General features: G+C 36.1%; 10 protein-coding genes and 5 pseudogenes across 17 annotated transcripts; 9 read left to right on the top strand and 6 right to left on the bottom strand.

Moving 5' to 3' along the window:
• Positions 1–1,859: 1,859 nt before the first annotated feature.
• LOC143546648 (vacuolar protein sorting-associated protein 35B-like) lies at positions 1,860–19,382 on the top strand. Of its 2 annotated transcripts, XM_077038273.1 has the most exons (23): positions 1,860–1,973; positions 2,009–2,130; positions 2,223–2,319; positions 2,960–3,083; positions 10,045–10,230; positions 10,808–10,895; positions 11,070–11,126; positions 11,208–11,297; positions 11,680–11,802; positions 11,914–11,988; positions 12,059–12,118; positions 12,357–12,473; positions 13,279–13,518; positions 14,711–14,776; positions 14,938–15,027; positions 15,390–15,479; positions 15,733–15,822; positions 16,898–16,966; positions 17,447–17,527; positions 18,164–18,271; positions 18,363–18,466; positions 18,634–18,747; positions 18,986–19,382. In XM_077038273.1, the coding sequence occupies exons 1-23, from the start codon at positions 1,961–1,963 to the stop codon at positions 19,194–19,196; spliced, it is 2,415 nt and encodes an 804-aa protein (XP_076894388.1). In that variant the 5' UTR covers positions 1,860–1,960; the 3' UTR covers positions 19,197–19,382. The 2 variants fall into 2 exon arrangements, with proteins under 2 accessions (XP_076894388.1, XP_076894389.1); XM_077038274.1 differs by having other exon boundaries at positions 1,881–2,130.
• Positions 19,383–24,799: 5,417 nt separating this feature from the next.
• Positions 24,800–28,433, top strand: LOC143546646 (uncharacterized). Of its 2 annotated transcripts, none has more exons than XM_077038272.1 (2): positions 24,800–24,929; positions 26,322–28,433. In XM_077038272.1, the coding sequence occupies exon 2, from the start codon at positions 26,391–26,393 to the stop codon at positions 28,221–28,223; it is 1,833 nt and encodes a 610-aa protein (XP_076894387.1). In that variant the 5' UTR covers positions 24,800–24,929; positions 26,322–26,390; the 3' UTR covers positions 28,224–28,433. The 2 variants fall into 2 exon arrangements, with proteins under 2 accessions (XP_076894387.1, XP_076894386.1); XM_077038271.1 differs by having other exon boundaries at positions 24,850–24,929; positions 26,315–28,433.
• A 1,601-nt stretch (positions 28,434–30,034) lies between these two features.
• LOC143546647 (E3 ubiquitin-protein ligase CIP8-like) lies at positions 30,035–31,448 on the top strand (annotated as a pseudogene).
• Positions 31,449–33,998: 2,550 nt separating this feature from the next.
• On the top strand, positions 33,999–35,223 carry LOC143546624 (uncharacterized). Its single transcript, XM_077038257.1, has 2 exons — positions 33,999–34,922; positions 35,021–35,223. Exons 1-2 carry the CDS (start codon positions 34,351–34,353, stop codon positions 35,091–35,093), a joined length of 645 nt encoding a protein of 214 aa, XP_076894372.1. The 5' UTR covers positions 33,999–34,350; the 3' UTR covers positions 35,094–35,223.
• A 1,933-nt stretch (positions 35,224–37,156) lies between these two features.
• On the top strand, positions 37,157–39,765 carry LOC143546644 (probably inactive leucine-rich repeat receptor-like protein kinase At5g48380). The gene is made up of 3 exons (XM_077038270.1): positions 37,157–38,273; positions 38,603–38,611; positions 38,835–39,765. Exons 1-3 carry the CDS (start codon positions 37,389–37,391, stop codon positions 39,738–39,740), a joined length of 1,800 nt encoding a protein of 599 aa, XP_076894385.1. The 5' UTR covers positions 37,157–37,388; the 3' UTR covers positions 39,741–39,765.
• Positions 39,766–41,392: 1,627 nt separating this feature from the next.
• Positions 41,393–43,627, top strand: LOC143546643 (probably inactive leucine-rich repeat receptor-like protein kinase At5g48380; annotated as a pseudogene).
• A 3,611-nt stretch (positions 43,628–47,238) lies between these two features.
• On the top strand, positions 47,239–50,524 carry LOC143546642 (inactive LRR receptor-like serine/threonine-protein kinase BIR2). The gene is made up of 2 exons (XM_077038269.1): positions 47,239–48,600; positions 49,460–50,524. The coding sequence occupies exons 1-2, from the start codon at positions 47,725–47,727 to the stop codon at positions 50,372–50,374; spliced, it is 1,791 nt and encodes a 596-aa protein (XP_076894384.1). The 5' UTR covers positions 47,239–47,724; the 3' UTR covers positions 50,375–50,524.
• A 2,822-nt stretch (positions 50,525–53,346) lies between these two features.
• On the top strand, positions 53,347–59,358 carry LOC143546641 (cyclin-dependent kinase C-1-like). The gene is made up of 12 exons (XM_077038268.1): positions 53,347–53,549; positions 54,485–54,566; positions 54,694–54,784; positions 54,866–54,895; positions 55,040–55,149; positions 55,692–55,764; positions 55,856–55,976; positions 56,056–56,173; positions 57,357–57,496; positions 57,593–57,650; positions 58,495–58,565; positions 58,639–59,358. Exons 1-12 carry the CDS (start codon positions 53,440–53,442, stop codon positions 59,177–59,179), a joined length of 1,545 nt encoding a protein of 514 aa, XP_076894383.1. The 5' UTR covers positions 53,347–53,439; the 3' UTR covers positions 59,180–59,358.
• A 5,629-nt stretch (positions 59,359–64,987) lies between these two features.
• LOC143546623 (tubulin beta-1 chain-like) lies at positions 64,988–67,520 on the bottom strand (annotated as a pseudogene). Its single transcript, XR_013137619.1, has 3 exons — positions 66,940–67,520; positions 66,074–66,343; positions 64,988–65,980 (listed from the first exon to the last, which is right to left on the bottom strand). The product of XR_013137619.1 is annotated as a tubulin beta-1 chain-like (transcript).
• An 871-nt stretch (positions 67,521–68,391) lies between these two features.
• LOC143546622 (uncharacterized) lies at positions 68,392–71,627 on the bottom strand. 2 transcript variants are annotated; one of them, XM_077038254.1, is made up of 5 exons: positions 71,219–71,627; positions 70,505–70,616; positions 70,322–70,395; positions 68,879–69,289; positions 68,392–68,766 (listed from the first exon to the last, which is right to left on the bottom strand). In XM_077038254.1, the coding sequence occupies exons 1-5, from the start codon at positions 71,432–71,434 to the stop codon at positions 68,680–68,682; spliced, it is 900 nt and encodes a 299-aa protein (XP_076894369.1). In that variant the 5' UTR covers positions 71,435–71,627; the 3' UTR covers positions 68,392–68,679. The 2 variants fall into 2 exon arrangements, with proteins under 2 accessions (XP_076894369.1, XP_076894370.1); XM_077038255.1 differs by having other exon boundaries at positions 68,393–68,766; positions 68,879–69,286.
• Positions 71,628–76,939: 5,312 nt separating this feature from the next.
• Positions 76,940–90,425, bottom strand: LOC143546608 (AP-2 complex subunit sigma-like). The gene is made up of 6 exons (XM_077038243.1): positions 90,417–90,425; positions 80,785–80,883; positions 80,656–80,706; positions 78,586–78,759; positions 77,914–77,973; positions 76,940–77,062 (listed from the first exon to the last, which is right to left on the bottom strand). The coding sequence occupies exons 1-6, from the start codon at positions 90,423–90,425 to the stop codon at positions 77,021–77,023; spliced, it is 435 nt and encodes a 144-aa protein (XP_076894358.1). The 3' UTR covers positions 76,940–77,020.
• A 4,661-nt stretch (positions 90,426–95,086) lies between these two features.
• On the bottom strand, positions 95,087–97,490 carry LOC143546640 (hypothetical protein At1g04090-like). The gene is made up of 3 exons (XM_077038267.1): positions 97,359–97,490; positions 95,787–97,001; positions 95,087–95,429 (listed from the first exon to the last, which is right to left on the bottom strand). Exons 1-3 carry the CDS (start codon positions 97,465–97,467, stop codon positions 95,101–95,103), a joined length of 1,653 nt encoding a protein of 550 aa, XP_076894382.1. The 5' UTR covers positions 97,468–97,490; the 3' UTR covers positions 95,087–95,100.
• A 23,130-nt stretch (positions 97,491–120,620) lies between these two features.
• Positions 120,621–123,198, top strand: LOC143546639 (beta-amyrin 28-monooxygenase CYP716A378-like; annotated as a pseudogene). The gene is made up of 4 exons (XR_013137623.1): positions 120,621–121,187; positions 121,985–122,440; positions 122,517–122,704; positions 122,815–123,198. The product of XR_013137623.1 is annotated as a beta-amyrin 28-monooxygenase CYP716A378-like (transcript).
• Positions 123,199–125,071: 1,873 nt separating this feature from the next.
• Positions 125,072–130,799, bottom strand: LOC143546620 (uncharacterized). Of its 2 annotated transcripts, none has more exons than XM_077038252.1 (8): positions 130,727–130,799; positions 129,663–129,874; positions 129,357–129,548; positions 128,698–128,817; positions 128,358–128,583; positions 126,931–127,458; positions 125,774–125,843; positions 125,072–125,293 (listed from the first exon to the last, which is right to left on the bottom strand). In XM_077038252.1, exons 2-7 carry the CDS (start codon positions 129,866–129,868, stop codon positions 125,838–125,840), a joined length of 1,278 nt encoding a protein of 425 aa, XP_076894367.1. In that variant the 5' UTR covers positions 129,869–129,874; positions 130,727–130,799; the 3' UTR covers positions 125,072–125,293; positions 125,774–125,837. The 2 variants fall into 2 exon arrangements, with proteins under 2 accessions (XP_076894367.1, XP_076894368.1); XM_077038253.1 differs by having other exon boundaries at positions 129,663–129,870; positions 130,727–130,761.
• A 10,951-nt stretch (positions 130,800–141,750) lies between these two features.
• Positions 141,751–143,102, bottom strand: LOC143546619 (caffeic acid 3-O-methyltransferase-like; annotated as a pseudogene). Its single transcript, XR_013137618.1, has 4 exons — positions 142,717–143,102; positions 142,325–142,635; positions 142,190–142,254; positions 141,751–142,039 (listed from the first exon to the last, which is right to left on the bottom strand). The product of XR_013137618.1 is annotated as a caffeic acid 3-O-methyltransferase-like (transcript).
• Between the last annotated feature and the right edge of the window lie 1,077 nt (positions 143,103–144,179).

Genomic DNA, 144,179 nt, shown 5'->3' with positions numbered 1-144,179 from the left:
GAGATTCCCTGACGGAGACATTATTATCTTCTCCACAAATATACTGATTCTCACGCCGGAGGGTTACCCCAAAGAGGACCCCTCTGTCCCTTTCTGAGGGGTAAGTAACGGCGCTGTTCATTTTGTAGGTGGAAGAACACAGATCCAGAAGAACCATCGGTGAAATAGTATAATCAAACCCGAGGAAAGTAGATCTGCTACCAGTGAGTAGATCCACGTTTCTTCAATCATGTTATAAATCTATGTAAAAATGATTAAATGAACATGCATAGGAAGTACCTCTTGTATATTTTTATGACCGAATCATCCGATTTGAGTTGGGTTTGAAGTTTGAACTTCTGTAGATAAACCTATCTACCAATTTTAGTTCATAACTTAACCATGATATCAAAAAAATCGAAACCTGCAGACACTTGATCTTCATAATTAAATTTTAATTTTCTCCACAATGATGTCAGCGAAAGTGCCTTGTGATCATGCATCCCTGGAGAAGAATGCTTCTGGTAACTGAGGTCAATTGTTAAAACATCAGACTATGTCCTATGAATTACTTTAAAATCATAGACATTACCTTTAGCTTTAGTAGTTTATAAATTGAACCTGACGATGACTTCTCCGGTCAACGAAGTAGCCATAACCGTCGATTTGAATTCTATGTCTTCTCCGGTTACCGATGAAGATATTAACCACCGAGTTGCTCGCTATTTTACAACGTCGATTCATCTAATTCAGGATTTCAAGAACACCGATGAAAACACAAACGTACGCGGATCGTGGAAGGGAGTTTCACCTTTGGTCGACATGTTCGTATGAAAGTGGCGCAACACCGTCGTATTCATCTGTGATGTCGCTCTGATTAGTGATTACTGTATGTGGTGCACATTCAACAAAGAAGGTATAGACTACACGTGTTACCGTACCTATGTAACTATACCGTGTCAACAAATTTGAGCACAAAAGACTTGTACATACTGCAAAACATAAAGCAACTTTCATCTACAGTGCTTTTTGTGAGTAGGAAGCAACTTGCATTTTAAATATATATATAATTTCCACCAATTTTACCCTTTTCGTAAGCTACTGCCCAAACAAAAACAAACCTTTTTTTTATTTACTAATATTCTCGAAAGCAACTATATAGCTTTCTTGAATAAGTCTCTTCTAATTGTTACTTGTTTTCAAGACTAATTATCTGGTGGCTTCAACAATTGAGGTGTATGCTTTGACTTTGTTGATCTATGCCCACTTAATGTAATCTCCCGAACACAAAACAATTGCTAATTTATGTTTGACGACTTTAATAAGAATTAACCCACAATTCCCAATGAATCAATATGCTACTCTTTGCACGCACACTCAACCGAATTCTTTTCACGCAACAATTCTTCCAAACTCTTCAAACAGGACACCCACAAACTTCTACGAACAACGAGCCTAAGCTCTGATACCAATTGTTGGCCCAGATGGATCAAACAATCAAATCAAACGAACTTATCAAACAAACGAACATACGATATTGGGGTAACGACCCTCGACTCTTTTCATATAATCAAACGAACATACCAAACTAACTTCACGAACTTATCAAACGTACATGGAGAAGAGACTCCTTGACTCTCTCTCAACTCTCACAAATAAAACTAATAATCTAAACCTTATTTATAGACTTACTAAACTTCTTCTCAAAGCCAAAACATTTTCTAAACCTACTGCAATTCAAATAACTAATTTATAACTTAACAAAATAAACCCTTAACTTTATTAATATTCAAGATTAATCCTTCACAGACTTCGAGATTTAACCCCGGTTAATGAATATACAAGCATGCTCGGGATAAAACAAAGTAAAATTATTATTATTAGATTAGGTTAGCTAGGTGTCACGATTCAAGTTTCAACGGTAGTAAAGAAAGGCAAAAACCCAAATTATATAATTAGTTAGGGCAAATGATTTATCGTGATGAACTGTCACATAACCACAACTACTCGTAGTGCACACACAATCACAATCACAATCAGAGTGTTGGATCGAAGATGATGATATCAGACGCCATGGAAGACGAAGATAAATGGCTGGCAGAAGGCATCGCCGGAATTCAACACAACGCCTTCTACATGCATCGCGCTTTGGTAATTCATTCATTTCACTCTTATTTGATTTCGATATCTGATTGATTATAATAATAATAATCAAGTCGAATTATTATTATGTGTTTGATCAGGATGCTAATAATCTCAGAGAAGCCCTAAAATACTCTGCACAGTTGTTGTCTGAGCTTCGAACTTCGCGATTATCGCCTCATAAATACTACGAGCTCTGTAATCATCTATACTGAATTTTATCTAATTATTTTGAGCTAATAGTCTGTTTACCGATTAGTGATTTGTTAGGTTCATGCTGTAAGAATTGGGGATTTAGGTTAGTTTTTGCTCAATTGGACTAATCTCAGCTTGATATTTGATATGAATTGTACAGATAGTATAATTAGATATTTATAGGTGTGAATTATGGAAGAAAAGTCAATTTAAATACAAGAGAAATAAGTTTAGCCCAAATGTGTACATGATTTGTTGTCAACCAAAAGCTACTTATTTGTGTTAGTTGTAGATTAAGTCATTCCTAATTATGAATTAAAAGAGTTGACGATTACCTCAGCTTCAAGATCTGGTTTTGTTCTTTGTTATAACAACGAATATGATTGAAGTTTTGTGTGTAGTTTTTGTTAGAAATGAAGTATTTAAGGGGTTAGAAGGCATAATGAACGAGAGCGTGAACGTCAGTGTGACTGCTCATTCAGTAACAAAGTTCATAGCAGTTATTAATTTGATAAGTGTAGATGTACTTGTGTTCAAATTAAAAATTAGAAGTATACCACGCTCTTTCTTCTTTTGAAATCTGTTATATATGATGATTCATGGTGCAAAGAATTTGAGTTTTATGGTTGGTTGTAATATTCAGATATGAGAGCATTCGATGAGTTGAGAAAGTTGGAAATGTTCTTTAAGGAAGAAGAAAGGCATGGTTGTTCGGTGATGGACTTGTATGAACTTGTCCAACATGCTGGAAACATATTACCAAGATTGTAAGTGATGAGCAACTATGCTCTCTCTATACTAGTTTAAATCCATGCATTTTTCGTCGGTTGCACTTGCACTCATAGGATACATATATTATTTGCAATTTTATTAAAACAAAACATAGCATCAAATCTATGCTGACCCACAGTCAGAAATATTGACTGTGATTGTATAATTTTCAAAGCAAGAGTAGGGACTTTAGTGTAAAGTTAAAAAATAGTAATACAAATCTATGTTGCCCTATAGTCAGAAGTATCGACTGTGATGGAAGGATTTTCAAAGCAAGAATAGGGATTTTAGTGTGAAGTTAAAAAAATTAGTGCCTCTAGGCAGATATTAGTATTGAAGAATTTCATACTCTATCTATCCAGTCACTACGCTTGAAATTTAATTTGAGATCTACAGTATATGCATGTTGGATTTAAACTACTATTAATCTCCGTATAGTAACATCAAAGGCGGTTATACATCCGACTGGTGAATTCCATTACAATGTGAGGCAGTTCAATAGAATTCACAAGTTATTCGAAGTATTTATGAAATGTAAATTGCTTTGGCTTGTATGCTTGTTTTGAGTAATAATCTGAGGCCTTGTGTTGACTCAAAATTAGTGACTTGATTTATGTTGAACTTCGCCCTGCTTGCGGTGCGCGCATATAATGTATATATGTGTGAACCCTCGGGTGGGCAAAAGTAAAATTGCACTAATTTTAACGTTATTTTACTAATCTCGTGAAAATAACGTTAAAAGTGGCAGAAGGTTAATCAGGCATCATGTGGTGGCGTTGATAGCCGAAAGACAATGGTACATGCACCAATCAGCCGGTGTCCCGATGATTGAGTTGTAAGGCCCCGTTACCGGTAGCCCTACTTTCGTGTTGAATTTACTCATAAACACAGTTCTAAATATCAGAGTTAATTAAAACATTTACGCGGAATATAAAACTTTCATAAAACATTACATAATTCATAGCTAGTCTCAAACATTCTTTGTCTTTCAACATTAAAGCATTAAAATTAAAGCATCATAAGTCTTCAGATGCCAGACTCTTGTTCAATGCCACGTGTCTCCTCAAGCGAGCTGCCTCATCCTACTCACCTGCGTGCATACTAAAAGTCAGCTACGCTGAGTGAGTTCTAGTTAATCACATAATCATACCATACACATAAAATTATATCCTTTCATTCATACTTTTATACTTTCATACTTTCTTACTTTCATACTTTCTTACTTTCTTTTGTATTAACTTACTTTCATATCTTACGTTATAAAGAGCATTACGCCCTACATTCCTCGAGTATTATTAGGGCTCGGTACCCTCCTTCCTCGAGTATTATTAGGGCTCGGTACCCTCCTTCCTCGAGTATTATTAGGGCTCGGTACCCTCCTTCCTCGAGTATTATTAGGGCTCGGTACCCTCCTTCCTCGAGTATTATTAGGGCTCGGTACCCTCCTTCCTCGAGTATTATTAGGGCTCGGTACCCTCTTTCCTCGAGTATTAGTAGGGTTCGATTCCCTCTTCGTTACCATACAACCATACATCATACCTCGAGTATTATTAGGGCTCGGTACCCTTTTCGTAACCATACAACCATACAACCGTCATTTCCTTCTTTTATTAACTTTATCACATTCATACACATAAGCATACATATCATACTTACCTTATACAAGGCGCTACAACCTGACAGTACGTGCAATATCCGAAGATCGTTCACGCACCATCAAGCAATCATTCATACATATCATATCATTCACATAAGGCATACACTTATCTCTTAGGATAAGCGTATTAACAAACATATCGAGTATGCACACAGCCCCGAAAACATAACACATAAATGGGGCTAGAAACTCACCTGAATTCTGCTTCTTTTTCTGATAGCTGTAAATCCCTTCTCTATCTGAGCTCGGCTGACTGTACAAGTTACACGTATCAATACTCGTCTGATCTAATCTGGTGGCCTAGTATTAGCTTACTTTAACTTATCGCTTGATAATTTATTTTCAAATCAACTTGGCTTTAGGCGAAGTTAACCCTCGGGCGAACTTGGCTTCAGGCGAAGTTAAACCTCAGGCGAACTTAGCTTTAGGCGAAGTTAAACCTCAGGCGAACTTAAACCTCAGGCGAACTTGTCATCAGGCGAACTTAAACCTCAGGCGAACTTGTCATCAGGCGAACTTAGCTTGCAGGCGAAGTTCATCAGGCGAACTTAGCTTGCAGGCGAAGTTCATCGCTTGAAGGCGAAGTTGCCCAGATGAAGGCGAAGTTGCCCTGATGTCCGCTGTTTCGGTTTCTGATCAACATTTCGGGCGATTTTAACACCCTTGTTAAGGTTCAATACCACCCACTACACTTCCCGACCATTTTTGGTCGTTTATACACTAAAAGCTCGGATCTTTAAACTTCCAAGATCAAGAATCATACTTTTTGAGCTTGTTTGGATCTCGTTTATCTTGGTATCACCACTAATCTTTCTCTCTTACCCGGACCTCGCTCGATCCTTCCTTCTTTCTCGGCCCGGCCGGCGGCGGTTTTGGGTGCTTGGTGTGTGTGTATGTGTGTGTGGAGTGTGCTTGGATAAAGATAGAATGAAGATATTTTGGGGTGTTAGGGTATTTATATCCCTGAGATCCCATGGACCTAAGGCCCATTCTCATTTAACCCATCCTAATTAATCCAAGTCCACAACCCACATCCATTACCCAACACTAGCCCGACCCATACCAACTCCTATTCTATTATTAAGTAACATAATTAATATTACTTAGAAATTTCGGGATGTTACAAGTCTTCCCTCCTTAAAGAGGTTTCGTCCCCGAAACCTAACTTATTCCCTATAAAAGGAAAACTTCTTATATTTACACGCTTTATTGAATCGCCTTCGCTTTTTGAGTTATCCTTCTTACTTCTGACTTTGCAGTCATCGAATGGTGGTCATGTGTTTTAGCTATTTAAGGTAGCTTGTCCATGAGACCCTCGATGTACCACAACTCATCTCATACCTCCAAGGGCTTCGATTAGTACTTTTAACACTATTGTCTAAAACAACATTTCATCATAACATAATAATCATTCATAACCTACTCAATATGTTACACGTCACTGATAACCATAAGTTTTAAACCTTAACACACAACAAGTCCTTAAGCAAAAGTAACTTAATAAAACCATTGCATGAGCAATTATTCCTTCATCAGGTGTTCCTCTCTGCAGTTTTCCCAAGTCTTCATCCTTTCGCACCTCCCGCCCCTGATTCCTTGCAATCCCTAGCCATGTGGTCAGCTTTTCCGCATTTGAAGCACTTTGGACGATCAGGGCATTCTCGAGAATAATGCCCACTCTTTCCACACCGATAGCACCTGTCTATCCCAGTCTTACATTCTCCCTGGTGCACTCGCCCACATGTCTTACATGCATCCTTGTTCCCAACCTTGGCCTTCCTCTCATCAGTTGTTGTCACCATCACGCCAGACCGCTTAGTAGAGGTAGCCCATTTCTTTTCCTTCTTTTCCCCCACCGTTCTTGCTCCCCCACAATCCCTAGCTAAGTGACCCGACTTACCACACTTATAACATTTCTGGTCCTCGGTGCAATCATGAGTTATGTGTCCCTTCTTCCCACATCGGTAGCACTGATTTGGACCAGCCTTGCATTCTCCTAGGTGCATCTTCCCGCACACTTTGCATGTTTCCCTTCCCGCGACCTTTGGTATCTTCTTCCCCGCATACTCCACGACATCTACAGATCCTTTGGTTCCTTTCGCTCCTCCCTTATCATCATCACCCTTCTTCCCGTCTCCTCCTGCCTTCTCAGTGGCCCTTGCATGGTTTTCGGCAGACTTGTCAGTACGAAATTTCTTCTCTGCTGCAGCTACAGCGTAAGAAATGGCAAATTGAGTAACAGGATCCAGCTGATACCCTTCATTGCTGCTTGGTCCTTGCAAAGTTTCACTTTTATCCTTTTTCGTGGTAGTAACTATTTCTTCAGAAGGTTCTCGGACAACGCGTATTCCAAGAGGACGTCCAGTGTGACCTCCCTTACCAACAAACCTTTTTGCTTCAGCCATTAGTATTCTAAAAGGGAAAACACAAACATCCTCACTCAAGGAACTATATAGTACAAGGATAGCAAGGCTAACAGGTAAAAACAGTGGCCAGCTGTGACTAGCTGATCACGTTGCTTTCCGTGTCCTATACACTTCCCTTTATGATTCTATTTGTGCTGGTTCTACTTAAGCAGTTAGTCAAATCAAACAATCAATTATTCCTATCCCTGTCGTTCACATATCTTTCCTTTCTCCTTAACATATATCATTTAATCATACACTTTACCTTTACTGATCTTACTTGAGCGACACATGGCATTCTTGGACAGGCATCTTCTTTTCTTTCTTACTTAAATCCCATTCTCTGTTCGAGTCTAAGCATGTAGGATGCTTAAATCTCTCGAACTTTGCTCTAATACCAACTTGTAAGGCCCCGTTACCGGTAGCCCTACTTTCGTGTTGGATTTACTCATAAACACAGTTCTAAATATCAGAGTTAATTAAAACATTTACGCGGAATATAAAACTTTCATAAAACATTACATAATTCATAGCTAGTCTCAAACATTCTTTGTCTTTCAACATTAAAGCATTAAAATTAAAGCATCATAAGTCTTCAGATGCCAGACTCTTGTTCAATGCCACGTGTCTCCTCAAACGAGCTGCCTCATCCTACTCACCTGCGTGCATACTAAAAGTCAGCTACGCTGAGTGAGTTCTAGTTAATCACATAATCATACCATACACATAAAATTATATCCTTTCATTCATACTTTTATACTTTCATACTTTCTTACTTTCTTTTGTATTAACTTACTTTCATATCTTACGTTATAAAGAGCATTACGCCCTACATTCCTCGAGTATTATTAGGGCTCGGTACCCTCCTTCCTCGAGTATTATTAGGGCTCGGTACCCTCCTTCCTCGAGTATTATTAGGGCTCGGTACCCTCTTTCCTCGAGTATTAGTAGGGTTCGGTTCCCTAGTTCTCGAATATTAGTAGGGTTCGATTCCCTCTTCGTTACCATACAACCATACATCATACCTCGAGTATTATTAGGGCTCGGTACCCTTTTCGTAACCATACAACCATACAACCGTCATTTCCTTCTTTTATTAACTTTATCACATTCATACACATAAGCATACATATCATACTTACCTTATACAAGGCGCTACAACCTGACAGTACGTGCAATATCCGAAGATCGTTCACGTACCATCAAGCAATCATTCATACATATCATATCATTCACATAAGGCATACACTTATCTCTTAGGATAAGCGTATTAACAAACATATCGAGTATGCACACAGCCCCGAAAACATAACACATAAATGGGGCTAGAAACTCACCTGAATTCTGCTTCTTTTTCTGATAGCTGTAAATCCCTTCTCTATCTGAGCTCGGCTGACTGTACAAGTTACACGTATCAATACTCATCTGATCTAATCTGGTGGCCTAGTATTAGCTTACTTTAACTTATCGCTTGATAATTTATTTTCTAATCAACTTGGCTTTAGGCGAAGTTAACCCTCGGGCGAACTTGGCTTCAGGCGAAGTTAAACCTCAGGCGAACTTAGCTTTTGGCGAAGTTAAACCTCAGGCGAACTTAAACCTCAGGCGAACTTGTCATCAGGCGAACTTAAACCTCAGGCGAACTTGTCATCAGGCGAACTTAGCTTGCAGGCGAAGTTCATCAGGCGAACTTAGCTTGCAGGCGAAGTTCATCGCTTGAAGGCGAAGTTGCCCAGATGAAGGCGAAGTTGCCCTGATGTCCGCTGTTTCGGTTTCTGATCAACATTTCGGGCGATTTTAACACCCTTGTTAAGGTTCAATACCACCCACTACACTTCCCGACCATTTTTGGTCGTTTATACACTAAAAGCTCGGATCTTTAAACTTCCAAGATCAAGAATCATACCTTTTGAGCTTGTTTGGATCTCGTTTATCTTGGTATCACCACTAATCTTTCTCTCTTACCCGGACCTCGCTCGATCCTTCCTTCTTTCTCGGCCCGGCCGGCGGCGGTTTTGGGTGCTTGGTGTGTGTGTATGTGTGTGTGGAGTGTGCTTGGATAAAGATAGAATGAAGATATTTTGGGGTGTTAGGGTATTTATATCCCTGAGATCCCATGGACCTAAGGCCCATTCTCATTTAACCCATCCTAATTAATCCAAGTCCACAACCCACATCCATTACCCAACACTAGCCCGACCCATACCAACTCCTATTCTATTATTAAGTAACATAATTAATATTACTTGGAAATTTCGGGATGTTACATGAGTGCTATGTGCCTTATGTCCAAGGCTTGATGCAAAACTACTATCGAGCCGGGGGTCTCATCGGAAGCAGCCTCTCTATCCCTATGGGGTAGGGGTAAGGCTGTCTACATCTTACCCTCCTCAGACCCTACCATAGCTTGGCTATTGGTGGGATATACTGAGTACGATGATGATGATGATGATGATTTATGTTGAACTTAAGATTAAAAGATTACCATAACTTGATTTATGTTCCTTCAAAATTAGCGACTTGTTATGTCTGCTAATTACCCCCCAAGAGATGTATGTTAAATCACAAGCCACCTCCTTTTAAACCAAGCAAATGTTATAATCCTCATATGTAACATTTTGGGTTAACAGCTTCTTTATCTTCAGTTATCTCACGGGTACCTTTTTTTCTGAAAGTTCAACATGGTGTCACATAATTACATCACCCACGTTCCAAACTTTATACTTTCATAAACTTGTATGTTGTAACAAAATTGGAAAGCTGGTGTGCATCATTCACACATGTACTATAGCATCTTTTGCATGATCCAGTTTTACTAAGAAAGCACCTTCTGTCACATTTTGCAACAACTTATGTTTAATTGTGGAAAACGATACTTGTCTGCTTGATTTGTAGGTATCTACTATGTACAGTAGGGTCTGTTTACATAAAGTCAAAGGAGGCTCCTGCAAAGGATGTTCTTAAAGACCTTGTTGAAATGTGTCGGGGGGTCCAGCATCCCATACGTGGACTGTTTCTTAGGAGTTATCTTGCACAAATTAGTAGGGATAAGCTCCCAGATATTGGTTCTGAATATGAAGGGTAGGGAATCTTTCTTCTGCAATTGATTTTGCGTGTAATTTTTTTTCTGGATATTGGTTCAAAGCTCAGTTCATTTAGTGTTATCTGTGTGATCCAGTCATAAGTACAATTGCCAATTTTTTCTATTCGTAAGCTAGTTTTACCGATTTTACAAGTTCTGAATGTGCATAAAGTAATCTGCTGAATTACTTGGGGTTAGAAAACAAATGGGCTAAGCTCAAAATGGCTACTTTTTGTACACGCGGAGTCTCGCAGGCAAGCCGGGCCAAGTTTCTCTGACACATTTACTTATGCGCGAACACATACATATGAATAATTAGCACGGATATGGTTACAGTGTCCATACTCAATAGTATTTTCAATCATAATCTCATTTTTTTCTTAAAATGACATAGGAGGTTTATGTAGTAGAAATACACTGCTGACTTTCAAGTTTCGACACATCTTATACGCTACCTGAATAGACCCATTAAACTTCTAAATTGCCACCTGCACTACTCATTCAATTTTTGATTATCATTAGGACCTAGATGACGTAATTTTTTACCAACAATATAATTTTCTTTGTTTCTTACAGAGATGGTGATACTGTCATGGATGCTGTAGAGTTTGTGCTGCAAAATTTTTCGGAAATGAATAAACTTTGGGTTCGGATGGAGCATCAGGTTTGTTAATTACATCTTTTTTGTTTCAACTTTTTGTGATGTTGTGACATGCATGCCATAACATGCATGACACATGTTGTAATGAATCATGAGAGCATGATTTTTCATAATGCAGGACTAATAAGTTTCTACATTCATTTTGGTGGGCCTTCATTTGGGCTTTCTGGTCTGCAGGGACCCGCTAGGGTGCGAGACAAAATGGAAAAGGAGAGGAACGAGCTGCGTGATCTTGTAATATCAACAACATCATGGAACACATTCATTTGGTGAAAATGTCAAATTTCTTTTTTTAAATGTGTTTTGAAATTTCAGGTTGGTAAAAATCTTCATGTTCTTAGTCAGATCGAGGGTATTGACCTTGATTTGTACAAAGAAACAGTTCTTCCCAGAATCTTGGAGCAGGTCAGTCTATATGCTCTTTTTCTATCGCTTTACAATTATATCTATAGGTGGCAATTTCTATCTAGTCATAAATGGGTCATTTTGGGTTGTGTTTTATCTTAAACTGGTCAAATAAAAATTTAGCTAAAAAGGTAAACGGGTTAAACTGATTGAAATTTGCCCAAAGATTTGGTTTTTATATAAAGATTCTGATTATGAAGTAATAATATTGTTTTTGTAATTATAATGAACACTTTTCATGTTTAAAAATTTTAATGACACAATGTGTTTGCGGGTCATCCCGACCCAGTACGTTTAGAGCTATACTATATTTGATATGTTTTTACCAGAAAATGTATGGTGTTTAACTTCCTGTTTGATGCTTGTATACGTGTCTTGATAGGTGGTCAACTGTAAGGATGAGCTGGCACAATATTATCTAATGGACTGCCTGATTCAGGTGTTTCCAGATGAGTATCACTTACAGACTCTTGAAACCCTTTTAGGAGCTTGTCCTCAACTCCAGGTGTGCAATGCTAGTTGCCTAGTTATAAATTCTTCATTTTAGCGAGCTCTTTTTTTTATACTTGAATTTTTTATTTGTTATATATTCATGTAAAATCTGTTGAAATTTCAGCCTACAGTTGATATCAAGACAGTACTATCTCAACTTATGGAGAGACTATCAAGTTATGCTGCTTCTAGTCCAGAAGTGAGTTGTTTTTAAGAAATTTGTTCAATTATTATGTTTTTGCATTTTGTTGAAGTGATTACTTTTTCAGGTGCTACCAGAATTCCTCCAAGTAGAAGCATTTGCTAAATTAAGCAGTGCTATTGGCAAGGTAATTGTGAATATTATCACTTATTAGAATCTCTGTCCTTTTTTCCTAGCGATGGACAATATAATTGAGGTACAATTTGACCCATTTACTTATTAGTGGGCCAATCAGGGTTGTGTTTTGTCCCAAATTGGGTCACATGGATCATATTATAATTAATAGCTCAAAAAGAAATGGTTCAATTGAGTTGAAAGTTGTCTTAAGTCTATTTTTAATGCATAGTATTGTCTTTGTTTGGCAGGTTATTGAAACACAGGGTGACATGCCAATCGTTGGGGCCATTACTTTGTATGTTTCTCTTCTCACATTCACGCTTCGTGTTCATCCTGATCGGCTTGATTATGTGGATCAAGTGCTGGTATGTCAATTCTCAGTTATATACCAAATCTTATGCGATATGATATTTCTCTTTATTATCAATCACCAAAAAAAAAATCCTGCTTGGTTTAAGTGATTTTGAATTTGACATCTTGTATAGTTGTATGCAATAAATGCCTATTTCAAGTTCCCTTTTGTTTTTTCCACCTTAGCCTAAAGGGAGGTTAGCTGACACAATACATTTTAAACCATAAACAGTTATTTTGTGTTTGGACTATTTTTACTCGTACATGCTTACACTACTTCTAACTTGTTTTTTAGTCATTTGTTGTGTGAGGGCAAAATAGTCTCAACACATATAATGATTGTGTATGAATACCAAGTTGTGTTCATTTATACAAATTCTGGATTTATGTGTGCCAGAGTATTGTTAAAATGAGAAAACAAAATGCCTCTTTGTTTGTGAAGTTCAATAATACAATAACAATTTAAACGTGAAATACTGAAATACCAGTTATACCTTAATACGACATAAGTTGATTTTAATAAGTGAAAGATGCACTCAGACGAAGGAAAATGACGGTATAATTGATAGTTTCACATTTAGATTATTATCTGTACTATTTTAACTTTTTACAGTAAGGGCATTTTGGTAATTTATAATTTTTTGGCATACTTTGGGTTGGAATGTACAAAATGAAAACTGGTACATACTTGAGTGATCTATACAATCTTGTCAATTTGTGGTTGGTCTTAAATCTTCATGAAAATAGTTGGATACTTTATTCCATGTATAAAGGAGAAGGGTAAAAACTTTAAATGTGACAATTTCTTGCTTTGTATAGGGATCATGCGTGAAGATACTTTCTAACAAACCAAAGCTTGAAGATAGTAGAGCTACAAAACAAGTTGTTGCACTTTTAAGTGCACCTTTGGAAAAATATAGTGATATTGTCACTTCTTTGACATTATCTAATTATCCACGTGTCATGGATCACCTTGATGCCGGAACCAATAAGATAATGGCTATGGTTATTATCCAAAGTATAATGACAAATCAAGCTTGTGTATCTTCTGCTGACAAGGTATCAAACATCTTTTGCTGGCTTACTCATTATTAGTCTAGAGGTGGTGATATGAGTGAGTCGGGTAGCGAGTTAAAATAAATGTGGGTTAACATTTTGCTTGTCCTTTTGTTAAGATTTTCTTATAGATAGCTAGTGGACGAAACCCATGTGCTGCGGCGGGGTTTAGTTCGTTACGGTACTAGTCCTGTGCTAGCACTTGCTAGCAGCCGAACAAAAAAACAAAAAAAATGTCATAATATACCCAAAAGGAATCTGACATGTGTTTTACGATGATTGAAAGCCATAATAATGAAGGGGTGAAATTAAAAAAAAAGTTCATACCTACCACTAGGGGTGTTAATATTTGTAATGGTCGAGTTTGACCATTTGTACATTAGTATTAACACTTTGAAAAGAATTCGACATCAAAATGTTGATAAAAGTAAGCATGTCGCGGAAAAAAAATGTAAAGAAAACGAAACCTTGTAGCAACTTTATCCGCTTGTACGTTTATGCTTTAATGGACTTGTATGTTATCACGTCAACTTGGTTTTTGAAAAAAGTTTACGCCGCAACAGTATCTGTATTTGGTATTGTATAAAACATCATATTCTAAAATTACCAATGGGATGGTGGTTCATTGCCAAAGGCAAAGCCTTTAAACACATGGGTTTTGGAGGGGGAGGTCTTGGGTTCAGGTCCCACAGGCCACGGACGACAAGGATAAAAGAAATTCGCTGTTCAAAAAAATAAAATAAAATCATATTCTAAAATTATAAGAGAAAAAAAAGAAAAAAAAGCTGAGAGTTGGGCCAATTATAAAATACAACCGGAACAATATAGGGTTTAAATGGTAAGTGTACTTTTAAAGTTTTTTTTTTTGGGGGGGGGGCGTATTGTAATTTGAAATTTAAGATGCTTAAACCACTTGTGTTTAAGCTCAAACAACTTGTACAGGTGGTGGTATTGTTCATACTGACTACCAGTTTTAATATATATAGTAATTAATGCATTAATTAAGATCACAAAAACCTTACTTTTGCAATAGTAATCTACATCAACCTTACCCTCTTCCTTTTGGATAACTTCCTTAATCTGACTAATTTTGAGATAAATCACAACCTAAATCGACACGGTCAAAATTTTCACCTCTAAATTTTTTCATGATTTGTTTTTTTCCTTTTATAAAGTGGTTGGTGATTTGCTGCAGGTTGAGGTTCTTTTTGAGTTAATTAAAGGGCTTATCAAGGATTTGGAGGGAGATTCAGACGATGAGGTGCGCATTATAAGTTTCATCTTTTCAAATTGCCACAAATTTACCAATAGCATAATAATTGCTTCATTTCTTAAACTTTATTATTTTAGCAGTTTTTTCACTATTTTTTCCTCAACCTGTTTCATTTGTGTTATGTTTAAATGTTTTGTAAATGCTGTTAGTTTGACGAGGAGGATTTTAATGAAGAACAAAATTCTGTTGCTCGTGTTATACATGTGCTCTATAATGATGACCCGGAGGAGATGTTGAAGGTAACCAATTTCCAGTGGCTTCATTTTTAGATACCTTTTAATTTCTTATGTTAATTTTGACCCATTTACATCTGAATGGCTCAATTTGGGTTACATTGATTTTATCTTCAAATAGGCATAATCCAAAAGTCGGCTAAAAATGAAAGTGGCCAAATATTTATAAAAACTAAATTGCTTGTTAAATTTGGACCATGATCATAGTTATATATATTTTGTAATCATATATTTAGCACAAATATATATAAAAGATTTTAAAAAGTTGAACAAAAAGTGGTTGGGGTCAAACCCAACCCGACCTTACCAAAAAGTTGCCCTTTTGTACTTTATTATTTATTAATTATAATCTCTTTATTCTGGTTTAGATTATTTGTACTGTGCGGAAGCATATCATGACTGGAGGCCCAAAACGTCTTCCTTTTACAGTTCCTCCTCTTGTATTCTCTGCTTTGAAGGTATATATTATTCATGACTGGAGGCCCAAAACGTATTCATTTTACAGTTCCTTTTAAGTATATTATTTAAGAATTTTAATTATTAATGAAGTATTATAAATTTATAATCATCATAATCATATTTGGCAAACTAATGGTGTATAAAAGAAGTTGAATATTTAGACAAATAGTGTTACGAGGTCAATCTAACCCGACTAATTTTGACCCGTACAGAAAGTTAATTAGTGTCATGTTAACCGTTTATCATCTGTAGCTTATTCGCCGATTGCAAAATCAAGATGGAGATGTAACTGGTGAAGAGGATCCAGCAACGCCTAAGAAAATATTCCAGCTTTTAAATCAGGTAGTTTATCTAAAATAACAAAAAATAGTTGGTATACGCAATACCTAAGATATTTTCTTGAAGTTACAACAATGCAACATAGGTCTAAATACGTTTGTTTCATACTGAATAATATTTATATTGGCTCAAAATGGTTCACTTTGGCTGATACAATTGTCCAGTTATATTTCTTTTTAACAATTATACATTTTAATTTATAGTCTAATGACATGACTAGGGCTGTAAACGAACCGAACGAACACGAACAAGGCCTTGTTCGTGTTCGTTCGTTAAGAAAATAATGTATTCATGAACGGTTCACGAACACTTACCTAACGAGATTTTATGTTCGTGTTCGTTCATTAAGGAAATTAATGTGTTCACGAACGGTTCACGAACACAAACGAACACAAATAAAATCGGCAGAACCTAGAGATTAAGACCGATGTATTCATCAATGTGAATAATGAAAGCATGTAACCGAATTGAACGAACATGAACAAGGGCATGTTCGTGTCGTTCATTTAACTTTAAACGAACACGAACACTTAATTGAACAAATATTTATGTTCATGCTCGTTTATTTAAAAAATGAACATTTGTGTCCGTTTATGTTTGTTTTTTAAAATCTAAACGAATATAACTGAACAAAGATAAATATACATATATGAACACAAACAAACATAAACGAATATAAATGAAAACACTTAAATGAACACAAATTAACAAATATAAAACTTAGATGATCCATCCAAATAATATTTAATTATTTTTTATTAATACATAAACAAACATTAATAAACAGACAGAAAGGAACATAAATAAACGAACATAAACGAACGTTCATGAACATAAATGAACGAACGGAACTTGTGTTCATGTTCGTTTGTTTAATTAAACGGACATAAACTTTTTGTTCATGTTCGTTCGTTTATTAAATAAACGAACATAAACGAACTTCCCGCCGAACAATTCACGAACAGTTCACCGAACGTTCGGTTCGTTTACAGGCCTAGACATGACACAATTGTCAAATTACTACTTTGAAAGATTTACCCTTTGATTTATAACATTAGTTTTGTTTTTTACATTTCAGACGATTGAGGCACTTTCATATGTTCCAGCCCCTGAATTGGCATTGAGGCTGTACTTACAGTGTGCAGAGGTGAAGTCTCCTGTTCAAAGTTTTGTACTATTTTAAATTTTATATGTAGAAGTGGCAGTTTCAACTTTCAACCCATTTACTTAAGAATGGGTTGATTTGGGTTATGTTATATTTTTAACGGGCCAGACAGAAAAAGTTTTAAAAAAGTAGCTTACAAGGAAATGGGTCAAAAGTCATACAAAGTGTATTTTTAGTGTATTGAACCTCTTAAATCATTTGTTCAAAGAGTTACAATTGCCGCCAAAATATGTTATTTTTTTACAATCATATTTGACACCAATTATTTATACAAAAGTCAAAATTTTGGACACAAGTTACTGTCTTGACACGTTTTATAACCTGCCTAAACCCCAAAATTTAACCCATTATCTAACCCACACTTGTTAATTGAGATTATTTGACAATTATTTTTTAAATGTCTTTATTACCAACTCGTTGGTTTTTTATTGTTCTAAATCTTATTACCTATATTTTGTGCAGGCTGCCAATGACTGTGATCTGGAACCAGTTGCTTATGAATTTTTCACTCAAGCATTTGTTTTATACGAGGAAGAAATTGCGGTAATTACAAAAACTATATTTTTAACTTAGTTGCTGTGTTGTGATTACCGGATGTTGGTTGATAGTCATTTATTAACGGATGACTAATGTGTCTGTTGTGATTACAAAAATAATACTATTTTAGTAATAATCAGTGTTTTACTTTTCATAAAAAAAGAGGTTTATGAGCATTTATGCATTAAGAATACAATTTAGGCAACTTTTGGTTTGGTCAGTTTTCATTTAAGATTTTAAGCTATTTTTGATTTAATTTTACATGTTTGACCAGTTTCCTTCAAAGCTAGCTAAACTTGGTTTACTTTTTTACACATTTGACTCATTTCCTTTTAAGCTAAATTTGTTCTAATTTTATACGTTTGACCCTTTTCCTTTTTCAGCTAATTTTGATTTAACTTTACGTGTTTGACCGGCTTCCTTTTCAGCTAATTTTCATTTAATTTCACATATTTGAGACCCGTTTCCTTTTCATAGCTAAATTTTATTAAATGTAATTTGACCTGCGATAACACACAACCCAAATCCACGTATTCACAACTAAATGGGCCAAACTTGCTACGTCTGTAAACACCATCGGTTCAAAGTCAATCTGTTGACTACAGTGAAACTAATCAGTTGCATTGTGAGTTGTAATAACAGGATTCCAAAGCCCAGGTGACTGCAATTCACCTAATAATCGGAACCCTTCAAAGAACAAGTGTTTTTGGTGTGGAGAACAGAGATACCTTGACACATAAAGCCACTGGGGTAAAAACATAATTTCACCCTTTCAAATTACAATTATATTCATTCCATTTTCACACATTTCAGCTAATAACACATTTGTTCCAATATTCAGTATTCAGCTAAACTTCTGAAAAAGCCCGATCAATGCAGAGCGGTTTATGCGTGTTCACACTTGTTTTGGGTGGATGATCAAGATGGTATAAAGGATGGAGAAAGGTACCACATAATTGATAATTTAATAATTCAAATTTTGTGAAAATGTTGTTAGAATAATATGATATCTAAAAAACAAGCCGATATTTATTCTCTGTGAAGTTTTTCTTTAATTTTTTTAATTTTAGTAATTATCTTTTTGTAGTAATTAACAACTATATTGATTGCAGGGTCCTTCTTTGCCTTAAACGTGCATTAAGGATTGCAAATGCCGCACAACAAATGGCAAATGTTACTCGTGGTAGTAGTGGGCCAGTTACTCTCTTTGTTGAAATACTCAACAAGTAAGTAAATTAGTTTCTGTAATAGTATTTGATTTTGGTTTATATAGCGTGCATTTTGTTAACTCCGGGTAAAACTAGTAAAAGTTAAGTGAGCAAGCTAATTAAGAAACGGGCCAAAAGTTTTTAAAAGGTCATGAAAAGGGAATCCAAGTGTTTACACTTTTCTAATCGTTTTATCAAGTTTAATGATTCTTTGTTCTTTAGAAAAAACTCAAAACTTTGTTAATGTTCCATGCAGGTACCTGTATTACTTTGAAAACGGCAATCCACAGATCACAAGTGGTGCAATCCAGGGGCTGATAGAGCTTATCAAAACCGAGATGCAAAGTGACACTGCCACACCTGATCATATCTCGGATGCGTTCTTTGCTTGTACCTTAAGGTACATACAGTTCCAGAAACAGAAAGGTGGAGCAATGGGTGAGAAGTTTGATACCATCAAGGTGTGATCTTTTTCTTTCTTTTCTTTTAAACCTAAATTTGTTTACTTTTTTTCTTTTTTGTTAATATATAAATATGAGTAAGGTAATTTGGTGTGATTTTTTATTTTGTTTAAATGACAGTAATGTACTTTGTTTTGCCTTCATTTGGTTTGTATATTTTTGTTACTATTTCAAGATAAAGTTCTGTGATTTGATTTCACATTATAACTTATTTTAAATGTTATTATAAGTAAATGAAATAACTATGGAAACAATGTGAGCTCTTATTATGAGTTGGATTGTCAACGGTTTCCTGTGATGGTGTTGGTGGCAACGGCATTAACGGTATACTGACGCTGAGTGTTTGAATGAAGTGCGGTTATGATGTGGCAGGATGAGATTCATAAAAACCCGACACGATTATATTGGATAAACGCATCTTGTTGACTGATCACAAAATCATGACGCACGTTGTACTTAAATAGCTCAACACGTTTTTAATTATATTTTCTACTTATTGATCACCCTTTATCACTGGTCTATAGCATTCTTACATCTTATAACTTTTTAAGACTATTGTCTACAGTAATAAGGCCCCGTTATGCCAAAAGGGCAAAAGTTACCTGGTTTTAGCAAGTGTTTTAAATGCTAAAAAAAAAGTTTATCTACCTTTCTTAACCGTTATGCCGAAAGGGCAAAAGTAACTTAATTTTAGTGAATGTTTTCAATGACAAAAAAAGGTATATTGAAGAAACACGGATCTACTCCCTACTGATGGGTCCTAGATCCGATGAGTCCACAGAGTAGGATACGGTTAACTGTCAATACGATATGGACACAATTCAAAGTCCAATGACGCAGATCCTGCAAAACAGAACACCGTGAGCTCGTTACGGGAAGGATGAGGTGGGGGGTCTTCCCGTAACCACCCTCCGGCGTGAGAATAAGTACAGTCCTGATGAGAAGCTAAAGTACTTAAGTAAATTGAGAAAGTACAGTGATTGTGAATGAATACCTCATGATGATCGAGAGGGTATTTATAGCCGAAGGGTGTGGGAAGGTAATTGGGCCAGCTGTCCCTTAAGAATATGCCTGCATAACCGAATAACCGTCTGGACACGTGTCTCTATGTGATAGGTTCAACCTATACGTTGCATGTGCATGTATAACAACCTGGACACGTGTTTCTTTATCTTTGGTTATCGGGGGAATATTGGCCATGTGCACGGTTATAACGACCTTGCCAGGTGTCATTGGCTAATTGGCCCAAAGATCATGTATTACCCAAGAAAGTATCTTGGTGAATCTTCTAGAAGATGACAGCTGTCCCGGAGCATTACCTTGTGGCCATTTACGCGGAAGGTTATTCCTTCTTATGGATGACTTCTGAGGGTGCTATGATGCTTCCGCATGTGCTATGAGAGTGTTTCTTCCCCAACTGATTATGCGGATAGTTTATATGTCCCGTGGTTACCTTATGAGGGACTTCTAATTGACCCGCGGACCTTACTTAAAGGTATTTGGGTCTTTTTGGTACCCTACCTCTATATATATCCACCTTTCTTATTAGCTATTTTCTATAAGAAAAAACCTTGAACATTGCTGTTATATTCATTAGTTCTATGAACCACATAAAACATAATCCCTTGATTAGTGTAGCAAGCAAATCACATGCGTAAGTAGGTAGGATTACTATGTTAATTTTAATTTAAATTTTACATTTTTCTCATTTTAATGTTTTATACGTCCCGTAATTGTATAATTTATTCCACCAAAATTGCATAATTACACATCATACCATTTCTTAATTTATATGAAACAAATAGAGACCTACGAAGTTTATTAAATCATCTTGTATTCAGATATCTAATTTTTTAATTAGATTTATTCTTGAATAGTCGAGTTTACAGCAGGGATAAGATTTTTCCCGAAATATGCGTACACGTATTAGTACATGTACTGATTTAGTCTATTCGGTAAGGTATTGGTACCAAGAATTTAGGATTTTGGTATTCGGTACCAATATGTACGAGTACGGATACATGTATTTTGGTATTTGGTACCCGTTAGGAATATGTAGAGACTTTATTGCGACGTTTTGTATGTTTTGGTGTTATGTTACTTGATAATGAATAAATTTAATATTATGGTTACTTTGGTATTATGTTTTATTGGTTTTATTTTTTGCTTTTGTTTTGGTTGTGGTTTTACGGTTTTGGTATTATGGTTTATTGAATTCGGGTATTGTGCCTGTACATGTACCAATTTAGCAAATTTGGTACTTGTTCCATATTGATTAATTTTATTTGTTAATCTTATCGGGTTGGGTACCAAGATCATTGGAGATTTGAAAAAAAAAACGTAAAGCAAAGCGGGTATCGTACTGAAATACCCATCCGAAATACCCATGTCGTACCAATAAATTCAACATAGTATACAGTACTCAATTTTATTGTTTTATTGATGTCCACGCTCTTGCCTTCCACCGTAGACTTAGGGTATTAAATTTTTACCAATGGACGAATATTATTTTCTTAATTTATTATGAAACTTTAGTAACACACCATATCAACTTAATAAACGCTCCATACTCAATGTAAAGAAAATCATACTCAACTGTAAAATTATATTCTACAATCACACTCAACTGTAAAATTACATCACATGACTGGTTCAATAATCTTTGGTTATCCGTTATGTAACATCCCGAAATTTCCAAAATAATATTAATTGTATTACTTAATAATAGAGGGAAAGTTTACTCGGGTTATCGGGAAATAAATAAATAGAGTAGGAGTTGGTATGGGTCGGGCTAGTGTTGGGTAATGGATATGGGTTATGGACTTGGGTTATGAAAGAAGGAAGGAGAGTCCATGGGCTTAAGGCCATGATCCCTAAATATAAATACCATTAATCACCATTTAATCCTCATTCTCACATATTCCATACACCACCAAAACACACACAACACCATCTTATAACCCGAACCAAGATCCGAAGGCGAAAACCCGAGCTTGTTGGTGCTGGAACGTCGTGACGGACCAAAACAACATCAAGGCTTAACCGGGTTCGTAGTTCGACTCGTTCAAGGTACGTTTATAGTTAGAAATCGTTCGTATAGGTTCGGTTTGATTTGGGAAATCATAGATCTGTGTTAGTTTGTTATAAACGAACCTAAAACAACAAATATTACTGGAATTGATTAGCATTTGATAGGTTAATTGTTAACCTAAAAGAACCCGTAACCTATATGCCTAAATCGCACCCCTTAAACATCGATGTTAGGCCGATTTGATGGTTGGGGTTTGTAGGCGCTGGTCAGACGATTACGTGGATACCTAAATCGAGTTATTTGGTTAAGAAACGAAGATGATTAAGGACGAACAGTAGCTGCAGCCGACAACTTCGCCTGCAAGCTAAGTTCGCCTGATGACAACTTCGCCTAAAAGCTAAGTTCGCCTGATGACAACTTCGCCTAAAAGCTAAGTTCGCCTAAGAGTTAACTTCGCCTAAAGCTAAGTTCGCCTAAGGTTTAACTTCGCCTAAAGCTAAGTTCGCCTAAGGTTTAACTTCGCCTAAAGTCGAGTTCGATTAGAAAATAAATTATAAACGATAAGTAAAAGTAAGCTAATACTAGGCCGCCAGATTAGATCAGACGAGTATTGATACGTGTAACTTATACAGTCAGCCGAGCTCAGTTAAAGAAGGGATTTACAACTATCGGAGGAAGAGGCAGAGTTCAGGTGAGTTTCTAGCCCCATTTCCTTGTTATGTTTTCGGGGCTGTGTGCATACTCGATGTGAAGTGTGAATACACTTACCTTAAGTGGTAAGTGTATGCTATAGATGTTATACGATGTAGCTATTATATAATACTTGTTGGTGCGTGAACGATCTTCGGATATTGCACGCATCGCCAAGGGCAGTGATTGCCAAGTGGTTATTAGTGTGTATGTATGCTATGATGTGACTTGCTTATTATGTAAATGATATGAAGCATGTTGTAGATAAGTAGAGGTAGAGCGTGTTAGAAGTGGCAAGGGTGTAGTAAGAGTGATAGTGGCATGACGATAGTACGTGGTAGGGTAAGCCTATACGTGACTACGTCATTAAAGTGGCAAAGTGGCATAACGTTAAACGTTATTAAAGTGGCAAAGTGGCAAAGTGGCATAACGTTATACGTTATTAAAGTGGCAAAGTGGTAAGGTGGTAGGTGTAAATAAGAGGCTAAGTGGTAAGGTAAGCAGGTTAGATAGTGGACTACGTGTCTTCGGATACGTATATGATGCATGTAGTGGTTGTATGATAAGTTGCTTGATTAACTAGAACTCACTCAGCGTAGCTGACTTTTAGTATGCACGCAGGTGAGTAGGAGGAGGCATCTCGCTTGAGGAGACACGTGGCACTGAATAAGAGGCTGGCATCGGAAGACTCAAGATGTTTAAGTTTAATGTTTTGTTTATTTTGAAAGGCAAAATGATGTTTTAAGACAAGACGTGTTTTGATATGAAATGTTTTAAGAAAGTTTTTATATTCCGCGAAAGTTTTAATGAACTCTGATTTGTAAGAACTGTGTTTACGAGTAAATCCGACGCGAAAGTAGGGCTACCGGGTTCGGGGCCTTACACGTTAACCGATAACTATTGAGTTCGTGGGTAGACCTCGGGTTTAAGGTATACATGCAATTTTTTATTTTATTTTATATGGTTAAAGTTCACCTGTTGCGGTGCCTATTATCTAAAACTCGGATCTTAATTTCATCTGTATGATCAACTTGAAATATGAAATACCCAGCTAAACTTCTCATAATAAATTTCAAATTTCTAACTTTGTTGTGTTATCTGTTATTATTTTGAATGTTATATAATATATTAATGTAAATGAGTTGGGGTAAAATTTCTTTGTCATGTTCAGAATTTTTCATTCATTGTTTTGTCGTCCTTCAACCAGTTATTTATTTCAAAAACAAGTTATTTTTTAACGTCTCTAAATCACTAAATTTAAAATAACTTATTGACAACCTTTTAAGTACATTAGGGGTTTACTATTTTGTTTTCTTCGAAAAACGATTTCATTAGAACGACCTTAAACGGGCCAATATCATTGTAGTAGAGGAAACATAATTATAACATGGAAAAGTTACACCAATTTACCGGTGAAGCAAATTTCCTTTTAAATCTATCCCCAAAACTTTGTAATCTTCCATTATTTCCTTTAGATTAAGCTTTTTATTTGAGAACTAAAGTTCATTTCAAGCCTTCCAAACAAACCAACATATTACATATGATAATTATATTTTCAAGAATAATATTTGATCATAAGTCTTCCTTTTGAACCGATTTGTGAAGGTCAAATAAGTCTCTTACCGAGAAGGCAAAAATTCAACTAATTTTGCACCAAATATTAATAAGTTGCTGAATTACTGATTTACCTTAGCTACATATTAAAAAGTAAATAGACGTACCATAGTTTAAAATTCTAAATTTAAGTTTAGTTTAGTTATGAAAAAGGTATTTTTTCTAAGTTATTTTAAAAAATATCTTAATTAAATTCTAGAATATATAACTTATATATTAAACCCAAAACATAATAATAATAATATAATAAATAAACAAAGTGGTTGCAGTAGGACGAAAGCAACGTCTGCAACATCTCCATCAGGTCCCCAAAACACACACTACTTTTTAGGGTTTCATTAATCAATCTTCTTCAATTTCAATTAAACCTTGTACACAACAGAAACAACCATCGCCCTTAACAGGTAATCAATCAATTCATCATTATTGCTTACTATCGTACTTTTATTATCCTATTTTATTTTATTATTCAAATTAGGTTAATTAAGTGACTGATCCAATCCTTGTTGTTATCTGGGGTTTTGTATGCTGTTAATGAATTGCAGTGAATTAAGTGATTGATCTAGGATTTGTGGTTTAATTTAGGGTTTATTAATTTCAACTACTGTGTGTTTCTGTGTGGTATATAAATTGATATAGTTCTATTTTAGTATAGACAATGTTTTATTTGCTTCTAGTTTTACTATTGTTTTATTTGTTGCCTTTATCAAAAAAAGCTTTTACTATTTGTGTGCTGCTGCTTTTGTTATTCTGGCTATAAAAAATAAGATGTCATGTCTCCATCAAATAGGTTAAGATCATTATTATTGCATAATTTGCATGGTGAAGTTTTTAGCAAAATATGTGTAAAATTTGGTATGATCTTAAAAGGTTTTGTTTACTTGTTTTGTATTATTATGGTGGAATGTTTTTTTGTTATAGTAAAGATTTACAAATTTAAGGAAAAACAAATTAGTGGACCGTTTACTGCTCATGCGTGTTTATTTTTTTGAAAACACGTGAATCGTGTGAAATATTTTGGTACATAGCTGCTGCAACTGTTAATCTTTATGGCTAGCGCATTTATGTTTACATGTATTGGTTTATAGTTGTGTGACTGATTTTCTTGATATTTTCTTTTTCTTAGTAATAATTAATTAATTAGTAAAATATCAGGAATCTTAATTGTATATATTGTGTTGCGATAGCTTAGTAAAATTTCTTTTCTGCATATTGTGTTCTTAAATAGGCAGTTTGTGATAAGCAACGTCAAACTGCTTACACAAACTGTGGCGTATTTAGCTCACAAGTAATCATATTTGCAGTTTTTTGATGAGTTGTATTGAGGGGAATATTTGCCGTGCATGTTTCAGATTAGATTAGATTATACTTTTATGATATATTTTTAATATAATACTAGTAACTTGCGCGTTTACTTAAGTTTTTTTTACCTTGTTTTGCTTTTTCTCGTGTGCCATTAAATAAGAACAGTAAAGCTGCCATACTTTGAATTGCTCATAAGTTTTTCTCTTGGCTTACTTGGGGCGGATATTGGTTGTTTTTTGTTAGCTTGTTTCAATTCCATTATGTTTTCATTGTGACATGCTGTTTTATTCTAAAAGCTTAAAATAATTATTCGTAGTACGGTAAATATAATATTTTTTGTTGGTTGAAAAGATTTGGCTCGATTATTTTTTCACTTTCTTTCAATCGGAAAATAACTATCTGTTTATTTCAATTAAATTCTCTTTTCTAATGTTTGTTTGTTATTTTCTCCACAATTCTCAACTCCACTTTTGTATGTTTGCAGGATACAGGATAACGTTGTTTAGCATGCTGTTTATTTTTGGTTCAACTTGGAAATCCTAGCTGGAAGGTGAAGCAAAATGACACTTGATAACTTCTTTACCGTAAGCGAGTTAGAAAATGGCCTCACAACTCCTGACAGAGTCAGCGAGCTCATCACCGTGATGCAGAGTGAGAAAGACTTAGCAGTCAACAGTTTTGGTCAAACAACCCGACAGTGGTCAACTGTTGCTACAACCGTTGCAGCCACTGAAAACAAAAGTTGCCTCGATCTTTTCATCCAATTAAACGGCCTCATCTTCATTAACAAGTGGCTTAAAGATTCCCAGAATCTTAAAAACGATAAAGAAAATGGTTGTCTGGACGAGTTTATCATTTCTTTATTGCGAGCACTTGAGAAGCTGCAAATAGATGAGGAAAAGTATCAGTTTTTTATTTCTTCTGGAATAATGAAAATCGTGCAGGATTTTGTTGCTTATGACAATCACACAGTTCGTGAAAAAGCAAAAGAACTGTGTGATAATTGGATGCTAATCCAAGATAAGAATAAAATTCCACAAGAAGCAATAAATAATGATCCTGTGGAGTCTAGGCCACCGGATTATGGTGTGGACCCAGACACAAAGAACCAGGAGCCACTGGATCCTGTTGATAATATTAAATCAACCGATGATGAGGACGAAGGCCTGAGTTCAAAAGCAGATGCTAAAAATGAAAATGAGATTAGTGCTGATGTGGACAATCCTTTGGAGTCTTGTATAAAGTCTGATGTGTTAAGCTACAAACATGATGACGTGGCAGATGACGGTAAGAATTTAGAAAAGTCTTCAAAATCAGATGCTGACAATGGAAATGAGATTGGTGCTGACGTGGACGATTTGTGTGTTTCTAAATTATCAAGAAATAAAGAAAAACCAGATTTGGAAATAAACGATCATACCATCGACCCGTTGGATATTGCTAAACAAGGTGTAATTGAGGCAGAAAGAGAAACTGAATCCCGGGAACGAAGTTGTAGTACCTTTGAGAAAACCCCTGATTCTAAAAATGGTCAGGAAAGTCAAAGTGAAAATCAAAGTCAACATGTAGATGCAGAAACCCGCGTTTCTCAAATTTCCGAGGTGGCTCATGAGTCAGAAACCGATACCCGAAAATCGATCTCTGGGCTTGACCTGAACCAAGAAGTATGTTCTGAAGAAGTTGACAATCTCGATAACGGGACCCACAACCCAAATCAGCAGTTGGGGTTTCATGATTTTGATCTGAATGTGGCTGAAGATGGTCAGGAGGGTAAAACAGTAATTTCAGCAGGTCTTCCTTCTGGGGAGGAATCTTCTGTGGCAAACCCTAGAAAACCCGAAAGACTGCAGTGGGATCTTAACAATCTTGAAAGTATTGATGATGACCAAAACGGGTGGCAAAGTCCATTTCATGCATCCTCGTCATCATCAAAACAACCTATCATTTCAAGAAATATTGATTTAAATTTAAACGATCAATCAATCGGTGACGAACCGGCCATTTCAATTTTTGGTACTAGAGTTGAAGTTAATAAGAGAAATGATCATAAATCTCAAGTGGAACCGAAGTTTGACTTTAATTATGGTCAACATAACGGCATGTTGTTCTCCATGCCTCAAATTATGGGGTCACAATCACCATCACCTTTCTTCATGAACATGGCTGCAGCCGGTTCACCTGCTGGTGCAAGTGAGTTCGGACCACCACCGCCACCACCGCAGTATAACTTCGATTTGAACACTGGCTTAGTGATCAATAGTGGGTTGAGACAGTTCTTTCCTCAAAATGTTAATGAACAAGCTTCTTCAAGTTCGGTTCTTGGGAAGCGTGCACAGGACTCAGAATGGCAGTTTTTTCCGGTTAATAAACGGCAACAACCGTCGTGGAGGTAGGTGAGCTGGACTGTTTGTGGGTGAAGGAGGGAGAAGATTGTCATTTTTAATTTTATCAGATTATTATTGTGGAAGAAGAGAGAAGGAAATAGGTTTTACAGTTATTGATAGACATAAATTCTGTTCTGCAACTTATAACTTTGGTTACATATAGTTGTAGTTTCTTCTCCATTGTTTCTGGTATATACTTTGTTTAGAGTTTGACCCAAATCTTTTTTCGTAATTTTTTAAGTATATAGTTTGTCAAATGTCTGATTATTTAAATTATGTTATTTAAAAGTAATATAATTTTAAAGTTGATGAGTTAAACTTGAGATAAAATAGAAATGTATAAGACTCTAAATATTAGGTATGTCTTTAAAAGGCTATAATTTCAAATATTATATGTCCATCTGTGTATGAACACAAAATGGTCATTAACAAATGGATTTTCTTAACATAAATAGATACAAACAAAAGATTACATGTTCGTGTTTGTTGGTTTGTACATAGCACATTAGCACGTTAAGGAGTTGAATGAGCTTATAAGAACTTCACGTTCGCACAAATCATTGGCAACCCTTGATGTGTGTTGTAAGCAGTAATGCAAAATTTATAAATACATGTAATGTAAATGTATTATCATTTGCTATATCTTGTATCCATAAGTCATATCCCGTGATATTTTGTTGCGAATATCCTATATCCAAATATATGCTATGATGAATCCATATTTTCTGAAAAATCGAGGCACAATTAGTTATGGCCTATAAGCCTCATAGGCTTGAATTAGAATAATAGAATATTCAGAGAGGAGATGGAACATTCATCAACAAGCTAACCGTAACCGATTTCATTATCTATGGGTCGTTAATATAGTTGATTAATGAATAGCGCAGCTTGGTAGCGCGTTTGTTTTGGGTACAAAATGTCATGGGTTCAAATCATGTCACCCCTACCTATTACTACTCCTTTGAGCAGTAATGAGGTATTTTTTAAGATCAACTCATAATGGACATATCATATAGAATCTTTCATTCCTATGACAATATATAGTATGCATACACCTAAAAACTATCAAACATGTCCTAGACTATTGGTAATTTACAATTCAGGACTTAATTGAGAAAATCCTGCACAATTCTCACTTAGCTGTTCTCTCTAAATGACATGAATCATTTTGTAAAACCGTTTTTGTAAAGTTCAATACAAGAAAGTGTAATTTGTTCAAACACTTGGGATGATATGCAATGGTCAATAAAGAATTATGTATAGTACTATGGAGATCCATCGTTATACATTTCAAGAGATAGATTGGTATACTTGATAGAGTCAATTGTTTTTTAGAGAGAAGTCTCAAGGTTAAACCTGAGAAAAATAGTAGATTATTGGCATAGAGTGTTATATGAGTAATACTTACCATAAAAAAATTAATAATAACTTTTTTCTAAAATTCGCTTTAACCTCTATACCAGACCGGGCCGGTTTTTGACTTATATAACCCTAGTGTGGTAAACTATCTCCAACACCCTTTAATGTAACATATACTTGTCACTAAAGCTAGTTCACAAGTGAGAATAATGCATTAGCCGTGTATTTGGTAAAATTGTAGTAGTGAAACAAGTTTGTTAAATGTGGTTACCTTAAAACCGACCTTTTTTCTTTGAAACTAAGATAATTATAAAAACAAATAATGTATTTGTTTGTATATAATTATATATAATATAAATTAAAAATATTTGAATTGAACCGAATCGAACGAACCTTTGCTCATTGCTTGGCTTGTTTATAACCCGAACCGAGCGCATCAGCTCAGTTTTAATCTCTACTCCATCTAACGGTTCACACTTTACTACAATCTCCACCAACAAAAATAAAGTAACAAATACCATGTCTTTATTTCTTATTATCTCACCGCCCTTCCCACGGCGGCAATGGCCGATAACTCACCACCACCACCGCCGCCGGCCGTATCTAATAATCCAAATCCCACACAGTACTGGTGCCACCAGTGCAACAAGCGTGTACCTGTAGAAACCCTACCTGATCACCCTGACGTCATCTGCTTCGAGTGTAAGAACGGATTCGTGGAGTCGATCTCAGCTTCTTCTCACATCGATGATGAAGAAACTCCGGATATCGGTAACGAGTTTATTCATATTCTCAGGTTGTTAGCTATGGCGGCGCGTGAGGACGACGAGCCTCCTCCACCGCCTTCCGATCATCCCGCCGGTGACAACGATTTCCTCCGAATTGAGATCGATCGTTGGAACAACGGTAATTCGAATCAGTTAGATCAAGCTAGGGCTCAATTAGGTCAAGCTAGGGCTCAATTAGATCAAATCAGGCCTCAATTAGGTCAAATTAGGCCTCAATTAGATCAGGTTAGGGCTCAATTAGATGAAAATGATGATGATGATGAACAGGAAGAACAGATTGATAATCAGAACGAAGAAGAAGAAGAAGACGATGATGATGATGAGGATTTAATAATGACAAAGACGACGATTTGACACGAAGACGCCTGCGTGACGCACTCCGTATCCGGCTCCGAGACGTCGCGAACCTTGCGGCCAGACGTCGTAACCGGATGCTCGATTGGTGGAGATTCTGATGCAACTCGAGGATCAACCGATCGGATTTAGGTTACAGATTTACGGAGACGACGATGGTTATGTCGGAAATCCTGGAGATTATGTTGACGCGGCTGGATACGAAGTGTTATTGCAAAGGCTAGCGGAGAGTGATACGGGCGGGAGGAGAGGTGCTCCGCCTGCGGCGAAGTCGGCGGTTGAAGGTTTGGTCACAGTTGAGGTGAAATCAAGTGATGGTGAAGTATGTGCTATATGTAAAGATCTTGTGTTTGATAATGAGGGGAAAGTTGTGAAGAAGTTGGAGTGTGGGCATATGTATCATGGTGATTGTATAGTTACTTGGTTGGGTTCGAAGAATTCGTGTCCAGTTTGTAGATTTGAGTTGCCTACTGATGATCCTGAGTATGAAGAAGATAGGAAGAAGAGATTGGTGACGGTTAATGCTGCAGTAAGTGATCGTGGTTGTTCTTCGGGCTCTGGTGGCGCTGATTAATATGTGGTATGCACACGTTTCTCTTTGATGTTTCGGTTTAGAATTTGGGTGGTGATTTCATGTGATGTTTCTTTTGTAAATACATGTTTGCTCTGTTTGGTTATTGGTTTAATGTGTTTGTGTATATTTATTTAGTTATAATGAATTAGGTTATGATTTTGAGATTGTAAATATTTGAAAGATCATCTTAGAAATAATTAGGTTGAAGAATTTGAAATAATGACAGTTCCTAACACAAACATGAAAATAATTAGGAGTACCATACATATGCTATATCTCTATTACATCTTAGTGGGGCAAGTAGTGACTTAGATGTGTATGAATTCAAAAGATTGTTATCAATTAATTTTGAGATGATAGATAGGTGTACACTAAAATCGAAGCGCTGGGGCATTAGGATTATTTGGAAAGGTATATAGTTTGAGTGAATGCTTAAAAGACTTAATAATGCCCCCAGTTTGTCGCCCCTGTTCTAAGGGTAAAAGTTACGGGTCTTGTTGACGCACTAAATCAAAGACATTTGAACAAGTGAGGTTTATAGCATACACTTTTGTTGTCGGAAGTTAATGTATGCCTAAGTTTGCACTTGTATTGATATAATCTTTGCCTTATAACCAGCAAACGACTCACCACTGGAGATATGATAAAAATGTATTCTTGTACTTATAAGAGACATAGGAGTACAAGTTGACTCATAGAAAACCAGGCAATCTTGAAGTCTATTGATATTATGATTTTGGTGAAGTGAAAGGAATCAAAGGATGATAAAAAATTTACTTCGAGATACATTTTAATGCTACCAGGATGACTTTTCATGGGGGAATGATTAACAACACAGGTAACTACTAATTGACAGTGTTATATGGCCACATACCATTAAGATACTAGAAAGTAGTAAATTCTATTGAGAACAATTGGCATTGTGGTCTAATGGCATAGGGGTGGTGGTTAAGGCTTGCAATTATATAGTCTTAGATTATTGGGGGTAGTTCCAAGTGCTGTAAAAAAAAATAAGTAAATTCTATTAAGAGATTATCTCAACAGAGAGTCTTTATTCATGTGCAAGTGAGTGGCGGACCATGATGCTAATGCTGAGTATTTCAATTTTCAACACAAATGGGCCAGCAGTCCACTTACCAAGGGTCTATCGCTCAAGTTATTAAGTGACAATGTAGGTAATGTGGTTGTTAGGCGAGACTTTAGTTTTTATAAATATCATGTAAACATGTTTAAAACACTATGCATCTTAATACTTTATAGCTAGAACCGTAACAACATCAGGCCCAGAAACGCAAACAAATAATTACAAGCATCGAACAAGACAACTTACAATATTAGTGGGGTATTAGTTATAATTTTGAACCAAATTACCAAAAGAATGTTTCCTCTTTGATAAGCTCCACAGCTCGTATTTCATCAAGTGCTCTTCGGTTGTTGAATCACATCATTCACGCACTTCCAAATTCTCCAAGTAGTTACAAATAAAATTGCCTGATTTGTCTTCTTTTTCTCAATTGCAATTGTTCGATTGTAACCAAATCCAACATTTGTCTCACTGAATCAATTCCCAGATGAGGAATATTTAGCCATGCACAAACTTGACTCCAAACTAGCATTTATGTAAAAATACCTTTACACACATCAAAGGGGCACATCTCTGGTCTCTTGACCAATAACAATCCTTATTACACCATGACCGGTGAGAAATTATTTTGATCCAAATCGGGAGATCATAGCCTCTTCATTCTTGATCCAGAGTTATGCCCTATTTGTATAAATCAATTACTATATCGTTAATTGATTACTAAGAATCTATTTAATGTTTGTATGTTATCGTCTTAGAAGAAAAAATTGTAAGTAGTGGTGTCATGAAACACAAAGGTGTTGCAAAGGGACCATGCGTTGGACACAAAGGTTGATAGGCTACATAGAGATATAGAGGATGGCCAGAAGACGATGAAACGGCTCGAAAAGAGGATGGTAGATCTTTTGAGAAAACAATTAGTATCAATACACTCTTCCCAGATCCTTTCCTTCTACTTAGCAAGATTTGTCTATACATACATATATTTATTTTAGCATTATTCCAATTAAAATTTTAAAGGTTGGCGGGTCAGACAAATTACTTGCGTGTGGGTAACATTCATCAGTAATCTATTGTAAGTACATATTACTGCTATGGCCATATTTCTGCTAACTCATCACCTTCAACAACGGATTAATTACTAAAGGAGCGGAGCATCATTGATTCTCGTTTGTTGTGTAGTGACTGTTTTTCTTAACGGAATGTGTCAATGTGTCATTGTCCCTTCGTGTTCTTGTGTTTTTTATGTGTTTTGTCTTATGTCATATATAGCGTAATACCTAAATATCTATAAAAAGACGGTCTTCTTCTTTTATAATCTATTTTGCCGAATGGAAGAAAATATAGTCAAAAAACTTTTTTTTGTTTTTCAGCCCCTCTTAGACGGCACACCTCATTTTCAAAGACAAAGACTTTATATTGGAGTGTTCTTTGGGCTATGCTTATATTTATATTATAAGTTAATAATAATAATGCCTTTTTATATTTTACTTGTTTCTTACTGTTTTTCAATAAAGAATATATGATTAATAGTTGTTTCAAAAATATCTTATGAAAAGGAGTGTTTCAGGAGTAAATACAAGGTTTCTTGAGGGATTTTTTAAGCATGATTATTGTTCTTGCACAATTTTTTTTACGGTGGTAATGAAAAAAAAATTATTAACCAAATAAAGGCAGTGTTTACATCTACGCAGAAGACAAACAGGTAAAAAACTGCGCCGTTAGCTCTCTTTGGATATAGCAAAACTAAATCGTTTAAAAATATAGTATATATACAAATTTTTATATGTTACACTATTACATGCTACCAATAATTAGAAATAGTATTTAATTAAAATAAAAAAAACTTTCTTCTAATTTGAAAAGTTGACATATTCTCCTATATAAGTACCAATCTCCTAAACACAATACAAATATTGTAATTAACCATTCTTGCCTTTGATGAGAGGTGCATGGTAACAGCCAGTCAACCATAACATGTCATCTCAACTAAACTTCCATTCCATCAAAACACCATCAGATTTCACATTTTGTGACATCCAAAACACAAAGTATCATCAAGAGCACCATGAAATTCCAACACCACTTTGGTCCAAAAACCTTCCTTCAAACAGCACAGGTTCATCGTATCCCACACAAACCACGGTTGAAGAAAGGAAAGAGTTAACGGAAATGATTAAAGGCTTGCCAGAATCATGGCACGAGTTGTCACTAAAAGATATGGTTGCAGATCAGGATCCATATGATTTTGGGTTGTCGTTAGAATATACGGTCGATATGAAGCCTAAGTTGAAGGGAAAGAAGAAAGTAGTGAAAAAAGGACCGATTTCAAGGAGTGTGAGTCTTGACACTGGAGTTTTCCTTCTCAAGATGTTTGTCCCGAGTTCTTTTGGCTCGAAAAAACATACGGTTTCTCGAAGTACTTCAATGAATGGTCTGAAGAAACGCGATATTGATGTGAAGCAATTGAAGAGTAGGTTTTTTGATGAGAACAAAAGTAACATCAGTAGCAGATCATATGAGGATAATATGCGCGCCAACAACAACAGGTTACAATATTTTTCTTGGTATCTTTTATTTTTTTAAGGAAAGGAGGAATATATATGTTATTTTTAGACATATGATTGTTGGCTTGTTATGCATGCAGCTATGAAGAAGGGAGGTTGAAGTCTGGGTGCGGGTTTGAACCCACGAACCAAAAGTGGTGCGTCTTCTTCTGATTGAAAAGGGATAACAACAAACCATATGGTTCATGTTTTCTTAGAATTATTCTAGAGTTTTGGAAGGGTTATGTAGATATATCATCATTAGTTTTTGTTTAATTTCAGAACCAAATAAATATTTTTCATATGAAGTTCTGTTAAGAAAATTACCACATTGTAATTTGGTTAACAACTTTGATCTTTATAGCGGCTTGCCTATCAGAATTTATCGAAACTCTTTCGATAGGATTAGTAGTTATTCCCAAACTATTTAGAAAATGATTAAGCCGCCACATTACCTACTTATAACTTTTCAATAACTTGTTGAAAAGTTATAAGGAGGTAAAATGAGTTATCCCAAACACCCCATGCGTAGTGCCTTCTTTTAGCAATAAAACAAATCCAGACGAAGATTTTCTCTCATCTAAGTCTAGCTCTTGCCTAGCAGCATCGGTATAACTTTTTATTTTCATATCATTTCCATCATAGCACAATGAGTAGTTAATGGCACCTTTTAGGTACTTTAGTGTCTTCTTCATTAATTTCCAGCTTACCATGCCTACTGCAAAGCATATATCCGGTCTTGTGTACGACAGGTTTGCAGTTTTTCATATTACAAAATTAAGGCTTTTGAGAAAGATGCAGTAACTTCTTAGAACAATCACTTGAAATATTGACTCTTAAGATCAATTATGTGTCTTCACCCATATCTTTCATTCCAAAGTTAGATGATTACCTTCTTTTAACTTCAATGGCATATTGCCTTGTCATTTTTACCTATTTATATATCATCAACATATAATGATAAAATGGCAAGTATTCCCTTAAATCACTGATCCTCATTGATCGTACTGAAACCGTTTGGCATGCACTGTCTTGAAGACCGTTTGAGACCATAGATAGATTTCAGTAATCTAAACAGTTTATTTTCTTGACTTTCCTTTATAAAACCTGAGAAAAGTGGTCTTTGCACCCATTTGATGTAACTCAAGATCCATACTTGCCACTATAGCTTAGATTAGACGAATCGATGACAACCTTACCACGGGAGAGAAAGTCCCTTGATAGTCAACCCCCTCATGTTGGTTAATTACAATATTTGTAATGAATCTAGGGGTGAGCAATAACCGAACCGTTAACCGAAAACCGAAATAACCGACAGTTGGTTATCCGTTATTTTTTGTACCCTTGGTTAACCGAACTAAACAAAGCCATCCACATTTTCATATATTTCTAGCTTTTGTACCTCAATTTCATGTACTTGTTATTATATACCTCCATTTCATGTATTTGTATCTCCAATTTATGTAGATATAAGCGAAAAATTTAGCCTAAATTTGGTTTTTGTCATTAACTGAAATTAACCGAAATGAAGTGTAAACCAAAAAACTAACCAAATTAACTTAAACCAATTGGTTAATTAAATCGATTAACCGATGACTATGGTTTTGGCTGATAACCGGACCGCGGAACACCCCTTATGAATATATTGGTATTACATTTTCAAAATCCAAGATCGTTACAAGAACATGTAAGGATTAATAAAAACGATAATAATTCATGGTAAATATAGAAGATGTATTCAGTGTTATTTCGAACAGTTGTAAAAGATGGTGGGAGATGAGTTTTCTTTAAAGTTTATAAAAATAAAATAACAAAAAAGATTAATAATTGGTACGTTATTTTGTTGAGCCACTTTGACTTGTTCAACCATGACGGAAACATCTTTAGAGCATTCTCATCCCATCCTCTATAATTATGTGAGGGAAGTTTGTAAATTATAAATTGAGGTTATGAGTGATTGTGAGTGTAAATTATAGGGTAAAGAGAAATGTAGGTGATTTTTTTGTAAATTTGGGGAAACATTGTTTGCCGCTATTTATTTTTTAATATTTGTTAGATTGGTTGTGAGTAGAGCAAAGAGAAAACTGTAATGATAAATGCATAAAAAAATATTATTTAATTAAATATGAGATAAAAATGTAATGTTTTTATTTCCAACTTTGACTAATTCGTCGACCTTTTAGTGATATGTTGGACTGAATACTACCACCAATTACATATACACAATTGTTTTGTATTCTACCACGTCACTATTATAATCTTTGAATGTAGAGCAAGTATTTAGTCATAACCAATTAATTTTATCTATCACAATCATCTTCAATTTTCTAACACGTAATTGCCTGTGAATGCCCGATTTTTCTTTGTAGTGAGTCCCACAAGAGACTTGGAACCCAACACGTTTCATATACTTTAGTATAATAGTATTTTTTTTTTATTGAGTGATTATCTTGCAAGATTAAACTCACGATGGAAAGAAATAGTAGTCCAAGTTTGCTGATCTTGCATATGTTAACCATACTAGCCTGCTTTGTTACACGCAATTATGCCATTCAGTCGGACAACATTGAATGCCTGAGATCCATCAAGGCATCCCTCGAAGACTCTGAGAATATGTTGGCTTCGTGGATGTTTAACAACGATACTGAGGGTTTCATATGTCGGTTTACTGGAATCGAATGTTGGCACCCTGATGAGAGCAATGTTGTGAATATTCGCTTATCAGACATGGGCCTCAGAGGACCATTTCCAATGGGCATAAAAAAATGTACCAGCTTAACCGGATTAGATCTTTCTAGCAACCACCTCACAGGAGAGATTCCTGCTAATTTTTCAGATTTCATGCCATTTCTCACAGCTCTGGATCTCTCGAGCAACAGTCTCTCAGGTCAAATTCCACCTAGCTTTGCCAATTTAAGCTTCCTCAATGTTCTGAGGCTTGATAACAACCAACTTACTGGCCAAATCCCTCCAGAACTGGGAAACCTTGGTCGTATCAAGGAATTTAGTGTTGCTAACAATAGACTGTCAGGACAAGTACCCATGTTCCTCAATGCCTCCATCACAAAAGAAAGTTATGCAGGCAACCATGGGCTTTGTGGAGGTCCCTTGCATCGTTGCAAGATTAATGGGGACAACCATCATGATCTGTTTTACACGGGGTTTGCTGTAGGATTTCCTTTTTCCACTCTAATTACGTTGCTCCTGATCTACTTTTCGCCTAGATTGTCTACCAGAAACATTAGATATTCTCTTCTTCTCATGGTCAACAAAATAAAGGGAAGGAAGCGTCACTTGATTCCACGAAGCTCCCATATCCTATTGACCGAGCAAAATAACTCTGAAGAAAGCAAGGTTAGATCCCCTCTCTCTCAATTACACATATAGCTAAGGTTACACCTTTATGTCTAACTTTGATTTTGTAACAAGTTTGATGTTTAACAATAACTTGTGTTGGTTTTTTTTATACTGTTATTCCTTTGTAAGTCATCAAAATAATATTATACAAACATAAGAGAGTATTTATGCAATTTACTCAAAATTACAGAAACAGTTGAAATCCGCTTCTTTATCAAGTTTAGGCAACTAGTTAGCCTAATTGAGACACATGTTTGTCATCGTCAGAGATGTGTCAAGTTATTTTTGAAAGTAAGAAATGTTGTTCACTTGGTGTGCCCAGTGAGCTTACATGCGTGGGCAATTCCTATTGAATATGGCTGTTATGGCTGGGTATGTTTTCAATGCCAGAAAAAGATGTTTATTTTGGTCGTTTTCCCTTTATTTAATTAACTCATATACGCACACACGTATGTGTGTACACAACATACGTATTGACATGCTCACATAAATGCACACACACCAAAAGGTACACAATTAAATACTCACATGTAAAGATGTATCTTAAACAGATAATAGCAATGGAAAGTATGTCCGTCGATTGAGTTTGGAGGAACTCAAATTGCAACCAACGACTTTGACACTAAAAGGGTAATTGGCTATGGAAACATGGGACTCATGTATAAAGCCATGTTTCCAAACGGTTTGATGCTTGCGGTCAAGAGGCTCCATATGTTTGAGAGCTTTGAGGAAGAGTTCTTGTTAGAAATAAAAGTTTTAGGAAGATTACGCCATACAAATTTAGTACTGCTATTATGCTTTTGCTTTGAAATGGAGAAGAAATTCCTGGGTTACAAATACATGTCTAGTGGAACTCTCCATCAATGGCTACACTCTAAGCCACAAGTAGAAGGTAAGAAGATGGGATGGAGTTTAAGATTGAGGATTGCGGTAGGGATTGCACGAGGACTTGCATGGCTTCACCATAACAATGTCCTTCGAGTGGCCCATCTCAAAATCAATTCAAAATGTATCCTACTTGATGACAAGTTTGAGCCTAAGATATCAAATTTTGGAAATTCAAATATTATGGTGAATACAAATGTCATCATTTCAAGTGGTTTCACATTTGTGGATCCACATTCTAGTCATGGTTCTTACCGGGAGGATGTTTATAGCTTTGGGATTTTGCTGCTCGAGTTAGTTTCTGGGAGAGAATGGCCATATGAAGAGACCGAGTCGTCCGTGACAGTTACTGTATATGGTGAGGAATTTAATATGATTGATGAATGCTTGATGGGACAAAGATTCCAAGATGACATATATGAAACACTTAGAATAGCAAAAAATTGCATTCGGCCACACAAAGATGGGGCAACAAGTATGCTTGAGGTATATCAATCAATTCGTGCCATTGGAATATCAAGAAACGAAATTTCTGACAATTCGTCCATGGATTTAGAATGTAGCGAGGAAAAGATGTAGCTTCACACGTATGGTTCATGTTCTTACTGGAAAGAAAAGAACATAGATACAGTACTTGTTGTTAACTCTTGTATGTTACATCTCACCACACGGGTGCCCGCGTCATGCAGCGGAAAACACAGATCTTGGTAATTACGTAATAAGTTTATGGGTATTCATTGTTTGGTTTGAAACTGTAAAGCCGTTCAATCCGGTCATCGGTTTGATTTCACGATTAATTTTTTTTCTTAAATTTTGGTCAGGTTATGTATTGGTTTTCGACGACAAAAAACTGTTATTAACGGTTTGGTTCACGGTTTAATTTAAAACCATTAAAACCATACCGCAAGCACCCATACGTAAAATGTAATTTTTTAACTAAAATAAGTTATAACAATACTATACTCAAATTAAAGATAAAAATATGCTCGTTTTTATAGTGTCATTTTTTTAGAAAAATATTAAAGTATGAAAAAGGTTACTAACATTTAAAAATCATGGGACAAGTTGAGTTAAAAGTGGAAATTAAAGTAAGATATATATAAAAGATTAAGGGTCATAGTTGTAATTATATTTTAAATTTAAATATAGTTGAGGGTCAATATTATAACTGTATCAAATAAACGTGAGTTTTAATGTGAGAATGACTATTTTGCCCTCATTCAAAGTTGTATCATGTGCAATATTTCTGGTAAATACCTTAATATAAAGTGTCTTAATTTGCCCTTATTTAGTGAATTATATATTGTAAAGATATTTCAAGATTGGAGTGTAAGTTAGAGCGGTTAAAATTGACTACGAAATATATAGTACAAGACATGTAATGTACAAGACATTGAGGCATAGAGCAAGTTATCAAAGCTTTTCAAGGCTTTTTTTTCTTTTTACTTTTTAAATTTTCTTTGTAGGTTTTTTAATAAAAAAAATACTAAAAAGAATTTTTTAAATTAGTTTTAACTTTTTAATAAATATATAGTTTTTAATTTTACAATTAGTTTTTATCTAAATTATCTACGTTTCCATAACTTTTTCCAAAAGGACCAGCCATTAATGTGCTTAGTTTTATTAATATTTCGACATTAAATTTGTTTTGTGAGGCTAATACTAATTATTAATGTAAAAGTTACATATTGAGCGCATGCAATTACCACCAACAAAATTATCGTAATTTTCTAGTGTATAATTGAAAAGTCCAACTTCAAATTAATTACAGGTTTTAGATGTAATTTGTTTCAGCTTGATCAAGTTAAAATTTAAAAGGAGTTGTGTTTTACTGTTACAATGTTGTCAATATTGAATATTAACAACAACAAGTCAAAACTGGTGGGCTTGGGGTCACCATTTTCATTTAGGGGCTGTTTGGGATTCCTTATTTTTGCTGTTATAGCTATAACTTGTAGGTTATAAGTTATAAGGTGTTTGGGAAAATTGAGTTTTGTGAGTGTAAAAGGTATAACTTACAACATTGTAACTTATACCTTATGTCTTAAATAAGGTATAAGGATGTAAAATAAGGAATCCCAAACACCCCTTTAATTTCCAATCATTTATAAATATTATATTGCCTTTAAATACCCTATTTTTATAGGGAATGGGTCCCACGAGAGACTTGGGAGTTGAGATGGTAGGTTATAATTTGAAATAATTGTATTCACCCTGTCAACATTAGATTCATGATGAAAATGAATGGTATTAATAGTTTGCTGTTTCAGATGTTAATCATACTAGCTTGCTTGTCTATACGCAGTTATGCAGTTCAATCAGACATTGATTGTCTTAGATCCATCAAGGAATCCCTGGAAGACCCTGCTAATCTCTTATCTTCGTGGGATTTTAACAACAATACTGAGGGTTTCATATGTCAATTTACTGGAGTCGAATGTTGGTTTCTTAATGAGAGTAAGGTTCTGAATATTCGCTTATCACACATGGGACTAAGAGGTCCATTTCCAACAGGCTTAAAACATTGCACCAGTTTAACCGGCTTTGATCTTTCTAGCAACGAGCTCACAGGGCACATTCCTTCTAATGTTTCAGATGTTTTACCATACATCACAACTCTGGACCTCTCAAACAACAATCTCTCAGGTTCAATTCAAATCAACCTTGCCAATTTAAGCTTCATCAATGTTATGAGGCTTAACAAAAACCAACTTACAGGCCAAATCCCTCCAGGATTGTCTAGCCTTAAACGCCTTAAGATAATTAATGTTGCTAACAACAGATTGTCAGGACAAATACCCAAATTCCGCGATGGTTTGATCTCTCCATAAAGCTATGAAAACAACCCAGGGCTTTGTGGAGCTCCCTTGAGTCCTTGCGAGGACCATCATGATCTCTTTTTCTCAGGGTTTGCTGTGGGTCTTCCCATTTCTACTGTCATAAATACGCTATTTATATTATGTTGTTTGCCTAGACTGAGTATCAGCAACACGACATCTTATCTCTCCATGATCAAGAAAATTAAGGGAAGGAAGCATCACCTGGCTCCACAAATCGCCCAAGTATTATTGAAGGAGGAGAACGACACAGAAGACACCAAGGTAAGATCCCCCCTCTCTCTCTCACTATAAATATACGCATGTGATTGCGCATATGTATAAACACACTCACATACATGAGCACACACACTATCCAAGAAAGTACACAGGTAGATACTCATGTAACAATGTCTTTAACGCAGATAACAACCATGGAAAAGTATGACCGTCGATTGAGTTTGGAGGAGCTCAAATTGGCAACCAATGATTTTAACATTAAAAATGTAATTGGGTTTGGAAACATATGGCTCATGTGCAAGGGTGTATTTACAGACGGTCTGATGCTTGTAGTCAAGAGGCTCCATAAGTTTGAGAGCTTTGAGAAAGAATTTTTACAAGAAATAGATATTCTTGGAAGACTGCAGTCCATAAATTTAGTACCATTGCTAGGTTTTTGCTATGAAATGGAGAATAAGTTTATCCTGGATCCGGGAGCACAAGCCCAACCACTTAATGGCCCAAAGCCCAACAAAGACACTACAAACCCATTAAGCAAAACCTAATTCTCCAAGCTAAATATCAACGGTTACAAGGAGTGGACCAAAACTCCTGCAACCACTTTCCCATTTTCATGCATGCATATTAGTAGTTAAGGCCATGTTTTCCTTTCTTGTTGCAGAAAATAAAGTGCACGTAGGAATGTTAGTTATTGCATTTTTTAGTCTATAAATTGTACTTTCTTTTGAGAAATTAAAGTAGAGAAAATTGTCCCAAATTACTTATCTTCTTCCTTGTTATTCTTTGGAGTTTGGCCTACTCTACAGGCTTCTATCATATACAAATACATGTCCAATGGAACCCTCCATCAATGGCTACACTCTAGGCCACAAGTTGAAGGTACGAAGATGGGATGGAGTTTGAGGTTGAGGATCGCAGTAGAGATCGCACGAGAAATTGCACGGCTGCATCATAACAAAGTCCTTCACGTAGCCCATCTCAATCTCAACTCAAAATGTATCTTACTTGATGATAAGTTTGAGCCCAAGATATCAAATTTTGGCTATTCAAACATATTAATGAATACAAGTGGTTGCGCTTACAAGGAAGATGTTTATAGCTTTGGGATTTTGCTACTTGAGTTAATTTCTGGTAGAGAATGGCCATATGAAGAGACCAATTCGTTTGTGAGAGAGAATGTAGTTGGTGAGGAGTCTAATATGATTGATGAACACTTAAGAGGACAAGGATTCGATGACGACATATATGAAACACTTAGAATAGCAAAAAACTGCATTCAGCCACATAAAGTTAGGGCAACAAGTATGCTTGAAGTGTATCAATCAATTAGTGCGATTGGAATGTCAAGAAACGAAATTTATGACGATTCGCGTATGGATTTAGAAGGCATCGAGGAAGAGATGTAGTGTCACAAATACGGTTCCTGTCCTTATTTGATAGAAAAGGATACAAGTGCACTTGTTAAAACAAAATCATTGTCAGACTTGATAGTTGTAATAATTTAGAATTATATTAGCATTGAATTATTGTGAAATTAGGATTACCCATTCGAATTGTTCTTCATCCTATATATAGCTCAATTGCCCTAAATCAAACCCCTGTTCTTCATCAATACCTGCACAAGTATAAGAATCATAGGTTCATTTGATTGTTTCTAACTCTAATTAGGACTTATCCTTAGTTGATCAGATTGAAACCATTGTATAGGTTCGATCGAATTACATAGAGCCCCTCTTTTATAACCGAAAAAATCAAAGCAACATTTCTAACATTCATATTTACACTTATTTTGCTGATTTTTTATGCAATATGTTTTGATTTAAAATCTGGATTAATGGTGTCTTATTTGAATTTGTTCTAACTTTTTAAAATTCAAGATACGTATCTAGTGTCTGACTTATAACCTAGATCGAGCTACAAATCGCATACCATATGGCACGATTATAATGCATTTGTTTGTATTGCATTTTAAACCCAAGATCCTTATTCTTGTAAGGATCAATAAAACAATAATAATTTATGGTAGTAAATATAGAAGATGTGTCCAATATTAATTTCTGACAGTTGTGATTTGTGAAGGATGGTGGGAGATGATTAAAGAGTTTTCTTTAAAGTTTAAAAAGGTAAAAATAACAAACAAAAAAAAGTATATTATATAGAAAAGTTAAAGAAGATATTACATGCAGTGTTTTCAAACCTGGCCCGGGCGGTCCGACCGGTCCGACCGGGACCCAGTACCTATACCGGGTCGGGTTAGGGTATTTGGCCCGTTTTTTAAAACCCCCCGGTTTTGCGGGTGGCGGTCGGCCCGGACCCGGTAACCCGGCGAGTGAACCGGTAAATGCTTTTTTCTATTAAATTTTTAATGAAAAAAGAAATAAAATCGTCTTCATCGCTCTCTGCCTCCGATCCCATATCACTTCGCCGCTAACCGGCGATTTAAAGCATTTTCCGGCGAGATCCGAAGCATTTTCCGGTGAGATTTAGTTTTAACTTCCGGTCAGATTTGAAGCATTTTCCGGAGATTCAGACTAAGATCTTTAATTGTGATGAAGAGAGGTTTTATCGGTTGAAGCGACATGGAGTGTGTATAATTTGGGATCTGAGGTTGGAATTTGGTAGAAGATGCACGTTTCATGTTAATATATTTTGGTTATTTACTTTTTTTTAATGACAATTTACCTTTTTAACCCTACAAATTATAGTTATTTTAAAGTTACCCCTTAACTTGTTTTAGTGTATCTAGTTGTTTTATTTTCTTGCTTTTGAGTTTTATTTTTTATTACCATACAAGATATAGTTAAACACGTCTACTTTAAAAAAAATTACATATCAATGTTTTACGACTAAGACTGTGATGTGTCTTTTAAAATTTTCGATTATAATGTATGTTATTTGTTCATGGGTATTGATTATCTTTTATATAATATATATACATATACACACACGACGTCATCCGGGTCAAACACCTTTGTTTGCAACCATGATGGAAACATCTTTGTTTGCAATTTTGACCAATTCTTCAAATTGAGTGATATATTGGACTGAATTCTACCCACCAATTCCAAGTTTGCTAATGCTTGGGTTAGCAGAAATCATTTTTTTGGTATAAGTAGTCGGAATTGATAAATAGTTATCTAACAAACGGTATATATATAAAGGTATCCGCTTGAACAGCATATACACAAGCTTTTTATTCTACCCCGTCACTTTTAGATATTTTGAATGTAGAAAGAGTATTTTTAGTCATGTCTATTTGTTCTATCACAATCATCTTCAATTTTCTAACACGTTATTGCCTTTGAATACCCAATTTTTCTTTGGAGTGAGTCCCACAACTCCACAAGAGACTTGAGGTCAACCTAACACGTTTCATATACTTTAATATAATAATAACAACTTTTTCACATTGTTAATATCATGCAAGTTTAGATTCACGATGGAAAGAAATTATAGTACTCGTGGTTTGCTGATCATGCATATGTTAATTGAAGAAACACGAAACGTACCAGGCATAGTTCGGATCGTCTTCTACGGGATGATGTAATCAAATCTCGCTCTCCTCCGCTCAGATCTGTAATGGTTTTTGGGGGTGTGGAGGTGACTGCTAAGAAATCTCGAGGATCTCTTGTTTACAGACACAAAAATGGTTATGTTGGTGGCTCTTATTGAGAACAACGCTTAATAAGGAGGTGGAGACCTCCTTATATAGGGAGCCTCATGGCCACCATCATGGTACCCTAATGGGCCTAGCCCAGTTAGGGTTACCTCCACAAAACCCCCTCAGCCCAATAATATTGTATTAGTCCATATAATAAAATAAGCCAAACATAATAAATTAAGGTCTTAAGCCGGGTTTAGTACCATACCCCCACAAGCCCCCCAAGTCCAGTTTTGCTCCTAGGCGTGCAAGCGTTTAGGTGGAGCGCTGGACTTCATAAGGTGTGTTAGGATATGAGGCGGTTTTTTCCCCTTTCTTCGGCCTTGTCTTTATTGTCTTTGAGTTTTGAGAGGTTTTCTCCATGATGGTGACATGTTGTGATCCTTATGATAATAATGGTGCACTAGCATGAATAAGATATAGCACGCATCATAACAATAGTGGCGCGAGGCCTGATAAAAGATAGAGTGCGCATCTCGATAATAATGTAATGCAACTTGCGCGCGAGGCAGCTTACGAGCTATAAAAATAATGAAGCTTGCGCGCGAGGCGACTTACGAGCTATAAAATAATGAAGCATGCGCGAGTTGCGGCTTATGAGCTATAATATGATGATAATGACTGGCCCACAAGGGCCTCTTCTACGCAGGATGACTATCCCGGCTTGTCTTCAAAATAATAATGGAGGCACAAACGGCCAGATAATAATAATAATGTCATTGGTGCTTGTGCGACTCGTAGCCGAACCTGCAAAAACATATCAACTAAAAGTGGATGTATTACAAGGTTCCCATCCTCGGGCAAATTATGAGGTGTGCCCAACCTACGTTGGCGCGTGGCCGTTTGGGACATTATTAGGCTCCCGGCCTTTATGTCTGGCGCGTGGCCGTTTGGGACATTATTAGGCTCCCGGCCTTTATGTTTGGGGCGTGGCCGTTTGGGACATTATTAGGCTCCCGGCCTTTATGTTTGGCGCGTGGCCGTTTGGGACATTATTAGGCTCCCGGCCTTTATGTTTGGCGCGTGGCCATGTGGGATATTATTAGGCTCCCGACCTAAGATTCGGATGTCTTCCATCGCGATAATGTAGTGGTGGTATACCACGATAGTCCCCCAGTTCATTGCTGCTAAATAATGTTAGGAGCATTGAACTTGTAATAATAAACTTGTTAATAAAGTTTTAATCACATGGGCGGATGAGGGGCTGTTATGAAAAATTGGAAATAATTCCTTTCTCTTTTAAATCTTTTTGCCTCTGCACGTTCCTTGAGGCAACATCGCGCCGCCATAAAGAAAAGTAACTAGAAGATGTTGCATGACTAAGATTTTATCATTGGTAAGTTATTTGGTAAGTGAGCCACTTTGACTTGTTCAACCATGACGAAAACATCTTTGTTTGCAATTTTGACCAATTCTTCGACGTGAGTGATATTTTGGACGGAATTCTACTCATCAATTTCATATACTTAATTTGTTTTAGTCCTCCGAGTTTGCTAATGCTTGGGTTAGCAGAAATCGTGTTTGGTATAAGTGGTCGGAATTGAATACATAGTTCTCTAAGAAACAGTATAAAAAATTATCCGTTTGAACAACATATACAAAAGCTTTTTATTCTATGCGTCACTTTTAGATATTTTGAATGTAGAAAGAGTATTTTTAGTCATATCTATTTATTCTATCACAATCATCTTTAATTTTCTAACACGTTATTGCCTTTGAATACCCAATTTTTCTTTGGAGTGAGTCCCACAAGAGACTTGAGGTCAACCTAACACGTTTCATATACTTTAATATAATAATAACCTTTTCACCTAATTAATATCATGCAAGATTAGATTCAATAACCATGGAAATAAACAGTACTCGTGGTTTGCTGATCATGCATATGTTACTCATACTAGCTTGTTTTGCTGTACGCAATTATGCGGTTCAGTTAGATATTGATTGCCTTAGATCCATCAAGGATTCCCTGGAAGACCCCGAGAATCTCTTATCTGATTGGGATTTCAACAATACTGAAGATTTCATATGTCGATTTACTGGAATCGAATGTTGGTTTCCTTATGAGAGCAAGGTTATGAATATTGATTTATCAGCCATGGGACTCAGAGGACCATTTCCATTAGGCTTACAAAAGTGCACCAACTTAACCCGGTTAAATCTTTCTAGCAACCACCTCACAGGAGAAATTCCTTCTAATGTCGCAGATGTTTTACCATTCGTCGAAACTCTGGATCTCTCGAGCAACAATCTCTTAGGTCCAATTCCAATTAGCTTATGCAATATAAGCTACATCAGTGTTCTGAGGCTTGATAACAACCAACTTTATGGCGAAATCCCTTACGAATTGTCACTGCTTGATCGCTTGAACAACTTTAGTGTTGCTAACAATAGATTGTCAGGACAAGTACCCATATTCCGCGATCCCTCCATCTCTGTAGATTCCTATGCAGGCAACCTTGGGCTATGTGGAGGTCCCTTGCCTCGTTGCGAGATTAATGGGGACAACCATCATGATCTCTTTTACACGGGGTTTGCTGTTGGATTTCCGTTTTCTACTCTAATTACGTTGCTCCTGATCTACTGTTTCCCTAGACTGTCTATGAAAAACATGAGAGATTTTCTTCCTGTGGTCAAAAAAATTAACGGAAGGAAGCAAAACTTAATTCCAGAAAGCTTACACATCCTATTGACAGAGCCCAACAACACTACAGAAAGCAAGGTTAGATCCCTGGCCTCTCTTAATTACACAAATGGCTTAGGTTACACCTTTCTTTCTAGCTTTGATTTCATAACGAGTTTGATGTTGAACGATAACTTGGGTTAATTTTTTTTTTTGTAAAATAATAATAATAATTTAATAACCGGTAAGAGCATTCACAATAGCCTACTCATAACCACGGGAAAAAAATGTGCTATTTGACTTCTACGTTAGATCCACCATCCTCATCTCAAACCCCAAAACTTTTAGAGGAAACTACAATGCTCCCTAATTTTGAGAGTCACGTACTGTCCATCCTCCTAATCTACTTTTTATTGTTGTAAAGTGTTTGTGAGTGAAAAAGAAAAATAAAAAGTGAATAAATAATTATTTAATTGGAATGATGGTAAATATGGGAAATGAAATGTGGAACGTTTCTGAAAAAATGGGTGATAAATTTGGGAAATGATAAATTTAGGGGATGGGGACGAGTAGCCTACTGTGAATGCTCTAAGAGGATTGGGAACTCATCGGAAAATTGAAAATACAAGGAGAGGACACCAAAAAAACAAGATTAGGTGGTGTTATCACGGAGGACACACACCAGGCAACTACTCGCGACTTTGTGGTGGGGGTTTTGATTACAGGGTAAGGAGAGAAGAGGAGTTTGGACTCAATGATTTTAATATAAAAATACCCTCTTTAAGTTTCTACATTGTATTTTAGTAAGTAGAAATTTAAAGGAAATCCGTGTGTGTGTGTGGTGTGTGTGGTGACACACTTGTCTGCACATGATATATGTATAAAACTATAAACATACTAACATACACCAAAAAGTACAGAATTACAAAACTCACATGTAACGATGTGTTTGACACAGATAGCAACCATGGAAAAGTATGTCCGTAGATTGAGTTTGGAGGAACTCAAATTGGCAACCAATGATTTTGACATTAAAAATGTAATTGGCTTTGGACACATGGGACTTATGTACAAGGCTGTGTTTACAGACGGTCGGATGCTTGCAGTCAAGAGGCTCCATAATTTTGAGAGCTTTGAGGAAGAATTTTTACTAGAAATAGAAATTCTTAGAAGACTGCGGCTCATAAATTTAGTACCGCTGTTAGGTTTTTGCTTTGAAATGGAGAAGAAGTTCTTAGTATACAAATACATGTCAAATGGAACCCTCCATCAATGGCTACACTCTAGGCCACAAGTAGAAGGTGCGAAGATGGGATGGAGTTTAAGGTTGAGGATCGCAGTAGGAATCGCACGGGGACTTGCATGGCTGCATCATAACAAAGTCCTTCGTGTAGCCCATCTCAAAATCAGCTCAAAATGCATCTTACTTGATGATAATTTTGAGCCTAAGATATCAAATTTTGGCTATTCAAACGTATTGATGAATACAAGGGGAGCCCTTTCAAGTGGTCGCGCTTTTGTGCGTCCACATTCTAGTCCTGGTTCTTACAAGGAAGATGTTTATAGCTTTGGAATTCTGTTGCTCGAGTTAGTTTCTGGTAGAGAATGGCCATATGAAGAGACTAACTCATCCGTGAGAGATAATGTATTTGGTGAGGAGTTTAGTTTGATTGATGAATGCTTAATGGGACAAGGATTCAACGAGGACATATATGAAACACTTAGAATAGCAAAAAATTGCATTCGGTCGCACAAAGATGGGGCAACGAATATGCTTGAAGTGTATCAATCAATTCGTGACATTGGAATATCAAGAAACGAAATTTCTGACGATTTACCTTTGGATTTAGAAGGTAGCGAGGAAGATATGTAGCGCCACACATACGGTTCGGTTTCTTATTTAAATAAATGAATATAAATACACTTATTAACACACGAGTATTGCCAAATGCCAATATATTGTATGCTAGACATGATAACTGTATATCCAGTTTGTGGTAGAAAATGATTTGCAGAACCTCAAAGTTCAAGATTTGAGTGTGAGTTGGAGTGGTTTAAAATGACCACAAAATATGAACTTATATAAGAAGTGCTTAAAATCTATAAGCCGTTTACATGATTATAGGTCGCTTAATTAATTTAAATGCTTGTATGTACAAAGTCCTTTCTAAACTTCTTGCTTTGAGCCTCAAAACATTAGCCATAAACAATCGATTCATGTTGAAAGGAGATGCATACATGACGGCCCTCTCATTATTAATCAATTGATTTTTTAATGGATAAAAAGGTGAAGAAACGTTCTTTTATTTAAAGCTGACTTTGATATATATCTAAGTAGTTTTTTTTGCCTGGAGCCCGGGACACCTGGGATCTTGTTATGTACCCATCGCGAATTCGATCGGTTTCGGTTACGTTCATTACGGTACCGAAACTAAAAAACTCGTATAGGTTACGATACAAAAATAAAATGATTAAAATGACGTTTATACTGTCGGTAAAACACGGACGTTGCGGTGGTGACTTGACACGAATTCGATCGGTCTCGGTTACCACACGTTTCAAACGAAGTTTATCCGGTTGGTAAAACATGAGCTTTGCGGCGCGGTGGTAGCTCAACACGAATTCAATTCGGTCGGGCTCAATTACAACACATTTCAAATTTCTTGAGAACGGCCTAAAACTGGACCCAGAGAAACAAAAACAAATAAAAAAAGGGCATGCCACGAAACAGGATTAGAACATGCACACGGAGGGAAGTAAGGATTAAAGAAATACAACATCATCCATCAAGCCACATATAGATCTTCGGTATAGAAGTCAACTGAATCATTTAAATACTCAAACTAATTATGACTTTTTAAGATTTTGTGACACAAACACGCAATATTTATCTTATATATATATAATAAGACTTTCAACCCAATGAACCGGAAATACTTGGATTCGGTTACACAACAAATGGGTTATGATAGATAGTGTATAGGTTGAATTAGAGGTGACAATGTGAATGAGTTGGGTTGGATTTGAATGATGGGTCAGGATGGATTTTTAAAATAGAAGGTTATGATGGATATGAAGGTTGACATACAAAGGGTTTATCGGTTTACAAAACCCTCAAAAAAATATTCAAAAAAACTATTAAAAAAATAATAACTCAATATATATATAAAAAACGAAAAATGTAAAATATCTAAAATGTTTCCCCCGTCATCCTCGTTCATTACCGTTTTGTACCGGTTCAGATTCGAGTTTTTCGGAGTTTCTTTTTCGGTACGGTTTTGTTTTTTTTTTTCATTTCGGTCGGTTTCGATATTTGCTCGGTTTCAATGATTTCAGTTTCGATTTCTCGGTTTTTTCGGTTTCAGTGTCGTTTTTGTTTTAATCAGTTTTTTCGGTTTCATTTCGTTTTTTATTGTTTCGTTTCGATTCATTTTGTTTTATTTTGGTCGGTTACGTTTTAGTTTTCTTGTTTCGTTTTGGTAAGCTTTTTTATTGCATTTCGCTTTTCTTTGTTTCGTTTTGGTCAGTTTTTCGGTGTCATATCGTTTTTTAATCGTTTTGGTCTTTTTTCTATTTCGGTTGAGTTTCGTTTCGTTTCAGTTTTTTTGTTTCGTTTTGGTCGGTTCGGTGTTTTTGATTCGGTTTTTAAATTGCATTTAGTTTTTTTATGTTTCTTTTTGGTCAGTTTTTCAGTTTAATTCAGTTTTTTTGTTCCATTTGGTCGTTTTTCTATTTCAGTTTCGTTTCGGTTTTTTTTGTTTCGTTTTGGTCGGTTCAGTGTTTTTGTTTTGTTTTGGTCAGCTTTTCAGTTGCATTTTGTTTTTTTTCGTTTTGGTCGTTTTTCTATTTCGGTTAAGTTTCGTTTTGGTTGTTTTTCTATTTCAGTTCAGTTTCGTTTCGGTTTTTTTGTTTCGTTTTGGTCGGTTTGGTGTTTTCGTTTTGTTTTGGTCAGCTTTTAAGTTGCATTTCGCTTTTTTTTTCGTTTTGGTCAATTTTTCGGTTTCATATCGGTTTTTTTGTTTCGTTTTGGTCATTTTTCTATTTCGATTCAGTTTTGTTTCGGTTTGGTCGATTCGGTGTTTTTGTTTAGTTTTGGTTAGCTTTTCGTTTTTTTGTTTCGTTTTGGTCAGTTTTTCAGTTTCATTCTGGTATTTTTGTTTCGTTTTGGTCGTTTTTCTATTTCGGCTAAGTTTCATTTTAGTCGGTTAGGGGTTTTTGTTTCGTTTTGATCGTTTTTTGGGTTTCGGATGAGTTTTGTTTCGCACGTGATAGTTTGGGTATTTTGAATTAGATAAATTTTGGATAACTTGAATATTTTGTTTTGACCCATTTTAACCTATAAATGAAACTCACTTGTATATTTCCAACCCATCCTGACCCACTTGAAGAATTTTTATGACCCATCCTAACCCATTTTATTTTTGAAGTTTATCCATCTTGACCCAAAACAATACATTTGGGTTGGGTTTGCCACCCTTAGGTTGAATCAAATGTTCATTTACTTCGCGTAAGGCTTTTTTTTCTTTCCGACTGACCTGCATCTAAGGAATTAATTATATAGTACAAAAAAGCGGTATTATGAATAACCATATGCGAGCTGATTTAGCATCAACATCAATATACAAGACGATTAAGCATGAGTTTTCTCAAATTACGCTATACCCTTAAAACATGCCCCCCCTCGAATCTAATTAAACTTATCATTTAAACCATATACGGTAGTCATACGATAGACAAACTGAACAGATACTGACCGAACAACAATCGTAACTGTATTTGTTTTATTAAATAAATATAAAAGTAAGTAAAACTTAGTTTGACCTATTAATACATACACAAAACACAAGAACTCACAAATTCCTCACAAACAAACACTCGCAATTACTACACGCCGCTTCCGCAAACTCCGACCACCGGTTGCCGGAAAACAAGAGACACATGGCCGGCGCGGCGTACGGTCAGCTTAATCTCGAAGAATCACCGTCGTGGGGCTCTCGAAGCGTCGACTGTTTCGAGAAACTGGAACAAATTGGCGAAGGAACATACGGGTGGGTATTAATTTCTCTTGCCCTAATTTCAACATTATCATTATGTTTATAATAATACGATTGTTTGTTTAATCAATTCATTGATTTGTATATTTGGACACATGATTTTGGGCATATAGGGTTTCTGGTTACGGGTTGTGCCTATTATTACTGCTCAAATGATTTATTATTATTATTAGTTATACATATAGGTTAGAAACTTTTTACCAGTTTATTTCTGTTTACAGTTGTGAAGTGTATTAACTAGATCTGTAGTTTAAAGAATATTATTATGGTTTTGGTATGGCTAGGCTAGGTTTAACATCCAAATCAAACATGATATGTATGGATAGTTTAGAAATTATTAAATTGCACATTTATAAAATGTTTTTTTTTTTTTTGCAAATTGATGATGGTTAATTGTTAATGTTAATACATGTTTACGGCGCCTGAAACGGCGCCACAATTATAAGTTTTATCAGTTTGGGGTTATTATGGTAACATACTAGTATATGTTCCACACTTAATGCTACTAACATGTTTGGATTTGTTTCACGTGTTGTAGTTGTGCTAACAGAATTTATTACTTCCAGTAGCTCTATGACTCTTTTGGCTATACACGTGTTGTTTAGTGGAGCTTATGTTTTAGCTTGTATATATGCATGTTTTAAACGTGTTAAGAGCCTTTTATGGATCTTGATTCCATTTAGACGCGTTGTTCCGTACAATTGTATATCGTCGAGTTAAATGCTTTTGTCAGTGTATGTGCTTTCCATGTATGACGTACATGGTGATACGAATGCAGTATGTGTATTCCAATATCCAATTTCTTTTCGTGTATGCCGCTGTTTCTAGAACAAAATCTCTGCTTTTTTGTTTGTTGGATTAGATATAAATCTTTATTTTTTTTGTTTCTTTTGTGGGGTTTTCTTATTTTTTTTTATGTTTTCTCTCAGTCAAGTATACATGGCCAGAGAGATAAAAACCGGAGAAATTGTTGCTTTAAAGAAGATACGAATGGACAATGAAAAAGAAGGGGTACATTTCTTTCTTTGAGTCAAAATTTATGTGGCTAATGTTTCTTGAGTGTGCTCTTTTTTTATATGCACAAAAGGAAAAAATCTCGATGCAAATCACTCTTTTAATTGTTGTCTTCTTTATGTAGTTTCCTATAACTGCCATACGTGAAATTAAAATTTTAAAGAAGCTTCAGCATGAGAATGTTATTAAGTTAAAAGAGATTGTGACCTCGCCAGGTAATTATGTTACCATTTTTCATTGCGACAATTATTTACCTGTAAATGTCACGTTTTCCAACATTTCAATTCTTGTTACAGGTCCCGAGGTTGATGAGCATGGGAAATCAGGTGATTGTTTTTATATGACTATTTTTCCCCTCCTGCCTATTTTTATTTATATTATAGGGTTTTAACTTATACTTATAAAGGTGGCATTCTCAACCCATTCTAGGAAAGTAAATAATGAATTGTACATTTGTTTCGAGGGTACAGGTGGTCACAAATACAAGGGCAGTATTTACATGGTTTTTGAATACATGGATCATGACTTAACAGGCCTTGCTGATCGTCCTGGATTGAGATTTACAATACCGCAAATCAAGGTAATAAATTAAAAATTAATGAAATTAATGTATGTAGCAACACAATGATGTTGCAAGATGAGTGAGTCGGATAACGGGGCAAAATTGGTAATTTATTAATGGAGGTGATTTTACACAGTCCTTTTTATGTGACCTGGCACCATAATATATGAATTGGCCATTTTGTCCTTAAACCAAAGAGAGGGTGATAAAGGAGCTAAAATAGTTTAAGGGTAAATTGGTAAAGTATCAACATAATATTGTGGTGGTGGGCACATAAAAATGATTTGTATAAATGACCACTTTGTTGAAAAGGGCCGACTCGGGCTGGTTAACCATAAATAGTTTCAAATACTTTATAAACATTTAGTGTGTCAATATGATTAGATCAATAATAACCTATTTTCTTTTGAAAATAAAGGTGATCTAGGAGGTTTTATACATCAAAAATCCATTTTTAATGTTAACCATTTTGACTCACTAGAGATGAACCATAACCCGTATCAGCTTCACAAATAAACGGGCCATCAACATATCTAACTCATGACGGTGCGTATTTGCAGTGTTATATGAAACAACTACTGACCGGACTTCACTATTGTCATGTCAATCAAGTACTTCACAGGGACATAAAAGGTAATTGCCAATTTGTGATAATAAAATTCTTTAAATACCAGTTATATTGTTCTCTTGTTTATTGCTTGTATGTTTTAAACTTATTGTTCAGGTTCTAATCTTCTTATTGATAATGAGGGGAATTTAAAACTTGCTGATTTTGGATTAGCACGGTCATACTCCAGTGACCACAAGGGTAATCTCACAAATCGGGTTATTACTTTGTGGTATAGGTAAGTAATTCTTAATTGCATCAATACACCGTTTATCAACTATCTGAATCTTCTCAGTTTTGTAACTGTTTTTTAACAGGCCTCCAGAATTATTGCTTGGAGCTACAAAATACGGTCCATCTGTTGACATGTGGTCAGTTGGTTGTATCTTTGCGGAACTTTTGAATGGAAAACCAATCTTAACTGGTAAAAATGAGGTCAGTCATGTAACTAATTATCTTTTGTTCTCTTAACTACCGATATTCACTCAATCTATTCATTTAAATCAAATTATATAATAAAATGATCTCATATATAATATTTTTCTTGTGCGTTAATATTTTCATGTGAATGTCATAAACTTAATCAACTGTTACATATCTGTTGTTTTTAATCTTATTTAAATGTTGAAAGTTGAAACCAATAAATTTCACTCGTTATATTATGACTTCATTTCAGGAGTGATATTTTTTTTACTAGAAGTGTTAATTAAGTTTCATATTTTCACCTAGAAAAAATACACTCACTTCAAATGAAGTAAGAGAGTTAATTTAACCTGTTTTTTTTCCCTTTCTACATAACTATACTTTAGTCAGTATTCTGCATTATACCTTGACTAAATTTTGGGCTGGGAAAATGCTAAAAGGAATAATGTGACAGGTCATATGGGTATAAACCTTTTCTTGTATTCAATAAAGTTATTTCATGTCATGCTTGATGCTTATTTTAAAAGCCAATGAAGATGTCTTAAATAGTCTCTTGGCCCCCAAAATTTATATGCTTCTCTATGCAACATCGACATGTTGATAGTTTATTCTGTTATTTGATTGGATATCAATTTTAATACAATACGTGATGATGTTAAAACACAGCGAAGTCGAAACTTGTCCATGTCACTTGTCCATCCTTATTTTGAAAATCACAATCTCTTCGACTTTTTATTTGAAAGTTATCCAAATTTCAGAATAAAGGTGGTAGATCTTGAGATTTGGATATGAAATAAAATAAAATAGTTAAGTTTTGTATGGAGAAAGAAAGCGGGTGGGTACCCAACATGGACAAATTTGTTTATATGTTTACCGTAGAGCTAAATTTTTTACTATCTCATATGTATGTATGTAACGGTGGCTATTGTTTTGTACCCAGATTCTGCAATAAAGCAAAAGATAATGTTATAGAGGGGTATATCAGTACTTTCCCTTAATATAATATCGTCCATTCCCCTTTTTAGCATATACCCATATTTCCCCCATTTATGATAACATACAACTCATATTGATCCATTCACATGTAGACAGGTTGAAATTGTCACATCTAAATTGGTTTAATTATCATACTCGTGTTCTTACGTCATGATGATATGGATTGAAAACTTAAACATTTTGGTTACATTTGTTGCAGCCTGAGCAATTGAACAAAATATATGAGCTATGTGGGTCTCCTGATGAAGTTAACTGGCCTGGAGTATCTAGAACCCCTTGGTACAACAAGTTTAAACCAAGTAGGCAGATGAAGAGGCGCGTCAGGGAGGTTTTCAGACAGTTGAGCACATTCCATGCTTACTTTTTAGTTTAAGTATTAACTCTGAATTATAAATAAAAAGGTTTAAATTTATTTTGGTCATTTTCCCTTTGCAGCTTTGATCGAAATGCCCTTGAGTTGTTGGAGAAAATGTTGACTCTTGATCCCTCACAGGTATGTTTTTTACTTGTTATAACGTCCATCTTGATGTGAAAAATTCGACCCAAATATTTCTCGACAGGTTGAACCGGTTAAGTTTTATCATTAATATGTTAAAAAACAGCTAAAATGAAAATGGATGTGTCGAATGAGTCAAAATGGCCGATAGTCAGCCTAAGTGTTTTTTTTAATGCATGAAAACATCTTAAATCATTTTATTCAAAAAAATTAAATATTGAATTAGTATTAATTACGTAATCATATTTAACACACTTGATATTTACAAATAACAGCTTAGGATATAGTGTTTTGGGTCAATTCAACCTTGACTAGTGTTGGGTTCGTAGGCCTTGGGCCGATTGACCGAGATTGCGAAAAAAGAATAATCTAGTTGACGTGGTGGGCGTAGGTCAGTTTAGAACGAACCACGTTAAATCCATGTGTTGTTTATTGCTTTCGTTCGTGTTAGTGTGCCAAAGTTTACACGTTTTGGCTTGTTACCAAACGGACACATTGTATGTCACCTTTGTGACTTCGATCTTTGTCCCTGTGGTTTGGTCATTTCAACCACTTCAAACCAAAACTGAAACCTTTAACCCTTTACGTCACAGTGGTTTCATTTTTTTGTGTTTTAATTATAAAGATTGATAATATGGTCATTTCATGAAAACTAACAGAGAAAATCTAACAACTTTAGTGACATCGATCAGAGTGGTTAAAAAAACAAAACCAAATTGACTCAAAAGGGTTGAAGGTTTCAGTATTGGACTGAACTAGTTAAAATGGACAAATCACAGGGACCAAAACTGAACTCAACTCTAAATGAAATATAAGGGCTTTTAAATCTTGTTTTGTGTAGAGGATATCTGCTAAAGATGCATTGGATGCTGAATATTTCTGGGCAGACCCGTTGCCTTGTGACCCAAAAAGGTACCACTAAATGCCCATTTGATCGGGTTGACCAAAATTGACTTACACAATTTCTTTATATTGATTTCACCAGTTTGCCAAAGTATGAATCCTCGCATGAATTCCAAACCAAAAAGAAACGACAACAGCAGCGTCAAAACGAAGAACAAGCTAAAAGGCAAAAACTCCAACACCCACAACAGCACGCCCGCTTGCCACCCGTCCAACAATCGGGCCAAGCCCATTCTCAGCCCTGGGCCGGCGGTCATAACCATCCAGGACAAGCTCCCCTTGCCACAGGTGGGCCCGCCCATCACCAATACGGTAAGCCACGTGGCCCCCCTGGTGGGCCCAACCGCTACCCGCCAGGTGGCAACCCTAATGCAAATGTAGGTGGGTATTATTCTGACCGACCAACGGGTCAAGGTGGTGTGGGGTTTAGTAGTGGGCCGTATCCTCCACAGGCTCGGGCCCCGTCTGGTGGTGGGCCTAGAGGACCTTCTTCAGGTTATGGTGTGGGCCCGCCTAATTATGCGCAAAACGTTCCGTATGGTGGGAGTTCTGGAGGTGGGGGTAGAGGCCCGAATGCGGGGGGTAACCGAAACCAGTCGTACAACTGGCAGCAGCAGCAATAGTGTATCAGTGTATGGGAAAGAGTTTTGAAGAAGTGTTGACTTTGGTTTTGACTTTTGTATGCAAGTTTGTGATGGATACATGTACAGCTTTTTTTTTCAAGCTTAGTTTTTTAAGGTGTATTGCATAATTTGCATTGTAATTGATTTTTGAATAATTTTTGGCCCCTTTTGACTTTTCTTAGTTATTTATCTTTTAATTTTATAACTTGATAAAGGTTAAAAATAACTCCACTCAACACTACTCTTTTTTAAGTATAAGAACTGCAACTGTTTCTTAAACTTTTTGTGAAGAACTTTTGAACTTCCAAACTAAACCCTGCAATCTTGACCCAAAGTGAAGGAAGAAGTTCAAAAAGTAAAAATTTGAAGTTGCAATAGTTCGGTTTTATATATTCTGAACAAGTAGTAAATATTTTAGTTTTTAAATGATAGAAATCAAAATTATGTTTGCTCAATCTGGCTCGTGTCCCTGGTTTTAAAACAAACCGTTACGACCTGAAAATAGACGTGCACAAATCGGGTATTTTTTAAACCCGGAACCGGGTAGGAACCGGTTCCAGGTATAGTCGGGTATTTGACCGATTCCTCCGGGTTTTTTCGGGTTTCGGGTAGGTTAGGTCGGGCTTTGACCGGGTATTTCCGGTTCCGGGTACAGCTCCCGGGAGAAATCCTATACTTGGTCCTACCCACGGGTCGGGTACGGGTAGGAACCGGTTCCTGGTCGGGTTTGAACCCGACCTTTTTGTGCACCTCTACCTGAAGAAGGTCGACCGGTGATTCAACCTTTCCCTTCCTGCTCGTCTTGCCTAAAATAAATATAGTTGTTAACTTGTGATTATTGTATCTAGTTATTTGATACTTTTTTTTAAACCAACTAATTTCGATCTGTATTTATCTTAGACAAGTGACAACCCCGTTCTGAGCCGCCTGCCTGTTTTGCCATGTATTTTCTTAATGTGATAAAAACATGTTTTTTTATAGTAGTTGAAGCGAATGTTAAAGAGAAGTCATACTATAATGCTCCGGTTGAACCCTAAGGCTAAGTGTAGTGGTATAACGCTCAAGGCCTTCGGTTTTATTTTTTGAGTTTTCCCTTTTGGTTGTCACAATGAGGGTCAGTACCGCAACAAACCAAAGTGATGCTAACCAGATTACCTCGCACGTCCCATTGCAGCACTCAGGTTTAATACCACTAGTTTTTATGAAGAGGAGATCCACCTTTGTTTCTTATAAAGCTGGTTGTTGTGGAGATGCTTTAAACCAAAAGTTAAAGTGTCCACGTCAATACCACGTAGTCGGTAGGGTTTAACTAACACACCCATTTAACACTATGTTGTAGTTTAATGCCTCGTTACCTTGTTAAAACCCACCATTTCCTTTTTAAAGTATTTTAACCCCACCATTTCCATGTTAAAGGGGCGTTACCACATTACCATTTCCCCCTTTACCGCCCGGCAGCCCCGACACAACCACTATATAGTGTTAAAGCTCCGTTACCACACCACATCACGTTTGCAGCCCCTGTTGAAGCCCCACAACAACCGGTATTATTATTATTATTATTATTATTATTATTATTATTATTATTATTATTATTATTATTATTTTGTCTAGATTATTAGAATCTGACATTCCAACTTGCATCATTGCGGGATTGTTAGAACCAATTTTCGTTTGGTATGACGAAATAAGGTTCCGGACACATATATACTTCGTAACACGGTTCATGCATGTGTGTACGTGTAAATGTCGGTACCAATACTTAATTCATGTAGGTGATGGTATTGCTCACTATAGTTGTAAATGCCCGGATCAGGGCCTCAAAAAAAATCTCATTTCGTCTCACAACAGAATAAGTGAATTTTTATAAATAAAAAATAAAAAAACTAAGTTTTTTTTTTAACATAATTGTTAAAATCCTTTCATTATATAGAAACATAGATATTACATCAACATAGCAGGTATGCGGACAACAAGCTGTGCCGCCACCCCTTTCTGAATTGCAAACCCTAACCTGCTAAAGACATACCCCTGCCACTTTGGAGTCGACACATTGTTATGCACAACTCGTTGGACCCTGGTTAGGAAACGGATAGCTTCCGGTGCCAAGGAGCCAAAGGTATCAAAAGCCAGAGGGACAAAAACATGTTGGTTCTCTTCGCAGGCTTTAGCATGTTACTCCACCTTCGCTTCAGCCCTTTCCATTGCTTGCCCAACTACAAACCCATTATCCCTTAAACCAGCTAAGGGAGATACCCCTGTGAGGTCAACACAAGCGTGTTTTCCCCCGGCCCAACCAAAGACGAGCAAATCTTCCGGTCGTAGAGTGGATCTCCCTTCCGTGGGGTCTGTAAGGAAGTTTACGGGGGCTTCCTTTTTAGCTGATATCCCAGCTCGCCTTAAGATGTCCCAAAGAACGTCCCGCACCCAATCATGTCGGTATTTGAACCCATGCATCTCCTTGCAATGAACCGCATGCTCTCCGAATTTATCCAGGCAAGCCTTACGGCAGATCAGACATTTTTCGTCATCTGGGTACATTGGGACCATCAAACGGTACTTAAGAATGGCCCTATACTCGACCGCAGACATGCTTTGGCCCAAGCCATCAATCGGGATAACGGTCAGAAAATCTTGGGCATGAGGACCTTGTAAGCATTCAATAACCGCCTTCTGTCGGGGGGACAATCTAAAAACTTCTCCCAGGCTCTGAGCGATTTTGCCAAAAAGGGCATTCGCCAAAGTTTTTTGAGGCTTTGGTGGGGCAGTGTCCTTATTAGAGAAACCGCCAATGTCAAAGTCTGGGAGAGCGCCATTTAGGCGTTCCAGGGCCTGCACGTAGTCTGAGTCCAGGTCGACAACTCCGCTATTCCTTAAGATGTGATTTTATAGCTTCCAAGACTGAGCTCTCGACGCTACAAAAGCGTAAACCCCAACATCATGAGCCGAAAGAAGGCCTAAACCCCCCAAGCGCATCGGTAAAGATGCAAGTCGCCACTGAAGATCACCAAAGAACAGGCCTCCACATACAACTATGTCTTCGATGGCTTCTCGAAGCCCCTTATCAAAACTAGGTTAAATATTTAAGATTGTGAAATACAGAAAGAGGTCATCCGCAGCCAAGTTTCAGACGTACGGTTTCAGGTTAGAATTAATTAATTAATATATACATATATATACGTATGTTTTCATCTGCTTGTGACTGACTGACAGCTTATTTACTTTAGCTTTGTCAATCAATGGTTTTGGAATGAAATTTTTCTTACAAATATGGAATTTTAATTCTATTTCTTGTATACTTATGTGACTATGTTTTGACTCATTAACAATAACCAAATACGAAATTTAATACATGTTTATGATTAATATATTTCATGCATGTTCTTACAATAATGGAAGGGAGACATAAAACATCTAAGTTTGCACCACAAGATTTTATCAGCAACATGCCGGATATTGTCATAACTAATATTATGGACCAATTGCCTTTACAAGATGCAGTGCGGACTGGTGTCTTGTCGGGTAATTGGTGGCTTAAGTCGACTATGCTTAGCCAATTCATATTTGATGGCGAGCTCTTCGAATATTTAAGAAAAACAAAAGGCAAAGATAATGATTTGAAAGTTATAAGCAGTGTTCTTCTTCAACTTAAAGGTACCATTACAAAATGCGTCCTCTCGGTAGATTACCTATTGCATGTTGAAGATGAAGATATCAGCCACTGGATTTTGTTCTTGTCTAGAAAAGGAATTAAGGACCTCACTATCAAGATTTTGGCTGGATCACCACTTTTGATGCCTATCCATTTTTTCTCTTGTTGGAGTTGAAACATTTGAAACTTTATGATTGTTGTCTTCATCCACCACCTAGTTTTCGTGGTTTTCCAAACCAATAGAGCTTTGAGTGGCAATATGGAGAAGACAGTGAACTTGGTGAGTTTTTTTCTCGGTGTCAGTCACTTGAGATTTTGAAATTTGAAAGGTTTGGAGAATGAAGTATGCTTGATAAAGTATTTACTCGCGTCTTCCCCTTTCCTTAAAAAGATTGTTATCCGTCCCAACTTATGAAGCTGTTAAAGCTGCAGCCTCCACCGTAGCTGAAATTGATCTCTTCTAGTTTTAGTTGTGTTGAACTCCTTTTATATTTGATGCATATTTGTATGAACTTTTTGGCCCGTTGTATAATATGCTCTAAATAGAAGGAACGAAAGACATTTTTGTTAGTCTAGCATGAATAAAGGTTACCATGGGAATGAATACACTAATTCCCAACCGTTGTTGGGTATGACAATCTGCTGTTATAAAACTTACCAGTCTACAGGGCCGGCCCAGGCCTATGGCGGGTAGTCGACCGCCATAGGCCCGACCACCCAGTAGGCCCGAAAATTTTTAAAAACTTTTTTTTATATTTTATTAAAAAAAAAATTGTTTAGGCCTATTTATAAATTGTTTGTAGCCCAATCCCCATATATTTGTAGGCCATAAGGCTCATAACCCATTACAATATAGAAGATCTAGAAGTCTGGAGGCTTTAAAAAAATACAACGCCATCTTTCAAATTGGCAATTACCGTACGTACCACAAAAAGGCAGCCACAAACCACCACCGTGACCGCCGACGCTGACCACCGCCGCAGCTGGCTGCGCTAGCTCCAGCCCTGCTCCGCCAGTCAGTCCGTCCAACAGCAGGGGTTAGTTCTAACTTCTTGTTTAGTTGTTTATTATTTTATTTGTTTACTTGGTTTAGTTTTATACTTTTATTATAAAAGTTAGTGTCTTAGTGTCAATGTTAGTAACAATTTTATTATAAAAGTTGTTGAATTGTTGTTTTATCAGTTTATGTTTATTGAATTAACAGTTTTATTATATTAATGGTTAGTGTTACTTGTTTTTGTTTAATGACCACATATATATTGTTTTTTAGGAAAATGCCTCCTAAATACACATACCTATCCGGTATTCTCTCAAAGTCGTCCGATTATTAGGAAAAAACAATTTGACAAGTCTCGTGAGCAAGAAGTTTAGTTTTCACCCGAGGAAAACTTTAAAGTCAACTACTTTTTATGTATTGTTGACCAATCGATTTCTTCTCTTGAAATAAGATTTGAACAATATGAAAACTATTTGGTTTTTTGTTTCCTAAAAAGTTGAAGGCGCTTGATGAAACAAAACTTAAATCGTGTTGCTATACTTTTCAAGAAATGCAAGGCGAGCATCGCGTTTCGTTTAGGTATGTAAATTAGACTATTTTGCTACAATATTTATGTTTTGTGTATTGAAATTAATATTATCATCGTATGATTTGCTTTTTTATGTGAGTTATCGAGTTTATATTTTACTTAAGTCTTAAGGCCCAAATTTAGATTCGCCTTCGACCCAATTTTTTTATGTGTTTCTCGGAGCCGGGCCTGCCAGTCTAGAATGTACTGCTTGTGAAGTACATTCTCAAAACCGGACACTTGTTGGAGGGGATGGACTATTATTTCACATGTGAAACGATTGCAAACATTATCATATATAACTGGGTTATAAACAAGAACATATGCTAATCGACTTTATAAGATAAATCGCAAAGTGTTTGATTGAATGTTGATGTTTTACAACCTACTACTCTAGTCTATTTTTTCTAGTCCCACGGGGCACTCATATTCGCATGGAGGGCCCTGTGAAGCATTAGGCGCCAAGGGAAGTTAATAGCGGAGGCGTGAGTGTGGCAACGAGCATTAGCTAGTATGTGTGGACATGCGTGTGGAGCTAATTGAACCAACCAAAAAACTTCATGTGGAGTGGGGCGCCAACCCACTGCGTGTAGCCTAAGAAACAATTATTTTCTTGAAATGTTTTCTATTCTCTATTTGTGTCGGAATACTTGACTCATGTGCCGCGGGTTGGTTACGAGTTTCTGAAACTAAACATTTAGGATAATGTCTTAGTTAAGCATTAAATCAAATAATTCCACAGTTAAAACTTTTATTTGCTTTTTGGGGTGCTTTTTGTGAAAGACAAAGAATGTAATAAACATGAAGTGGCATGGTTGTGTGAAATCCAATATGCACTATACAATATAATGGATCCCTCAACTCATAATTCTTGATCATTACTACAAAATGGGTTGTGTGAAATTACCAATCACTCATCCTCTTCTTCCTCTTCTTCTTCATCATGACCACCATCGTCCGCGGTGGCATCCTGGTGTTGTTGGTACTCCGCCACCAAATCATTCATATTGCTTTCCGCCTCCGTAAACCCCATCTCATCCATCCCTTCTCCAGTGTACCAATGCAAAAACGCCTTTCGCTTAAACATGGCTATAAACTGTTCACTCACGCGCTTAAACATTTCTTGAATTGAAGTCGAGTTTCCAACGAATGTGGAAGACATTTTCATCCCGGTTGGTGGGATGTCACAAACGCTTGATTTAACGTTGTTTGGAATCCACTCAACAAAATACGAAGAGTTCTTGTTTTGGACATTAATCATTTGTTCATCAACCTCTTTGGTGCTCATCTTACCTCTGAACATGGCCGATGCTGTTAGGTATCGGCCATGTCTAGGGTCAGCAGCACACATCATGTTCTTAGCGTTCCACATTTGCTAAGTCAGCTCTGGGACGCTAAGAGAAACGTATTGCTGGGACCCACGAGAGGTCAACGGTGCAAATCCTACCATGAAGAAATGGAGACGCGGGAATGGGATTAGGTTAACTGCTAGCTTTCGTAGATCAGAGTTCAGTTGACCAGGAAATCTCAAGCAACACGTTACACCGCTCATGGTTATCGATATCAAATGGTTCAAATCGCCAACTGTATTAAAACCAATCATATAATTGATTAGTTTTCAAACTTTAACTTTCAATAAATCATGAGGAAATAATATTCATCTTAATGTATACTTACAACTTGGTGTGGTGAGCTTCAAAGTCCTAAAACAAATGTCATAAAGCGCCTCGTTGTCAAGGACCATACATTCATCAGCGTTTCCGACCAATTGGTGTACAGAGAGCGTTGCATTGTACGGTTCAACAACCGTATCAGAAACCTTAGGGGAAGGGAAAACAGAGAATGTTAGCATCATCCTATCGGGGAATTCCTCTCGTATCTTAGAAATTAAGAGTGTCCCCATTCCTGACCCCGTACCACCTCCAAGCGAGTGACATACTTGAAAACCTGCCACATGAACAACACCAACCCCAAATAGATCATATCAGAGAAAGAAATACATATACATATGTTGATATGCATAAAATTATGCATATGTATATAGCCATATACATATACTTGTATGCGTGCATACGATTTATATGAATGCATATATACAGCAAGCACACATGCATCTGTATGCATATACATGTAAATATACGAATACATATGCATACGAATAGACCATAATAAAGAAAGAAATACGCACACATATACATATGTATATACATAGATTGTGCGTATGCGTATACATAAACATATGCACAAATATATACACATGCATATACATGTAACTATACGTGCGTACATGTATACACATGTACAAACATACATACACATGCACATGCACATGCATATACATATAAATATATGTATAATGTATACATATACATAAATGTTTACTCGTATATATACATGATGGCATATCATCATGTTATTTTATCCATAAGCAAAAACATATAAATATATGTATACATATACATAAACGTGTGTGTGGTATACATGTACACATATATACACACATAAGATTAAGCAATTCGAGTAATAAAAAAAACATAGCATACCTTGCAAAGCATCACAATTCTCAGCCTCCTTACGAACAACATCAAGAACCGAATCAATCAACTCAGCACCTTCCGTATAATGTCCCTTGGCCCATTTATTACCCGCACCCAACTGCCCAAACACAAAATTATCCGGCCTGAATATCTGCCCGTACATACCCGATCTAATATGTCCATGGTCCCAGGTTCCAAATCCATAAGCACAGCTCGAGGAACATATCGACCACCTGAGGCTTCATTGTAGTAAACATTTATCCGTTCAAGTTGCAACCCAGCGGTTGAACCGTTGTATTGTCCAGTGGGATGGATGCCATGCTCGTCGCAGATGACTTCCCAAAACTTTGCACCGATCTGGTTGCCGCATTGGCCTCCTTGAATGTTTAGAATTTCTCTCATTTTTTGGGGATTTTAATGGGGATAAAAAGGTGGTGTGGAGGGTATTTGAAGGGTGATTTAGGGTCATATTGGCCAGAGGAATTTATGGGTCTATGCATTTTTAAGGTTCTTTTTGTTTGGTTGGTAGAAGACTAAAAAAAAGTTTGTTGTTAACTTGATCATAACATTTGTTTTATCATTGTAACATCCATTGATGATTAAAAGTTTAGATTCATCGCAAGCGGAGATTCAAGGACTTTAGTTCTAGAGTTGCTACTCGTCAACTAAATTTCTGGAAATGAATAGTAGTATTATTATATTTTTTATGAAAACTCATTAATAAAAGGAATTATAAAAATAGTGTTTTAAGTGAATACAAACAGAGGGTATGCTAATTTATAAAAATAGTTTGAACTGTAGGAAAAATACACTAATGGTTGAGGAAAGAGGCTACAAAGTACAAACTGGTAATTGAAAAGACAAAATAACTATGAATCCTAGAATTTTAGAAAGTACACATGTAATTTATATGCTATATATATATAGGTTGTATGAAATGCTTTATAATGAGATCATGAATCTCAAGGTGAGTACTAAAGGTCTTTAGCAGTTTTCAAAAAAATCCTGGAATTGGATGTAAGCGCCTTGGTCACTCTTTAATACAATATGTGCCTTCTCATCGCATAGGGCACACCTCTCCACATTCAAGCGCCTAGATGTGCGCCTTGTGCACTTTTGACTGAAAAGCCATCATCAACGTTTTACTTATTCAAATGCTATCTTTAGTTAGAACAATAAAGGCGTTATTTTTAAAGATAACGGTGGAATTTAGGAGTAGAATTAGAGAGTGTGTGAGTTGTCGTTAAAAAAAAGTTAATAACAAAAAAGCTGTTAATTCTTACTGTGTGCGACAGAATGGTCGTTAAATGACACATGACATGCCTCAAGAAGAGACTCGTTAGTCGTTACCAGGGAGATACAATTGTTACAACATCCGTTTAATATCGCTTTCCAACCTAAAAAAGAGTATACAAAATAATACCAGTGCCTAAAAAAGAGTATACAAAATAATACCAATGCGAAAAACATGTATATATAGAAAAAATGTATTGCAACTGTTACATTATCTTCAAAAAATAGGATAACAACATACAGAAAAACATACCAAACTAAATCTTTACATACATACAATACTAACCTCAAACCAAACAGGACAGACATTAACCAACAAGTAAGGTATTTTGACCGAACCAAGAGTTGGTATTTGAAAACAAACTCTGCAAAACATCAACAAAAATTAACTTCTAAAAGTTAAACAAATTGTTAAACTACAAATTAACATACTAATATAGCCCAAACGAGATTTCAGGTTTTTAACTTTGGAAGTTTAAATTTCGATGTAAAAAGTCTCGGTTGGCTTGCAATGGCTTTTCTTTTGGAACTTCTTACTTCCTGCAAAGAATGAAACTGCAGTTAGAGCATAATCATTTTCAATTTCATTCTATTCTAAGGATGTAAACGAGCTTGGCTCGTTTACACCCCTAATTAGATCATATTTAGTTACCTTCTCGACAATCGCCACGTCACTCGCTTGATTCTTTTTTGATGATGTCACCATACACCGACGTAACACAGGAGTAATAGAACTATTATCGTCACCTTTCAACGCCTCCAATTCTTTATTGAGTCGAGAAATTTCTTCACTTTTCTTTCTCGAATCATATTCTAAAACTGCTATTTGATCTTGCAAGCCAGAAATCCTTCTATTTTTCTCTATATTCAACGACTGTGATTGCTCCAAGTCAGCAATCAGTCTCTGTATTTTTTCGTTAGCAGATTCAACTTCAAATCGTGTCTTGTTAATGAGTTCTTGAAGCTTGTTGTCGGCTTTCTTGAACTGATTCCACGCAAAATCCCTCTCGGCTTGTAATGCTGACTCTTTAACGTCCTTGGCGTTGCTTCGGGTTATACGCTGCTAATACAAATGAAAATTAATAAGCATCTTAACAAATTTAAAGGTGGCGATTTCAGCCCGTTAACAAATGGGTTGATTCGGATTGTGTTCATACTAGTCAGTGAGTATAATAAAGTAAAGATTAGCTAAAAAGAAATGGGTCAAGGTTCACCCAAAGTAGGGCTGCAAACGAGCCGAGACAAGTTGAGCTGGGGCTCGGCTTGTAAGAGCATGAGCCAGCTAGTTTTCTTTAAATAAAATAATTTTATGTTTTTACACATACTGACTTACATAAAGAAAAAACTAATCTTATCAACACACACATAATGCATAAATAATAAACTACAAAATTTATAACTTATATACATATATTGTAATTTGAGTTATATTGAGTTATACTTTCGGGTTATAACTTATACAAATTAAAATCTGGGCTTTAAATTAAATGAGACAACGAACCAGCTAAAGCCTAAACAAGCCTAACGAGGGAGCGAGCCAACAAGCCGAACTTACCGTGGCTCGGGTCCTCGGGCTCTGCTTGTTTACAAACCAAGCCAACTTGATTAGTTTACAAACAAGCCGATTTCAAACGACCCGCGAGCTATTACAACATTCTTAGCCAAAAGTGTATTCTTAATGTATAAAACCTCTCAAAAAATAAAATTAGGGAAATAATATGATATTTCTAATCACGTTTGCTCACTAAATAATATGATATTTCTAATCACGTTTGCTCACTAATTATTTATATAATTATTTTTTTTCAAGAACAAGTGTGATCAACCTGACCCATTAGATATGAACAAAAAAATTAACAATTTTGACCTGATGCCAAACCTTTCTATCAGTGACATGGCATTAGAATGTATGAAAAATCTAAATCGTTTTGTTTAAAATTTTAGAATATCTTTGTAATCATATTTGCCAACATTAAATGGAACAATTCAATCTTCAGGAAAAAAGATGTTCACAGTCAACCTGGCCCAACCCAGTTGACATGTACCAAAAATTACCCCTTTGACCCACTATGATATGGCATTAAAATAAACTTACTTTAGGCTCAGCCAAAAACTGAGAGACCTCATCAAAGAGAAGCTTCAGATCAGCTCGCTCATCATCTGCTTCTTCTGCAATATATTCAAAGTTAAACTACAGATTACAGAAAGGGTGATCAACAAGAATACCATTCATTTTATGTAATTCATAGAAATATTAGTACAACTGAACTGAACCGACCAAATTTAAGATTGTTCATGATTGCTTCTTTTTGCTTCATAGAGATGATTAAATTCGCCTTTGCATCCTCAACAACACGAGCTATGTCTTTAATTTTGGAGTCTCTTCTTATCTAAAACAACAACAATTCATATCAATAAAACCCTAAAAACCAATACAAACAAAATTCATATTAATAAAACCTTAAAAAGTAAAAACCAAAATAAACAAAAATTTATATCAACAAAGCCCTAAAAACTAATATAACCAAAAAATCATATCAATAAAAGCCTAAAGAGTAAAAATCAAAATAAACACAAATTTATATCAATTAAACCCTATGCCGAAATCATATCAATAAAACACTAAAAAAATTCACATCAATAAAACCCTATAAAACCAAAATTCATATCAACAAACCTTAGAAAACCATAATTCATACCAATAAAACCCTAAAAAACCAAAATTCATGCCAATAAAATCCTAAAAACCAAATTCATATCAATAAGCCACTAAAAACCAAAATTCATATCAATAAGCCACTAAAAACCCAAAATTCATGGCAATAAAACCCTAAAAACCAAAATTCATATCAATAAACCACTAAAAAACCAAAACTCATATCAATAAACCACTAATAAACCAAAACTCATATCAACAAAACCCTAAAACCCAAAATTAACACAAACAAATAAGAAAAGACTGAATATAACAACAGAAATTAGTGATTCACACCTGAGATATATGATCTTGTAAAAACTTAACATCAAAACCCCATCTATCCTGCTGCAATCGGAATCTTTTCTCAAGGGATTTGCGTTCTTCAACGAGAGACTCAAGTTGCCTCTGTTGGTCTTCAATCATATCAACGAGTCCTTTAAAGATCTTCTTCCATGAATCTTCTCGATCTTTTGACGGATTGCCAGCCACAGACAGTTTACGTTTTCCCATTTTGTTAATGCACTCAAGGTGTTCGATCAAATGCCTCAGAGAAAGAAGCCGAAATTTTAATGTTTTGCTCGGATTCAGAGATGAATGGAGTGGTTTGTGTAAACAAGTTGTCGAATTTAGGGTTTGGGAATGCAGGTAACAGCAGGAAAATAGATAATTGAAGATGATTGCAGATGATAGTAGACAAAGAGAACAATTAGGGTTTTTTTTTGTGATGAAGATGGAAAAATGAATGATCCAACGGTCGAATGGGTTCGTATTGATACACTCTTTTAAACGTTGTCACCGAGGGAATAATCTTTCGCTATTAGAAGATACACTAAAATATGGTAACAACCAACTAAAGTAGAACAGTGTTACGAGAGATAAGTGGTACAATCGGAACAAAAATGAACTTGTTATAAGTGGAAGAAAGATTCCGGTTAGTCAAAGAACGTGCAGTAAAAAGAATCGATATGTTTTTGATCAACAATATATGAATAGAAAGAAAGAGATTACATTTACATAGAAAAAGAAGGCGGGTCGGGTTCAGTTAAAGATCCACGTGTTTTTAACAATGAACCCAAGTAAGTTTTAAGAGCTAAAATGATTCATATATCTGTAAATGTTTTATATATAAAAAAATGATATAATTCATACAACAGAAGTTAAATAACGAAAAATGTTCAATTTATAAAAAACGTTTAATAAACAAACCTAACTTTTTTTTAAATAAAATATATTTTGTAAAAACAATTAGGTAACGTTTGATATACAGGAATAGAGTGCAGAATAGAATGACCCAGTACCTAGTTTATTTTACTTTTAATACTAAAACACCTCAATTTCATTTCATCCATACCCCCATGTTTTTTTTTTCATTTCATTCTCTTTTTCACCCTACATCACCACCACCATTAACACCCACCACCACCACCACCGTCACCAACTACCACCGCCATTGCTATCCATTGTCGTCATTACCGCCACCAACCATCACCATCAATATCAGCCGCCCACCAACGCCTGCCGCCAGCGCCACCATCAACCATCGCCTCCGCCCCTCACCACCATCACCCGCCATCCACTGTCACCGTTGACCACCACTGCCACCTCCACCGTTACCGCCACCACTCACCCCCAACACCAACACCACCACCGCTACCACCATCCACCATCACTGCCCACCAATGTCACAACTGCCACCTACCTCCCACCATCGCCACCACTCACTATCAATTTAAATTTATTTTTATTTTTATTTTCCTACCTACCAATTAACGTAAAGTAATCATTCATTTCATTCCAATGTGGTAACCAAACATCTCATTGGAATGGTTATAACTCATTCCATTTTTTTGTTCATTCCATTACCACGTTCATTCCATTCCGTCATCCATTCTATTACCTCATACCAAACAGAACCTTATAAAAATCAAAATGAATTGAAAATATGTATATTTAATGTATAATTAATAGGAGAGAGATGCGGGAAAAAAGTAGAAATACATCCGAAAATGACATGTGACAATATAAAATATTTATCTATTATATAGTATAGATAGAGTGATAGACTAGTGAATGCAACTTCGGTTTTTTAAACACCTCTAATGGTTGGTGCCTTTTTATTGCTTTCAAATCGTTTTAACACCTCTGCATCTTGTGCATTCGATGGATTTACCAAGTTTGTTATGCCGCAAACGCATATTAAAGATCGGTTTTTTTGAGTTTCTTCGTTTCAACTTTTGATTTATTTCTAAAACAATTTCTATCTAAGAATGTAAAAGGGTCGATTCAGCCCAATTTAACAGAAGCTTTTAACAAAAGTTAAGGAGTTAAAACTAGACGTGCACAAAAAAACCGGTTCCGGAACCTAACTGGTGGAACCGAACCGGAACCGGTTCCAGTTCCAACCCGGTTGGAACAATACCCGGTTTGGGTATTTTTGTACTCGAAAATCGTACCCGGTTCTCATATTTATATGTCAGTACCGGTTCCAAACCGGTTCCTACCCGGTTCTTAATTGGAACCGGTTTGGTTCGTACCCGGAATAACCGGTTCCGACGGGTTTTTTTGAAGGGTCAAACAAAAGTCAAACTAGCCGTTGGAACCGGTTCCAACCGTAATATAGCCGTTGGAACCGGTTTTTAAGACAATAGATCCGTTGGAACCGGTTCCAACGGTAATATAGCCGTTGGAACCGGTTTTTTGGGCCAAACCTATATATAAGTTGTTTCCATTACTTGTTTCACCACCAAACTCAAAAACAAACTACAATACTACTCCTTTAGCAAACCCGTTCCTTTACCCGACCATCCAACTAAATATTATTATGGCACCCATCAAAAAACCTAACAACAAGGCTAAGAAGAGTGTTTTTGTTGCCCCCGTTCCTGTTACGGAGGACCCAAGGGTTGTTACGGTAGTCAACCATAACCGCAACCAAGACGTATGGAAGAATTGGGATTTGATTGTGGATGACGAAGGTTATCAAAAGGCTCGTTGCAAACTATGTGGTTCAATATTAAAGCACGATTCCAACTCTACTTTGAGAAAGCACATCGAGAAGCCATATTGCAAGGCGTTGAAAGGGATTGGCGCAACCGATCAAATTGACTTGGGTAAAGATGGTACACTATTTCGTTACAACACGACTCAAGTTCAAGATAGAATGGCAAAGTTCGTTATTCAACGAGGTTTGCCGTTTTAACCACTTTGATGACCCGGAGTTGACGTCGTTGATTCGCGAAACTCTACAACCGAGATACACACATGTAAGTCGTACTACCTTAAGACGTCATTGTATCAGGTTGTGGGAGTGTGCTAAAAAAGAGTTAATCGAGTCTTTTCATTCTTTAGAAGCCATGGTTAGTTTAACTACCGATGTTTGGTCGGCACCACACGGGTTGCCCGAATCATACATATGTGTCACCGCTCATTGGGTTGATCCGGTGACATGGCAATTGATGAAACGCACCATCGCTTTTGAAAACTTCCCGTTCCCACATACCGCCGAAAAATTGTTTGAATTACTTGATGAAGTTATAACGACTTACAACTTGAGAAATAAAATATTTTCGATTTCGTTTGACAACGCTTCAAACAATACTAAGGCGGCTGAAAAATTTATCATTAAATATTCACCACCTTGTTTCGGGGATTTTTTTCATGTCCGATGTGTTGCACATATCATCAACTTGGTTGTCCAAATAGGTCTTGACAATGAACACATTTGTGATGATTTAAAATACTTTAGACTTATGTTACAAGATGTCTTCAAAAGTGGTAAAAGAAGACATCTTGAATATAAGAACTATTGCAAGTCGGTTGAAAGAAAGTATTTGGGGCCGAATTGGGACGTTCCAACCCGTTGGAACTCAACTTGTCATATGTTAAAGTGTGCTTTTGCCCAACGCCAAACTTTACAAGCTTTTCATAACAATCTTGTTGAAGAACACGAGGCCGATATGTTTCCGGAAAGTGTTTGGGTCCAAGTCGGTTATTTGTTGGAGTATCTTGATGTGTACAAAAAGTCAACAACAAAATTATCGGGAGTCTATTACCCTACTAGTTGTTGGGTTTTGCAAGAATTGTACTATATGTCTTGTGTTTTTAAAAGCTTTGCGGAGAAGAACAAACTCTTCGAAAATATTGTTGCGGTGATGAAAGAAAAGTTCATAAAATATTTTGAAATCATACCGCCGGTCTTTACTTGTGCCGCCGCATTAAACCCTTATTGGAATGTTAATGGGGTTGAAACAACGATTGAGGAAATATTCGACAACTTAGGTATGCACGAGATTGACCCGAAGTTGTCGACGGAAGCGAAGGACAAGTTCAACAAAAACCTTCAAGACCTTTATGACCATTATTTTCAAATGTATGGTCCAAGCACGAGATCGTCTTTTGTGAAAAAAACAACAACTGGTAGGCCGTGCAATGACCCACTTATAAACTTGATGAATGGGATTCGTGAATCGGCATCTAAGAGGCAAAGAGGAAACACACCAAGTAGCGAACTTGGTCGATATAGTGGAGCAAACTATGTTGAGGGCGCAACGGTCGACGAAATTCGCAATATTGATTTGTTGGCTTGGTGGAAAGGTAAACAAAACGAATTTCCCATTCTATCCGCCATGGCTCGTGATTTGCTTGCCGTACAAGCCTCAACGGTTGCTTCCGAATCGGTTTTTTCTCTTAGTGGGAGGGTGTTATCTATGCGAAGAACAAAACTAACTCCCGAGTCTCTAGAGGTTTGCATTTGCCTAAAGGACCATTTGGATGCGGTGGATCGTGTACAACACAAGGCGAACTTTGAAGACGAAATACCAATAGAGCGTCATATTCATGATGAGGAGGCGGAGGACGGGGTTTCTTCCGATAACGAAGACGAGGGTGAAGACGAGAATGAAGACGAAGAAGAGTTGTAATTATTTGTTTTGGTAAAATTATTTGTAACTTGTTCAACTAATATTTAATTTTGATTTGTTTTATTATAATTACTTTTGTTACTCATGATTAATTGTTTGTTACTTTTTTAATAACGACGAACATTTTATTCATCTAAAAAATAACTATTACAAACATTATTAAAACATAAACGATACTAAACATAACAACTAAAACATAAAAAACAAAGTCCGTCGTTTTAATCCGGGAATACTTATTTTTGGGTTGTAGAGCCGGACGACTCTCCCACTTCCGTTTTTTTAGCTTCCATTCTTCTTTTCTCTCGACAATACTTATTCGTATGTTTTTGTAATGTCAAGTTGGACGCTGCTTTAAGAAACTTCGAGCAATATTTGCAACGTGCCAACTCATGTGAGTCGGTCATGAGACACAAATCGTAATGAACCCAAACATCGGGGCATCTTGTTGTTTCGATCACCATAACAACGTCATCATTGGTTGCCATTTGTTGTCGGTTTAAGGTTAATTGTGGTTTGGAGTGTGTTTTATAGTTTTGGGAGTGGTTTAACAAGTACACAAACAAACCTTGCTATTTATAGAAAGAAGATAACCTATTTATAGTTAAAAAAAACCGGTTCCAACGGTCAAAAACGACTATATAGCCGTTGAAACCGGTTCCTAACGGCTATAATGTTTAAATTTCAAAAAAAACCGGTGGAACCGGTTTTTACGTAAAAACCGGTTCCGGTTCCAACCTACCCGGTTCCTAAAAGTTTGCATTTCTGGGCATCGGTTCGGGTCGGGAACCGAACCGGTTCCTGACTGGAACCGGTTTCATTTTCTACCCGGTGTGAAAAAAACCTGTTCCGAACCGGTTCGGGTTTTCAAGGTGAACCCGATTTGTGCACCTCTAGTTAAAACACAAACAAACATATAGTCCAAACATGCAATTATGTAAATACAATTCCAAACAATATAAGAGTACTACAACCATCTCCATTAAAACTTAATCTTTAGAAAGCAGTAAAACTTGTGTTTAATATCATCACTAACAAATGGGAAACCTGAGAAACCCGAACACGATCAAAACACATATTACATTGTTCAATCTCAACACAAATAAACATTGTTCAATCTCAACACAAATAAGTGACCAAAGAGCTTATGAACACATCACAACAGAAAAAGAGTCACATCTCACTCTTGCTTTTCTAACTCCCCCATTCTTTCTATGATTGCCTGTACACAAAAGATATAACTTCCAACATTTTACCAAATTAACATGAGTAAAGCCTTATTTTCTAACTTACTGTGTCTTTTTAACATGTTTGATTTAGCTTTTCGATTGATGGTTCATAGTTTTTGAACTTCATGCTTCTTACATAATATGCGTAGCTTATGTATATAAAAAAAACAAAAAAACTAGTTGTTTATATATGTTTAAAATTTGTACCGTTTACCTACACATGTGTGCATACAGACATTGATTACATGTGTTCATGTTGAAGGTGAAAAATGCAATTTCGGATCAAGTTGACATAGGGGCAGATAAAGAAACTCAACTTGTTGATTATAAATTTTGAAGATTATGCATTATGTATTTATGTGTAATGCATAAATATTTTTTTTAGTTTTTATATAGATCAATGTGTAAAATATAAAAATTTTAAATATCAACAAGCTGACTTGAGCTTTTGACAAGCCAAGCTCAACATTCCAACTCGTTAAGATATTCAAGGCAAGCTCAAGCCAACCCTCACTCGGCTCTTTTACAGCTCTAGGCGACTTTCAGTTCGGCCCATTTGAGATAAAACACAACTCAACCAACCCAATAAGCGAGCCTTGAAGAGCGGATATAGATAAATGACATAGATAAATGAATGAACGAGACTTGTGATCATGTTCGTTATATAAATGAGAAAAAAATGTTGTCCATGTTTGTTCATTTATTAAAATAAATAAACATAAACAAAATGTTTTGCCACATTAATCGAAGTTTCATGCACACTATCAAAATGAGAGATTTCAATTGCTGCTAAAGAATCTTCAAAAAAATGCAAAATAAATAAAGTGTAGTTAAGAAGACATACCCTTTTGCTTGTTTCTTGGAGTTCCCCAGCAAGAATGAACTCATCTAGTATCAAATACACCTTTGAACAAAAACACAGTCATATATTATATGTAGATTACAACAACAATAAGACTAAAAACTTTCAAACAAAAACAAGAATCATCATGCATAAAGTTCCCAATTACAAATTCACAAATTGTTCATAACTTAAGGTTAATTAAATTTATGGTTTTATAACTTTTATTGGCTCTGATTTTTTGGTTAGATAATCATGTAAGTGAAATTACTCAAAAGCAAGCCAAATGAAAAGTAATCAAGTGGTCAAAATATAATACATTACATAATCTTAAATTTAGAAATACGTTGTTTCACTCAAATAAAATAGGTACATAACATAACTACATAAAATATGTATCAGAAAGCATACAATTAAACAAAATCCAAAACTAATCCAACAAAAAAGTTAATAAGATTAAACCTCTTAATCCTAGATCATTAATGAACTCGGAAACCTATGTAATTCCAAATTAAGTCCAACACATCATATGGAAAATGATAGAATAGAATATAAATAATCAATAATAAATATAAATATATATATTCAACATGCAAGTGGTGATCTAATAATTAACATGCAAGTGGCAGAAAAACTAAAGCACTCAACTATGTTAAATTCAAGAACTTGAAATACCTTATGGAAGTTAAAGACCAAATCTAGCTCACAAACATTGCTGAAGAAGTGATCCAGTATTTCAACAAATAAATGGATGCACTCCAAATATGCAAGCTCGTTATCAGTTATATCAACACAGAGTGAGAAGAACAGTCCAGCATATCGCCTGTAGATAACTTTGTGCGTACGGAACTGCAAGAGGAAGGATAATGAACAGATTAATATTAATAGCATCATACAAGTAAAATGAAAAACAAATGATATTCAAATATGTGATAATGAATCAAGCTTGATGCAAGATTAAAACATGGCAATAAAAGGCAAAATGGCATCAACTCGACACTTCAGTTAATAACATGTGTGATGTGTTTCTTATTAATAAAAGACTCATTAAATTATGTGTTACCCTTCACCAAGGGTAAAAGAACTTAACTGCATAATCAGTGAACAATAGAAGTCCCTCGACTAAATATATCTATAAAACTGCAGTCGATTAAAAATGCCATAAACTTGCTAGAATATAAAATTAATTTAAAATAACCAACAATAAACCCGTGTCAACTATAGTTAGTTAAACAGTGAAGATATTATTAATTCTTACAAGAAAAAAAAACATATAATTAGGAGCAAATATATTTAGCTTAAACAGGCATCAATCGGAAGACTACATTTGTACACAACTTTCGCTTCGTACAGGACAATTGTTTGGACATTTATATCCTTAAATATATTAACAGAAAAAGTGGATAGAAATGGTGTCAGAATCACATGTTCAATCTTCAGATCCAAAGGGTTAATCATAGCAGAAGATGACTCATGAGTTACGACTGCTATTAAGATTTAAGCTTCCACTTATGTATCTAGAGAGTTGCTTTCAGAAAATTTTTTTAATGAAATCAAGAGTCCAAAATCAGAATGCAAAGAATCTCTAGCAGAAATCAATGGACTCTAGGTCATGGTCAAAAATGAAAGCTAAAAACGAGAGGTGAAGCCGATAAAAGGTCTTATCCAAATGCAGCATTCAGAAACTTCAAGCTTGAACTTCTAATTTCAACAGTGTTAATAGATATGTATTGGAACGTAAGGAGTTTTTTCGTCTCGGTTCATGTTTCAAAGGAACAAAAGATGTCTACTGTGACAAATATCAATCTAAAGTTATAGTGTTATAGACATCAATGATCATTACCAATTTAAAGAATCACAAAAGCTCCCTTAAGTATATCTATAAGGCCCAATCTATAAATCAAATTTAAACCATTTCCAAAACGATTATCATGCATTCTATTAACAAGGAGAAACCTATGTATCAAAAGAAAACCAACGGAAACTTGGATCAAGACGGTTTTCTAAAATATATGTATAATACAATGGATAGCATTAACATCTGCCTAGATTAACCACTTCTCATATGCAAAATTGACATTGATTATGTTGCAACTTCAAAAACAATATTAATTTCAATATGAAACTGTAACCTAACATGATCAACATTATTAATCTTAAGTTATCGACCTCGATGCTCTCAATTAGATTTTAGTGTAACTTAGTTTCATCAGTGATGCGGAAAGATATCGGATATCGGTCAAGGACCGATATCTAAGATATCGGTTATATCGGTAATTTTAATATTATGAAAAATTCATATATATAGCAATTTAACACTAATAATTCAATATAGTCTCCTACCATTAACAAATTAACCTTTTGCAAATTGTAAAACACTAACAATCGTAGTAAGAATTGTTTAAGACTTAAAACACTAACACTAACACTGAACACTAAAAGTTGATACTTAAGACTTAAAACACTGATCAGTGATATATCGGTCAAATATTAGTCCAGTATCGGTCAAATATCGGTTAATATCGTTGATATTATCGGTACCGATATTCTGAACCGATATTTTGACTTATATATCGGTAAGGGACTGATAACCGATACATCACTGATATATCACCGATACATCGACTGCATAGTGCAAAATTAGTATTCTACTTTGACAATTCTATTCCAAAACCTAATTTCAAATTGAAGCAGTAACCTAACATGATAAACATTTACAAAATTGAAATAATAAATTATATATACCTCAACGAAATTAGTGAACTTGGGATCTCTATTAACCACCAATCGATGAACCTAAAACACAATAAACATCCAATTAGAAGAAACCTAAATTAAATGAAACTGAAAATACAATAAGCAGTTAATAGTTACCTCATATTCGACCTTGTGCTTTTCGGATTCTTCAAGAGGAATGTAATACTTGGCGAGACGAGTCTTTCCTTGCCTGTTCTGAAGAAGTATGAACCGGATCTGATAATCATAATCATTTCAATCAACAACCAATCAGTTACAAATAATAATAATTGTGCGAAATCGAAGAAGTTAGTACCATTATTATTACTATTATTATTATTATCGCGTCAGGAGAATGAAACTATGGAGATTTTGCAGTTGCTTCGTGCTCGTTGAATTGGTCTGAAATTGAAATTGAAATTGAAAATGAAAAGAGGTCGATGTTCGGTCAAGATTTATGCACATAGTAAACGTTGAAATATCAAAGGCCTAAACCGAGAGGCGGAAATGTGTCAAGCGACTTGGTGTTAAAAACCTCGAACTGAGTCGAGTTTTACTTATTGAGCTTGAACCGGCTCACTAAGCTAACTGAACCTATTAGTATATATTATGATAAATGATAAAAATAACTAGATTATATAAAATTATAGCTCAAAGTTATAGTAAAATAAATATACATATAAAGTTATTGATAAATAATATATAAGTAAAGTCTAATATGAGTTTGAGTTTGAAGAAATACACACGAGTCGAAACTTGAGTTTTTAAAACTGAGCTCAAAACGAGTCAAGTACGAGGTCTTCGTAAGTTAAACGAGCCGAACACAAGCCTAGTCGAGCTAAGGATCAGCTCGTCTAATTTACACCACTACTTAAAACCCTTTATTTTGAGGATTGTTTCTAAATCAAACACTAGTAGGCCTAATTTTATTAGGACAAGATAAAAGTGTTAGATTTAAAAATTTACAAAGACTCATAAGTAGTTTGTAGTTACTTCAAATATACAAAAACAACTGGTGCTAGAACTAACAACATCTGAAGGAAAGTAGTAGAACAAGTGTATACACCAAACAAGATCAACTCCAAAATACTAGCTCTTTTGAACCTAAAAATCTAAAATGTGTACAACATGCCAAAAGAAAACAATCTTTTGTTGGTATTTAACAAGAAATTTTTGAACAAATTCAAGGCTACTGATAAGATTAAATGCTTGAACTTTTCTCTTCTTCCTACTCTTAAAAAAACGCAACTCCTTTTTTTTTCTTTCTAATCTACCGCCAGTGTGTTAGAAAATAAGAATAAGCGCTCAAACTAATTTAATAAGCCAAAGGTTCACATAAAGCAATGCATTCACACTCATATGTTTCACCATATTATGGATGATTCATAGTTGATAGCAAAGGCATGTCCCCATCTATTTGATTAACTTAATCAAAAGCCATCTTGTAAACTATGAATCACAATCACTCAAAGGCACACCCTAATAATATGAGCCTCAGGACGTCATCCTTTAAATATGACATATCCTTTTTAGTAATATATTTTTTTGTGCCAAAATCCCCAGGATTCTCGTCTTGAAGATTAGAACCGATGCATAAAAGTCTCAAACCCATCCTCAATCTATTGTTGGAGAAATAATTAGGGTCGAGTAACTGCCACAAATTTCTCGTTAAACTAAATGTTTTTTATAATCAAATTCCTTTTGCCACGCTTATATTATGTTGAACTCGTAGTCAAACTTTTTTTAACGGCCAAACTTTATTATTAATTAGTGTTACGTTAGACGGGAACAAAAATTAATTACATAAGAAAAGGCGGTTTTTTTATTTACTCGGACCAACTAATCATAACTTTACCATCTCTATTACTAATAGCAAGCCACACTTGAAACGATATCGCAAGAACCAAACAAATGATCCATCGTGTCAAGTTCCAAACGGTATAATCTCTAGAACATGTTACAAAGTGGGTTGGATAAGGTTGTGACTTGTGAATGCGGATGGTGTCAAAGCTCGGTATAAATTTGTTTGATATAAACATTTAACATCTAAAGAAAAATTTTACAAAAAAGTTTAAAAACAAATATATAAAATATACATCTCATATAATATTTAAAGTTAGTTAATATTTAGCTATAAAATATAATGAATATACTTTTTTCTCATATATTATATGTCACACCCCGACCAAAGACGGCGGAACATGCCGAGGTGTAACGATTGCCCATAAGCGCATGACACTAATTAAAGCGACAATATTTAACAAACTCATTTCATTTCACAACATCGAAAATGTCACATAGCAATATTCATAAGATAGTCACAACAAAATATAGCAAATCAAATATTGTTCATTTTTGCTAATATCCTAAAGGTATTTGTGACGTTTTCTTCAAGTCTCGAGTCAACCAAAAGTCAAACATGTAACATTGCATAAAATAAAGTTTATCAACACAAAAGTTGGTGAGCAATTCATAGTTTTGAACAAGTATATATATAATAAGAAAATGTCCCACAACTTGTATACGAAACAATAAATAATAGCAATAATTTGGATAAAAATGAGGTCGCTAATAAGAATACATTAGCGACACCGTCTATAAGAGAATACCAAATAGATTCGGATTTCATGAGGTCGTTAATAAGAATACATTAACGGCACCGTGCTATAAGAGAATACCAGATAGTTCACGGATTTATGAATCAACCATCCAAAAGCGGTAAACACATAAGCATATACGCATGTAAGCATAGAACACCAAATCGAGCATTTATTTAAGTAAAGTATACAATAACATTTGTAGTTTAAGACTCAAGTATAAAACATTTAGTTTGAATAAGATGCAATGTCACCCCCCCCCCCCCAAAACAAAAGATAGAAAACGGGGTATGAAAGTACTCACGTTCAAGTAATAAACTTGAAAGATGGTTGATTTGGAGTTTAACCGGTATGTCGGGGTTTAATGAACGAAGCCTAAAATAAAAGAAGTCTTGTATTAGAAAAGTTGTCTTAGAAGTCTTTAGGATAAAATAAATGTTAAGTAATGCAAACAATTAAAGTTAAAGGTTTAAAATGTAACTATTTAAGAAATATAATAATAAACCTTTAAAATGTAAGTTTTGCTTGAAATCGGGTTAAAGTATCTAACCTTAATATTTACTCAACCTATGTTAAGTAATAAGGTGGGTAGAATTGCAAGAATGCAAGTCCCTTTGGGATAAAGATACTAAAACGGGTTTTAACGAGTGTTCGGGTTGTTGGTTCGGGTCTTGATAATTGGTCAAACCCAAAGTCAACTTTCCAAAATAATAAATGTTATGAGATAACTCAATAAAATTAAATAAGACTTAACCAAGTATGTAGCTCTATTGTTTTAGAACTAACAACGCACGTTAAGCGAGTGTTCGGTTTTGTCGGTCCAAACTTTGTTGTGGGATCAAGTTGAATCCAACATTTCCAAGTACTTAAGAAATTAATTAAAATCCGTTTGTAAACTATTTTTAGAGAAATATACAAGTCTTGATAGTTAAAAACACACTTGTGTGTCTTAAGCGAGTAAAAATCGAATTGGTTCGGTTTTCATCTCACAACAAGTTCATAGATTGTTTCCAAATACCCAAATATCAAAGAACTTGTATAATAATATACAAATGAAAATACATAAGTTTTACAACCAAAAAGATAACAACAAAGCCTTTAAACAAAAGTTCGGTTTACGGTCTAGAGTTATTTATGGTTAAACCGAAGCATAGACTCTTAGAACCCTTAACCATGGAACTTGTAAATATGACAAACAAACTAAAATGAGCAGAAGTTAATAAGCAATAATTAAGTTAGATGGTTATATGCGAAAAATATATAACAAGGACCACGAAAGTTCTCCATGTAGCCTTGCCTTACGAGGCCTGAAACTTAACCGACCGGGGCCGTAAAAGTAACTACCAAAGGTAACAAGGGGTGTATATTATATATATGTTGTGCCATATACTTCAAGTATTAATAAGAGTTAGTAAGTTAGTTAAAAAGTAAAAACTACATAAGTTTGACTTTGGAAGTCAAAGTTGACATAAACTTGAAAATAACCTTGAATGATCTTGAATTTTGAGTGAGGAAAGAGTTTATGAGCAGGGATTTATGTTGGAAATGGTGGGTATTTATAGGATAAGCTTAAATGGGTTAATCAAGAGGTTTAATGGTTAAAATTCGGATTCGTTGGACAATAAAACACACAAGGGAACAGAAGAAACATTTCTGTCTGCATGTGGCCGCTACCTGTAACACCCCGACCGATGGCGGATTATACATCGGGGCGCCACGTATTGTTTCATTACTCGTGACACTATTTGGGTGTCAATATTTAATAAATACATTTTCATTGCGCACGCGCAGAACACGAATCGAAAAGTAACATAAATCATACCATAACTTAAAATATTCGAATAACATAATTTGTCTTGTTACATTTTAATCTAGGTCCAAACAAAAAGAAAACATCCTACGTGTCCTTGAGATTCCCAAAAGCAGCTACAGCAAACCTGAACATGTGTTAAAATAAAACGTCAACACTTGCGTGTCGGTGAGAAATCAAGTTTAATAGATATAAATAGATAATAATAAACACTGCGCGCAACATGTGCTTAACTGGGGTTTAACATAGGGTGTAATCAGATTGTGATCAAGCCTAAATAGATCATAGCTCATAGTTCAATCCGTGCTCCCAATCGAGCACAAAAACAAGAAATCATACGTGCATGTGTAAACAAAACAAGAAAACCGTAAACGATAGGTCTCCCGTGTTCATCTAATGGATCCATGAAAACTTCGGAATAGGCCGAACAAAGCGGTTAATGATTCACACATACAAATAAACAGCCAAGTAAACGTACATAACACATGGGGTTTTGCGCACATAAATTTCATAAACAAGTTTAAGACTCAAGTTGTACGAACACATGAACATCCCAAAATGTTAAAAATAAAAGGGGATTAAGTACGAGATTACTCACCTGAAAAAGGTGTGTTGAAAGATAATGCAAGAACCAACTTTTAAACAAGCACAAGTTAACCTATAAATAAGAGGTTATTGGTTTAACGATTGGTTTTTATGTCTTGAATATATGCAGTAAGTATCGATTTTGGTTAGTTAAACAAATTAAAATAATATATATATATTCATATTTACCGAGATTCTTGGCAGAACAGAAGAGAAGACGGAGGCAAGGAGAGGAGTGGCGTTGCAGAGGAACAACGGCAGAGAGCAAAAGGGAGAGAGAGATTTGGGGAGAGTTTAAGTGTAGTGTGTGTAGTGTTAAAAGAAATTAGCTTAATTTATAGGAAAACCCAAGGGAACACAATCCCTTGAAAGGGGAAAAGATTTTATCAAATCAAGCAAAAGATATTAAAAAGATATGCCGGCAGCTGCAGGGGATGGGGAAAAGCTGACAGGTTACAGGTCAAAGCATGGGAGGTGTCAGATAAAACACTGCTCAAGACATGCAAAAGAAGATTTCAAAAGATTATGCCAGTCACTTTTTCTGTCAACCAGTAGGATTGGTGCGCATGCTGCGCCGAAAGTGGCTTTTCGGACAGATGTCGGAACTGACCTAAAGTGCTCGTACAAAAGATAAGATATTTCAAAAGAATACAGGCTGACCTAAACTGAAGAAAAGACTTAAGGTCTAGCGCGAGAAGACTCGAGCGCGCGCGCGAGGGCGAAGGCAGACAGAGAACAATCCTTAGCGCGCCGCGGGAAGAACTATAATCCTTAGCGCGTCGCGGGAAGAACTACAATTCTTAGCGCGCCGCGGGAAGAACTACAATCCTTAGCGCGCCGCGGGAAGAACTACCATTCTTAGCGCGCCGCGGGAAGAACTACAATCCTTAGCGCGCCGCGGGAAGAACTACAATCCTTTGCGCGTCGCGGGAACAGTTCGCCTCGCGTATCGCAGGAACAGCTGGTCTTCACGCAGGCTTCCTTGTAAGGAGTCTGGCGCGTGGAGCTGCGCAGACATCCTTAGGCGGGAAGAACCAAAGGACAAGCAAAGAGTTAAGAGAAAAATGGGTTCCAGGCTTAAGGGTTAAGCAGAGGGGCGGGACGGCGACAAGAGAGAAAAAGAGGCGGGACGGCGACAAGAGAGAGAAAGAGGCGGGAAGGAATTATTATTATTAGTAAGTAATATAAAAATATATATATATATATATAATTTATTTAATGCTAAATTTACAAAGATTAATAATCAAATTTTAAATCATAAAAAGAATCAGATTCGAAAACGGGTACCTGGGTCGGGTCGGATTGGGCAGTTGTCACAGTCTCCCCTACTTTAAGAAATTTCGTCCCGAAATTTATCTCGAAGTAGGTTGCGCAGAGAAAAGGTGCGGGTACTTGATCTTCAACTGATCTTCCCTTTCCCAAGTGAACTCGGCTCCGCGCTTGGACTGCCAACGAACTTTAACAATAGGGATGCGACTGCGCTTGGTTTGCTTTACCTCGCGATCCATAATCTCAACAGGCTTCTCAACGAAATGCATAGACTCATCAACTTGAACTTCATCAAGTGGTATGTGGAGGTTCTCGTAAGCTAAACATTTCTTGAGATTGGATACATGGAAAGTTGGATGCACATTGCTGAGCGCGGGCGGCAGGTCCAGTTTGTAGGCAACTTTTCCCACCCTCGCAAGAATCTTGAATGGACCAACGTAACGAGGTGCAAGCTTACCTTTCTTCCCAAAGCGGACAACACCCTACCAGGGCGACACTTTGAGGAGAACAAGATCACCAACTAGAAATTCGAGAGGCTTCCGCCTGCGATCTGCGTAACTCTTCTGTCGGCTTCTGGCAGTCAGCAGATGATCACGGATCTTGGCGATTTTATCGGTTGTCTCTTGAACTAGTTCGGGTCCTGTGATTTGAACTTCACCCACTTCGTTCCAACAAATCGGTGAACGGCACTTTCGACCGTAAAGTGCTTCAAATGGGGCCATACCGATGCTGGAATGATAGCTGTTATTATAAGAGAACTCGATCAGAGGTAGGTGTGAATCCCAATTACCTCCAAAATCAAGAACACAAGATCGAAGCATATCCTCAAGGGTTTGAATGGTTCGCTCAGACTGTCCGTCAGTCTGAGGATGATATGCAGTACTCATGTCCAAACGAATTCCTAACGCAGATTGGAGAGATTTCCAAAAGCGAGATATAAAACGGCCATCGCGATCGGATATGATGCTCAAGGGAGTACCATGACGGCAGACAATTTCCTTGACATATAGATGCGCAAGTTGTTCAACACGGTAGGTTTCACGAATGGGCAGAAAGTGGGCAGACTTGGTCAATCGATCCACTATTACCCAAATGCTATCATGTTTGCTTGCGGTCAAGGGTAACTTGGTGATAAAGTCCATTGCTATACCTTCCCATTTCCACGTAGGAATTTCAGGTTGTTCGAGCAAACCAGATGGGCGTTGATGTTCAGCTTTTACCTTAGAACAAGTTAGGCATTTAGCTACGAACACAGCAATATCCTTTTTCATACCAGGCCACCAATAAGAAACGCGCAAATCTTTGTACATTTTGTCAGCACCAGGATGAACGGAATAACGAGTTTTGTGAGCTTCACTCAGTATGACAGAGCGAAGATTCTCATCATTGGGGATCCAGATGCGATTGAGATAACAGAGAATTCCATTCAGGTTAGGGACTAGATGCGCTTCTGCACCACACGCTAACTCGGCGCGTAGGTTGCCTTTGCTGATCGAAGCGCGCTGCGCGTCGCGAATGCGCGATTCAAGATCGCTTTGGATCGGCGCGAAATGAAGCTGCGTGCGCGGAAAAATACAGTTGAGTTGACTGGGTTTGCGGCTGAGCGCATCAGCTACCACATTAGCCTTTCCAGGGTGATATCGGATCTCACAATCGTAATCGCTGATGAGTTCGTTCCATCGGCGTTGTCTCATGTTAAGTTCCTTTTGATCAAAAATGTGCTGAATGCTTTTATGGTCGGTGTAAATGATGCACTTAGTCCCATAGAGGTAGTGTCTCCAGATTTTCAAGGCAAATACAACTGCACCAAGTTCGAGGTCGTGAGTCGTATAATTCTTTTCATGAATTTTGAGTTGCCTAGACGCGTAAGCGATAACCTTGCCTCGTTGCATAAGTACACAACCGAGACCTTGGTTGGAGGCATCACAATAAACGACAAAGTCGTCAGTACCCTCAGGTAACGCTAGAACAGGAGCTTCGCACAACAATTGCTTGAGCGCTTGAAAGGCTTCTTCTTGCTTAGAGCCCCAAATATACGATTTGCCTTTGTGCGTTAAAGCTGTTAACGGCAAGGCGATTTTTGAGAAGTTCGAAATGAATCGCCGGTAGTAACCAGCTAAGCCCAAAAAGGAACGGATTTCGGTAGGAGTGGACGGTGTAATCCAGTTCTTGATTGCTTCAATTTTGGATGGGTCGACATGAATACCCATTTTGTTTACAACATGACCAAGAAACTGTACTTCATCCGACCAAAACTCACACTTGGAGAGTTTGGCATAGAGTTGTTCGGTTCGAAGCTTTTGCAACACCAACTGAAGATGTTGTTCATGCTCGGCCTTGGTTTTGGAATACACCAGAACGTCATCGATAAACACGATCACGAATCGGTCCAAGAAAGATCTACACACCCGGTTCATTAGATCCATGAAAACAGCGGGTGCGTTGGTTAAACCGAAGGGCATGACCAAGAATTCAAAATGACCGTAGCGGGTTCGAAAGGTTCGACATCACCCACTAACGTTCCCTAACCATTTCGTTCGTATATATATCCTGTATATACTATAAAGCTTGGATCTTTAAGCTTAAGGACATTCAATAAAACATAAACTTTAAAGGTCAAGAACATACCTTTTGTGCTTGTTTGGATCTCGTTTAACTTGTTTAATCACAACTAATCGTTTACTCTCTCTCGGATCTTGCTTGTTTCTCTCCCTCGGCCGCCGGCCGTATATGGCGGTGTGTGGTGTGTGTGTGTTTTGGAGTGTGTAGAGATTATGATGGAAATGAAATGAGGGTTTAGGGTTTTAGGTTGGTTTAGGGGATATTTATATCCCCTAAAGCCCATGGACCTAAAACCCATTCTCATTTAACCCATCTCAATTAATCTAAATCCATGATCCGTTCTTTACTCGATATTAATTAATTAATAACGCGGAAATCACTAAACGTAACTTTCTTTATTCAACATTATAAATTTTAGGATGTTACACTCATCGACAAATGAGGCGATAAAGGAGGGTGGGGGAATGTTTTTTTTGTCACTTGTGCATGTTTGAAGAGTATTATTATTATATTCTTTTGTGTGGTGTATATTTATTGCGTTACAACACCCCTAAAACAAAAACTCATCATTTGTTGATCGTGCGTCACATGGTGCAAGTCGCTTCATTTTATAGTTCATCCACTTCACATTGTTATGAGTTTGAATATGGGTGTCAACAATAACGACTGATGTTATGGTGAATCGTTGAACACGAAAACGACCTTAAATATTTTTTAGGTTAAAAGGCATCAATCACACATTTACAATTCAATCTTGTGAGTCGAGACCATTGGTGAGTCATAAGCCAATACAAAGTGATCACAACTACTACAAAATTATTTGACTTTCAAGTTCACTCCTTGTACTCTAGTGAGTTAATCCACTAAAAATATATTAGTAAAAAACTAGTGATAATGGTGATGATTAAAAAAGGTGATTTGTTTTAAGCCATCAATGGTCCACCTACCAGAACCATTATGTTGCGAAAAAAGGTAGTATATTTTATCAATGGAAAATTTCTTACATGTCAATTGTCATTTTAGTAAAGAAATATTCTAATTTTGTTCTCATAAATAAAAATATTCACAAATGCTTTCTATAAACACGTCTTTGACGACGTGTTTGGTGGGTAAACACGTCTTGATGACATGTTTGGTCACAACGTGTGTTTCACGACCTGTTTGGCCTTCAAACGCGTCTTTCACGACATGTTTGGCCTCCACACGCGTCTTTCATCACCGCTTTTATTTGAAAATGAAATATACAGTTAGCTTATTTATGTTTGGTCGATATCACCTAATACATATATGTCTCATACTCAAACACTTGTATTATTCTTTTGTTCTTTTTAAGACGATTTTTTTTTGTATTTCTTGTGACTCGAACCCCAAAACTTGTATAATCTAATCGCCATATATACATATCATTGGTTTATTCTTTTGAAAGCATAATCACCAAAAAGAAGGTAGCTTTTTGAAAGCATAACCAATAGATGTCCTTCCGTAATCAAAGGCAAACCCTTCCAACCTTTATTATGTTATGGTCTTATGGAATCCGATACATGAACATCTGTATTGGATAATGATAATGTTTCCTAAATTAGTTTAAAAAAAATAAGTAAAGATTGATAAAATGGAATTGTAAATAGGGATAATTCTGGGTATGCGGGTAAGAGACCTAATATGAGATAAGCACTTTTGACTTTTGTACATAAGTGGTACCAGTGTCGGTATTATCATAACCCGTATTTGTTTGCGTTTTTTGTAGTTTTTGATTCGATATTATTCTGGCATATCACAACTTACATTTCAAGGTTACATGAAATAGCTTTTGTGTAAACTCTTTGGTTTTTTGTTTCGATACTATACTTTTGGATATTTTTCACTATCGGTACTAAAATGTTTACTCAGAACTTTATATTATGTAACTTTTATTAATTACGCATGTAATCACTATTTTATATCTAATGCATCTATGAAATTCCCACCGAATTCGATCTCATTGCAACGGGCGAGAGAATCCAACTAGTATTAATTTTTATACATGTATTTTCCAAAAGTACATTATTATTTCTTTTTAAAAAATGACCTATTTAAGTAAGGTGTTTATGCATTTAGTTAGTTATATATTTTTATAATTAAAAAAATACCTATACATGTTGAGCATGTTTGTAAAAAAGTTCAATACGATTGAAACGTAATTAAAGTTGAGTGACTACTTGTACGCGCAAAAAAACACTTCGAATGATTTTATTAGATCACTTAGAAAACTTGGTTAATACTTAGTTGATCTTTTCCTAAATATATCAATTTGCACAATATAAGTTTTGATTTTTTAATAGACTTAAAAAATGTCATTTATCATACCGACTTATGTTAGCCAACAAGATCAAATAGATCGCAATTTGTATTAAGCAAATGGTCTTCAAAAGTATAGCTAAAGTGTTGGATTTTCAAGTAAAGGAATTAACCCTGGAAATATGATGACTTATCATGTATAAAATATATGCTTGCTTGGTGAAAATTTGTTGCTATTATCAGGACTAGAAAAATACTTCGTTGTTTGTAACCATTGATAAATAGTACTAATATTACATACATCAAATATCAGGACAGACACTACATTTTTCATTAGTGTTCTTGTTCTGACTTCTAGAATCAGATCATGCGAATTACTTTGTTATTGATGAAATTTTTAATGAGTATGATTGTTCTATTATGAGTTCTAGGAATTACATTAAAAACAAATAGCAATTAATTATTTATATATGAGAATATGATATGTGTCAATTCCTATAATAATTTACATTCATAGAAATATCAAAGAAATAATAGAAGTGCTATATATGGAGTGGGTATAAATGAGTTGAGTGGAATGTTAATTTATCTTAGTTTGGGTTTAAATAGTTTGAATTGAAGGAGCTATTGGTTTGTGAGTAATTTTTAAAATTAAGCATAAATTGAGTTTGACTTGTTTATTATTTATTAATTATAATTTTTGTATAAGTATATAATTATGTGTATATTATAACTTTTTATTTTTTTAGTTGTTTTATCATTATTATATATAACAATATTTTTTATATAGCACAAACACATACACTTAAAAAATAATAGGCTCGTTTAAATTCTCGATTCTAGTAAAACTTGATACATGAAGCTCATGCGTTTATTATATAAACTGCAATTCATCCTCTAGCTCATGTAAGCCCATGTCGATTTAAGTTATTAGCAAAACCATCTTGAATAGTTTGGATGTGTTTCAGCGCGCTCATTACTTTCTTCATAGAGATCAACAAAGAAGAACACAAAACTAATCGTAATTCGCAAAGAAGTGGAGATTCTTAATTATAATCTATATATCTAATAAATAATAATCATTTTTTAAACCATGATAGTGATTGGTACATTGTATTTATAAGAATTATATGTTGTTGAGACAAAACTGAACTCTCATAATTAAAATGCATTGTTGTTTAATCTCATATATTTTATCTTAACTTTTGGTTTTTATTACATGTCTCCTATTCTTTTGGTTTCTTAGGCTGTATACAAGTGTATATGATGTCTCCTAATAATGAGCTGTCTATTGCACAATATAATGACAACTTTAATCTAGTTTTATATAACTACAATATTGAGTAAAGTAAACATTCATTCAGTTTTTTTTCATTTCAAGCCATAATTCTTTTTAAATTTGCTATATTTTAGAAATTATAAGTAGAAAACATGCCCAAATATTTGAGAAATTAAAATTCCCAGAACATTTATTGTATTTCCCTTCCAATTTCTTTCCATGACAACCAACAAAAAAGAAGATTAGAGAAAGAAGTTGTTAAGTAAAAGCCAAGCTTCAGACTTGCCTAAGTTGTCACATAGACATGACTCAACTTTTTATCCCGCGATGCTCTTGTGAGGCAGCGATTCTCACGTTCCATATATACCGACATGACCAACCGTAAGATCTTGGCTGTCCAACCACCGTATTTGCTACCGTTCCCGCCATGATCAGCTTGCTAGTGGCTGGAGAAGTCAATGGTTATGCAGAATGAAATGGTGGGTTGTATATAATGAGTTGGGTGTGGTGGATTCTTGTTAACTCATATTTGGTACAATAGCGGATTCAACTAAGGAAAGGCTAATAATTATATAATAATACAATAAGACACGTATATGTAGGGCCCATTTGTAAAGAGACATATATTTGTAGTGTCCATCTTGACAACATGGATTAGGTTCATCATTTTATACCCTAAAAAATTACTAAGATTGGTTGCTGACTTGTTGGTTAGATTAGTTAAAACGTCATGTCATTGTTACGTTAGTAGTGAGACTTTAGCTAATCCACACATTAACTTGCGCGTTGTAGTTTAACAAGACATTAAGTGAAACAAAAAAAATGTGAAAGGTTATTTGAGGGTGGGCCTATATTTTCCTCCTTTTAGCACTCGTTATTGTGTTATCCAGGGCCCTTTAACGTCGGACCCTTTACGAGCCGCAAGTGGTGTAGCTGACTTTAAAGACCGACCACGTTGGCTTTGTCGCCTACTTTGCAGCCCCACAAGCAGCCTAATCATGTTATAGAACAATTAAGTGTAGTTATCAATATTGTTATAAATATTGTTATGTCTAAAACATAATTTCTTTTATAATTCATACAACTTGGGGATATGTTGAGATTTTATATTTCATTGTTCTTGTTTTAATACTCTCAAACAAAATCCATATTGTAATCTATACATTTTGGTGATGTTGAGATTTAAACATTGAATTTTGTCTTTTTTTTTCGAACTATAAGCTTTTATAAACAACCAAAACACCGAACAACATTTGCGAACATCCACAAGCTGCCTCCATAACCCAGAGAAATTCCATATTTTAATTCACACAATTTTGAGTTATGTTGAGATTTATTATTCGTTGTCTTGATCCCTTTTCACTATGATATATATACTGTAGTTATATATGAAGTAAATGATAGCAATAATGGAGAAATGATTGAGACCCCATACAAATCTTTGCGGATTTTCTTTACACCTCAAAACCTCACTTGTAATTCAATGGCGGCGGTTTGTAGTTGGCAAACGTGCTCTTTATTCTATATGTTCTTAGGAAAGCCAATATGATTCACATGAATTATATTGTCATATGTTATTTAGAGATCGAGTAAATGCTTAAAAGTGTTGATCACCTAATGGACAAAACAAGTGTTCGTATCTTAGAATTTATATATGTTTCTTTGTTTTAATGATATAAGAAAATCAAGATGTTAATGGTTTCAAAAGAATGAATGGTCTTAGCCAAGGGGAAGTGTCCATTTACAAAGATTATTTAATCGGGTGACAGCTTTATAAAGTTCATGTCACAATGGACGTGATTTTCAAACAAGGCATTTATTTTTCAAGAATAAATTTAGTCATGTATCTGTGATGTTAAATAAAACATTAACTCTCATGTAAGTATATATTATATAACTTCAGTTCATTTATAGTTTTTCTCTTTCTTTTGCACAACAATATACGATTCACCACTCAACTATTGTTACAACTTACAAGTTACAAACACAAAAACAATACACAATCTCACTTTCCATGCATCACAATTCACACACAAGCATAAAACGCTAAATGCATATAATCATATATACCACACTTAACCTCTTTCATCTCCAAACCAATTATCCTTCTCCTTCGGCCCCGTGGGCCCCGCCTCGCCGTAAAGCTCCACTGGAAAAAGATCAATCATTGTCTCCACCGTCAACCGGATGAAAAGCGGAAGGCGTTTAATAATCTTTTCGATCTCCGCCCGCCCGTCATACAACACCGTGGGCCCCCACTCCCGCATATACTGCAACCAGTCAGGCTCAGTCACCACACCACCAAGATACTCCGCTGCTATAATCCGATATCGTTTGCTTGCGTCAATAAACTTATCGCTTTTATCAACATCGTTCCTCACTCCGATCCCCAGCTTCGTTGACCCTTTTATTATTGAAAATATATTATAAGTGTTTATTGTTATGGAGAAAGTTAACGTACAAACTAAAAAAACATGTTAACTATGCGAATAAAGTAGTGCAAGTATATATACAAGTAGTGTAATTATGTAATTACAATATTACATCATAGTGTAATTACATGTAATTACACTATGTTGTGTATATAATTACACTACTTGATTCAAACAGTTAGCACATTAATTTAATTTGTATTTGATTTAAACTCTCTTAGTATTATATATTATAATAACTGAAAGATATTATTTGATTATGTTTCTATGTATTTATCCTCGTTGTATGCTTATATGTAACACCTTAGAGGATTTTCATTATCCTATACCTTGGATATACGTCCCTGCGTTAGGGAAACTCGCGTGCCCGCATTTTGACGAGTAAACGATCGGTTTATTTCCTGCAATAAACTCCAAATTACTCGCGTCCACCCACTCGCCCCCACTATGTTCAGAAAAATAAACACTCCATAGCTCGCCGTTAAAGTTGCTAATGCGGAGCGTGAAATGCTCCCAATCACCGACGTGCTCACCGAGACGGTTCATCTCGATATTAATGTTTAAAAACTCTACCGTGAAAGTAACTGGCCCGTTAAACGGGCAGAAAATCCACATTGCAATGTCAGTAAACGTACCGCCTAAAGCCGGTTTAACGTGCACGTAAAGCTCGGCACTCTCGAGATTCCCGTTTTTAACGAACGTTTCTTCATTTGTATCCTCAGGTAAATCCAACCAATATTTACCATCATTTTTCCCGCCTTGTGGCAAGTTTGACCCGTGTGAGTCAACCTGTATGCCGTTCGACTTTCCTCTTTTGAAAAGAAGAGTACCGTTATTGAAAAACCACGGTACCGACGACGGTAAATAAACCTCATCGGGATGGAAGTAAACCGTGGGCCCGTAGTGACCAATTAACGCGTCTATTTGCTCCAAATTAGGCATCGATTCAAGTTCCGGGTTTAAGTTTCGCAAGCAGCAAATATCATACTCATCGCCAGAATTTCGATCGGTACTACAAAAAAACGTCCCAACCGTAACCCCTTTACAAAACATACCGGTTTTGCACGCTTTCGTGCTCCAAACTCTAAAACTCCTTGTAATCTCAAGAATAACATCATCAACTTCACAGTTTTCGGTTAGATCATCTCGAACACATCTAACTTCTTCAACATCTGGCTCAATTTCATCAATGGTGACCGCAAATCCCAAAGCCCGATAACCCTCCGGTGGGACCGGCTGCCACACGTAAACGGTCCTGGATTTCCAAATAAGGTTGTAACAGAGAGGCGGTTGCAACGGGGAAGATGTGGTTTCCGGGTTTGGGGCAGCTCGGGCAACAAGAACATAACCTCGAAGCGGTTGATTGGTTTGCTGACTGTAGTAACCGAAGGTGAAGAACCCGTCAGGTATAGATACAGGTTTGTAAAATGTAACGCCGTCGGTTTTTGGCCATTTTGGGGTGTAAGTTGATATGGGTTCAAAATCTTTAACCATGGCAACCTCTAATTCTCCTAGGTTTATTATTCCTGTAGCAAAACCTTGACCTGAAAAGTCAACAAACAGAGTCAAATTTTATAATTTTGTATTGGTGTTTTGTTTCTTAAGCTTAAAAGTTTGATACTTTTGTTACAGTTGCAAATCTTGATGCATCTAATGAACTTATTTTAACAACTATCAACAGAATTCATAATATTTGGATAAAAAAATCAAGCTTAGTTGACCAAAGAAAGTCAAAACTTAGGCCATAATGGATTAACAATAAAAGTCTTAAGTCAAATCCGGTCTACAAAGACTGCAATTGAAATGAATCCAATTAAGTTCGACCCCTGAAATACTCAAATCAACTATCAAATTAATCTAGAAACATAAATGAATTAAGATTTAAGAATTAGAGTAAGTACCTTGGGGCCATTGAGGAATCGGTGAAGGAAGATTAAAGGGTTGAGGCAACAACAGATAGTTCAATTCAACATCTTTATCATCGCTGCAACAACCCTCAAACCCAAACATCCTTCGTTCCTAATATCTTCAATTTGCCGACTGGATTGGATTTGGGGGAGAAAGAGGTGTTTAACGAGTGAGCCAAAAGTAACTCACTCGGTGACACACCTTTATCGGTTTGGAAGTTTGTTTGCTTACTCACCACTCACTATCTGCCCATTTCTAACACGAAAATAAGTTTAGGTTTAGGCTTTCGGGTTTTAGACAGGTTGAGACGTTTTATATTCGTGTCTAAACATGTTAAACACCTGTTTAAATTGTGTTTTATCGTGTCGTGTCTGATCTATTATATTTGGATGTTCAGGTTTCAAGTTACTTGATTTGATGTTATCAAGTCTGATTAACCTAATCGAAATCAAAAATTCTAACTATTCGATTTAGGGGTTGATTTCAAAACCAGAATTTTAGCAAGGTTGGTGCTTAAAGATTCGACATTTGAAAGAGCAGCACTAGTTCCTGCTCCTCTTTCATCAATTGCTATATATATGTTTAAGTTTAACATAAAATCATAGTTATTTTTTTATAGTAGTAAATCAACATTTTGAATATGGTATAATGTGAATAAATGTAATGTAGTATTGAAGGGCATACACTCTAATGGTAACAATGTGTTGAAAAAAATGTTATTTTCATGTGATGAGAGTTTTAAGTTTAACTATGGATACATAGTGTAGGCTCAAAAGTAGGTTTGGTGGTGTAGAAGTTTGTGGTTCGAAAGAAAAATATATAATATATTACTTTACATTTACGATTTTTTCGTATACAATATAGACCCAATTTACTCGTTACTTCAAATAGTTTGTTGAGTTGCGGATTCAGGTAACATATGTCATTACGATATATAACCCTAAAAGAACAATTAAAGTTCATGTTGATAATAAAAGTTCATTTAACAAAAAATTTTGTCAGTTTTAAATATATGTATGTAATAAAATCACTTAGAATATGTTTATCAACAATCCAATCCAACTTTTAAATAAAAAACTAATTTCTCTTTCTTTCCCATACACAACCCAACCTAACATAATTTTTCACTTTTGTTCACAACCCAACTAAGAGGGTCAAGTTATTCTACAAAGGGTAATAAAAATGAGAAGTGTGAGAAGCCATAAATAATTGACATGTGTCAAGTGAGGACAAAAAGAAAAAGGGTATAGAGGTAATTGTACACGTTTTCTCTCTCTACATGCAATGCACATGTTAATACTCCCATCATTTTAGAACGTTTATAACTTTTTCGTATGACATTTTTTTTTAAAAAAAATTATCATAATAACAAGCGTTTTTTTATCTTTAATATGCATATGATTTTTTATATATAAATTTTAAAACAAAAATCACTTCATTGTGTCTTTTCGCACACCATTGTGTCTTTTCGCTTATCATTGTGTCTTTTTTCGTCATTGTGTTTTTTCGCACACCAATGTGTCTTTTCGCTTATTATTGTGTATTTTTTCGTTATTGTGTCTTTTCTCTTATCATTGTGTCTTTTTTCGTCATTGTGTCTTTTCGCACACCATTGTGTCTTTTCGCTTATCATTGTATCTTTTTTCGTCATTGTGTCTTTTCGCACACCATTGTGTCTTTTCGCACACCATTGTGTCTTTTCGTCATTGTGTCTTTTCACTTATCACTGTGTCTTTTTTCGTCATTGTGTCTTTTCGCACACCATTGTGTCTTTTCGCTTATCATTGTGTCTTTTTTCGTCATTGTGTCTTTTCGCACACCATCATGTCTTTTCGCTTATAGTTGTGTCTTTTTTCGTCATTGTGTCTTGTCACACACCATTGTGTCTTTTCGCTTATCATTATGTCTTTTTTCGTCATTGTGTCTTTTTTCGTCATTGTGTCTTTTCGCACACCATTGTGTCTTTTTCGTCATTGTGTCTTTTCGCACACCATTGTGTCTTTTCGCTTATCATTGTCTCTTTTTTCGTTATTGTGTTTTTTCGTCATTGTATCTTTCAACTCATCATTATGTTTTTTTTTAAATACTAATAACATCATTGTGTAATAATACTATTTAAAAATAATGATAAAATAACAACAAATTATCTAATACATAAAACACAATGATTAATACATGTTACACGACAACTTGAAATGTAAAACACAATGGTGAATACGTATAACACAATGACCTAAAACGTAAGACACAATGGTGAATACGAATAACACAATGGCCTAAAACGTAAAACACAATGGTGAATATATATAACACAATGACTTGAAACGTAAAACACAGGAAACAACATATTACACAATGACACAATGAATAACAAAAAAACACAATTAAAAAACCCATTAGTTTTTTTTATTTTTATATAACAATATGATACTCATATTAAAGATAAAAAACGCTTATTATTATGGTGAATTGTTTTTAAAAAAATAATGTCGTATGAAAAAGTTATGGACATTTTAAAATGATGGGGGGAATTGACATGTGTCTTGCATGTGGAGAGAGAAAGTCAACAGGTGTGTTATTACCTTCATGTCATTTCCATCAATTTTTATTTCTTAAATTAATTTCAACCATTCAAATCTAAGATTAATGAACTGGATTCCTTCTCACCCTTCTCATTTTTGTTGTATTTTGTATTTTAACTTTACCCACCCAACTAAACCCAATTATTTCAATACATAATACATATATATTATTTATGTTTTAATTTATTATATAAAATCTATCAAAAATAAAAATAAATATTTGTTTTTTAAGCATTATTATTTTAAATATTAAAAAAATTACGTTTATTAAACATATTTAATTAAAAAGATAATTCAAGTTACAAACATGGCACTAAATTTAAAATTGCAAATACATAAGATGGAAACTACATAATTATTCATCAAGGGAAATTTTGTGCCATATATGCTCAATCAGATCGTTTTTTAGAGCATTGTGAGATTCTCTATTATGGAGTTGTGCTTTGTTGGTCATATAACTTGATAGATCTACAATTCGTACGATAGATCTCAAGACTAATACTACATGTACTAGTCTCAAGACTAATACTCCATGTATTAGTCTTTCTGGCTCTCAATATTATTTTAAGCATAAAAAATTATTAGAAAAGATAATATCGTAATTCTATAAAAAAAGAGCTTGAATTTTACAAGTATTAACAAAACAAAAATTTACACATGATAATACTAAAAAAATACATATTTTTAAAAGTGTTCCGTTTTTAATAAAATTTATATGAAAATGTTCATAAAAATAAACTAAACAAGACTGTGTTTTTTTAGATATTTAAAATAAGTTAAATAATATAAATTATTAAATAAAAATCAAATTATATAAAAAACAAATTTGTTTAAAGAATAGAAAAGAAAAGAATATTTAATTGAAAGGTAGGTTGTGACTTAGGTTAAGGTTGTGACCTAGGTTGGGGGTGAAAAAGATTTTATCTTTTTTGTTTATTTCTTGAATAGTGTCATGACCTCCTATAAGGTCACAAATAAAATTAGTCTTATAACACATACATCGATATGGAACCGATGTTCAATTCTAATTCCTAACACAAAGCTCCCCCTCAAACTAGAATATGCATCATGTTAATGCCTAGCTATCAGCCTCTCTTTCATTTCTTATGTTTTTGGAGCAAAAGGGCACATGAAATTTTAAATATAAAATCATAAGAAACATTTTAGGTTCTTAAAAATCTTGGTGTAGAAGAAAAACAATAAAATTGTGAATAAGATATTATAAATTTGTATAGTTTTTCGTAAAAATAAAATACAATTTTTCACTTTCTTTGTAACAACAAAGTAAATTCCTACAATGCATCAATTGCAGGGATTAAAACTTGAAACCCATGACCTCAAATAAAAAGAAAAAAATCTATACCAAATAAGTTAGCCTCATATTAGTATTAACATAAAATAAATGTGTGAAAATATCTCTCCAAGTTACTTGAAAAAAATTATAAAGTCTTACTAAAATATCTCAAGTCGTTATCAAAGAAACACACTCCTCCATAATTACTAGGCAGCTTCGGTGGGCCTTGTACAATGATATGACTTCTAAGGTTCCACGGCAACACCACTACTACCGTTGATGACTCGATTTAATTAATTGGTTAGCGAATTCGGGTTGTAGTTACCGGTGGGTAAAAAGGATGTGGATTGTGTATATTTACATGTTCTTTAGTTTTTATATGTTATTTAAAGAAGACAATGATAAACAAAGTTATTTTATAAGATCGTTCACATCCTATCCACCAAAAAATGTTTAGACGTAAACCCAGACAACTCGATCTGGCTCGTTTTTCACCTAAGCTAGTTGTACATGACAAGAAATCAAACCAATTTTAAGTTCGTACATATTAAAGAAAGACCAACCCATTACTTGAATCTATCCTCCTTTTCATATATGAAAATGTGTAACAAACCATTAAAACGATGGTGATATTTAGGGTATGTTTGGCAGAAAGTTTTTAGAAGCTTTTAGGAGCTTCAAGCTTTAAAGAAAAAGTTTCTACTCAATTAAAAGCTCTGTTTGGTTCAAGGAGCTTGAAGCATTTAGGTCAGGAGAAAAAGCTTAAAGCTTCTACTAGTAGCGTTTAAAAAGAGCTACAAGCTTTTAGTATGTTAATTTACTTAAATAACATTCCAAAATAAATACATTTACTATTATTGTTTTTAATTATGCTCATTTTAGTAATTTTATACGTTTTATTAAAAGCTCCAGCTACTCTGCCAAACATATAAATTTATCTAAAAAGCTACAGCTACCAGCTAGTTTTGCCAAAAATACCCTTAGTCATCACCTAAAACAAATGGTTTTGACTTTTGATTACTTCAAAAACAATAAATTAATAACAATAATGCATAGTAGAAAAAAATCAGTTCCAAAAAAAAATCAAAATCATATTATTAAAATTACTTTGATGGGTTTCGAAAAGTAGCAATTTTACTTTTCACCGTATGCAACATCCCAAACCACCACAATTAGTTTCCATAGATACAGCTTTCAACTAGCTAATTCCTTGATTCATGACCCATTAACAAAATCAAACCTATTTAGTCAACACCTGACTCAAAGACCAAAAAGTAGGAACAAAAGCCTCAATCTTGGACACTTTCACTTTTATTTAATCACCAATTCATCACCATCTTTAATTTCCTTGTGATGTCTTACCAGAATAACCAAGACACGTAAACCGAACATAAAATTTTCCATCAAAAAATTTGATAGGATCAAACTCCACCGTATCGCCCTTTTTTAAGTTATAAGACGTGACAACTTCATTGAAGCTTGAAACACGTATGATTGGGTATTAGGACCCAAAATTAAAGTGAAAGCCTTTCCATCATCCTCGCTCGCCAAAACAACTTTAACATGTGCATATTGTATAATGTATATCCTGTAATTGTTTATGGTGTTATAAAAGTGGTCAAGCGATGGTAGCATTAATACTGATGGTGGTGGTAGGGTGGTGGTGGCCAAGCAGTGATAGTGGTGGTGGCGGTTATGGTCGGGTGGCGACAGTGACAATGGTTGTCGTGGTTATGGCGATGATGGTGGCGGTGGTAGCTTTGGTGGTAAGGTGGTGGTGGTGGAGATGGTGATGGCGACGGTGGCGGTCAGGTTGTGGTGGCGGCGACGGTAGTGGCAGTGGCTATGGTAGTGGTGGCGTTGGTGGCTATGGTAGTGGTGGCGGTGGTTGTTGTTAGATGATGGTGTTGTTGAGAAAGTAGGATGAAGAAGGAATGGAATGAAAAAAAAGAAAGGGGGTGTGAATGAATGGTTTTGATGGAATGGGATTCCATGTGTAATAGATGATTCCATTCCATTGTACAACCAAACAGCTCTTATTTCATTCCCACGTAATGAATCATTCCATTCCGCCTATCATTACTGCATAACAAACGCTACCTAAGATTGACGGAAAATCTAATCACCGGCGATGGACATAATCACATAAACACGTGATCAGCCGTTCATTTAAAAACATCAACCTATATTGTTTGTTTTAATATTTATTTATTTTTTGAATTTATATTTTTTATTGTATCAAAGTTAATAATATACTTATGGTTTGATGATAAATTGTTTCACATGAGATGTTATAACCTGGTTTAAAATCTATATGCTTTTGATGAGACCCAAGACCCGTTTATTTTTTTTTACTATAAAATTGGTTTTTTTAATTATAAATAATATTTATGAAAGTTAATAATATACCTATGGTTTGATGAGACACAAGACCCGTTTATTTTTTTTACTATAAAATTGGTTTTTTAATTTAAATAATATATATCTTTTTTAAAATAAATAAGATATTAATTTTTAGTATATCCTATTTTATAGGATTTTTACATCATTAATTTGGTTAGAATAATTTTTTATTTAATGAGATGTTATAACCCGTTTAAGGAATATCTGGGTTTGGTAAGATCCATACTCATGAATTCGGGTCAAATGCATGAAAAGTCTCCATTTAAAAATCAAGCAAATCTGGTGACTCTAAAAAAGAAGAGAGCGACCACATCGCGACACATAGGATTTTAGGATCTTCGTTGATATATATTATTATAGATAGATAGTTTATATGAATAAATGGCTTTGGGTATATATATTAAAAAGCATATTGTGGTTCTCCACAGTCCACATTCCACAATATTCACTTGTTATGAAATAAATTAATTTGTTTCACCTGTGTCCAAATCATTTCTATTCTCAACGTAGGTGGTTGTTCAATTATTTCAAGTTTAATTTTAGTATCATTTATGTAGTGAATAAGATGTTTTATTTTCTACTATTTTACTTTTGAAAAACATTATGAATCGTTTCAAATATAAGATCGCGATATGCTTATTTATATTTACGCTTAGGTTTATATTTCGTTCGAAGTTTTTGTATATATTTTGTTTGAAACAGGTCCAAGTCAAATATAATATATCTTTACCTTTTTATCACAACGTAAGTAAGGTTATTCTAAATTTCGAATACAAATGTCAATATTTCTACATCCACTTCGATATAAATTTTATTCAATATCGATCTCACACAATGACCAAAACACATGGTTCAAATATAATATATTTGTATGTTTTCTTCATGACAGCTTAATTTTGTATATATACATCCTTATTTTTATCTACATTTCAATATGAATTTCATTTAAATCAGACGTGTCAAATGCGAGGACAAATTTAGTAACTTTATGTTTTATCAACGTCTTTTCGCGACGAGCAAGTTAACGTATATCTACGCTCTCGTTGCAACGCACCGGCCGTTTACTAGTTATATATGTGTGTGTAATTATGGCATGTTTTATTTTCGACTTTTGACTTGGGAGTGTCTAGCGATTTTTATATGAAAAAAGTTATTCATGAATATTTATTCTTCTTTTTTATATCTTCGATTAAATAAAAATGAATTTTTCAAGGGATCATTCTAGTTTTAAATGTTTGCTGGTATAACTTTTTTTTTAAATTGCACATTTCTTTAATTATTTAACCCGTGAATCATATTGTTTTTATAAAAATAATTTATAAAGTTATGAATCATTTCATTGCTATAAATGAACTTATAACCTAGTAAACTATATGGAAGCAAGCATTGAAACAAATAACCCTTCATTTAGTCATTCATGATTCATGTAAAAGGAACATAACATATAACTGAAACCTAAGTCAAAAGAACATTTATCTATAATTTAAGGAGTCCAACAACAACAGTAACCATCATCGCCTCCTTGACGTGGAAGTTGCAAACACTGACCATGGGTCCAACCACGAGGCCTGCAGTTGTCTTGACAATACCCATCGCCTGACCCCAATTTGCACACCGCCTCCGTGCAAAATTTTTTACCATCCCAAGCTGCATGCTAACAATTCATTATTCATTTCTTAATAATAATAATACATGAATTAATATTGTTCCATCTATTTAACAAAATGACATAAAATCTATTTATATCTTATTTAAAAAACAATACATACATTGACATGTGTAAACCAACAAATGTTATCATTTGAATCTCTATACAAAACAAACATAGATCAACATAAAATTCAGTACAGATACCTTTAGTTTGCAAAGAAAATGAGGCCGTAAGAATGAGAAGAACGATGAAGATCGACTTCATTTGATATAACTTTTTTTCTTCAGTTTGTGTTGATGAAGAGGTAGGTCCCAGCAGAGCCCAGTTGGACCCGCAAGACTCACCTCAAAGAGGGACGTCTGCGCAGTTGAACCCGCAAGACTCACCTTCAAGAAGGACGTCTGCGCAAAGGCTAAACTCGCAAGACCTTGAAGAGAGACGTCTGCGCAGATACCAACTGGATCCGCAGGACCCACCATGCTCAGAGACGTGACGTCCTTACGCGCAGTACGCAAGCTGTTCCCGCAGGAGAAGCCTCCCAATGGTCGACGTACTCCGCCTGTTCCCGCAGTTACGGATACTAGCCATCAGGGAAGGCTACCCGCGCAGCAAGGCTACACGCCAAGGCACTTAACTCTTAAATAATTCAGTAATGTCACCTGAAGGAGTGAGCAAGCCGGGAACACTCCCGCACAAAGCCGGGAAAACTCCCGCCCAAATGAGCCAGTCCGTACGATACTGGAGGATCTTTTGTACTGTACCTGACGAGGTATGGACAAAAGATCTGACCAAAGATACGACAGCTCACTGACAACAGTATGACGAGCAGCACGCTCTTGTACTGTATGCCACTATTAGCCGCTGCCTACTCACCAACCTGTCGGAGGACGTGCATAGCCTGCAGTTGGTGGAACAGGAATAGTACACAGCCGGCCTGGTCACTATCAGCCGCTGCCTACCCACCAACCACCAGCATGGCATGTGCGTAGCCCACAGTTGGCAGAACAGGAACACTATTCAGCCGGCTGTACCTGCTTGGAAACCTACCTTCGGCTATAAATACTCCAACACCTTGGAATGGTATTATCATCTTATCTCATATCTTATCTGGATATATTACCTGATATCTGCTCTAGTCATTCTCTTAATATACACTTATATTCAAGAGCAATCTAGTCTGATTCTCACGCCGGAGGGTGGTCACAAGGAGGTACCCCCCTTCTCAGTGACGAGCTCACGGTGTCTGTTTTCAGGTCATCAGAAGAACCATCTTTGCCGGATCTAACCCCTCGTGGGAAACTTCTATTTAACCCCCAGATTATCCGTAATCTGCCCGGGGTCACTTAGTGTTTCTTCATTGGCGCCATCCATGCATAAAAGCTAGAACTACTTCTTTTTCAGTTTTTTCAAACTTCTGGAAAGATGGTTAAGGTTACTCCGTTGCCAAGGCCAACGAGTGACCAAGAAGCCCCGGTAACCACAACCCCAGCTACTGGGGGGAACACCGGCGAGCACACAATATTTACGAACAGTACCCCGGTTACCCAAGCCGGGGCAAGTGCAGTAAATTTTACGAACACTACCCCGGTTACCCAAGCCGGGGCAAGTGCAGTAAATTTCTCCCTGTGATTCACCGATGCCCAGTTGGAGAGACAACAGACGAGGCTCCCCCGCCAAACACTTGAACAAGTTAAAGCGTGGGCGGAAGCACGTCAGAAGGAATTCCAAGCTGAGTTTGACGAATGCTTACGTTCCATCCAACAGGCTGACGAATTTGGAAGCACTCAACAGCTCAACATGAGCAGTGACTGCGAGTACTCGGATGATGACCAGGAGGAATCCGACACCGACGCAAACCCTCGCCATAGGGCGAAAGGGAAGCGTAAGGAGACGGATTTCCAGCCAAGAAGGAATTTCGAGAAAACCTTCAAACCGAAGAACGTGTGGGGAAACCCACGTGACTTCTCCAAAACCTTTAGACCAACTGCTGCAAATGCGGGAACGTCCAAGTTCGCAAGGGACATTGCGGAAGCAATCGCCCCGAAAAGTGCCAAACAGATGTCCAACATCAGCATTTATGATGGTATATTCGACCCAGACGATCATTTGAACAGATTTATAGCGGGGGCAACCGTCAGCAACTGGACGGAACCCATGTGGTGTTATATGTTCCAGATGACGCTGGTGGGAGCGGCTAGAGCGTGGTTCGACCGACTACCGGTCCACCACATCTACGATTGGGCAGACTTCCAACAGAAGTTCAGCCAACACTTCAGTCAACAAAGAAAGTACACTGAAGAGCAATGGACAATCCTCAACTGCATCCGAGAGGAAGATGAGTCTTTACTAGACTTCATCACGCGCTTCAATTCAAAAAAGCTAAGTCTGGGCAACATTAGCGAAGATCTTGTTCGTGCTGCTTTCATCCACGGCGCTAAAGACCCAGAGCTCATCCGCACCTTAACGGGTAAAGATGGCATGCCATCCACATGGGATGCCATCATGACAGCGGCTAAACGCTTCGCGGAAACGGAAAAGCAACTGGGTAGAGATCTCCCTCAGAGCACAAGCCTCTACACCCAGAAAACAAGAGAAAACAATGTCCTTACCGCCCGACTAAATAAGAAGAGGAAGCTAGGCATTTGGCAGTCAAGGGTAAACTTTGACACCTCATCCGGCTCGCACCCTCGGTTAGGCGGAATGGATAACATGCGGTCGTCGTACCGGAACTCCAGATGGACGCCACTCACCAAAAGCGTCACCGAGATATTCGACACCGAGAGGCTCCCATGGCCAAAGGCTCCAATAATCCGAGAGCGTCACAACGCTGATCAGAGCAAATATTGTGACTTCCACAGGACAAAAGGCCACAACACCGAAGAATGCTTAGACTTGAAGGACATCATCGAAGCATTTGTCAGAGATGGGACACTCGCGCACCTCGTGGCGTAATGAACGCTGAGCAGGCTAATACGTGAAGAACCACGGTTGGGGAACAAAAGAATGAAACTGCAGCTTCAATGTTGTAGACTACATACTGCGTAAACAACGAGATCCCGAACCAGGTGCATATCGGCTCGATGGCACTCCCATCCCAACAACATGGAAGGGAGCTCAATTACACAGTTTGCATATAGATCAATTCCAAACTTGTAAAGAAAATGCCCATAACCACTTCTAATGGAAATGATTCTCCTTATCACATTGATGCTGATGGTCTTACATTTATACTTATGAACTTTCCACACTGATATGCCGGTCTTCACCGCATACATAAGTGGGGAAGCAAGTCGTTGCGTGTGGAAGGCGGCAAAACCCGCATAAACAAAAAAAACGGAAAACCTTCACGCAGATCAGTTATAGGTAAAGTTTGGTGATCCAACTAAATGAAAGTGCCGGTCATAGCCGCACAAATCATGATAGAGGAAACCGAACTAACCTATTCACAACCGCGCGTCGAACGGTTAATTTATTCAAAACACTGATATGCCGGTTTTCACCGCATAAATAAGTGTAAAGAAATCGTTGCGTGTGGACGGCGGCAAAACCCGCGTAAACACAAAAAACTGAAAACCTTCACGCATGTCAGTTATAGGTAAAGTTTGGTGATCCCACTAAATGAAAGTGCCGGTCCTAACCGCACAAATCTTGATAGAGGAAACCGAACTAACCTATTGACAACCGCGCGTCGAACGGTTAACTTATTCAAAACACTTAGAAAATTTCTAAGGAAAAGATGAGGAAAACCTCCACGCAGGTCAGATATAGGTAAAGTTTAGCCATCCTACTAAGTGCAAGTGACGGTCTTACCCGCACAATCACGAAGGAGGAAGCAAAACTTCAACCTATTATCTACCACGTTTAAAGGTTAACTTATTCTAAACACTTAGAAAATTTCTAAGGAAAAGATGAGGAAAACCTCCACGCAGGTCAGATATAGGTAAAGTTTAGCCATCCTACTAAGTTCACGTGACGGTCTTACCCGCACAATCACGAAGGAGGAAGCAAAACTTCAACCTATTATCTACCACGTTCAAAGGTTAACTTATTCAGAACACTTGGAAAGTTGCTAATTTAAACTAAAGTATGCATGAGCAAGTCATATAACGTTTATAAAGCAAGTCATTCAGTGAAAGTAGCGGTCCTACCCAAACAAAAATTATATTCCATAATAATTCAAGTATTACAAGAATGGCCGGGTATCTACCCGCCTACAAGAATATAAATCTATACAATGTAAACCTATCCTAACAGTGGGAAGGGATCTAAAGGTTCAAGCTTCAGGACCACTCCCTCCAAACCCACTTGTACCCGCACCATCAGTTGGCTGTGGCGGTTCAAGGAAGGTCTTAAGAATGGTTAGCCCATCATCAGCAGCAGCAACTTCGTTCACCTTCTCCACCACCGGATGCGGGAAGGCGGCATATTGGTTCACTGCTTGGTCATATACGGCTTCAGTATCCACATCATATAAAGGGAAGTTCGAAGGCGGGATGCCCTTCTCAACGAACCCTAGACCAAGCAGGAAGCCAGCCTTTTCCCCATCCTCATGAGAAGCGTTGAGGGCTGCGCTCATGGCATCGTCTTAAGATGTGTCCGTGAAGACTCGATGCACAACCTACAAGAAAAAATACAAGTATCACAACCTTTTCTAAGTACAAAGAAAAGCGCAAAGACATTATGAAGCTAAGCTTACCTGCGAAAACGCTTCTCGTAGAAGCCATTCCTTGGCAACGAGAGCCTCCTGGAGGGCAGCTTGAGCTTGGTTACGGGCGCGTTCGGCTTCACTTTTGTTAAGGTTGGCGAGCAACACTTCCTTAGCAGCAGCCTCTTCAACGCCCTTTAGCTTCCGCTCAGTGTGGTCAAGCACGCCCCTCTGGTCCAAGATCTCTTGGAGCTTCTTGGCGTCTTCCATAGCCAAGGCATCATGAGCCCGCTGGAGCCTCTCTAGCTTGGCTTTAAGCTCCTCATTCTCAATGCTTAGAGGCTCAGCAACAGCTTCAGCCTTGGTGGCCCTCTCAGTTGCGTTCCGTGCAGTTTCCTTAGCCAGCCGAAGCTGTTCGTTAACAGCTTGGGCAGCCTTGGAACGGGCCTCGAGCCGGGCCTGAACTTCAACCTCGAGGGCCTTGAAGGCCTTCTCCTTTTCCGCAGCCACTGCGGAAAGCCTCTTGTTCTCCTCCCGGATGGCCCGCGCCTGAGCCACTTCCATGCTACGCGCCGTCTTTAACTTGTCGTTTTCGCGACAAAGTAACTCGACGCGCGGCTGCATCCGGGCAAGGAGAATCCGCAGTTCATTCGACAGCCTACCCTCCTGGTAGCTGGACATGGCTTCCCCCAGCGCACCAGCGGGGGCGGCGTGGCGCGCCGATTCGACGCAGTCTACAGGCGTCCGAAGGGTGGTTCCCCGGCGGATGTTCCATCGCGGAACAAACACCTCATTCGAATCCGACACTGCAAAAACAAAAGGCAGTTAGGAAAAGATAAAAAAAAATAAAAAAAAAAAAAACAAAAGAGGCCAAATTCACCCTACGCACCTGTAGGGTCGACAACAGGCCGGTAGCCGCCGAACCCATCACCTGAACCTAACAGATATCCATCCAAGAGGTCAGGCAGATGGGAAGGAGGCACAGATTGGCTTGAAGCCCCAAACATACCTGCTGAACCGGCCGGGGTCGAGGTAGTTGCCGGCGCGGGAGGCACGGTCGAAGCCGCTGCGGTGGAAACCAACGGAGGTGAAGTCACAACCGTGGCCGCGGCTGCGGAAGAATCCACAAAAACACTCACCGCCGGCTCAGTGAAGGAATCAGTGAATATGGCACTGACAGCCGGCGGAGACGTCGTCACAGTTGGAACAGTTGGCTCAACCGGGTGAGCAACTGAACCAACAACTGAAGCAGGCGCAGTCGCCTGGGTCATCGCCTCAGGCAGGTTGACCAAGCCTACCGTCATGGGTCCGGAGGTGCTCCTCCCCGCTCCACCCTGGAATGCGGTAGCATCCACGCCTGCACAAAGAAGATATATAAGTATAATGGCGGAAAGCTATGCAGTTAAGATAAAAGAAGTTTATACTTACGGGTCCTTTTGAGCTTGAAGGTGCGAGCAGACGGGGACGAACCAGATGGAGCCGGCCTCTTCGTACCAGTCACCGTCGTCGTCCTGGGCTGCTCGAAGGTGACAGCCGTCTCAGCCTCCGGAGCAGTGGTCTCAACACCACCTGAGTTCCCCGCCGCCTCCTCGCTCTCGGTCTCCGAGTTAGACCGGTTGCCCTGATCGGCGGTAGAGGCAACCTTCGCCTTGCCCTTCCCGCCAGCAGCCTTCTTCTTCCGCGTGAAGAAAGGACCGTCTGCGGATTCCTCATCAGAAGATGACAGAATTAGAGGAATTCCAGCAGAGGTTTCAGCATTGAGAGGTCGAGGGTTAAATAACTCCTTACCTGGCCGCGTGGCGCTCAGAATCGGGTGGCCTGGCGGGTAGACCTCCACAAACCGATCCCTCGTTTGCTCCAGGATGGGCAACTCGTTCTCATCGAGAGCACGAGTACCCATCCGAGCGGGACCATCAGCCTCCCGCGGATGCAGGAGCGACTGCAAGTCATTCCCCTCTGAAATAAAAAAAAAGAAACAGTTAGAAGAAAAACCTAAATCAACAAAGAAGACAGAGCATACCGTAAGGGATAGAGTTCAAACCGTATTCGAGGACAATGGGAACTTGTGGCGCCTCAGCCCCAGCATCCTTCCACACTCGGCTCATACCGAGCATCACCATCCCAGACTCCGAAAAGCGGTACACCGGAGTCTGGATCCGGGAGATCTTGGCGAACCATTCCGCCTCCTGGTAGTTGGGGGCGTGAAGGGCGGAGAGTGCTCTCCCATTCTTAAACGTCATCGCAAGGGGGACGACGCGAGCGGAGATATAGAAAAACTCCCGCTTCCACGACCGAAGACTGCGCTCGGTAGCGCATCTCTTCAAACCCTTGATCCGATTGACCAAGGTGTACCACCCCTGGATGCACCTCCAGGAGTAGAAGGTCATCAACCGATCAACGTGGGGCTCCACACCCAGAATGAGGCACACCCACTCAAAGTGGCGGATCTTGGCGATCGCCATCGGGTGTACCTCCGTCAGGTGCACACCGTGCCTCTCCAAGACACGGTATACAAACTTCGTCAATGGGAACCTGAGATTCCCATAAACGAAGAATGCAGCATACACCCCTATTTTGCATTTGGGGGCATCGTACACCGTCTGGTGCGGCTCCGGAAACTCAGGCTCGAACGGCTCGAGTATGAACTTCCGGACGATGTACTGATAAAGCTCGGTGGGAAGAGCACACTGGCATTCGCCAGCAGTGCTTTTATCGTCTTTATCAGACGTAGACGTCGGGATCTCGACGTACACGTCAGGTTCCTCGGCGGCAGCCTCAAAATCGTGAGTAGAAGACATGGTTTGGAGGTAAAGAAGAACGATTTCAGGAGAATGCTTGGCAGAAAGTTAAGAGTATTCGCCGGAAATCGTTTAGAAGGAGAATAGAGAAGCGAAAGTGTGGATTAAGATGAACCCTCTCCCCCTTTATATACTCATCGCAATGAATGCCATGAATTTAATGCGGAGGAGAGAGAAAAACGAAGGGCAATGAAACTATGACACGTGGAAAAAGCAAGCTGGCAACAGCTGTTGACAGGACGCGTGCCGTAAAATTCGCGGCCACGCGCCCGAAAAGTCGCGCCCACGCGCCTGAAAAAGCGTCTGGAATGACCATATACTGTCACGTTGCCATAACTTCCTGCACGTCCTGAAACTGTCAGTAGCGACCGTCGGACTACACTAACGTCCCTTCAACAGTTTGGACTGTTCTTATCCTTTCACCAACTCTTCGAATTTCAAAAAAATTCAAAAAGATTCGAAAGTAAGCGGGAATATACCCCTTACCTTGGCAACCAAGTAATCTAAGACAGGTGCGAGTACAGTGTTAAGGCAAAAACCTTCACATACTTAGCACCTGCAGGGAATTGAAGCCAAGAATACCTCGGCAACCAAGTAACCATAAGACGGGTGCGGGTACAGTTTCAAGGCAAAACCCTTCACATACTTAGCACCCGCAGGGAATTGAAGCCAGGAATACCTTGGAAGTAAAGTAACTATAAGATGAGTGCGGGTACAGTGTCAAGGCGAAACCCTTCACATACCTAGCACTCCGCAGGGAATTGAAACCAAGAAGGATCTCCTGGGCCATGATTGCGGAAACGGGAATAACATCCCCGCATAGCGGGAACATCGAGAACTAGATTGTTTGAAGCTCCAAGATGGAATTGGTTGTTTAACTTAATTGATCACTATGTTCAAAATTACCAAAACCTCATGGAGAATCTACACAACTGGAACTTAACGCTCCTGACTTGCGAGGAGGTTACAGACCTACCCGCATCATACCCAAAGATCAAACAGAAAAGTCGGGAATTTCTGCACGTGACATTAGGACTTCCGCGGGAAGAATCCCCATGGAAAACCTTAAAACTAAACCCTTTTCAAAACCCTTTGCTTAAGTCCAAAAGTTCACCTCACTTATTAACAATTCATGAGAAGAACATTGGACTGGGGGGACTTGAAGAGGTAGGTCCCAGCAGAGCCCAGTTGGACCCGCAAGACTCACCTAAAAGAGGGACGTCTACGCAGTTGAACCCGCAAGACTCACCTTCAAGAGGGACGTCTGAGCAAAGGCTAAACTCGCAAGACCTTGAAGAGAGACGTCTGCGCAGATACCAACTGGATCCGCAGGACCCACCATGCTCAGAGACGTGACGTCCTTACGCGCAGTACACAAGCTGTTCCCGCAGGAGAAGCCTCCCAATGGTCGACGTACTCCGCCTGTTCCCGCAGTTACGGATACTAGCCATCAAGGAAGGCTACCCGCGCAGCAAGGCTACACGCCAAGGCACTTAACTCTTAAATAATTCAGTAATGTCACCTGAAGGAGTGAGCAAGCCGGGAACACTCCCGCACAAAGCCGGGAAAACTCCCGCCCAAATGAGCCAGTCCGTACGATACTGGAGGATCTTTTGTACTGTACCTGACGAGGTATGGACAAAAGATCTGACCAAAGATACGACAGCTCACTGACAACAGTATGACGAGCAGCACGCTCTTGTACTGTATGCCACTATTAGCCGCTGCCTACTCACCAACCTGTCGGAGGACGTGCATAGCCTGCAGTTGGTGGAACAAGAATAGTACACAGCCGGCCTGGTCACTATCAGCCGCTGCCTACCCACCAACCACCAGCATGGCATGTGCGTAGCCCACAGTTGGCAGAACAGGAACACTATTCAGCCGGCTGTACCTGCTTGGAAACCTACCTTCGGCTATAAATACTCCAACACCTTGGAATGGTATTATCATCTTATCTCATATCTTATCTGGATATATTACCTGATATCTGCTCTAGTCATTCTCTTAATATACACTTATATTCAAGAGCAATCTAGTCTGATTCTCACGCCGGAGGGTGGTCACAAGGAGGTACACCCCCTTCTCAGTGACGAGCTCACGGTGTCTGTTTTCAGGTCATCAGAAGAACCATCTTTGCCGGATCTAACGCCTCGTGGGAAACATCTATTTAACCCCCAGATTATCCTTAATCTGCCCGGGGTCATTTAGTGTTTCTTCAGTTGATGAAAATGGTTTGTATATTATTGATGAAAACGTACATGTGTGTATTTATAGAGTAGTATTATTGTGTAAATAAATTAAATTTGGCATTCGAATATATACTATTAATGAATTATATGGTGCTTCCATACGTGAAGCTTATGATCTTCACAATATATGACTAATTGTTTAATGAGCATCTTGATATATGTTACTTTAAAACAATCGTATTGTATCTTGAAATATATTTATAATTTTTTTTATTAACATTTAGTTATCTTTTAAATAATTATAAACACTTTTAGAAAAAAAGATACGAGCATAAAAGTAAATAAAAAAGATATCAAAGGACAGCAATGAAGTTAATGATTCTCTTTAACATGTAATTATGAGAATAAAGTAAATTAGAAATAAAAACACTTTCCAAAAATTGAAATGTACGTTGCCATTTTTTTTGCTACACAATTAATTGTAGACGTTTTAAGAGTGGCAAATTTCCTCATTTAGAAAAATATACTTTAAGTTTTAACTAGTGGTATATTACATGTGCGTTGCTTTGAGGCTAGTGTTTACAGTTTGCAAATCTCATTACGATGACTTGTACATTGGCATTTGCCACACTAAAACGATAATGCCAAACGGCAATTTCGGGATTTCATAAAACGTTAAACCTTAAAGGTTATAAAAGGAAAATAGGGCTATGTAACGGTTCAGAAACGCGAGATCCGAACCGGAACCGAAAATGAGTGAAAAATAGAATCGGAACCTGTTATGGTAAACTGATTCGGTTCCATAACTGGTAAAGCCGGTTCTCGCAAATCGGTTTTGGCCAGAACCGGTTCGATCGTTTATATATAAAATGAGTTGTGCACACTTTGCATATTGCAAAACAAGTTCATACAATCGTATGTCTTATTTCACGGTAAAACTAATTTAGATTTCAACATGAATATCCGTTATATTTTTTTATTAAAACATATTTGTTGAAGTTAAATAAATCATTAGTAACAATAGATTAATGGAAGATCATACTGTTTTATATTAAATTACCTTGATAGATTAAACCGAAATTGATAATGGTTTCTAGGTCTTGAACGTAAAGAAAGAAAATTTGAATTAAAAAAGGATTGAATGGATGTCGGTTAATAAGTTACTCTATAGAAAATGGGGATTGGTAAATTTATTTAAAACGTTTTTAATATTCCGGTTCTTCGGTTCCAAGTCTATAACCGTCGGTTTTACCCAGAACCGAACCGGGAACCGTTTAATACAAATTCTGAGAACTGAGAACAATAAGGTAACACACATTAGCGGTTCTAAGGCACCGGTTCGGTTCCGGTTCCTCGGTTTTGGCAGTTCCGAATAGGGATGAGATCGGGACCGTACCGGTACCGACCGGTCCCGATCCCGAAAATCCCGGTCCCGAAAATCGCGGATTCTTGGTACCTGTACCGATACCGAAATATTTGGTTCGGTACCGGTATCGGTACGGGACCGGTATTTAAGGCAAAATTTCGGGAAATACCGGTTACGTACCGTACCGGTACCGAAACTCAAAACGTTGGTACCGATTTCGGTACCGGTACCAACCTGGGGTACCAGTCCCGAATTTGCCCATCCCTAGTTCGGAACCGTTTTTTGCTCACCCCTAAAGGAAAATACCAACAAACCTAACAAAAAGATAAGAGTTAGACGAAACGTACGTACCCTCTTCCATATACTTGTCATATCTCGTCCCTTATATTTTAAATTCATATAACAATTTTATTTGACATATTAGTTTCTTCTAACAGCTTTTTAATTTTATAGTCTCATTTAAGATAATAAATCAAAACTATAAAAGTTATTATTTTTATTTAAAAAACAAAGATGTTTTTAAAACTAACTAAAAATACTAATTATAAAATATATATTTAAAAAATAATGGTGTAATGTTGTCTTTATAAAAATTATTAGAAAAAAGTGTATATTTTTTGTTATCATATACACTAGGTTATTAACTCGCGTACGACACGGGTGGAAATATTGATATTTTCGAATAAACACATGTCATTTGAAATGACAACATAAGTTGTTATATGTTATTCCTGACGACAACATACTTAAAGTTGTAAATGATATTGGTACGAAAATAAATGATTGTGAAACACAAAGATAAACCCAAATAACATTCAAATTACAATATTTGAAAACATAATCAAAGGTTAAAAATGTAAAATTTATAAGCTACAAAAAAGACATCCTTATAAACCACATTTATTCTTTATTTGTAACTTTGTCTTCCTTGTTTAATATAAGAATTTTAACACCACTCTTCGATTTTGATAAATCTACATAGAGTTGTCTATGTGTTAACATCGAGTCTTTGATATATATGTCAACTCTTGCTAGAGATTGACCTTGACTTTTGTTAATGTTCATTGCAAAACAGACTACAACTGGAAAAAAAACTACATTCTCTTCAATTTAAACGAAAGTTTCTTATCTGAAGATGTTAGACCACAACGAATTATATAAGTGCGATAATCAGTATTAGTACCTGAAATAACTTTTACTTCAACAACACGCCTACCCAAATTAATTACTCGCAATTTAGTTTCGTTACACAAACCGTTATTTTGATCCATATTGCTTAGTAACATTATTGGCACACCAAATTTTAGAACCAATCTATGAGTCAAAATAATTTCGGTCTTTTTGATATTATTTAGCATAATGTGTTTATGAAAGTTTTAGTTCAAATTAAAATATAAAAAAATAGCTGGTATGATCTTACTTAAAACCCAAAAAACTGTTTTTTTTATATAAACCACAACTAAATTTGTGAATTTTGTTGATAAGTATGGAAACAATATAAATTGAGTAAACCAAATATAATTATAAAATAATGGAGAAATATCTTTGCGCCTCTAATTAACATAAACTGATTCGTGTACACATCTTAATTAAAACCCATATTTGGAGCCCCTTGCTCGTTAGTGCACCATCGCCAAACCGTCCTAATTACTAATAATTCAGCATAAGGTTATGACTTATGAGTTGGGTTCAAATAAGAAGTTTGATTTTCCTAAGAAGGCTAAGAAGGAGGGTATTTTAGTCTACTACCTTAATATTGAAAACTCACTTACTTTAATTTCCAAAACCCACTTAATTAATCTTAAAAAAGCACTTAATTTTCACTCATCTCCTAAAACCACCACCGCCCACAGCCACCACCTTGCCGGATAAGTCTTCGGAAATTTCGCCAGAAAGTCACCGGTAAACAATCCCCAGAAAATTTCACCGAAAAATCGCCGAAAATTTTACCGAAAATTCGCCGAAAAACGATTAAGATCAACCAAAAATGGCCATTGGAAAAAACACAATGCAAAACACTATGAAAAAAACACTATGAAAATAAAAACACAATGAAAATCACAATTAAATAACACAATATAAAAAACACAATGCAAAAGACACTATGAAAAAATAAAGACAAAATGGCAAAAGACGTCCTTTATGTTTGCACGGTTTTTCAATAGTCGTCCTTTGGCAGAAAACGTATTTTATGTTTCAAATTTATTTCATGTTATGACCTTTGACACTAACCCAGTTATTTTTTCTCGTTAAACCTGACATGTGCAAGGCACATGAGGGTAGTATTGTAATTTTACAAATTATTAAAAGATAAATATATTTTTGATACTTCAACTAAAAATAAAAATATTTCAAAACTCTCTCTTTCTTCTTAATCTCACTCCCTCTCTCCCCCCGTCACTCTCTCTCACCCACTTTGAAGACCATCACCGTCTCCACCTTATAACTTCCGGCTGTCGGTTGCGGCCACCACCACTCATCACTTCCAAACAACAATCGGAATCCAGGGTTTGCTGATGAAACTGATGTCCCTAACAACCAAGGAGGAAGCTCTATAAACATTCCGGTGGCATCAAAATGAATATTTCGCTTCAAAATTAATTCTCCATAGGATAGGGCTTTTGTTCATAATCCAAAGCCACTTAGATTTATGTTTTACTTACCTTGAATTGGTTCCAATTGATACCGATAAAGCTTCGCCGGAGTTCGCGTGGCGTTTTTCCGGCGGGCACAACGGCGCAGAGATGGTGGTGGTAGTTCAGTGGTGTTTGTGGTTTGATGATTGCTAGACTGTTTAATAGTGGTGATAAATTGCAGAAAAGAAAAGAGAGAGAGAGAGAGACGGTGGAGTTCAAGATCTGGTTGAATTGCGACGACAAGGAGGTCAAGATCTGGTTGGATCTTTGCCACCGAGACAACAAGGAAGTCAGGTTGCAGGTATTGGGTAGTGGGTGGAGACGCGGTAGTTGGGGGTGGCTATGGCAAAGGTAGGTGATGGTGGTGAGGTGGGTGGCAGGAGAGGGAAAAGGAGAGAGAGAGATGTATATATATATGTCTTTTATTTTTAGTTTTAATTAGTAAGTAATTATATTTATAAATTTACAAATATACTCCCATGTGCCTTGCACATGTTCAGATTTAACAAGAAAAAATAACTGTGTTAGTGTCAAAGGACGTAACATGAAATGAATTTGAAACATAAAATACGTTTTCTGTCATTATGTTTGCCAAATGACGACTATTGAAAAACCGTGCAAACATAAAGGACGTCTTTTGTCATTTTGTCAAAAATAAAACACAATTTTGTAAAACACAATTGTTTCGGTCAAAAATTAACAACTAACTTTTGATCAAATTAGTGCGTGAGGCTAGGTGCTAAATGGTAAATAGATCGGACACAAAGATATGATCACGAGGGAAAAAACCCTTGATTATAATAGTCTTCGTTTCGGTCAAGAGTTTGCAACTTAATCCTTAGTCGAATTTGCTTCGGTTAAGGATTATGAACGTAACTTTTGGTCGAATTAACGCTTGATTATTATGATCACCGGCACAAAAAACCTTGGACGGTGAAAACTATCACCGTCAAGTTTATTAATATCGAAAACAAGTGGTTACAAGGGTTGGAGCTGATTGAATATCGAAAGCTAAGTGTTACAGTGATTGCTAGTAGCTAAGTAGTGAAAGAGTGTGTGTGACCTATGATATTATCAGCTCAATATATAATAAAAGATTACAACTGTTATCCCGAAAAATCCGGAAACCCTAGACTATTTCTTCAACAAGCCGTTAGCTTCCACATTTGTCGGTTGACGAAGTTCAAGTTATATTCCGTTGCAATCCACGTTCTCATAAACATATTTAACACATGCTCTTATATGCAAAACAATTAGATAATATAAGACAATTGAATTAGTCAACGTACCTTCCTCTGAATAACCGCTTGAGTCAATATCCTTAAGTTAAGCTCAATTCCGAGGATAATTTTGATACAACACAATTTGTAAAAAACACACGAATTTATTTTTTATTTTTATATAGTAATATGGTACTCATATAAAAGATAAAAAAAAATACTCGTTATTAAGGTGGAATTGTTTTAAAAAAATGGCGTATTAAAAAGTTATGGACGTTTTACAATTATGGAGGAATTTGACATGTGCCTTGCATGTGGAGAAAGTGCAACCACGCCTCATATAATGTTCTATATGAAACTGAGAAACTCTCACACGTGTGTGAAATGTGAAACTACACAGCATGCATGATGTTAGACTGAACAGATTTTTATTGAAATATTATCATTCAAAATCTAAATTATAATATTCTATTCGCTTCTATTATATATACAAGTATCCAAATGACTTAAGAGTGAATAGAAGTTAGAAGTACACACAACCACAAAAATGATTCAAATCATAACTTCAGTTCTCCTCTTCATTATTTCCTGCATTTTATGGAATGTTTACAGAAACCAAAAATCTGTAATCAATCTTCCACCAGGAAGCTTTGGGTGGCCATTCATTGGAGAAACTCTAGCATTTCTAAGAGAAAATTGGGATGGAGTTCCAGAGAGATTCATTCAAGAACGTATCGATAAACACGGAAGCTCTTCCGTGTTTAAGACATCCTTACTTGGAGACCGAATGGCCGTGTTGTGTGGTCCTGCTGGTAACAAGTTCCTGTTTGGTAACGAGAACAAGTTGGTTGCCGTGTGGTGGCCGTATCCGGTTAGAAAGCTTTTTGGCAGGTGTTTGCTTACGATTCGAGGCGATGAAGCCAAGTGGATGAGGAAGATGTTGTTATCGTATCTTGGTCCTGATGCTTTTGTCGCATGCTATGCTGCCACAATGGATGTCGTCACCCAGACGCCATATCGAAGTTCATTGGCGAGGTAATTTGGTAGTGTAATAGGTGTCTTTCCCTTTGAAGGTCGGATGGATTTAGAAGTAGAAGCACAGCGCTGTCATCAATCAGATCACTGCACACACTTTTAAAACTTGATTACTATTCTATAAAATTGTTTCTTTTTAAATATAATAACAATAACAATAATAATAATAATAATAACCCTTTTACTTAAGGCCAAATTTTTTTCTTGCATTCGTCTCAAAAAAATTTAACGATTATCGGGGACGGCTCTGGCCATGTGTTCCTATAAGAGTTGAATCAATCAGACTCCTAACTTCAAAGATAATTTGGCAGTATGTGTCAAATTTAGAACTTTGTGAATGGGTTAATCTTGATTTCACATGTGAAATGGGTTCACAGTTTTGGAAAGAAGTCGTAGATAAGTAATTAAGAATCTATTTATGTTTATCGAGTTGTTGAGAGTATTAGTATTTAGCTTGTTTAGAGATAGGATTATCTTGTTTGCAGCTATTTGTTTAAATGGCTTGAATAATAGGTGGTGTAGATCAGAGTCAAGTATAAATATTAAATACTAGTTTGATAAATAGAGTGAACATTTGTGATATGGTGTTGTATGCATTTCGATTTTATCATAATAAAGAAAAGAGTCGAAAAATGTTGTTCAAAATCGGGTGTTTATGTGTCTGATTCCAACACTATTATAACTTAACGCCTTTGTATAATGCTTTATTCCTTTAGTACTATAGTAAAAGTTACAGTTTTATCACTATAATTTTTATATTTCCACACTGCATTATCTTTGGATTTGCATGTATGAAGGCAAGCTAACAGTGAACGTATACCAAACAGTTAAGTTATATGCCTTTGAGCTTGCATGTTGTTTATTTATGAGCCTGGAGGAGCCAAACCACATTGCAAAACTTGGTTCTTTGTTCAGCATTTTCTTGAAAGGCATCATCGAGCTGCCTATCAACTTCCCAGGTACACGATTTTATAGTTCGAATAAAGCAGCAACAGCTATCAGGGCCGAACTAATGACGATCATCAAAGCAAGAATGTTAGAACTTGAAGAAGGAAAGACATCGTCTTCACAAGACTTTTTATCGCATTTGCTTACTTCATCGGACGAAAATGGCAGGCATTTCTCTGAGAAAGAGATTGCAAACAACATCTTGTTACTGCTCTTTGCTGGTCATGACACCTCCGCTGTTTCGATCACTTTGCTCATGAGGTGTCTTGGTGAACGCCCTGATGTTTATGACAAGGTATTGAAAGGTTAGTTATTCACTTTGTTCCTTGTGCGCTACTTGATCGCGTTATATGTTTATGAAGAGTGTAACATATTTTCCAGAGCAATTAGAGATTTCCAAGGCAAAAGAGGCAGGGGAATTGCTGAAATGGGAGGACATACAAAAGATGAAATACTCTTGGAATGTCGTATCGGAAGTCATGAGACGAACTCCACCCATTTTTGGAGCCTATAGAGAGGCCCTAGTAGATATCGAGTATGCGGGCTATACTATCCCCAAAGGATGGAAGGTAACAAACTTATACATTTAGTTAGTAAAGGTTACTTGTTTCAGATGAAAATATATACATATAAAAACATATAAGAGAGAAATGTGTTTATGTTTTCATGTTGCATCCAGATACACTGGAGTGCTTCATCGACACACGCACACAAGGATAACTTTGAGGATCCAACACGGTTTGATCCATCAAGGTTTGATGGTTCAGGGCCAACACCGTTCACATATGTGCCATTCGGAGGGGGTCCTAGGATGTGCTTAGGTAAAGAATTTGCCCGACTGGAAGTACTTGCATTCCTTCACAACATTGTAACCAATTTCAAATGGGACCTGTTGATATCTGATGAGAAATTCATATACGATCCCATGCCTACCCCGACAAAAGGGCTTCCGATTCGTATCCATCCTCATCAACTTTGATTACTCTTAACATAATGAAATTGATGAAGGTAGAACATTGTAATGAATCTCCATAAGTCCTACATTATATTCGTTACAATGGAAACTGTTGAGTAATAAGAGATGATCTCATAGGTACATATTTATCATCTAGATCTCATGAGAATAATGGGATCTAGCCTTACACATATTGACCTTTACATGAGCTAGTTATATGGATACAAACCTCGTATAAGCATCACTTCTATAACGAGTTTAAAAGTATTTCATTTGAAAGGTTCACTTTTCTATAAACATTAGTCCGTGTCACCGTGTGTGGTTATGAAATAACTGTGCATAAAAGCATGAAAACTGTTTTACACTGACCGTATAAGAGATTATGTGGTCCGTGTGATCTGTCTTGCAGACACGCTTTTGCCTGTGTGATATGCTGTGCTGACACGCTTTTGCTTGGTTTTGATTTATAATATAACCTAACAATTTTGTTATATAACTATTTGAACACTTCTAAAACGTCATATAAACCACTTTGGCTCCTTTTAGTACCTTTTGAGGTTTAACACCATAAGACCGTGTGTTATGAAGGGCATTCACTAACCGCCACGTTATTGCCATGTAGGGATGGGGGGCATTCACTACCTGTCGCGTAATGTTTAACTAAAAACACAATTATATTTAAACGTTTTTAAATCAAAATGAGAGAAGGCGTATTGTGATTGGTTGAATTTGTAGCTGACCCTACATTTGGAGTCCCTTGCTTGTTATTGCACTATCGCCCGATGCCCCCCCCCCATTTCCTTGCGAACTTGCTACACTTCGAAGATAACACACTTTCTCACCAGGGCCGGCTTAACGAACGTGGAGGCCTAAATCGAAATAAAATTTTGTGGAATTTTCATAACAAATGAAAATTATATTACCTTTTTTGTGTTTTTAACCGATATCTATACATATTGCAAAAGTGTCTGATTTGAAGTTAAGATCTAAGAATTACCATACAAATAATTGTTAAGTGAAACCTAAATTACAAGAAAGCAAACAACCCTTCATTTTATCACTCAGAAAATATAAGATCAATGAACCAAGTCACATAACTTAAAAGACCTAAACTAGAAAAGGCTCTATCAAATATGGGTTCAAGGCGTCCAACAACAGCAGAAACCCGTTTCACCAAAACCACCCGGAAGGTACAAACACGAACCATTGGTCGAACCACGAGGGGTGCCCCTATTCTGTACAAAACCCGTCACTTAACCCCATTTTGCACACTACATTCGTGCAAAATTTTCTCCCGTCCCATCTAGCCTCCGAACCTGTCAATGACAAATTTGCAAACATTAGTTTGAAATAACAGTATATGTTTCATCTGTTAGACAAAATGTGTTCAAAATTAAATGAATTTCAAGCAAAATACCTTTAGCTACTAACGCAAATATGGCCAAGAGAACGAGAAGAACAGTGAAGAACTTCATTTCTTTCTTTTTTTTTCTTCTGTTTATGTTGATGAAATTTGTTTGTATAGAGTATAGACGTGTCTCTGTAACACTTTCCAAAATTTGAAATGTCACTACTTTTATAACGACACTAAATTAAATGCATACTGCAAGATGGGAAGTATAATTTAATGTCATATTTTCTTGTGTATGACATTAACTTAAAAATAAAATGAAGCTGCAGCGAAATGCAAAACACGTCAACGTAATCAAAGTAAGCCTTGTTGATTACAAAAAAACAGTGTGCTTTACAAGGTGAACTTGGTGACTTCATATCCGATCCATCGACTAATTTAAGGCAACTCAATTGAACACATTGACTAATTTAAGGTGATTTATTATAACTAGTTTACTAACTTAAGGTGACTCAAATTCACTCATTGTTTGAACAGTTGATAATCATTGCCACTTCTAACCGCAACAAATGATAACGAAAATAAAGGTTGTTGATGACAGTCATAATTATACCATCTTTTGGCAAAATAAACCTTAAAAATATGACAATCACCTTCAACTAAAACAAAAAGAAAATGAATAATAATTGGTCTTAATTCAGCATGAACTCGAACAAACATAATATCTTAAATCCATAAAGCAACCAAATTTCCTCCATTGTTTCACCATGAAAGCTTCCTATGAGTTCTTTAAAGTTACTAAACCTCCAAACAGCAAAATAAAACTGAAATCCGATAACCATTGATCAACCCCTGTTCAAAAGGCAAACAAGAATCAAACTTGGAAAAAAAACACAAAAAACAAGATTATAAATCATGGAAAATAATAATCAGAAAGTACACCATTCACACCCATTTTGCCACCTTTATTTATAATTATGTACTATAGAATTTAATTAATTTTTGGCAAATACTACTTAAAAAATAAAAACTAAAAAAACCACAGAAAAGGACAAATAAGTCATTTTAAACTGTCAGTATGGTTCATTAAAAAGAAATTACTTTTACTTAATTTTCATTCAAAAATGTTAATTTCACTGTTGGATGAAAGAATTATATTATTGAGGCATGGTATCTTCAATCTTGCACTTTTATACAAATTTAAAAGAATAACATATAAAAAAAAACTTCATAAATTAGAAGCTTGCTATGAACAAGTATCTAGAAGTTTCAGTTGAACAAAGGCTAAAATAGTCAAAATATACTTATTGCAAGAGAAAAAGAAAGGCCAACCTTGAGCATGTTAGTCGCTAGTTACATGAGCTCTTCAGTGATCGACTTCAAACCGAACCATTTGTTAATTCTGTACAATGTAACAAATAAATTGTTTGTTTGTGAGCAAAGATTGAGCATCAGTGGATAACATAATGACGTTTGTGTACTATTAAATCCATAGCATGTATTTAATGTAATCAATCACTAAACCAAGTATGAAGCACCTTCTAATCGCTTGTTAAGGTGGCAGTTTGAATCCATATATCAGTGAACAGGTCATAGTAAATTGAGTTGTGTTTTATGTCTAGCGGGTCAAAAAAACTAACGTTCGAAGGGGGGGGGGGTCTAAAGGCGTTTAAAGTGTATTTGAATGCATAGTTGCATATGACCTCCCAAATCGCTTTAGTAAATGTTTCAAATTATAATATTAGTGTGAAGATTGTAAACATCAGCTATCATCATCATCATCATCATCATCATCGTACTCAGTATATCCCACCAATAGCCAAGCTATGGTAGGGTCTGAGGAGGGTAAGACGTAGACAGCCTTACCCCTACCCCATAGGGATAGAGAGGCTGCTTCCGATGAGACCCCCGGCTCGAAAACATCAGCTATCCAAGTATTCAAAAGTATCAGATGAGTTATGTTTATGACAATTCCAGCAAAAGAATATGCCAAAAACGGTTATATGACAAGATGTCCCTAAATTTAAAGTTTTCATTACTGTCATTTTGTAGAACTCTAGGGTGTGGATGTGGCACAGGCTTTAAACTTATAGCACTCTATCATTTAACGAACTTCATACAAGGTTCTTGCTAAGTGGCATTATAAAAAATGTTTTAAATGTTGTGAATTGTCTTGCACATGTCAAAGTTTTCATTACATGTCAAAATGAATTCAGGCTAATTTACCCACCGCCCACCATAGCTTTTATCCACTTTTAAAATAGTATCAATAATAAATATATTTATTATGATAACAAAGTTCCTATCAATATAAAAACTATATTTTTTATTATTATTCAATATTACCGCAGATTGTAGACATAAAAATATACCTTAGTAGTCTCCAGTTTTATTTTTAGCTATGTATTAAAGTCTACGTACATAACACAAATGACTTCTTATGTAAAAGATTTGAAATTGACACGCCTAAAACAGTTATGAAAATGTACCTTTGCTGAAGGACCACCATCAGAAGTGGAGTTTACATCCAAACGCGCGCTTTCTTCATCAAAACCTGAGAAATCCAAGACTCTTTTTGTAAATGGACCGCTTGCCAATACTTTCTTGTTAACCGTGTTCTTGGACTTGTTATCTTCAGTAGCCACTGATCTCCTTGGAGTTGACAAATCAGGTGTTTCAATATTTATCTCATTAACTACCAACAGATTCTTCATTGGCGTGTTTCCATCATCAACATCAACAGCCTTTTCTTGTTTCACAGAATCCAAGCATGTACTAACATCCGTTTCTTTAATAGGCGAAGATAGAACTGGAGATTGTGAGAGTTTTGTTTTGAATTCCTTTGATGAGAAGTGTCTTTTAAAAGATGAGGGCAAGTGTGAAGCGTTAAGTGGCTCGGCTTCATCAAGATTTGGGCGTGTTTGAATTGATGAGTTCAATGGCAAAGATTTTGTAGAAACTGTTATCCCTTTTCGATTGAATGGCTCTGGTAGAACAGCCTCAGGCACATCATAATCCTATAATAAAACATAATATATTCATGTGAGTCAAAACATGATAAAAAAGATTCATGTTGACCTCAAACGTTTAATTGTGCATCATAGACTTCTACAGATAACTAATGTGTTGATTGTGGATAACAATGTTATTACAATAATCCTTCCAATCAATATTATTGTCCATAAACATTAAAAAGTAAAATAACCAGTGTAGTGTACAATTAATATGGATTTTAACAAGTGAAACAACAATTTTACCCTTAATGCGTTTAAGACACCATCTAACTTGAACGCCCTGTTCTTGAGTTTTTTTAAAGGATGTAAAGGAAAGAAAACTAAGGATAGTTAAAAAATGGGTGTTCTTGAGTTTTTTTTAGGATGGAAAGGAAAGGAGTAGGAGTTAGGAGGGATTAAATTGATGATTTTTCCCAATAAATTATCCTCTCAAAAATGGGCTGATTACTAAGGATAACATAGTTATCCTTTCCTTTCCTCTAATTTCCTTCCAACTCAAAAACACACCTAATTAAAAAACATTTTCTTCCCTTTTCTTCCCTTTCTTATCCTTCCCTCTCCTTTCCTTTTCTTTCCTTGGTTAAAAAACTCAAGAACAAGGCGGAAAACTTGCAACACTTTATGATAAGGGTGATTAGGAGAAAAATGGGAAATTGGGTAAACTGTAGCTATATAAATTATGGTAATAATAATTACTCTAGTTTATTTAGCTGTAGTGTAAGTGTAATAATTATAACGTCACACCAAAATGAGCTAGTGTATTTCTTATTACTTTAGTTTTAAACTATAGCATAATAATAATTGCTGTAATGTTAGCCCAGTTACTATGTTTCTTACACTTCTCACGTTAAAAGTTGTTTGTGTGTGTGTGTGTAGAGAGAGAGAGAGAGAGAGAGAGTTACCTCTGAATGTTCATTGACCAACTTGAGGAGCCTAGAGAAAACTAACTGAGAAAGAGCCAAATAATCAGAGTGTTCAGTATGGCCTTCAACAACATCAAAAAGCAATGTAACTTTCATGTGTGGCTCCATGCACAAAGTCTTCTTATTGTGTAACAAAATCTTATCGATCTGAACGGCCTCGGGGAGAATGAACTTTATTTGTGCAAGATTTTTATATGAGAACTCCCTGAAAAATAAAAAACATACAATAGTTTACAATCAGTTCTTGAAAGAGATGCAACTATGGTTAAAAAGATAAACCTGATCACTTGTTTTCGCCCATTTAAGTTGAAGATAATACCTTTCTGTAAGTACTTCAACTATACGGCGAATATTCAGAAAAGTAGGCAACTGTTTACGCAGATTAAGCAGCCTCAAAGAAGTAGTCATGTGATCAAAAAGCTCTGAAAGAAGTCTGTGCCTGATAAAAAATAAAAATTGCAGTTATAATCACGTTAAACTTGATTTTATAAAAGATGGAACTTTCCACATTTAACAAGGACGGTTCAATTCCAGATTATATTTTATCCTTAACAAGTCAAAGTGAAAAAAAAAATAGCTAAGAATAAAATGTGTCAGAGAGTTCGAAAGTCAGTCAAAGTGTATTTGATGCATACAAACTATTTACGATTTTAATCAATAAGCATCTAATTACCAGTTGATGTGACAAATACAGTTACTAATATTAGAGATGGCAATTTCAACCCATTTACTTATCGATGGTCCATTTGGTTGTTCTCTAACACGTCACATAAGTGAAAACACAGCCTTGATATAAATGGGCCAAACAAGTCAAAAGAGTGAAAAGTGTATATTTATCACATAAAAACCTCGTAAATCAATTCTTTCAAATAATTAGAGTTATACTGAATCGTTTTTGACACATTGTTAATAAAAAAAAGTATAATGATCAATTGATCTTAAATTTTGTCTAACGTTTGTTTGTAATGAAAGACTCACTTCTCTGGGAGTTTAGCAAGTGTCTCTTCTGTCTTCTCTAGTGTCGGGGCCACCAAATCAGTATCAACATGTAGGATTTCATTAAAATTTGGTTCTTTTGTTGGAGTAAAAGATTCAGAGCATGATTTATGTTCCTCGAGTAAAATACCGTCAGTCTGTTCAACCTCGTTCTCTTCTTGATCCAAGGCTTGCCTAAAACAAATCAAAATTGTAATCTTATTATATAGAAACTCGTAAATCAGTTACTTCAATTAATTATATTTATTATTGAGAATACATGATTGATGAGTGTAATGAAAGACTCACTTCTCTGAAACTTTAGCGGGTTCTCTTTTACCCCTGTTCACAGTCTCTTCCGTCTTCACTGGTGTTGGGGACACCAAACTAGAATCAACACATGGGATTTCTTTAATTTGTGGTTTTTTTGCCGGAGTGAGAGATTCTGAGCATGATTTATGAGTCACAGGTAAATTGTTGACTGTATGTTCAACCTCATGCTGTTTTTGATCCATGGCTGCCTAAAATGTAACAAATTTGTTACAATGAGATATCTGAAAAAACATAATCAACTACTTAGAAGTACAACAAAATAAAACCAGCAAATCATACAGAAGGCAAACTGATTAGTTATCTAATTTTAACATCCATAGTGTTATACTTACCTAGTTATGTATTGCTAAGTTGCTAGGTTTGAAAAGACTGCAATTAGTAACCGTCTAGTGGTTAATAAGTTAATTGTTAAAGTGTAGACTGTAGAGTAAGGAAACCTTGAGTGAAACTGTGAAAGCAGATAGTCATCATTAATCAAATATATACAACTTATTAGGATTAGAATGCTGTTACTATGTAAGATTATTACATAAAAAAGTTGTAATTTATAAGGCACCTTAAACTTTTTAAGACAGTTTGATTCAACTATTATTCTTCAGTGAACAACACATAGCAGTATTTATTTAGGCATCTCTAACATAACCCCTCATTTCAAAGTAAACCCTAATTTCTTCCGATTTCCAAAATTGACACAAATTGTTTCAAATCATTTGAACACCAAAGGTCCATTTCTGTAACGATTACATACGCACTTAGAAAACACAATAATCTTAACAACAATTACCAAAATTTCACAAATACTGTACTCTTGTCAACACAAATGCATATCAGTTGTGCATTCGAACAACAATACTAGGGTTTACAGCATAATAAGGATAGTATAAAGTGAGACAATAAAGATCTAGTCTAGTAGTAAACGAATGAGCTGAATCAACAATCGTAGTTGAAATGGTCAGATGAGCAGATGGATCGAAACCCTAAACTAATATAGGAAATACGAGTATTTATGATTAAGTAAAACGATAATAAGATGTACGAACCTGTAGTACACTGAATTTGAAGCTTGGAAAGTCGAAGATGACGATAGGAAAGATTGTGTAATTAGGTTGAAGAGTGGAGTTTGAAGATGAAGATGAAGAAATAGGGGGAAAATGGGCGGGCTGAAATCAAAATTGGGGACTTATTGTTATTATTATTATTGCTTGCGGGATGCTCTAATTAATTAAATTACAGATAAAACAATGCATAGAAAAATATATTATATTTATACTTGCATCATTATATATAAATTGATTTTATTTATATCATAAAATGATATTTTCCAAAAAAAATTAAACTTAATAAGAAAAATAATACACATGCAAAAACATACCTAATAACACTTTATCTATTGAAATTTATTCTCAGTATGAAAGAAATTTGGTTATGAACCAATTTCGAAGAATACTTCTCACATAATAATAGTTTTTAGCTATACCATGAAAAATATTTTGATAAGTTTAAGGGGCTTCTCGACATTTCCAATTGACAAAAAAATAACAGGTTTTACCCGTTCAATTTTGTGAATATTTTGCTTCCCTTGAACATAATTTTGTACGACATACTTCACATATAACATTATGATCACTTTTCAAGGAAAAATCAATACTGACACAAATGTTTTTAATATGATAAATGTTAGAAGCATTGATAGACCTGGAGGTGGCATATCGGAAATGTTTGTCATTCTTTTTTTAAATTTTAATAGTCATGGGAAAATACTAAATGTGCAAAATCCTGAATCTTTTGACTATTTCTAAATATATTCTTAAAAATAAATTTGAAACCTAATCACATTAAAAATTTAACTTTCATTTGTTTTACATACAAGTCAAAACTTTGAACCCGTAACATGTTTCACGATAAATCTATTTGCATTCTCATCTTTTAAAAAATATTATATTTACCTTTTTTTACCCATAACAAATTTGAGCAAATGTAGTTAATTTGTATCAAACGATCTATTTACCGACTTTTAATTTGTAATAATCAAATTTAAGTTCCATAAAAACCCGAAGCATTTCTTGATAAAAAAACCCAATAAACTAAAATGGATAAACTTTATCATATTTGAAAGTGATTGGTATATATTATCCTTACAATTTAACACATATATGTATATTTTACTAAATTAACCGAAAAATAAATAGATAGATTTAAATCATATATTTATAATTTATAAATTTATATGACAATGTACAAAAACCAATAAATAAATGAATTATTTTTTAAAAAAATGAATCAACTTTTATGCATATATTTATAATTTAATAATTAAAAAAATTACTTCGTAAAATGAAAGCATATTAGAGTTTTGATTTTATTTTCTTATTTACAACATTCAACAATATACATAGTATAATATGTTAATGAAAACATTTATTATTATATTCTTTATAATATTTAACAAACATGGTTTTTTTGTTGATTTTTGGATTTCATCAAGTATGTTGTGAAATATATATCTAACAGTGTATAGTAGTATAATATGCAAATATTTATTTTTATAAAAGTGTATGGATATAATATAAAAAGAGTTTAAAGAAAAGTGAATAATTTAATCATGTTATAGATATAATATAAATTAAATGTAAAAGGAAAGTGAATATTTATTAATTTATGACATATATTAGTTTTGGAGGGGAAAAAATTGTAAGGATTAACCATAAACTGACACGTGTCCTCAATTATTTTACTTTATTAGAATAGGTAGATTATTAGGATACCATAAACAAATGGGAGACCATGAGAGACCGTGAGATTTCGTTTTCTAAAAATAGCTCTTGAAATCCAATTTTCATGTGATATTGGGAATTTTCCCGTGATATTTCGTGGACCAATCAAAATCAGTCATTTGTCAAGCCCTCTCACCTACCACGCAAGTTTTCATCCCAAATTCGTCTTAAACGTTACTTTTCACATCAAATCTAACCTGATAAAAACCAACTTTAACGTGATGTTTCAACCTGTTTCCGTCTCCAACGTAAGTTTTCAAAATTATGGTTATTTAAGTTTTTTTGAAATTCATCTCCAAAGATGAATTTAAAATGAATTTCGTCTTTATTAAAAAAATCATATTCATCATCTTCTTCATCAAACTCCCACCATTTCCGCTGCCACCTAATGCTACCAGACACCACCACCACAACCACCCACCACCACCATATCGACACTCTCAAACCAAACCCTCATAATGTTTTCTTTGCATTCTATGAGACTGAACAAACCCTTTATCCGCACTGAAAGGGAACAGCTTCTCACCTTGGCGGGAATGCCCGTTCATATAACTTCTTAGCTACATCTTCCCCAACGCATTCTCGGGCCTCTCTTTAAACGCCCACATATACATATTCTCCATAGCATGCTGAACCAAGAACGCATCCAACTTCAAATCCGAATTATCAAACCCATTTTCCCGACTCACTTTATTCTTATTCTCCACCTCATAATGCTACGGACCTAATCCCACATCCAACATATCACAAGTATCATTCCACGAAGATGGAGGTGGGCTAGGTTCCTCCGAAAGCGGAAGATTAGGTGGCGAAGGGAATGGTTTGAGAGTGTCGATATGGTGGTGGTGGGTGGTTGTGGTAGTGGTGTCTAGTATCATTAGGTGGTGGAGGAAATGGTAGGAGTTTGATGAAGAAGATGATGAATATGATTTTTTTTAATAAAGACGAAATTCAAATGAAATTCATCTTTGGAGATGAATTTCAAAAAAAACTTAAAATCAACTTTTTTGAAAACTCACGTTGGAGAGGGAAACAGGTTGAAATATCACGTTAAAGTTGGTTTTTATCAGGTTAGATTTGATGTGAAAAGTAACGTTTAAGAAGGATTTGAGATGAAAAATTGCGTGGTAGGTGGGAGGGCTTGACAAATGGCAAATTTTGATTGGTCCACGAAATATCACGGGGAAATTCCCAATGTCACGTTCGAGGGCTATTTTTGAAAAACGAAATCTCACAAGCTATTTGTGTGTTTCTCTCTTTTCAAAAGGGCTATTTAGGGAATTTTCCCTAAACAAATTATATATATATATATATATATATATATATATATATATATAATTTGCCTGTTTAGTCCCTTTACTAAAGTAAACTGTTGTTTTGGTCTCTAGGTAGTGGGTTTATGAGGAAAGTTAACGTGCTAACTGTGAGAATCAAGTAGTGTAATTATATATACAACATAGAAATATGACTCGTATATTGAAAAAAATATCCAATTACAATAGAGAGATGGTTAAACGGGCAAAAAGTTGCATCGTCACCCCTTTTTGAATGACAAGCACGATAAACAAAGTTAGAGTTCTTTGGCGTCGATAAGTGCACGACCCGTTGGACTCTTTTCATAAACGTAATAGCTTCGGGGGCAAGGGACCCAATGTATCATAAGCAAAAAGAATGAAGACGTAAACATAGTGCAATTACACTATGTTGTATATATAATTACACTATTTGATTGTTTCGGCTAGCACGTTATTAATTTATATTTGATCCAAACCTGTGAGTTTATTTTTATGATACTATAAAGAAGTGTAATTACAAGTTTAGTCTTTGTTTTTGAGTAAAATGTTATTTTGGTCTATGGGTTTATAATTGAAGTTTTATACAGTTTGGCTTTGGTTTTTTCTTCTCTCTCTCTCTCTCTCTTTAAATGATATTGTACTTCTGATAACCATGTTATTTCATTTCAATTTGTTTCATGAACTCTATTCAAGTATGGCGTTAGGTAGATGTAAACAGAGGAAGAAATAAAGAAGAAGCGGAAGATATTATTTTGATCCCATCCCAAAGATACAGAAAACACTATTTATATGTTGGTTTCTAACTACTCTCTTAACTAAATTAACAAACTAACTAACAAGCTTAACAAGTTATTGTAACAAGAATCATTCTCCAAATCAGCAGCCATGTCAGCAACATATCAGCAGCCATGTCAGCAATATATCAGCTGCCATGTCAGCACGTATAATCCCCAACACCCCCCCCCCCTCAAGTTGGAGGTATAGAAAGCCCCAACTTGGACAATAAAACATAATGTTGTGGACCCGGAAAGCTCTTGGTAAAGATGTTTGCAAGCTGAGTTTTAGTGGGAACATGAGAAATATTAATGAGACCGTCCTGTAACTTTTCTCTTACAAAGTGACAGTCCAACTCAATATGCTTGGTTCGCTCATGATATACTGGATTTTAGGCAATGTGAATAGCTGCTTGACTATCACATTTAAGTGGAATTGGAATAACCGATGGAAGAGATAACTCGTGAAGTAATCATGTAAGCCAAGCTAATTCAGTAGTGACCCTGCGCATTGATCTATATTCAGCCTCAACTGAACTAAGTGATACTGTAGGCTGTTTCTTGGATTTCCAAGATATTGGACTGCCACCAAGGAGTATAAAATAGCCACTAACTGAACGTCTGGTATTGGGACAAGAAGCCCAATCTGAGTCACAAAAAGCCTCAACCTTGAGATCAGACGACTTGTTGAATATAAGACCATAAGATGTAGTACCTTTGACATATCTAAGAGTGTGCAAGGCCGCTTGCCAATGATGTGAACGAGGGTCTTGCATGAATTGACTTAAAAACTGCACTGCAAAGGCTAAATCTGGGCGTGTGTGAGTTAGATAATTGAGTTTGCCCACAAGTCTTCTAAATTGAAGAGGATCAGAATGAGGATCACTTTCATGAGAAAGCAACTTCAAATGAGCAGGCAAAGGACAATGAGAAGTAGAATCATTAGCATCATCAAATTCTTGTATAAGATATTGAGCAAATTTTCGTTGAGTCATGATTAGACCTTGTGAAGTATGTAAAACTTCAATGCCCAAAAAATAGTTAAGAAAGCCTAGATCTTTAGTCTAAAAAGTAGAATGTAAGAAGGCTTTGATATCTTGAATTTCATCAGGATTATTACCAGTAAGTAAGATATCATCAACATAAATGGCAAGATGAATAATAGAAGATCCCATGGTTTTGGTAAACAAAGAGTAATCATTATGAGATCTGACATAACCTTTGGATTTGAGGACATCAGAAAGTTTGCCATACCATTGACGAGAAGCCTGTTTCAATCCATATAAAGACTTTTGTAGTTTCAAAACTTGATTAGGCTTGTCTAGAGTCATACCAGGAGGAGGAAACATATAGATATCCTCATCAAGGTTTCCATGCAGAAATGCATTATTTACATCTAATTGATGTAAATCCCAATTCAACTTAGCAGCAGTAGCAATTAATGCTCGGATAGTGGTCATTTTCACCACCGGAGAGAAGGTTTCATTGTAGTCTATTCCAGCTTTCTGAGTGTCTCCTCATACAACTAATCGTGCCTTATATCGTTCAATGTTACCATTGGCATTAAACTTGACCTTATAAACCCATTTACATTTAATTGGTTTCTTACCCGAAGGAAGATCAACAATAGACCAGGCATGATTAGCTTGTAAAGCATCAAATTCTTTTTGCATAGCAGTCTGCCAATTAGGATTAAGAGATGCTTCATGATATGAGGATGGTTCCTTTGTAGAGTCTAAGGAGTGAAGCAAAGCTTGATTGTGTGTTGATAAGGTATCAACCAATATGTTTTGAACAACAGAACAAGCAGTTATTGTGTGATAACAAGGAGTAGAAGAAGTTGTATTACATACATAATCAGCAAGATAGGAAGGAGGACGACTAGTTCTGGAAGAAGTTAGAGCAGCAGGAATAGAGGGAATAGAAGAGGAATTATGAGAAGGAAAAGAATCAGGTGAAAAAGAAGAAGAAGGTGAAGATGATTCATAAGAATCAAAAAACTGAGAGATGTCATTAATAGTTGGAAAAATAGAAGAATGAGATTGAGAAATGGAAGGAAATAAGTGTTCAAAAAACACTACATCCCTGGAATGAAAAATAGTATGTGTGTGCAGATTATAAAGTTTGTACGCCTTTTTACCAAAAGGGTAACCAATGAATATACAAGGGACAGCTCTTGCCTGAAATTTGTCACGTCCTTGTTTAAGAGTGGAAGCATAACACAAGCATCCAAAACTTTTTTAGATGATTATAAGAAGGAGGTTTACCAAACAAGCATTCATATGGTGTTTTACCATTAAGAAGATTTGTAGGAAACAGATTAATGAGATAAGTGGATGTAAGAATACATTCACCCCAGAAAGAAAGAGGTCATTTTGATTGAAAAAGTAAGGCCCGGACAGTTTCTAATAAATGTTTGTGTTTCCTTTCAACCACGCCATTTTGTTGAGGGGTTCCAACACAACAAGTTTGATGTATAATGCCTTTATCGAGTAGATATTCAGTTTGTTTAATACCTGAACCAAGTTCAAAAGCATTATCTGTTCTAATACATTTAATATGTGTCTTGAACTGTACTTGGACCATTTCAATGAAGGTTTAAAGAATGGTAAAAGCATTGCTTTTAGTGGTAAGTAAATATGTCCAAGTAACTCTTGTGAAGTCATCAACAATAGTTAAGAAGTAATTATAACCATTGTGAGTAGATGTGTTATAAGGTCCCCATATATCAACATGAATCAGTTCAAAAGCATTAACGGTTTTAATATGACTATGGTTGAAAGGCAGTCTATGTTGTCTAGCTCTAGGACAAATATCACAAGTTTCAATAGCATCAATGTTTGTATGTGAAAAAACATTTAACGTTTTTAACTTGTAAAGAGGCAAATGTCCTAGTCGTGTATGCCAAGTATGACCGTTGACAGCAACAAGATTACAGTTTTTGAAACAAGTGTTCACAACATTATTAGAAACAAAACGAGAATTTGAAACAAATTGTTGCTTGAGCAAGTAAAGTCCATTCAACAAACTACCAAGAACCAGTGGCTTGCTCATGGAAGGGACCTGCAAGATACATGATTTGTTATTGAAAAATACTAAACCATTTGTATCATTGCAAAGTTTAGGGATAGAAAGTAAATTTCGGTAGAACTGAGGAACTAATAGAACATGAGATATTGAAAAAGTTGAAGTAAGATTAACTGTGCCAACCTTATTAGCAACCAGAAGATTTCCATTAGGGAGTGTGATATAAAAAGGTTTTGTGAGAGATTGAATACTTGTGAACAAATTTTCATCACAACACATATGATCAGTTGCACCGATGTCAATGATCCATGTGGTATGATGATAATTAGAAGAGTTGAAAGAAAGATTGCAAGATATTATACCTGCAAAATTTTCAGAGTTTACTGTGGAACCATTTGAACCATTGTGATTAGTAGCAGATGAAGCAGATCCCATTTGAACATTATTCAACAATTGCAAGAGACCATTGTACTGTTCCTTAGTAAGATTACCAGTACTTAACAAAGTTTTATCATCAGAATCTTCAGTAGATGTATTGGCTGCAAAACGTTTAGGCTTTGTAACATTGGTGTTAGTGAATTTGAATTCCTTTGGAAAACCAATAAGCCTGTAACATGTCTCTACAGAATGCCCATTCTTTTTACAATTGCTGCAAGTGACCACTTTCTTTCCATTATTCTTAGTAACTGAAGATCCTCTGGACTAATTGTATACATTCATTGCAATAGCATCTTGGTTAACTGAGTAATGGCATGAATTTCTCTTTGTTTCTCATCTTGAATAAGAAGAGAGTATGCTTGATTAATGGAAGGCATAGGCTGCATCATTAAAATGCTCCCTCTCATAGTGTCATATGTCGAATTTAAGCCCATAAGAAATTGAATAAGCCTTTGATCTTCATCTCTTTTAGCTATTAATTGTGCATAACCACATGAACACATCTGAATAGAATTTAATGAACTAAGTTCATCCCAAACAGATTTCATATTGGTAAAATATGTAGCTATATCAGTATTTCCTTGTGAAATCTCACACAAACTCTTTTGTAATTGATATAGCATGGCACCATTAGATTTACCATATCTATCATTCAATTCTAGCCAAATCTGATTAGCAGTTTGTGCATACAGAACACTATCACTAATTTCTTTAGACAAAGCATTCAACAACCAAGAAATTACCATATCGTTGCACCGTTGCCAGGTTTGACGAAGAACTGGAGATGTAGGAGCTTCAATTTCACCATTTATGAACCCTAGCTTGTTCTTTGCAGATAGAGCAATTGAAATCGCTCTTTTCCAAGCTTCATAACCAAATCCATCAAACAAGTTTGACACTAAAAGCATACCGGGATGATCAGAAGGATGAATATACAACGGATTTGAAGAATCGATTTGATTGTTAACCATATTATTATTCTGATTTGAGACTGTAGTCATGATTTAGGGCACACAAGTTTAAGAGAAAACAGATTAATCGAATGAAAGAAAAAGAAACCGAAAGAAGAAATTGAAAGAACAGATGATTGATTTGAACGCGGAATTGAAGAAATTGAAACAAGCAGATGATCGATAATCACTGCTTTGATACCATGTAAACAGAGGAAGAAATAAAGAAGAAGCGGAAGATATTATTTTGATCCCATCTCAAATATACAGAAAACACTATTTATATGTTGGTTTCTAACTACTCTCTTAACCAAATTAACAAACTAACAAGCTTAACAAGTTATTGTAACAAGAATCATTCTCCAAATCAGCAGCCATATCAGCAGCCATGTCAGCAATATATCAGCTGCCATGTCAGCACGTATAATCCCCAACAGTAGATGGCATGTGCTCAACATGTGATGACATTTTGGTCATTTGATTCTCATGTTGGAAGCTAGTTGTAGGAGGTTTTCTCATGCGGTGAGATTAACGGCCCTTTTGTTCTTAGCAGGTAGTTTGTCAGGTCCAGTTGAAGTGAATGCCCTCCTTAATGCCGTAATCAGGGCCGGACTTTGTTAATACTAAGGCCAAGCAATTGCTTAGGGCCAGCAAAAAATAGGGGCCTCCAAATTTTTTTATATATAGCTATTGTATTGGACTAATTAAAGTTAATAGAGAAAGAAAGGCCCAATAGCCCAAACAAAATCTGAATATGAGCCAGAGAAGTAGAACGTGGTTACAAAAAAAAAAAAGTAAATAAATCACCAAAACGGCAGTAGCGATATTTGGGCGGACTCTCTGCTTTGCCGCTTAGGAAACCTAATGCCAGTTCCGATGATTACTCCAGTCTCCGACTCTCCGGTATGCCATATAACGGCTATTTTTATTGATATATTAAATTATATTAAAAACTTCAATTCTTTTTCGAATGCATTTATTGCCTATAGAATTATGTTAACTATTCATGTAACTGTTGCTTCTGCTGAACGTAGTTTTTCCAAATTAAAATTGTTAAAAATTATTTAAGATCTACAATGTCACAAGAAAGATTAAATAGTTTAGCTATTTTGTCAATTGAAAACGAGTTTTTAAAAGAAATTGATTATGATGTTTTTATTAAACAGTTTGCAGCAATTAAAGCTAGAAAATTAAATTTTGTTTAAACATAATTTTAATATTTATACGCACACTAAATGATTTAAAAAAATTATATATTTTATCTAAATAAATTTTTTTTATACTTTATCTGTATAAGTTATTATATTTTATTTAAACATATTTAAAAAAAACTTTTTTAACTCCGCCAACTATAAACTTTTTAGTTTACAATTGCCGGTCCCAAGCCCGGGTAAAGGAGGAGGGTTTATGCTGAAAAGTTTTTTTAAAAGGCCTCAACTTATTAGTTTGCTTAGGGCACCAAAAACGTTGGAACGGCCCTGGCCGTAATGAGTCTCTATCTCCCTTGTAGCAATAATAGTAATAATAATTGGTATTATTGTTAGTATTTGGATCGAATAAAATTGACTTTTTATCGTTTTATCGTGAGAAGTATACAAATAACTTGATTAATTATGTTAACAATAGAGTAAATATTATTATTCTATAACTTTTGAACTAGGATAATTATTATTACATTGTTTTATTTTTTATAACATAAGTAGGAGGGTTTATGCTGAAAAGTTTTTTTAAAAGGCCTCAACTTATTAGTTTGCTTAGGGCCACCAAAAACGCTGGAACGGCCCTGGCCGTAATGAGTCTCTATCTCCCTTGTAGCAATAATAGTAATGATAATTGGTATTATTGTTAGTATTTGGATCGAATAAAATTGACTTTTTATCGTTTTATCGTGAAAAGTATACAAATAACTTGATTAATTATGTTAACAACAGAGTAAATATTATTATTCTATAACTTTTGAACTAGGATAATTATTATTACACTGTTTTATTTTTTATAACATAAGTACTCTAGTTCGAAACTGTAATTACACTAGTTATTTGTATATTTAGCAAGTTAATTTTATTTGTATCAAATCTCACCACATTATTATTATTATTATTATGGTTGTAAAAGTTCAAATTAAAGACCAGAATACCGTGATGTTATGTCCTCACAACACCTAGCATATCGAACATCGGTCACGTACATAAGAAATGTTGGATTTATAAGGAATACCGGATCTCAAATATTTGCCACGTACTCAATAACTGTGGAGGTAATCTTAAAACAAAATGTCGTTTTGGTCTCTGGGTTTATTTTGCTATGCAGCAACAACTCACTATTTATGCTTGCTTCTTGGTGAAATTATGAGTGCAGATTAATTTTGCACTCCTTCAACATTGTGGGTGAGTGAACTATTTTGCTAATAAGTAATAAAACCAACATTGTTGAAGTGAAGAGTTATTCCAAATGTTTACCAGAATTAACCGTTACACATTTCCTTGCAAAAACAAAAGTTTGCTAATAATTGTTGCTAATAAGTTATAAAACCAGTTTTTTTTTCTAATCCAATTAGTGTTGAAACAAGTTTTCGTTTAGATTAACAAAAGTCAAATCAGTTTGAAGAAAGTCTGAGATCGTGCTTGCTTGATTTGAACCCGGGTTTTGACCAATTTCAACCCATTAAATTATAAATATAAACTTTATACATTTCTTCATAAGAGAGTGAGTATTACAGCGTGCCACGTATTCTAACAATTTTAATACATAGAGTCGAATTATGATTACATTAACATAGCCACTTACATAATCAAAAGAGAGTATTTTTATTTATAAAACTCTATAACCCAAAAGTTGCAAGCAAAACATTTTTTCTTAATCCCCATAAATCCAGCACCTTTAGCCAACGTAAGAAACTCATCTTCGGTGCGCTCCTTTCCTCCATGATAATGTGCCATCATCACCGCGTCCATTTGTGTGCTAACTTTAGCCGAATAGCTTGTGTCCGGTATAAAAGGAATAATTTCCTCCACTATAATAACCTTCCCGTCGATAGGTAAAGCCTTATAGCAATTCTTTAATACCTTTACACAAGCTCCAATCATGTAAAATCCACTGCCCATGATTAGCAAGATGGGATCATTCAATAGGTTGACAATGCCATACATGCATGCTTTTAATTCTCGTTTTTTAACTTATTTTGTGATTAAGTCGTCGAACAATAAACTAATTAAAAAACTAAAGTATAAGTTTGATCTAAAGTACCTTCATAAAAATGGCATCTCCTTGTGGAACCTCTTTAAACATATCCCCTCCAACATGTGTTATACCTACAATTATATATGTTTGATGGTATGTCACTGCAAGATAATATTTAGGTTTTAAAAAAAAGTGATATACCTTGATAGAGAGGTGCACGTTGAATCACATGTGGCATATCAAAATTAATCCCCTTAACGTTAACATGTTTCGTTACAATCATATTGATATTGATTCCTAGACCACCTCCGACATCAACGACGCATTCAAGACCGTTGAAACCATGGTAACAAACAAGAATCTCCTTCATCACAATAGTTGTATGATTCACCATGCCTTTGTTAAAAACATTGTTGAACCTTGCATCTAATGCTGGATATTCAAACGCGTTTGTTCCATGAACCTTGTCAAATGAAACACCTCCTTCAATGACAGAATCTTTAAGTCCAGACCTTGTTCCATTCAAAAATACAATGTGTCACATAAGCACAAACAAATTATATAATTAAAACGTGTCTTGTTGTTAAACCTACCAACTTTCGGTGAAAGCCTTGTCTTGACTCAGCTCTAACATCGCACCCAAGGATGCTCCATACTCATTCGGGATGAAGTATCTGGCCACGGGTGTGAGTCCATACACTCTAACTGGCCTTGATTCATGGATCCCCTCAGTGCAAATGACAATTGAATGAGTGGCAAGTAAACGAAGCATCCTATCAACCATATCAGGGGCATGTTGATTAGGGATCAATAAACGAGACACAATCTCATGAGCCGTGAGTCGGGCATCCGGTCCTGCTTCAGCTATAGCTTCTAGGACTTTGAGCTTGATTATGGTCATCAACACCATGGTAAATGATGTGGAGGTAACCAATTGCATAGCATAAAGGAAGTGATCCTTGTTGGAATCCATTTTTACACAATTCTAGTGCCTACCCTCTTTTGTTAGAAAACAACTTAATTATGTCACTCAGTTACTCGCTTCTTGAAATCCGTTATACAAATTTGTACACATTATTTCCACAATATATAAACAAGTCATGTATAATACCAATGAAGAGAGAGAAGCCAACTGAGTTCAATTCATGAAAACAGTTGATAAAACAAACACGTAGCAACAACCAGGGACACCCGGCAAGAAAGCATATGACCAAGATGACATACGCAATGTACAGACATCACAAAAGCAAGGTAAAACCCACACTGCACAAACTCTCCATAAAATGTTATATTATAAATATGTGCCATGAAATGTATATATAGTAAAATGATGACGATACTAATGTTACCACCACAAGAACACAATATCCCATCCCACCCCACCCCACCCCACCTTTAACCGCCAGACTTGCAATCCAAATATTCATAACATACCCCTTAGTATAGATATAAATAGATGGTAGATGCTATCTTTGTCATTTTGACGAGTTTGGACTTTGTCATTTAGATGCTATCCGTTATACAGATTACAAGTTGTACACAATATTTCCACCACAAGAACACAATATCCCAATATCCTATCCCACCCCACCCCACCCCACCCCACCCCCTAGACTCTTTTAAGAGTTCAAAATTTCTTAATATATCCCTGTCAAATGTATCTTTTATCATTGTTACTAGTCCAACCATTGTGACTAGTTTGGACTTGATGTAAATACGGGTAACGGCGGATCTAGAAGAAATAGTAAGGGGTATTTCAAAAAAAAAAAAAAATTAGACATAGGGGTATAATAATATTTGCTTAGGAGTATCCAAATAGATAAAACAAAGAAGAAAAAAATGCACTAATTTGCACTTCGCCAAAAAAGTTTATGAGTATCGTGGGATACCCTCCGTCAATGGATATGGGTGTCAAGTCAATATCAAACCATTTACTTAAAAGAAACCTACAACTCCCCCACATGCCCAGTTGTTTTTTTTCCCCTTCCACAACTAAGCATTTCCATTCAATATCCGGTCGATGTCTTATTTTGCCGCCGATGTCAGACTTAGATGC

Source organism: Bidens hawaiensis, unplaced genomic scaffold (assembly GCF_021521415.1).
Source record: "Bidens hawaiensis isolate Kalapana, Puna unplaced genomic scaffold, B.hawaiensis_p1.1 tig00014406_1, whole genome shotgun sequence".
Taxonomy (NCBI): Eukaryota; Viridiplantae; Streptophyta; class Magnoliopsida; order Asterales; family Asteraceae; genus Bidens; species Bidens hawaiensis.
Note: the sequence above shows the minus strand (reverse complement) of the source record. Positions and strands in the feature narration are given on the sequence as shown.

Coding starts and splice junctions, on each gene's coding strand:
- LOC143546641 (XM_077038268.1), top strand. CDS start 53,440: ATGGCCGGCGCGGCGTACGGTCAGCTTAATCTCGAAGAATCACCGTCG. Junction 54,785..54,865: donor AGAGATTGTGACCTCGCCAG/GTAATTATGTTA, acceptor TTCTTGTTACAG/GTCCCGAGGTTGATGAGCAT. Junction 57,497..57,592: donor GTCAGGGAGGTTTTCAGACA/GTTGAGCACATT, acceptor TTCCCTTTGCAG/CTTTGATCGAAATGCCCTTG.
- LOC143546642 (XM_077038269.1), top strand. CDS start 47,725: ATGGAAATAAACAGTACTCGTGGTTTGCTGATCATGCATATGTTACTC. Junction 48,601..49,459: donor ACAACACTACAGAAAGCAAG/GTTAGATCCCTG, acceptor TGTTTGACACAG/ATAGCAACCATGGAAAAGTA.
- LOC143546608 (XM_077038243.1), bottom strand. Junction 78,760..80,655: donor AGTTCACTAATTTCGTTGAG/GTATATATAATT, acceptor TTCCTCTTGCAG/TTCCGTACGCACAAAGTTAT. Junction 77,063..77,913: donor TCCAAGAAACAAGCAAAAGG/GTATGTCTTCTT, acceptor TTTTGTGTACAG/GCAATCATAGAAAGAATGGG.
- LOC143546646 (XM_077038272.1), top strand. CDS start 26,391: ATGACACTTGATAACTTCTTTACCGTAAGCGAGTTAGAAAATGGCCTC.
- LOC143546624 (XM_077038257.1), top strand. CDS start 34,351: ATGTCATCTCAACTAAACTTCCATTCCATCAAAACACCATCAGATTTC. Junction 34,923..35,020: donor ATGCGCGCCAACAACAACAG/GTTACAATATTT, acceptor TTATGCATGCAG/CTATGAAGAAGGGAGGTTGA.
- LOC143546644 (XM_077038270.1), top strand. CDS start 37,389: ATGGAAAGAAATAGTAGTCCAAGTTTGCTGATCTTGCATATGTTAACC.
- LOC143546648 (XM_077038273.1), top strand. Junction 15,823..16,897: donor TATTCCAGCTTTTAAATCAG/GTAGTTTATCTA, acceptor TTTACATTTCAG/ACGATTGAGGCACTTTCATA. Junction 18,272..18,362: donor TGACACATAAAGCCACTGGG/GTAAAAACATAA, acceptor TCCAATATTCAG/TATTCAGCTAAACTTCTGAA.
- LOC143546620 (XM_077038252.1), bottom strand. CDS start 129,868: ATGGATCAAAAACAGCATGAGGTTGAACATACAGTCAACAATTTACCT. Junction 128,584..128,697: donor GTTGAAGTACTTACAGAAAG/GTATTATCTTCA, acceptor TTTATTTTTCAG/GGAGTTCTCATATAAAAATC. Junction 127,459..128,357: donor TGGTCAATGAACATTCAGAG/GTAACTCTCTCT, acceptor GTTTTATTATAG/GATTATGATGTGCCTGAGGC.
- LOC143546640 (XM_077038267.1), bottom strand. CDS start 97,467: ATGTTTGGGTTTGAGGGTTGTTGCAGCGATGATAAAGATGTTGAATTG. Junction 97,002..97,358: donor GATTCCTCAATGGCCCCAAG/GTACTTACTCTA, acceptor TTGACTTTTCAG/GTCAAGGTTTTGCTACAGGA. Junction 95,430..95,786: donor CGCAGGGACGTATATCCAAG/GTATAGGATAAT, acceptor CAATAATAAAAG/GGTCAACGAAGCTGGGGATC.
- LOC143546622 (XM_077038254.1), bottom strand. CDS start 71,434: ATGGGAAAACGTAAACTGTCTGTGGCTGGCAATCCGTCAAAAGATCGA. Junction 70,396..70,504: donor CATGAACAATCTTAAATTTG/GTCGGTTCAGTT, acceptor AATATATTGCAG/AAGAAGCAGATGATGAGCGA. Junction 69,290..70,321: donor AGTTTTTGGCTGAGCCTAAA/GTAAGTTTATTT, acceptor CATTTGTATTAG/CAGCGTATAACCCGAAGCAA.